A 127,611-nucleotide genomic window follows, 5' to 3' on the forward strand; every position below is an offset into this window, starting at 1 on the left:
TTACCGTTTAGGTGACAAATTTTATAGGAAAATTAGGGTTTGGTGCAAATTTTAATGAATTTTTCAACCACGTCCTTTTCTTAATAAAAACGAGTTACATGTGAAACCATTTAGGGGACAACAATCATTTAATCATAAAAAGTTTTTGTTTTAAAAACAAAACCCCAATTCGACATCAGCATTATATTTTCATAGGTTAAAAAATTGAAAAATGTGAAAATATGATAAAAATAATAAATTTGAAAGAAATTTAAACTTTCTTTATTGATTTCAAATCTCGATTACGATGGCGAATTAAAGAAAGAGTAGGGCAAATTATAGAAATTTGATACTTGAAGATTAGAGAAAAAGAAGAATACGATGATTTGGAAATTTTAATTTATAAATAAATATTAAATTGATAGATTATATAAGTAACACATCCTATTTATTTTCAATTTAATATTTCCTTGTAAATTGATCATCATTTTTATTAGAGGATTAAATTCAACAAACCATTTCTAATTAAAAATAAAGGACAAAAATTGATAGATTATATAAGTAAATGATCAAATATGTTATTATCCTAATTATGACTAAATTGGTAGAATATAATGTGTTATTATATAAAATTTCATTAATAGAATTGAAAAAAATTGAAAGTTTAAGTAAAAATAGAATTGACCCCATAATTTCATGACCTATAAAGTAATTTACTTTTTCTAAAATCAAAATAATTATCCTTATTTTTAAATTTTAATGTCCCATCTTTTAAAATATTAGTCCCCCCCCCCTAAAATAATAGGTCTAGATACATGTCCCCAAAAAGTAAATTCATCAAAATGGATACTATGTTTGAAAATGACATTGACTCTTCTTGTTGAATTCCCTAAGCTATCTTTGATATAATTCAACATTTTCATATGAACCTTCCAGGAAAGGTTGGACCATTTTTGTATATATATAGAATAGGACAATACTAAGATATTGGACCTAATTTATATATTGCATTACACATTTGATAAATATTTACATATAATCACACATTTGGTCATGTTATTTATATTATTTTTTGATTTAGTCATACTTTTAATGAATTAAAATAAAGTTAACCATCCAATCGAATGATACCACATGTCATTAACGCCATGTGTCACCATTTGGTTGGAAGATTAACTTTATTTTAAATTATTTCAATTTAACACATTTATTTTAATTTATTCGGTTGGTGGAAAATAAATATATTAAATTAAAATAAAGTTAGTCCTCCAACCAAATGGTGACACGTGGCACGACACGTTCCACTAGTGACACATGGCATCCTTCGATTGGAGGAATAAACCATTTTAATTTACGAAAAGTATATATGACTAAATTGAGAAAATATATAAATACCATGGACCAAATTTTTGATTATACAAAAATATCTATCGACATTTAACTCGTGATTGTTACATCTTAATTAAATAAAAACGAAAATGACTATATATTACGTATTTAAAAAAAATCAATGATGAAAAATGAAAAAAAAAAACACAAACATAAGTAATCGATCATACAATTAACCCAATAATTAAATAATATATAAATTAAACTTTTAAAACGATTCATCAATCAGTTTAGTAAATAAGATCTGCTTGGTAGAGGCAAAAGGGGAAGACTATTGTAAAGTCCATATTTTCTTTTTGTAATAGACTTATTATTATTATTATTATTATTATTATGAATTTGAGAGATTGGTTAGGCAAGCAGTGATGCCAACAGATTCATGGTACATGGTCCGAATTACAACATTCATCTTGTAATAATTAGGACCCACTTTTCTGTTGTCTCATTTGTCTCCAATTTCTTATTTTAAGCCGCCCGTATTATATTTACATCACCACTGTAACAGTAGCAATTAAGATGTTATCGTTAGAAATCAGTAAGTAAAAATAATAACTAAAATAATATTAATATGAAATAAATTATATATCAGGAGTGCACGAACTAACTTATTTCAGTAGTTAAATGAACCATTCTTGTTCCTAAAAGCCATTGGTTCGAGCACCAACAACTGCCGCAGGGTGATTGAACGTTCATTATCAAATTATTGAAAATATTTAGGGTAAATATTACTTATATTAAACTCAATCTATTCTAAAATATTCTTCTAACATTCTCTGAAACTTATATATTAGTATGAAATAAATTATATCAGAAGTGAGATTTGATATTGTTTAACTTTATATATATTAAACTCAATCTATTCTAAAATATTCTTCTAACATGCTACAAATTTTGTCACAAAGAATCTTTATTACATAAGAGTTTTTGACTAAATAAATTTAATCGTAAAATAATATTAAACAAGTAGGGTTAAAACAAACTCAACTAGGATTTAAGTTAATATCTAATCATTATTAATTTAAAACTACTTTTATAAAAATAAATGGATAAATTTATACAAATTTTAAAAAGATTATATTTGGTCAAATGAGATGAAATTTTAATTTTTTAAACAATAATATTCAAGAATAAAATTTTAATATTATAAATATAAGTATAGATTAAATTTATAAGATATGTATATATTTAATTTGAATTAATTTTTTATGGGACTCTCGAGCTTTAATTTTCTTCGTTAAACCCCATTGAGTTCACATTCTAAACGTGGCAGTAGTGTGGGTTTTTTTTCTTCTTCTTAAAGAAATATATGTTGTGTCCTTTTTAAGCACAAAACATCATTTTATGTCTTGAACCGATGAAGCATTTTGTTACTTGTGGTTAGGCTCAATGCACCTCTAATTAGGCTGTGATTGATGGCTTTGTAGCTTCTTTTCGGCTTTATCCTCATCCATTTTCCTTAAAGTCGTTGCTTATGACAATGACAACTTCATCTTGTAAAAATCATTATAAGTATAACGACATAATTATTTCGGCATTTGTATAAATGATCATTTTATCTTGTATTATTTTTTTTATAAAATACGTATTATATTAAGAAAGAGCATTAAACTGCTACAAAAAACAAGAGCATCTAACAAAAAGACGATGCTCTAATCAATTCAAACCCCAAGCTGTACACAAAACCCTATATACATTGCTATCAGATAGAACCCCATACAGCTTGGAACGGACAGTCTCCCCTATAGAAGTCAAGACCCCTTCTACCTCTCTCGACACACCACCTTTCTTTCCTCCCAAAGACAATAATGAAAGCATTCAAGGCCATTTTAAACAAGACGATAGCAAAAGACTTACCCTTAAAGCGACATATAGCCCAATTCAACACCACATCCCAAGTGAATGCCTCACACTCCAACCTGCAAACGCCCAAAACAGACTCTCAAACTTTAGCAGAAAAGGAACAATCAAAAAAATAAATGGTTCCTGGATTTCTCCCCCCAAGCCACAAAGAACACGACGCACATCGACCACCGGACCCATCTTTTGCTAACGATCCTTAGTCGACACATCCCGTACTGGATGAATATCGTTACTTGACTAATTTTCAACTCGTGTTACCGAGATGGAATTTTCACGTGTGTTCAATTGTTGATGTGACACATGCACATCATCATTTTAGGTGACATGACACATGTCACGTCGTCCATTGATCACATATGAAAATTTCGTGTCATTAACATATGTTGACCGTTAGTCAATTAATGACTTTCATCCGACAATACCTGTTTTGACAAAAAATTGAAACGTTAGAAAATAAAATGATAAAAAAAATATAGGAGTCAAAGTGATCATCTGTGCAAATATAAGGGATAATTCTGTCATTATGCCTAAATGTAAATACACAGGGATGTTTCAAATTTTATATAATATTATTCTTGTTAAATTAGAGAAATATTGAATTTGAAAAATAAAAATAGGGAAATAAGATTCATGAGAGATTATTTAGGGAAATAAGATGAAATTTACATTGATCGGTAAAATCATTAATAGATGAGGACCATCTCGACATAATCATCGACAACTGTGGAGAGTTTTGCTGTACTTTTTAAGATTTTGGAACCAAATTGTAAAGAAACGAAAGTGAAAAGGTTAAAATAAAAATTTTGAGAAATACGTTTTAAGTGAACTAAATTTTCAAGCTTGATCATTGAACTTACCGATTCATTTTATTATATAGTCAACTTTTTAACAAAATTTGATTTTAGTTCATGTTCATGTACTTTTAATTTTCTTTCAATTTGGTCCTAAAAGTGATAGCTTTGCTCATTTTTTGAATTTTTGGAACCAAATTATAAAGAAATAAAATGAAGGGACTAAATTTTGAAAAATCAGCTTTAAGTGAATAAAATTTCCAGGATCTTTCCTTAAACTTACTGTTTCGTAGTCAATTTTTATAAAATTTCATTTTAGTTCATGTATTTTTAATTTCCTTTTAATTTGGTCCTAAAATGGGAAAAGAAAAGTCACCAACATATGCTGGCAACTTTGTTTCAATTTCAGCTTCCAACAACTTCGCCTATATTATAGAATCATCGTTATTTTCTAATTAATCAGCTACCATTTCAAATTCCTAATTTATTTCTAACATAATTTTCCCTATTATTCTTCTAGATCTTATATTAATAATTTTATCAATCGAATTAAAACTTGATTAGAAATATTAAATTAATAATGATCAAATTTATATAAATATAAAATATCATAAAATATTATTTATACAATATACGAATATACAAATTATCGCGCATAATTAGGATATGTCTACTCTAAATTTTATTTATGCATTTATACAAAAATTATGTTATTAATATATGCGTGTTCACCTTCAATAATGTTTCTGGTTCACCATTGCCGATGAAAATGGACTCACAACACTTTGAGTCAGGGAAAGATGCACTTGGTCGCATAGGTGACCAAGTGTATACCCAAGATGGACCTAGTGGGGAGCGCAGTCGCCTCCTAAAAAAATCTAAAATCACCTTTTATTTTAGATTTTTTATGTATTTTCTATTGAAAATCTATTTTTTTTTAAAATTTTATAAGTTCAAGTTTGCCTCCTAACTTAAATCTTACGTCCGTTCTTGTATATACCTATTATTTGAGACAAATAATTAAAGTTAGTTTAATATTAAAAAAAGAAGGGAAAAAAAAGTAAATTTACATATTTCTTTTTTTTAAGAAAATAATCATTAAAATTTTAGATCTTTATTTTTAAATTTTTAAATCTGTCACTGCTTTAAGCACAATCATCCGATGGTGCTTAAGATGTGGGGAGACAACACTTTGAGTAAGGGACGGATGCACTTGGTCGCATAGGTGACCAAGTGTATACCCAGGGATGGACCTAGTGGGGAGTGTAGTCGTCCCCTTAAAAATCTAAAATTACCATTTTTTAATATTTTTTTATGTATTTTCTATTGAAATTTTTTCCCTCCTCCTAACTTAGAATATTACATCCGTTCTTGTATGTACCTATTATTTTAGACAAATAATTAAAATTAATTCAATATATTAAATAAAGGAAAAAATAAGTAAATTTACATATTTATTTTTTAAGAAAATAATTATTAAAATTTTAGATATTTATTTTTAAATTTTTAGATCCGTGTGCTTTAAGCACAATCATCCGATGGTGCTTAAGATGTGGGGAGACCTTGTCTGGTTCAAGTTTTAGCTGCATTGAATGTGGGCTTCACTTCCAAGGGAGATGGGACGAGGCATGCATACAACCCAACATAATCAATTCATTTAGTTGTTCATATTGGTTTTTCTTTTATTATATCATTGAATTTTCAATTATTCTAATTATAAGCATATATATTATAAGCATATCATTGAATCGTTGTCCATCACTTATCGTTATTTACAACAATACTGATATCGAAACGTTCATATTTTACTTTACGAATATTGAGAATGATTCATGATTGAGTGTATTTAAAATAGATATCACTTTTTAATCACTTTTGCTTAATAAAAAAGAGATGAATAATCACTTATGTTTGTGTTTTGTCCATTTTTTGTCACTGATTTCAAAATACACAAGACACGATCACCTTCGTTCTTATTTAATTAAGATGTGGTCACCACGAGTTAATTTTCTTTAATATTTTTGTTATAATAACATTTGGTCCAACTTATTTACATATTCTCTCAATGTAGTCTTGTGTCATTGGTACCACGTGTCGTGTCATATGTCACCATTCAGTTGTAAGACCAACTTTATTTTATTTTATTTTAACAAAGCAAAGCAAATTGGTGGAAAATAAATATATTAAATTAAAGTAAATTAAAATAAAGTTAGTCATCTAATTGAATGGTGATACGTAACACGACATATATCAACAGTGACACGTGATACGATATATGTCAACAGTGACACGTGACATGACATATATCAACAGTGACACGTGACATCATTCGATTGTATGATTAATTTATTTTAATTTATTGAAAGTATGACTAAATTGAGAGAATATATAAATAATATGGACCAAATGTGTGATTATACCAAAATATCACGTCACTTAATATGTTAGCCGTTAACGGTAGTTAACTCGTGGTGTCCACGACTTAAATAAAAAAAGTGATCATATCTTAATTAAATAAAAATGAATGAGACCATATCTTATGTATTTTGAAATCAGTGATAAAAATAGACATAATACAAATATAAGTGATCATCCGTGTAGTTAATGTGCATATTCTATTGATTCGGAACGAAAGGTAAGATTGTGAATTTCTGTTGGGATATTTTACTAGTAAAATATCTAAATTTTAATATCGGTCGATTATTATTTTGTTTATTATTTATACTTGAAATTTTTCTGCGTTGCATTATTACCTGATTCAATTTTAGAGGACACATTGAGCCTTGTAGCTCACTCTGTTTTGTCTTTCTTTTTCAGATTATCCAGATATAGGACCAGTTTAGCTATCGGAAGTATGATCTCGATTATACACTGTATGTGGTTTTATATTTACTTTTGGCATTCTTAAAATATGACATGAGTTTATTTCTGATTTTATCTTCGGTAAATATTTTCTTAATGACTTATTAAAAATTTTAGTTCGTGGGTCGTACGTGATTAACATAGTCAACTTGATTCAGTTGTAACTCTTAGATTGGGTATAGGGTTAGAGAGAGGGACTTTCCTTTGATGAAAAACAGCCTTACTGTACCAACAATTTCAGACTAAGATCAACACAATGGGATCAGAAAATGGCGAACTTGAAGCAGATTACGATCGCCAAAGTGAAGTGAAGGCTTTCAACGATACAAAAGCCGGTGTAAAAGGACTAGTAGATTCAGGGATCACAAAAATCCCTCGTATCTTCATTGATCAAGACTTCATCCTCGAGAAACCCTCCGGTTCTTCCGGTTCCCAGCTCAGTGTCCCAACCATAGACCTCCAAGCCATCAATAATGACAACTCGCCGTGCCGAGTTAATAAAGCAAGTGGGAAAATGCTTGTGCGGATTGGGGTTTCTTCCAGGTCATCAACCATGGGATTCCAGCCAGCGTTTTGGATGAAATGATCGATGGGATCCGTGAGTTTCATGAACAAGACACCGAGTTAAAGAAAGGGTTTTATACACGCGATCCATCTTGCAAGGTGATGTACCTAAGCAACTATGATTTGTTCAAATCCAGAGCTGCTAATCGGAGGGACAGTTTGGTTTGTATCACTGTCTGTGACGATCCTCCTCAGCCTGAAGATTTGCCTGTGGCTTGCAGGTAAGCGGTTATAGATTACGCTGCTCGAATTCGGGTGCGAGTGTGCGGACATATACTCGATATAACCAATTCTTTTTTGTAAATTGCATTCCAGAGATATAGTGATGGATTATACCAAGCAAGTAATGACGTTGTCCTTCACATTGCTTGAACTCCGTCTGAAACTCTTGGGGTTAACCCTGGTTGCCTTAAAGACATGGGCTGCACCGACTATATGTTCCTTATAGGGCATTATTATCCTCCATGTCCTGATCCAGAATTAACAATGGGAACCATAATCAAAAGACAATAACATCATCACCGTTCTCCTACAAGATCAAATGGGCGGCCTGCAAGTTCTTCGTCAGAATCATGGGTTGATGTTCCCTGCAGACCCGGAGCCTTGGTTGTTAACGTTGTTGATCTTCTACAGGCAAGTCCATCCCGATGAATATTGTATCCATGACACGGTAATCATTGTATTCGTGTTGTTTCCGTGTTATAACGCGCAGACAAGTTCAAAAGCGTGAATCACCGGGTGTTAGCGAAACAAGCAGGGCCTAGGATATCGGCGGCGTGTTTCTTGAGGATGCAGACGAATGGATCGAGACTTTATGGACCGATCGAGGACTTGTTGTCTGAGAACATCCTCCGATCTACAGAGATATCTCAATCGAGGACTATTTGTTGGAATTCTACTCGAAAGGTCATCCCTTTAAAATTTTAGAAGTTCGTCTTTCTTGATATATTTTTCCCTTTACGTTCTAGTCAGCATAGTTACTACTCCAATCAACAATGGCAATGGGAAAATAGGACTATCTTCCTCTACGTACTATTCTTGAATATCATTATAACTAAAATTTGTAACAGCGAGTTTGTGAGTGTGTAGTAAAACCAAATAAGAATAATAAAATCAAGAAGGCTAAGCTCATTAACCAATGTTTAAATCTCAACAACAGAATGCACTTGGTAGTTCCAAGATGAACAAATCATGCACTAAATAATGGGATGATGTAAAGTTATTGTTCTCGCACCCGCCCCCGGGAATTTCACTTCTTTTCCTCCTTTTTATCGTCATTTTGATCAAGGAGCTCTTCAAGCAACTATCATCCAAGTACTCCAGCTCGAGTACTTGTTTCCCGAAGACTGCGACTGCGACTGCGACTGCGGCGGCGTCGAAGAAGAAGCAGTCGCGCCGACGCCACCACCCATCGGATACTCCTGCGGGAAGTTGAGAATCGCAAGTTGGCCCCTCATTGCATAAGCGGCCCTATCGTAAGCCCGCGCTGCCTCCTCCGCGGTATTAAAAGTCCCGAGCCAAACACGAGCGCCGTGCCGGTTCGAGTCGCGTATCTCGGCCGCAAACTTCCCCCACGGCCGCCTCCGCACGCCCCGGTATCGAGTCGTCTCGGTCCCTTCTTCCTTTCCCTTAGATGCACCCTCCATGGCAGCGTCTTTGCATCATCTGCATGGCTTAGGTTTGTTCGGGAAACAGCACCTTATATAGAGTTTTTAAGACACGTTATAGGTCCTACAAAATTAGAAAACATGGAGCAATTCCTTGGCTGAGAATTGATTCCACGTAGTTTCCAAGAATTCCTTTGTCCAATGTATCTGGATGGTCAAGGTGACGGCTATGGAGGTTTTAGAACCCCTTTTCCCCTCCCTTTCATGTGTCACTTCTTGTTAACACTTTCGTAAAACACCGATAATATTCCACAATTAATCATTTTATTTTTCCTTATATTTTATATAAAATAATAATTAATTGCATTAATTTATAATTTTGTTGAAAATTAATTTTGTTCTGATTCCGATTACTTGTTGGACATGTACGAAAGAAAGGAATCAATTTGTTGGGTTTAATTGACACAAAGTTTTCAACTTCATTTCGCGTGGCGTATTTTTTCAAAGAGTTCATTCTCATTTAGTCGTAAAAGCTTAAAATTTAGGGTAAAGTTCACATTTAGTATCTAAACTATCACTTTGTTCCATTTTAGTACCTAAGTTTTCAATTTTTTCAAAACTTTACCTAACATTTACTTTTTATTTCATTTTAGTACCTGATGTTAAAAATTTAGGCACTAAAATCAGGTACTAAAATCAGGTACTAAAATGAACCAAAAGTTAACAACATGGTACTAAAATGAATAAAAAAAGTAAGTATTAGGTAGGTTTGAATAAAATGAAATTTAGGTACTAAAATGGAATCAAAGTGATACTTTAGGTACTAAACATATAGTTTACCCTAAAATTTATAGGGTAAACTACGTATCTAATCACTCAACTATCACGTAAAAAACGTTAATTTATAATTTTGTTCTGATTTCCATTACTTGTTGGACAAGTACGAAAGAAAGGAATCAATTTGTTGGGTTTAATTGACACAAAAAGTTTTCAACTTCATTTCGCGTGGTGTATGATTTTTCAAAGAGGTCATTCTCATTTAGTCATAAAAGCTTAAAATTTAGGGTAAGTACACATTTATTATTTAAACTATCACTTTTGTTCCATTTTAGACCTAAAACTTCAATTTTTTCAAAATTTTTGTTAAAAATTTAGGTGCTAAAATGAAACAAAAGTTAACAACATGGTACTAAAATGAATCAAAAGTAAGCATTAGGTATGGTTTTGAATAAAATGAAATTTAGGTACTAAAATGGAATAAAAGTGATACTTTAGGTACTAAACATGTAGTTTACCCTAAAATAGAGTAAACTACGTATCTAATCACTCAACTATCACTTTGGTTCCGTTTAGTCATCATCTATTGTTATGATAATGTTAAGTGTTTTTTTATTTCGGTCACCAGTCATTAAAATTTAAATGTTCACTATAAGATAATTCCACATCGACATTGGAAAATAAAAAGTCATGTCAATAGTTCTGTTAATTTTTTAACGAAGAATGACCAATATGAAACCAAAATAACATTAGCAATGATTTGAAAGAAAGTAGTTGAGTGATCAAGTATGACTATAGTGATATTTGGGTGACTAAATACATAGTTACCCAAATTTATCAAGTAATACAAATTGGATTTCTTCTTGTAAAGTAAAATTTGCTTGGTCATAAAGCTTATAGATTCCCTAATAATTTATAAATTAATTCTATCTTTAACATCCATTTTACTCGCTTATGTCAAATCATTTGATATTTAATTAATAACTAAGTGGATACTGATTTTGGACCATAATGCAATTTGATTTATAATTATTTCAACCCATTTCTCTCAGAAATTCAAACATTTTCCAAACTTTTCAAACCTTGAATTGGCTAATTCATCTATGTTTGTTAAGTATTACCTATGCACAAATTCAATTCGAATTTCTCCTTCATTTTGATTGCCCTCGTGTTCCCAAGGCTTCGCCTTGATAATCTGGATCGACCCGGGTCGTATACTGCCTTTGGGTGAGTATCCAGCCGGGATTTCTACTACCAAGGACTCGAACTTGAGAACTGCTTAAACGATATCAAGCTGTTTACCACTTGAATCAATCCCATTCTCTTCATTTTATGATTCAATTATTTTGTATAAACAGGTCAATTTCTTGACATTTCAAACATTTTTATTTATGTTGAATATATTTATTTCAACTCATCATCACCGACCAAATCAATGCTATTTATTCTTATTTCCTTTTTTTTTTTTTTTGCATAAAGATACATGTAGAATTCAAAAACATATATAATATTGTGAACTTTTAAATTAGAAATAATTATGTTTTGAGTTAAAATTCAAGAATAAAAAAAAACCAATCAAAAATTATAAATGGATTTTAATCGATATGCAATGGGTAAAATATATAAATCTTTAAAATTTAAATTTAGAAACACTGCTCGTGTTTAAAAAGTATTACTTGAAAGTGCATCCGACCGTGTAACGTGATCTCGTTTTCTCGTTTTAGCCTTCATTGATGTTAGGTTTGATTTGGATAATCTTTATATAAAAAAATATATGTAAAAATCATATCGGATGGTTGTATTATAATATATTTTGAAAGACTCTTAATCAGGGATAGTATTTAACTTGAAATCAATGGCTTCCTAATTCCTATTAGACCTGATCTGATAAGGTCAATTTTTTTATAAAAATATGGATTTGGGTCGGGTCGGATTTTTTTAAGAGAGTGAGGTCGGATCGGGTCGGATGGAGGGTAAAAAAGCTCTAACTCGACCCAAGGATAATAATAATTTCCTTAAAAATGTTATTTTTTAATTAAGTCATTATTTTATATCGGGATGGTAGTGTCAGGTCAAATTCATACTCTAAAAATTCGAGTCAGGTCGGTCGGGTGGAGGATATATATATTTTTAGGTCATATCAGGTGGGATGGAGGATATAATTTTCGAGTCGGGTCGGGTTCGGAGATACATTTTTACGGACCGAGTAGAGTTGACCAAAACTGACCCAACCCGATTTGTTGCCATTAAATACGACCATGTCATAACATCGTTAATTATTTAACGGCGAAATGACAAAAAAAATTCAATCTATAAAGTTCAATGAGTAAATTGGAAAAAATTTAAAGTACGTGAGTGAATAGGAGAGAGTAAAGTTAAGTAACCAAACGTGTAATTACCTTTTTATAAAACATAAATGAAATGGCATCCGTAAAAGTACCTTTCATGGAACTCATCCCAACACCTAAATTTAAATAAATTAATACTTGTTGTTATTTAAGTCCATAAAAGTACTTTTAAGGATATTCGCGAATAATTATATTGTTCTAGGATGTTATTAATCAATTTATAAGACATGTCTTTTACTAATAACTTAAATATATAATTAAAACCATTTATAATTGATATTTGGATATACCGGATGTTATAATTGATTTTTTTTGGAGAAATAAAGATTATAAAAAATTATTTAGAAAAATTGGGTGCCTAAACTATTTTTGACACATCCAGGTGTCTAACGTTACAACGTTATCCATTTGGTGATTAGGCCGTCAACAACGTTAATTTTCTAGTTAGTGACAAGCGTCACAATCTGGTGCTTTTAAAATTTTATTTAAATTTATTTTTTATATTTTTAAGGAAAACATAAACATTTTGAAATAACCCAAAAATTTTGAAAACTTTCATTTCAAACTCTAAAACCCACGCCGGCCATCACCTTTTGCCGTCGACGAAACTCCACCGACCTCATCCCCCCGATGTTTAAAACCCCCATGAAATCGTGACCGATCAACGGCGAATCTACGTTTTATGCATTGCGAACTTAGGATGAAATCGCTATCTCACATGATCTCGATAGTTAATCGACGAAAATTATCAAGGCGTATAACTAGGAGAGGACATGGACTACGTCGACGACAGTGGTCGTGGACGGAAGGGGGCGACGGGTTAAGGATAAGATTTGGGGATTTTAGGTATTTGAGGGTTTTTTTATAATTTAAGAGAAATTATGATTTTTTTTTATAAATATACTAATATTTTTTATAAAAAAATAAATTTCAAAATCACCAGATTATGACACGTGTCACTTAACGGCAGAATTAACGTCGTTGACGGTTCGGGCACCTAAATGGATAACGTTTGTAACATTACGACTTGGATGAGTCAAAAAATAGTTTACGAAATGCCATCAAGCTCAGTTGGTAGAACACAAGGCTCTTAACCTTGGGGTCGTGGTCAATGTTATAATTTACCCTAAATAATTTAACTTTAAATTTTTAACTAATTTATGATTATACGTTTATTCCTTTAGAATTTTAAATTGTTATAAATTAATTTATCAGTGCTCATCGTCAGTGGTGCTCATCGCTACTCGTCGAGCGCTATAAATTTTTTCATTTTTCATTTTTAACTCATTAATTACATTTCTCTGCTCCTCCAGCATCACTTTAATCAACATCATTAGACAGTTGCATGATCCGGGATGTTGCGGACAAAATTACCTGCCGATATGAAGCTTTTCGCCAAGGACGAAGTGCCATGAGAAGTGTCGAAAGGGGACTGAACATGGTCACAAACAACGGCCCTTTCTCTTCGGTGCACCACAGTTGCATGTAGATTATCAAACCAGAGCAAACCACTCCGTGTCATGTATGAGTCGATGTTACGAAGAACCCCCCCCCCCCCCCCCGAAAAACTGTCGAATAGTACCTTGCTTACAGCATATAGTAGCCCAGAAGTCGATATCGAATCCCATTTTCCATGCAGCCGGTTCATGATTCACAATGACTGTGAAAACTGCCGATTGTGCTGCTCCGACAAAGCTCATCCATGTCGTTAACGACAGCGGTGCGGATATCGTTTCAGTGTAAACGCCTACAAAATACCAAACATCGTAAGCGTATTTTTTCCATCTCGGATCTGCAATTTACTCTATTTGAATGGACTTTTTTTTACCTGCATGATGTACAATATAGACCAAGTTAAGCGGCTACAAACAATCAGAATTGAACCCTTTAGCCAAATCTCATGAATGGGGGATTTGCCTTGAATATGTACTAGAGTTGGCCCCGGTGACTTTATTGCAGAACCTTTGTACAATGTCATTGTCGTTACACCGACCAATGAGACAAATGTGCCGACGACTTTGGCTATTCCTCGAGGATTCTGGAGATTAACGAACTCCCTCTGCATCAAAGTCGAATCCCAGATGATTAGAGTCATAGAAGCTTTGCTAATTATTGATCGAAGTTTGATCGCTAACAGGAATAGAACGGCAATTATAAATGTCAAAGAAGCGTGTTCACCAGGGCTGCAGGGAAAGTTGGTGACGTGTATATCAAGCTAACGAAATACATCTTGAGGGTCAAACTCACCCTTTTCGAATCGAACAACAAAAGGTTAGTCGGACACGGTTGTCGAATATAAATACGAGCCGGAGAAGTACGTACCCCAAGATGGAGAGAACAAATATCTCCAGAAAAGGGCAAAAGTAAGCTTTGGCCTCTCTTTTCTGCACCAAACAACAGAACAAACAGCATAAAACTTGAATATTCCAAACAGTTCCATGAAAGATCGGTCCAGAGCAAAACGGACTCTTTTTCGGCCGTGTTACGTTTATTGAATAACAAACGTAACATAACTCACCTTTCAAGGAAATAGGCAGAAGGGAACATGGCGATGCCGGCTACGATGTGCCAATACGTAATGTGGACGTGAGGGTTCATACCATGATTAAAAATAACATAACCCAGATTGTAATAGAAATTAAAAGAAGGGAAAAAAAGAAAAAGAAATATCAACGATCGATGATCGATGATCAATTTATGATTAATAATTTCTAAGATGTAATGTGGAAGAATACTTGGAGCCTGTACAACAACCGGTTTAACCGGCCGCAAATAGCCATAGCATGATTAATGATGATGAAATCGACACCCAGACGAGGAAGGCCAAAGCGACCGACAACTGATATTTTCGGCATTCTTCTCCGAACCTGCAGTTCCCAAGTCATTGAAGTACAATATGGCAATGCCTGCAGAGGAAGATGCTGCAGCCATGACAACAAAGCCCCAAACAACTTGCAATCCCATTGAAGCAATAAGGTAGCTGCACAACACAAGCAAATGTTGTCTTCAGAAACAAGGCTTTAAATTTCCTAGCTTTAGGCATTCGCATCAAAGATTGAAATCTTCGATCGCGGTGATTACTGATATATGCAAGTTCTTCAACTATATATGAATGGATTACTGATATATGCAAGTCCTTCAACTATGCATCAAAGATCGAAGTTTTTGATCACAACGATTAGTAACCCGAACAAAACTTACAGAGTTGTATTCCATGCTGCAAAAGGTAAAATTCCACTGATTATATAAACTAAGCATCATACCACCAATATCACATCTATGAAGATACAGAGCACAATCTGGTCATCGTATATTTGATCCTAATACCTTCCCTCGAGGCTCTCAAAGATATAGAGGATGTGAGGAAGATACACTCATATTAAGTAAAACTAAGCATAAACATTAGAATCTGCCACAATGAGTAAAACTAAGTAATTACTTACTATCTTCCCTTTCATTTCTATAATCCATGTAAGATGTGTATGCTGCCCGTGCATCGAATATAAATTGTAAATAACAACCCGAATTTGCATAAGATTACCAGCATTTATATCCCGTATCTATGTTGCTCGAAGCCTCGAACTAGTCATTTTCGGCTAAACTAACAGAAAAAGATACAAAACATAGAAAAATATATACTCAACTCACTGTTGCCATAAACAGCAAGAAAGCAGATACCTTCTACCTCACAAACAATAAAAACAAAAATGTCTTGGAAATGCTTTATTAGCAACCTCAAAGAAAGATTAATTCAGTAATTGGATCTTAATCCATCATTTCAGCATCTAAACAAAACTTAATGCTGACATATCATCTCCCTGGCTAAATTCTGCAAAACTAAAGAAATTTCTGCCTGCATTTAACATCCTAATTTGAAAGAAAAAAACAAAATTGCTGGTAAAATAAATTCAGGATTAATACCAGAAAGCAGTGATGGTGGAGAAGCTTGGAGCTGTAGCCATGGAAGCAATTGATCCATCTGCAAAAACACACTGTATAATCCTCAAAATTAGGCTTGTCAATGTCCCTGGAGTACAGGGAAATGCCCTCATTTTTTTAGAAGAAATTATTGCACTAAATCTCCATAGTTCATTATAAAAAATACCTTTTCCAGAGAAATAAGAATGACCCAGAAACTGAAATTGGCAGATTAGAGGATAAACTTTCCCAGAGTTAAGAATTTGCATAAACCCAGAAATCAAAAATACTATACAGCTCTGTTGACAATAATGGTAATACCAGCAAAAAGCATTGTCACTTTCCTTTTTCATGATTTCAACTGTTTCAACTACCCAACTAGACCCTGAACTAAACTCAATATTCGGTGGGAAAATATTTTGGCCAAATTGCGAGTTTGGTCCTTTTACCATGTTCAAATTTGAGTTATAATGTCTGCACTATGTACGATGAGTTTAGTTTTTCTTTGTAATAGTGCTCGTTATATAGTGGTAGTGTTATCGTCCGAAGTCGTTATTGTATGACCGGAATAGCGTTAGATTCCACCATTGTTCTTTGTGTTTGGTTTTTCTTTTTGGTTCCTCTGTTTTAATGTCACCAAATTAAGTTCATAGGAGATCTTAGTTGCATAATAACAATAAATCAATCTGTTCAAACAATTTGATATGTCCATATCAAAGCGAATTCAATATGTATTATCATGCATCGTGTTACCATAATTAGAGGCAGAACATCCTATATTGATAAACATATCCATAGAAAATTATTCAAAAAGTAAATAAGAACCATCATCACTGCTGCAACTCTCAAGTCCCTTGGTTGCACTGATCTTATGTAGACCGATTTTCACAGCTTGAAATTCGGAAGTCCACCGAAACCATCGATCGGTTTCGAGTAGTATTCCGACAAATAGTCCTTGATCAAGATATCCCTGTAGATTGGGGGATTGTTCTCAGATAACAAGTCCTTGATCGGTCCATAAAGCCTCGATCCAGTTTCTGACATCCTCAAGAAACATGCCACCGATATCCTAGGCCCTGTTTGTTTCGCTAACACCCTGTGATTCACGCTTTTGAACTTGTCGTTCGAGATGAGCTGCGCGTTATAAGACGGGAACAACATGAATACAATGATTACCATGTCATGGATACAATATTCAAGATTCATGGGGATGAACTTGCCTGTAGAAGATCTCCAACGTTAATAACCAAAGCTCCGGGTGTGCAGGGAACATCAACCCATTGATTCTGATGAAGAACTTGCAGACCACCCATTTGGTCTTGGAGAAGAACGGTGATGATGTTACTGTCTTTGTGATTGGTGGTTGCCATCGTTAGTTCTGGTTGAGGACATGGAGGACAGCAATGCCCCATGAGGAACATATGGTCGGCGCAACCCATGTCTTTAAGGCAACCAGGGTTAACCCCAATAGCCTCGGACAGGAGTTCAAGCAAGGTGAACGACAATGTCATTACTTTCTTGGTGTAATCCATCACTACATCTCTGCAATACAATTTACAAAAAAAAAAATTAATCACTTACATATGCACCTGAATTCGAGTATCGTAATTTACAACCACTTACCTGCAAACTTCAGGCAAATCTGCAGGTTGAGGAGGATTATCACAAACCATGATACAACCCAAACTGTCCCTCCAATCAGCAGCTTTGGATTTGAACAAAGTATAGTTGCTTAGATACAACACCTTGCGAGTTGGATCTCGTGTATAAAACCCTTTCTTTATCTCAGTGTCTTGTTCATGAAACTCACGGATCCCATCGATCATTTCCTCCAAAACACTGGCTGAAATCCCATGATTGATGACTTGTAAGAAACCCCAATCCGCACAAGCACTTTCCACTTGCTTTATTAACTCGGCACGACGAGTTGAGTCTTCTCTGATGGCTTGGAGGTCTATGGTTGGGACACTGAGCTGGGAACCGGAAGAATCGGAGGGTTTTTCGAGGATGAAGTCTTGATTAATGAAGATACGAGGGATTTTTGTGATCCCCGAATCTACTAATCCTTTTACACCGGCTTTTGTATCGTCGAAAGCCTTCACTTCACTTTGGCGATCGTAATCTGCTTGAAATTCACCAGTTTTTGAGCCCATCGTGTTGATCTTAGCCTGAAATTGTTAGTGTAGTAAGGCTGTTTTTGATCAAAGAAAAGTCTGCGTTACAAATAGGATGAAGAACTGAAGAAGACAAGCGACGTTTCCAAGGTCCACACGGCTCTGTTGTTAACTTGACCAATCGAACTTATCAGCTTTAGATTACTAAATTCACATGTGCCTAAATTATTACTGGCCAATTTTTCATTAATCACGACTCGGAGTTTTTGAGTAATTATGTTCGTAGAGTGTATATGTTGTCAATTAATTAAAAAAATTATAAACAGATATTATTACATAATCGATCCAAAATTATAGAATTTGATCATCAATCATACTATTAAGAGGGAGAGTGGGAATATTGATATCCACTTTTCAAATCTCTATGTTTACTTTCGTGCTACGGACTACTCAGATCTTGTAGGACTAACAACTATTGAGAGAAGATTTGTTTGAACGGACTATTCAACCATGGCATCCTTGTCTTGAATCCTCCAAATGGCATCATGTTCATGGGATCATAACCTGAAATGCAGCAAGGAAGAAGTACCGTCGACGTCGAGGCCTCTTCCGTTGGAGTACACAACATAATCTCTCACTGTGGTTTCCCTGTATTTCGGAGGATTCTCTTCCGACAACAACTCCTTGATCGGTCCATATAGTCTCGAGTCCGACATGACCGAAGTGCTAAAAAAACATGCCACCGAAACTCTCGGTCCCAACGAGCTTGCCAGCACTCTATGCTCCACGCTTATGAAAGCATCATTTGATATAAGCTACAAAAAAGTACAGGTTGAAATTCATCCAAATATGTAGATGTCATGATATGAACACCAAAAAGAGTCCGTTTGACAAAGTACGAAGGATTAACCTGTAAAAGATCGCCGATGTTAATCACTAGGGCCCCCGGAGAATAAGGTACATCAATCCATTTATCCTCATGAAGTACTTGGAGACCACCAATATGATCTTGCAGAAGCACAGTGAAAAAATCATTGTCTGTGTGTTTACTTGTTCCTAATGCTAATTCTGGCTCAGGACACCCTGGATAGTAATGGCATAGCATGGCAAGCCCCCTGCCACAATCGATGTCTTTCAAGTGATCAGGGTTCAGCTCAAGAGCCTCAGAAAGCAACTCCAGCAGCAAATCACCCAAATTCTGCACTTGTTTCGAGTACGTCGCCATTATATCCCTGCAAAATTTTAGCCCTGTTAGATCATATGCTGATTTGAATTGTGTTCGTAGTTGCATTTTTGGTTATGTTTTTCACGATTACGAACATAATAGGTGATATAGGCAATCAATTGTGGTACATATCCAAAATCAAGCCAAAGTACAAATGATCTTAAACCATACCTGCAAACTGCTGGCAGATCTTCCATCTTAGGGGGATTTGGAGCCATAAGGCTGAAGAATGTATCTCTCCAATTGACCGCTAAACCAGTATACAGATCGAAATTGCTGTTATAAACCACCGGTTTCGTATAATCACGAGTATAATATTGCTTTTTCGCTTCATCATCTTGTTCATAAAACCTCCTCACACCATCCTTCATCTCCTCCAAGACACTAACTGGAATTCCATGGTTGATCACCTGGAAAAAACCAAGTTTCTTTGACGCGTCCCCGACTTTATCCACTATTTCCTTTCGAGTAGTCGGATCTTGCTTCGCTCCTTCAAGGTCTATGACCGGTATACCGAACTGGGAATCTTTTGAAACAGGTATTTTCTTGAGTTTCCCGGGTGGTTGATGAAATATCCGAGGAACCTTCGTGATTCCACCGTCAACGAGGCCTTTAACACCAGCCTTTGTGTCGTCGAAAGCTTTGAGTTCGGTTGCTCTATCGTACCCAGCCATGTTGACTGTCGCCATTTCTTGTTGGATTAGAAAGAGGGGGAAGGAGATGAATGAATAGGAGGTGTTGACTAATTTTTTTTTTTTATGATAAGTATCACTGTGTTATTATCTTTGGGGACTCCATGAAGATATGGGCAGTGGTTAATTGCACACCACCATTAATGGCAGTCATTTTAGGCCTTATTTTTGTAATCTTGTGATGCAACTTGGCACCACTTGCCCACCTCAAAGTCCAACCATGAATTATCATGTCCACATATTATATACCGTATATATAGGGTAAAAGTCAAAATTCTAAAATAACAATTCAACAAGGAACAGTAAGTCCATAAACAGGGTACATGCAGCATAGATACATAGATACATGATAATCTATTCTCTGTCTTGGAGGTTACTGGTTCATATCCTGAAAGGCGTCAGTGCAGACTTTCCATCAAGACCTTTCTTTTTGAAGAGAGTCATATACTCAATCACAGTAGTTTCCCTGTATTTCGGAGGATAATCGTCTGATAACAGCTCCTTAATGGGTCCATACAATCTCGGGTTTGGTTGAAAACTCGTGACGAAAAAGCTTCCCACCGACACTCTAGGTCCGACGGAATTCGCCAGCACCCTATGCTCCACGCTTACAAAACTGTCATTCGATAGAAGCTGAAATAAAAGCAGGACAAATCAGAAAATAAATCGATCAGTCGTTCAGTTCTAAATCTTATTGTTAATTGTAATTTTCTACGACTTGCCTGTAGAAGATCTCCGATGTTAACGACCAAAGCCCCAGGGACTGGAGGAACATCAATCCATTGATTTTCATGAAGAACTTGGAGACCACCAATATGGTCTTGCAGAAGCACTGTGAGGAAGCTATTATCAGCATGCTTGCTTGTCCCTAGAGTCAATTCCGGTTGCGGACATGCCGGAGCGTAATGGCAGAGCTGGCTGAGACCCTTTGCACAATCTATCTTTAGCAGATGATCAGGGTTCAACCCCAGAGCTTCTGATATCAACTCAAAGAGCAAATTACCCAAACTTATTATGCGGTCCGTGTACTCCACCATCATATCCCTATACCAAAGTCATACAGGTAAAAGCTCATAATCATTTCAGGGTATGTATCTGTATATGTATATGTATATACCTTAATGGTTCAGGCAACTCTTCTGGGTTAGGAGGATCAGGAGCCATGATGCAACAAATAGAGTCTCTCCAGCTAGCTGCTGGGGCAGTAAAGAGATGGAAATTGCTATTATGAATAATTTTTTTTGTAAAATCTCGAGTGTAGAACTGTTTTTTGAGCTCAACATCTTGCTCGAAAAACCTATGTACACTAGCCTTCATCTTCTCGAGAACAATCACAGGTATTCCATGGTTAATGATCTGGAAAAACCCCCATTCCTTTGATGCAGTACGGACTTCTTCGACTATCGACTTCCGAGTACTACGATCCTCCTCCACTCTTCGAAGATCTATAACAGGGATACTATACCGGGAAGCAGATGGAACATAAGTTTCCCCGAAGGTATCCGGCGGCTGATGAAAAATTTGAGGAACCTCTGAAATTCCAGCATCTACAAGCCCTTTGACACCGGCTTTTGTCTCGTCGAAAGCTTTGATCTCACTCGCTCGATCATATTCCGGTTCGAAAATGACTTCCCCTGCCTTGGCTACCTCCATTTGTTTTCCTCTGGTATTTGAATGTAACCTCTTTGTATAAACAATCTAGGTGAATGAATGACAACCACTAAAATTAGAATAAATAGAAGGGGAAACCAAAGATAACTACAAAAAGAGTGATGGTGACGAGAGTTTGAACACGTGAAGATATTGTATATATAAATTTCAACACGTGAATGATTTTGTTAATTTAGCTTTGGACATATTCTTACATCATGTAGTATTTGTATTATTCTTTTGTATCGTTGAAGACGATACTAATTTTGACTAATCTTTCCAATCTTTCTCATCGTTGAAGATAACACGCCAATGATGTTTTTATAATAACAATCATGTAAATCGAACTTTGAGGTTCAATCGACGAACATCATTCACACTAGGGGTGCATTTTGACTTGCCGACGGTGCTTCGCAACACAGCAAAATCGACTGAAACTTCCCCCACATCTTACCCGAACGTCAGATCCGATAAAAATCCTCAACACTAAAGCATTACAGAGAACGGTTTTCATGTTCTCAATCGTACGCCGACTAAACGAAAGAAATTCAGGGGTTTGAAATGATCCCAAAGTTGGCACGTCTTCTGATACATAACATCAATAAGCACTATGAACCCAGGATTTAAAGATTCCAAGAAAATGGGTAAAACCAAAAGATGCAGCAGATTTAAAATCAAAATTATCAAACCCTTTCTGAAAACTAAATAGCATACTAAACTTTGTAGTTAACGTTGTCATGTAGTCCAGGTAATAATATGCTCTTCTTCCCCCTAATCTTGAAGGTACAAAGTCATGGCGCCAGCACATATGAATAGATATGTGGATTCACCGAGGTCGACAGAGATCGAACAAAAACCTAGATGTTCCTCTTCAATTTGTTTTTTTTTGGGAACATTTTTCTTGTGTCGTCTCTTGGGCATTGAGTTCTTCATGCCAATAAAGAAGAATAAAGCCCCTAACAGCGCCAAGTTCTGAAGAATGGGAATTTAGTTAGAAAAATATAATTTGAAACAAACTGCCGACATGAAATGTATAATTGGAAGAGAGAAATGAAACATATATCAACTACGAACCTGTGTGAATTTGGTGAAAAGTATACCAAGTTCTTTCTTTTCTGTGTCATAGTTGTAGAAGTCATACAATATCAGTGAGCTGTTGCAGAACCTACACGAGTAGAATAGAGTGTAATACATCAGTAGACTTAGTTGATAATTGAACTACGAACTAAAAATGATAGATAAGTCCATAAACGAACAAGAAGATAAGCTCCGATACTGCTGCCAAATGTAAAAAGGATGTCCCTGACACCTTTAAAGGCTACAGAAGCAGCAACTAGAAACTTAATCTGTAAATCACAACTCCAAGAGTTATGATGTTAGAAAAACCCGGCACATAAATAAGTTTATCTCAGTGGTGAATAAAGCAATTCTTACAACGAATTTTGCCACTTGCACCCCAACATGAGCTGACAGTCTTTGAGAAGACATTGAATTTTGGTTTCAATGCCTTCACTGTTGGTCCCCCATCATCACCTAATTCATTGAACCTATGAACACAAACACATAATGTAAGAGAAGAAACAAGCAAGGCACACCTTATCCCAAGGGAAAAAATTCCAAAATTCATATTCTAAGCTCAAGCTAGAGAACAAATTTTCATTGAAAAAGAAGATCCCAAATCTCCTATCACCTACTGCTCTTTTATATCCGTGCAAGTGTTCGTCTTGTTGAACAGTCATATCGAGGAGATGAGAGTTTTATGTCATCCGCTTTCTTACTGTTAAAGGGAAAATTAAAGAAAAATGTTAAAAATAAAAGGAAAATTGCTGAGGCAATTACATTGTCTAGCACGACACATATGGATACCTTACAATACGGCATTGTGTATCACGACCGATCATCACATGACAGGCTCCATGCCTCATTACGCAAGCATCATGATCCCATGATCCAGCTTACCTACGAGCATAGTTCATTTCTAGCGTAGTTCAGTATTCTCCGCTTTGGATCCTATAAGTCTCTCAAGATTTTGTCACCCTAAGACCTCTCTTTATATTCAAATCCAGGGAACATACTCCTAACACTCTCTGATTTGGGTAAAAGGAGATTCGAGTCTTGATCTTTGAGCAAGGGATCATAGCCTAACCACTAGAGCCAAATGCTTAGGTTCATACTCCTACTCTTTAAAATTATTCAACAATTAATCATGAATATTTCTGCATTAGAAAGGGGAACCATCGCATTACAACTGCCATAAGGCTTAAACATCTAAGCAATTTAACATGAACATCATCAATACAATTTCAGATTTTTACATGTATAAAGAAATTATCCTAATTGACACCTTAATTTGAACTAGATTTTCATTTTTCCAACAAAGCAAGCAACTTTACTATAGACAACGGCTATTAACATAGAACCCTAACAATTATCAATCATCCGAAACAATAAATATCATTAAATCGTCATAAAATAAAAACTAATTCTGCTCTTTAACAGTTCGAAACAGCTCTGAGTTCCAAACCCGAATTAAGAACTAAACTACCCTCTCCATTTTTTTCCTCTCGAGAAACAAACAGGCCCCATTAAGATCTGAAGTGAAACTTACTCTTGCCAAGCAGAGAGGAGAAACTCCGAAGCGAAAAGAACCCTCCCGACGAAAGAAAGAAACAAACCCCATTTTTGTTTTCGATCTAAAAAACCTCAAAATTCAACGAAAATACAATCGAGAAAATGAATGAAACTACTACTGTATGGGAGCGAGACGAGATCGAGAGGTGTAAATGACTAAATTGGAGGGTTGGATCGGGTCGGATGTATTCAAATCGGGTCTTTAAAAGATCCGACTTCGATTCGGATCTATATGTGTTTGCTAAAATGAAGGCATAAGATAGAGTGCAATGTTTCCCACACCGGAGAGAGAGAGAGAGAGAGAGTGAGGTGACATAAGAGGCGATGTATATATAAGCTTCGAGAGGTTAGTACTGAAGTGTGAAAGAGTCGGTTGGCTAAATGTGTCACGCCCACCCTCGACTGGTTGGTGCTGTATAGGGGTGAGTAACGAAACCGAGAAAACTGAAAAACCGACACGAACCGAGTAAAACGGTTCGGTTTGATTCGGTTTGGCTTTAAACGGTTCAGTTTTCGGTTCGGTTTAAAGGCTTCATTTTTTTGATTCGGTTCGGTTCGGGTTTTCCATATGGAACCCATTTGTTCCATATTGAACCGAATAGGCAATTTTTGTAAAAAAAATTATAGTTTCAAGTGATTTTTTCATTGAAAAACCGAAAAACCGACCCGAACCGAACCGAAAAACTCGAACCGTTAAAAAACCCGAACCGAACCGAAAAAACCGGTTTCGATTTTTTCGGTTTTTTAACTATTCGATTTCGATTTAAATATTAAAAAACCGTTTATTTCGGTTCGGTTCTGTTTTTGGTAAAAAACCGAACCGAACCGAATACACCTCTAGTGTTGTATGGCTATCAAGACATATGACCGACACCACAGGGTTGGCTCGCTCTGCCGACCCTCTAAATCAAATTATTTTAGAGTGATTTATTTTAGTAGTGAAAGAGATCTTTATTATTTCTAAAGGTAATAAATTTAAGTATTACTAATTGAATATTATTTAAATATTAATTATCAAATACAATTTTCTAATAATATAATTTCAGATTAATAAAAATTATAATTTTGTATTGAAATTAGAGCTAAGATTAATGGTAATGGTTAGGGATGGGTATCAATATGGATAGGCGGTACTTTGACTTAAATTTTTAAATTTAACAAATTTGAAGTGAAAATTAGTTATTATTAAATAATTATAAAATAATATTTATTTATAATTTTTAAATTATTGATAACATATGTTTCTGCAAACAATATTATGATGCAATGAGTTCAAGAAATAGTCAATTTACAAATAATATTTTTCTATATATTTGGAAATAATTATTGTACTATTTCTCTTATGATTTAGCTTTTATATATATATATATAGTGTCGAATTGAATGTTGATTTTTATTTTAAAATTCAGGTAGTTTGGGATTGGATAAAATTTTTAAAAACTCAAGTTGAGTTCGGTTGGAGGGGATATATTTCTCACTTCAAGTCATGTTAGTCAAAAATTCGACTCAACCTAGTTCGTTATCTTTCTTATAAAATAATTTTCATCCTAAATTTAATTCAAACTCGATCCAATTTTATCTTTATGAAACCTAATTCAGCCTACCCAACTCGAAGTCGAATTTTAAAAAAATTATTTATGACTTGATTAAACTAAAATCTCTAAATCTGATTTCAACTCAATTTGATTTTGTCTTTATCAAATTTTATAAAAGACGGTTATATAGAATTTTATCGAATCAAAATCCGTCGATTTTGAATAATTTAATTATCTTAATATTGATATTGGTTGGATGGAAATTGTTTGATACCAACATGACTATTGTATTCAACAATTAACATAAACTCCTATATAAATCAAAGTTTCGGAGTTGCAATAACATTGGACGTCGTTCCCAGCATGCCACAGAGTTCAGGAAACAACCCTTTTCTCATTTCAACATGCACTTCACCATCCCAGTTTCTTTTGGCCAAATCACCGGCCATTTTCGTTCCGGCTTTTTTAACTCATTCCTCGCCGTCGTGAACGGCGTCCACAACTCCCATTTCAGTGCCTCCTCGCCCTTTATCTTCAACCCACGCAACAACATATCGCGCGTAGTCGAACCCGAAGCTTTGGCCCTAAAAAGAAGCCCTGAAGATTTCAGGAACCCTAATATCTCTATCCAACTCACTCATGTAGAGCAAACCTCTGCCACGTCTCATGACCACATAGTCGTGACAGAGCTCGAGCATCACACCGGAAGCGACGGCGTGGCCGTTGACGGTGGCGACAGTCGGCATGGGGACTGGGGAGGGAGATGAAGGCTAGGATAATGGGCTTGATGGAGTCGAGCAAGCGGTCGAAGAGTTGTTGAGCTTCTTGATTGGACTTAGCCCTGGCATTGACCCAATCAGGTCTAAGCCATTGCAGAAGAACTTGCCCGGGGACACAGTGACGAGAGCCGAACCAGGGAGGAGGCAAGGGAGCCTGGTCCCGCCAATTATATTTTTAATTATTAATTAATATATAAAAATATATTTTTTAAAGAATAAATAAAGAAAAATTTATCAGACATCCCTCAATTAAAAATGTATTTATGAAAAATAAAAAAATATTTTAATTCCCGCTATAATAAATTCTTAATTCCGCCCTGCGTCTATCAACTCTTTTCTCCTTGAAATTATGTTGTTTTATTGTATATATTTCATTTTGCTCAATAAAATTAATTATCAATACTTAAAAAATAGGTTAATTCTTTTTAACTAAACTTTTAATTAGAAAAGCATTTTTGTTGAGGTAAATTTCCTTTAGTAAGGAAGGTGGGGTTTGCCTATTCCTTTAGTTTCTGGGCCTAAAAAGGCCGTTATGAACCCATATTCCATAAACTATTTTTAATTGAAACCTTTTTGCAAAGAAAATGCTAATTAATTCCAAATTATCGATTAATAGGATTCTTTATTCTCAAATTTTAATCAAAACATTTTTATCTCTCTTTCTTCATTTGATCTCTTTTCGATGTGTTCTTTCTTTCTTTTTTCCCTCTCGATTTCAAGGATTTTTCTTAACTAATTCGGGTCAATCCACGTCGCACAACTGATTTTAGTGGGCGAATCTACCAACATGGATTATTTTTATACACAATGACTCGAACTCGATATCTTATTTAAGCAATATCAAACTAATTATCACTTGAATCAATCCCTGTAGATACAAAACTTCTTTAATGATTTATCAAAATTGATTGAAATTCGATTCGAACTCGATAATATATACACATCAAACGATATTTTCCCGCTTTGTTTTGTCCAAAGGTTTATTGATTATGAAAAAGAAAACATTGATTGATTACTAAAGAAGTGGTTTACACTTTGATGAACTAGTCAAAAAGATTAAACTTTTCTAATCTTTTGGGGAACACTAAAAGAGCAATGTTATCCCCACTTGATAAAGATTTTCAAACACGAATAAATAGCTGACCCTTATTCTCATATGTAATGGGGTAAGGAGGAGGTAAGATAGTAGGCTGTCCCCAACACCAAGTTGAGAGCAGCTTCCATGGGAAACCTCCAAATTATGAAATACCCTCCGTGGGACTTAATCCCACAACCTCAAAATTAAGAACCTTGTGCTCTACCAACTGAGTTGGATGATCATTTTTAAAAAAAATCATTAATTTTATTATCGGTACGTATCTTTAATCTACATCCAATAATTCATATTTTTCAAATTATGTTTTTATTATATAAATATTTAAAAAAATGTTTTAATTAACCAACGAGGTTGGTTTAAGTGGTAAGCAGCTTAATTTTACTTAAGTAAGTCTCGATTTTGAGTCATTGTGTATGCAGAAAATCTCTGTCACAAGACTCACCAGCCAAAACTAGATATACGATTCGCGTTGGTCCGAACTAATAAGGCAAAGCCTCGGAAAGGAAGGGCAGCCAAATATATATATATATATATATATATATATATATATATATATATATATATATATATATATGTGTGTGTGTAATTATTTTTATCATATAATCGTATCGTATAACTTGTAACCATCAGCTAACTATTTATGCTTTGCTGATTTTCCTTTGCATTGTAACTTTGCTTATTTCTTAGGTTTGACTATAGGTTACACATGGTTCCATTTGATTGGAACATATAAAGTACGGGTAAATTATCAATTAGATCCCTATATCTTTTTGAAATGATGGTTTAACTATGAACTTATTTGAGTTATTTCTTTAGTTTACATATCCTAATTCAAAGCCAGAACTTTAAGTTTCCCTAAACCCTATCTTATAAATCTGTTGAACTCAAATCCAGATTTCTTTTTATAATGATTTTCATATTCAGATTTATATAATTTAATATTCAGAATTTCGAATTTAAGATTTATATAATTCAAATTCATATGACAAAAACATATTTTCAATAAAAAATACATAAAAATAATCTAAAATATATAATAATTTTAAAATTACAGGAGAGTCGACTGCCCTCACCCGCCCCTCGGTCCTTCGTAGGCCTGTCCCTTGACAGATAGAGAACATAAGCTGTTAGCATCGCCATGTCTCACGTCTGTCTTCTTTTTTAATAATGTTTTTTTTTCCTTTGTATCATTTAAATTAAATGAGAAATATTGGAATTTGAATATAAATCTCATCCCCAGCCTTTGTTTTTGTCAATATTTGATTGTTCACTTTGACCTGTTTTTGTCAAGGTTGGCCAACCCACGAGGCTTGTTTTTGTTCAGTTTTTCATCCATCACGGCAATTAATTTTTAGGGTAAATTCGAGTTTAGTGCTTAAACTATCAGTTTTGGTATATTTTAGTAGCTAAAGTTTCAATTTTTTTTAAAAATCACACCTAAAGTTTAGTATTTGTTTCACTTTAATACCCGCCGTTAAAAACATTAGTTTTTGTTTCATTTTAGTACCATCGTTCAAATTTACCTTTAAGTTTTGAAGAAATTAAAAGTTTAAATACTAAAACGGACCAAAACTGATAGCATGTGTACTAAAAACGTTGAGTTTTTAACAACAGTTACTAAAATGAAATGAGAACTAGACGTTAGGCATGGTTTTTGAAAAAAAATGAAAGTTTAGGTACTAAAACGAACCTAAATTGATAATTTATGTATTAAATGCATAGTTTATCCTCTTTTATCGGTGTTATAGTTTGTGATTAGAAATTTATTTTATATGACATAAAAACTTTATAATGCAATTCATTTAGTGAAGAAATAGATTAGAATAAAAATAAAGATTTTTAATTTTTTTTCTATCTTTTAATTTGTAGTTGTCTATAATAAAATTCTTCTTCTTTTTTATGATTTTTTAATGTAAATATATATGTTGTTGTCTTTTTTTTAATTTATCTTCCAATAATTTACTTTTATAGTTTATTTATAATAAATAATTGGATATACAAATGAGTTAGAGATATTAGGGTTAATACCTTTTAATCAATGTTATTAAAACCGGACCAGACCGGCCGGTTCGATCGGTTGAACCGTGAATCGGTGGCCTGTCCGGTCCGGTTAACTCCCAAAACCGGATTAGTACAGAACCGGTTGATAACCGGGAAAACTGGGGTGAACCGGCTGAAAATCGGCAAAACCGGTTTGAACTGTCGGTTCACTTTTTTTCTTTTAAAAAAATTAAACCAAACAACGTCGTTTGTTCAACGAGCCGAGTCAAATTCGAGTATTGCTGAGCTCGACTCGAACTTGAAAACTTTAGAAGTAAGCTCAACTCGACTCAAAAACTCACGAGCTAAAAATTATCAACTCGAAATATAATATTAAAACTTGAAATTGAAAAGGCTCGAACTCAAAAAAATATTTAGAAGTTCGATTGAAGCCTAAAATTTGAGCTCAATTGAAGCGAAAGAATAGTTCACTTTGTGCTCACCAAAAGGCTCCATGATTTTGAATGTCAAATTACCTCTATTATATAGAAGTAAGTTGGATGCTCTTCTATGTTTCTTAGCCATGTGGGATTGTTTTGTTATCATATTTTTACTCTTTAAACTTTTGGAATACTCTTCTATGTTTCTTAGCCATGTGGGATTGTTTTTTTAAAACAATTAAACCAAATGACATCATTTGTTATGATTTTTTTAAACCCCAATTTTATTTTTTTGATTATAGTTATATAATTATATTTATTATTTAATATGTTTTACCTTAAATATTATGTTGTAGTTGATTTGAATCGTTTTGTTTCACTTGATTTTATGGTTTTTCATTTATACATGTTATGACTTGTGATATTTTTATACCGTTTAATATTGTAAACTTAAAAAAAGTGTTATATATATTAATATTGTTTTGAATATTATGTAAAATTAAAAAAAAATTATTTTATATAAAATCCGGTTCAACCACGGTTGAATCCGGTTGAACCAGTGAACCAGTGAACCAATACCTTCACCGGTTCAATGTCCGGTCTGATTTTGAAAACATTGCCTTTTACACATACACACTCAAAAAGCCATATCTTAGTCGAAAATTGAATTCTAGATGTTAAGGTGCTTTTGATGAAAAAGTTGGGTGGGTGGAGAAGTTAAACAAATTCACAATTCAAATTTTCTAAACCAATTAAGAAAAAATAGAGTCCCACACCCAAACATTCTCCATAGGCCCTTACCCTACATTTGCCCTTTTCTAGGATGGAATTATTTTGATTGGATTTTGCCAAGTAGAGAATTAATACCATGTATGTATGTATATATGGGATATGATTCAATTATACTGTGTAAAACTCTTTTGTTTTACATCTTTTAGGACCATTGGATGAGAGAAATTAAAGGTTGAGATTAACAATAAAAAATCCGAAGGTATTTAGTGGGGGGGGGACAATGAGTTAATCTCATCCTTTAATTTCTCTATATTTTTACTCATCCAATGATCTTAAATTTGTGTTAAACTTTTTAGTTTTATACGGATTTAGAACCGTTGGATGAGTGAAAATAAATGACTAATATTAACGGTAGAAAATGAGAAGATATTCGCTTGAAAAAAAAGAGTTAATCTCAATCGTCTATTTTCATTCATCTAACGATCCTAAATATGTGTGAAGCTAAATATTTATGAATATGCCATTGAATGTGAGTAAATGTCGCAGTGACTAAATTGTAACTAACCAACAACATAAGTGATTGAAATATAACAATTATAAGTTAGTAGGAGTGCTTAATTGCTTATCGAGCGAGTCGATGGCGAGTTGGGCAATGTTCGACTCATGCACGTTAAAAAATTTTGTTGTTCGACTCGACTCGACTCGTTTCTCGTTAAGTTTGTTACTCGTTAAGCTCGGTGCTCATTGCTCGCCTCGTTGTTCGTTAAGCTCACCGAAATTTTTAACTTATTTTCTTAACTATAGGTAAAATATACTAATATTATATAGAACTTTATATAAACATAAATTAATAAATTTAACCAAAAAATCTATCAAAAAAATGTATGAATTATTTTTAAAGTCTAAACTTCAAAGTAACAATTCATAAATACATTAAACTAATAAATAAGGTTCGTTTTTTGAGTGTATGAAATAATTTTTTAACATAACTACTAAAAAATTATATAAAAAAATTAACGAGATGCTCGCCGAACTTATCGAGTCGACCTGAACTTTTCTCGACTCAATTTGTTAAAGTCTCGAGTCGAGCTCGAATTCGAATCGAGTCAATCTAAGTCAAACTTTTACCGAATTTTGACCGAATCAAATTCGAATTACTCACGAACTGCTCAACTCATTAATTACTCCTAAGTTGGACGGTCAACATCTAAAAAAACAAAAACGACTTTTACTATAGTTTATTCCAAATAATATTAGGTATAATCCGAACAAAAAACATACTACTATTACATAACCTAAATGTTTTAAGATTTATATAATATAGTTTATTCCAAATAATATTAGGTATAATCCGAACAAAAAACATACTACTATTACATAACCCGATCGAGTTGGATTTTTTTTTAAAAAGTTAGGGTTCAGGTTGGGTCGAGTTTTTTTAATATGATGTTCGGGTCGGGTCGGGTTCGGGTTTAGGGTAAAAAATACCCAACCCAACTCAACCCAAGCTGAAAAAAATATATAATTTTACCTTATATATTTAGGAATAATTACAATAGTACCCCTCTATATAATATTTTTTTCAATTAAGTCATTGTTTTTGTTGAATAAAAATATTTTTTTATTATTTCGGGTTGGGTCGGGTTTTTAAATTATATATCGGGTCGGGTGAAAACTTGTTTTGATTGAGTCGGGTCGGATATCGGGTGGATGATTTCTTGTTCTCGGGTCGAGTCGGGTGGACAAAAAACCCGACTCATTAAATAATCTAGGGGTAAAAAAAGAGTATTGGAAATTAAGTCGAACTACTTTCTAAACATATTGGTTTGGGTGGGTTGCTTCTCTTTTTGACCTAAACAAAAGTGGGTCAAATCCACTTGATCCGTAGTACTAATGAGGTCTCACCTTTTAGGTGGTCGTATCAACCTAAAACAATAGGACCTTCAATGTAATGAATGCCGTGAATGTACTATCTCAATTACCAATCCCATGGTGCCAATATAACTTTCTTGTCTTATTTAATATAGAAACAATGTTTAAATTTTAAGATAAAATAAATTCAGTGATCGAAAATATTTTATAATATAAGATTTTAATCAATCTTTTTTGGATTTACAAAAATAACCAACAAATTCGTAACCCGGACTACTATTTCGCAACATGGTTTCCAAATTCGCAACGCGAACATGAAAATTTTCGCAACGTTAATTACCGATATAGGTAAACACAACTATCGCAACGCGAATTTCGTAAATTGAATTCGTCAATTTCGCAACTCAATTACCTATATAGGTAAACACGGTGTAAAACAACCGGTAAAAAAATCCGAATTCGACAATTTGAAAACTGAGTTGCGAATTTGGCAAATTCGTGTTGCGAAGTGAAAACTCAGTTTTCAAATTGTCGAATTCAGTTTTTTGACCGAATTTTTTTCAACCGTGTTTTCCTATACCGGTAGTTAAGTTACGAAATTGGCGAATTCGATTTGCGAAATTCGCGTTGCGATAGTTGTGTTTATCTATATTGGTAATTAGCATTACGAAAACGGAATTCGTGTTGCGATAGTTGTGTTTACATATGTCGGTAATTAGCGTTGTGAAAACGGTTGCGATAGTTGTGTTTACCTATATCGGTAATTAGCGTTGCGAAAATTTCCATGTTTACGTTGCGAATTTGGAAACTGTGTTGCGAAATAGGAGTTGGCGTTGCGATTTTGTTAGTTATTTTTTCAAATTCAAAAAATATTGGTTAAAATCGTATATTATAAAGTATTTTCGGTCACTAAAATTATTTTCTCTTGTTTAAATAATGTAGACGCTTTATGTTTCGTAAATTAATTTTTATTAGTTATTAATAACGTACGTATTTTGTAGATGTAATTAATCAAAAATGAATTCTATAGGAAAAACATCATCTTCGTTTAGTATTGAAATCACTCAAAAGATTGATCAAATAATACATATTTTTTTATAATTTAGGATGATTACGATGTATTATATGTTCAGAATTTTTTTTAATAATTAACAACGTAAACATACCTGAGGACGCAGTTATTTAAAGTTGAAAAATAACATTTTTTTAATATGTGAGACCATTTGGTCTAATGAAACAAAAAGACTAAACCTTCTATACAATGATTAAAGTTTAAATCTTTACATAATAAATAAAACAAATTAGATTAAAGGATTATTGAATATCCAATGGCAAATCACTCATAAACCCTGGTATACAGCATTCAAATACCATCACCCCCTTCATTTCAAACATCCACACCTCTCTCTCTCCTCTCAACCCTGTCATTTTCCCGTCTTTTAATTCTCTACCCAAAACTGAAACGAACTCGAAAACCCCATTTTTCAAATGCTCAAGGAGAATCCCAGTTTCAGCAGTTGAAACTCCGAAAGGCAGAAAAACGAAGGTCGAAACTTTATCCTGCAATGGTAGCAGAAGCTTGGATACTCAAAATGGGAAACCAGGTAAGCTCCAATCTCAAACATGCATTCCTCCTCGACCCTTCTTCCAAAAAGAACAACAACCCGACACCCAAAAACCACGAAACTGTCGGTATCTTGTCTTTCGAAGTCGCCAATGTGATGTCCAAATCCATCCACCTCCACAAATCCCTGTCCGAGCCCGGGCTCTCCAAGCTTAAATCCGAGACCCTAAACTCCCAAGGCATCTCCCTTTTGATTTCCTCGGATGAGAATCATCTTCTCGCCCTTACTTTAGCTGAAAAGCTCGACGAGTTAAACTGGGTCGCCCATGTTGTCTCTATACTAGGCAAGAAATGTAGTGAACCTGCTTTACTAGGTTTCGAGCATGTCTATGGTGATGTCTCGAGTGGGGTTATTGATGTTAGAGAATTGGGGTTTTTAGTCAAAGATATGGATGGGATGGTTAAGAGAATGGAAAGCTTTGTTAATTCCACTGCTAATTTGTATACTGAAATGGAGGTTTTGAATGAATTAGAACAGGCTAGTAAGAAGTTTCAAGTGAACCAACATGAGGAAAGCAAGAGAGCTTTCGAGCAAAAATTGATTTGGCAGCGACAAGATGTAAGGCATCTTAAGAATGTTTCACTTTGGAACCAGACATTTGATAAGGTTGTCGAGTTGTTGGCTCGGACTGTTTGTACTATTTTTGCTAGGATTCTTGCTGGTTTTGGGGAGTCTGCTTTGGAAAAGGATGGTGTCTTTGGGAGAGTTAATGGCAGTTTTCGTGATCGAGGGGAAGTCGTCGTTTCGAAGCTGTTGAATCGGGGTCTTAGTAAGAGTAGTAGTGTTGGGAGTGGTCAGCTAGGGAATGTGATGGAGAAGAGGGGAGTGAGTTTGAAGCATAGGGGAATCGATTCTCGAAAGGGTGAGCTCGGGTTGTTTCGGGTTGAGGATTTCGGTTTCCATTGTGGGACTAGTCCTGGAAGGTTTTTAACACATTGCCTTAGTTTGAATTCTTCTGTTTCAAGGTACGGTGATGACGACAACGATGATAATGGAAGCGCTGATCGTGATGATCAACGTAGCCAGATTTCGGGATGCTGTAGTGCTGCGAACGATGGGCTGAAGAGAGAGGGGCGGAATGCGTCCCCATTTCTTCAGTCCCAACTTAGTGTTCCTTTGAATGGTGATCACAGACAGTTCAAGAATGGTGTGTTGAATAATGCACAATTTGGTCCTAAAAGTAGGTTAGCTGTATATGCTTCACCCTCCACTGTGGGAGGCTCTGCTCTTGCCTTGCATTATGCCAATGTAATAATCGTTATCGAGAAGTTACAGCGCTACCCTCATTTGGTCGGCGAAGAAGCTCGAGACGATCTCTATCAGATGTTGCCTACAAGTTTGAGACTGTCGTTGAGGACTAATCTCAAGTCCTATGTCAAGAACTTGGCCATATATGATGCTCCATTGGCTCACGATTGGAAAGAAACTCTGGAAGGGATTCTAAGCTGGCTCGCCCCCTTGGCACACAACATGATCCGATGGCAAAGTGAAAGGAATTTCGGGCAGCAGCAAATCGGTGCTCGGACAAACATTCTCCTCCTCCAGACATTGTATTTCGCTGATAGAGAAAAGACCGAAGCAGCTATCTGTGAACTTCTTGTCGGGTTGAATTATACATGTCGTTACGAACATCAGCAGAACACTCTGCTGGACTGCGCAAGCAGTTTCGATTTCGAGGACTGCATGGAATGGCAAATGAAATACGGAAATGCGTACATCGATTGATGATTACGAATGTCTAAAAGCATACAAAAACCTGTAGAGACCAGCAGAGTATTCACCGCCAAAGGTCCAACATACGCATCGAAAAGCTTTCCCGTAATCGAATCGACTCAATGAACGTATTCACCTCCGAAGGTATACTTCTTTCGTATATAATTCCAATCGATTTATATGTTTCTCTGTACATTCATTACAAGTTCCGTCTCTTTCGCATGCAAAATGAAAAGCATCATTGGTTTTGAGCACTCCTGAAATCTATATGGTTTCTCTTTTATCATTGCATGTTGACTGGTATAATGAGAAGCTAACATTCATCGTTTGAAGTGTCACCTACATTGTTCCCTTTTGGATGACAGCTGAGGACATCCACTTATTAGTTTTCCGGCGTGGCGGCACGCCCGTTTCCGATGTTGTTCCGACCATTCTTTCTTCTTGAAGTACTTTGTGTCTGATCTTGGAAATACAAAAGCAACTATTGAATAAACTTGTATGATACTTGCGGGAAAATCCAAGTAACATAGCATTTGCAGTGGCCGATTTCGAACATCAGTAATAATTCGAAATTTCATAAATTTAACTTGGTTCGAAAAAATTTAAAATAGAATTTGAATGATAAATATAATTTGTCTATTTAATTAACTCAATTAAACTTGACTCGGTCGAATATCCAGTCCTATTAACTCCTTTTTAGGTACATTTTTTGCCAAATTTTAATCACATGTTTCTCTACCACTATAGAACTCTAATAACAAATGTAATTTTTTTTTATAATTTAGTCCCTCAACTTTGTATTTTATTTAATTTGATTTTATTACTGCAATTTTTTTTATTACAAATTATTTCTTTTTATCTATTCTTTGACTTGTCTATACTCTCATTGATAATTTTTTCTGTACTCTCATTGATAATTTTTTCTCAAATTACATTTTTAAAAAAATAAAATAAAATGGTATAACCATCAGTATCTGATCTATTGATCGACTAATCTAGATCGGGTACTACAGAGGCAAGGACGACTCTACCAACTCGGTTTGTTCTATTTGCAATCGCCTGGATTCGAACCCCTGACTTTGCTTAAAGGATATAGTGTCTCATCTCACTAGAACAACTGGTTAGAGAAAATTGTTAAGTTGAATACATATATGTTTCTCCATATTCATGCTCATATATTATACGGTTAGAGAAATATATATGTATATTCTATATGCTTAGAGAAAGTTGTTAAGTTGAATCAATCCGCACTATAATATTATAAACATTTACAATTAAATTTAAACAAAAAACATAAAACATTGACTCGACTTGACTTGACTATAAAAAATAAATCAAATAAGGTATAAATCCTAAAATAGTTATTGTCAACTCGATTAATTTTAATTTTTTGACTTAACTCAATTCAATCAAATAATTATCGTTAATTAGAAATAAGATTTTCAAGATGAAATAGTTTTAGTTTGGATAGCTTCGCTTCTCCATTGGTTTTGTTGTTTATTGCTCTTATCTATGGTATGGGGATGTCTAAGGTACGACAACCTTAATATTTTATAGTCTAAGATACGACAGTCTTAATATTTTATTGTCTAAGGTACGACATCCGGATAATACACATCATTTATCAATATCCGTATTCACCTTCAATTTGTTAGAATGTATAATTCGAATTATGTTATAGTCTGAAAAGTTTTTAGTGGAATAAATAAATTGAGAGAAAAATTACAATATGTGGTGGATGTTAGGGTGTCTAATCGATTAATTAAGTCAGTGACATAATTATATTAATCAAAATTTAATTAATTGATTTTTCTTTAACCGTTAACTGAATCTTTTTTAAATTTATTAATCGGATCGAATAAAGTCTGATTATCTCACGACTTTCTGAATCCTACTCATGTATCACTTTAATGTCCAACTCCTGGAACATACTACATGGCCAGGTGACGAAGAGCCGACATCGAGGCGTCAAACCTCGTCGTCGATGTGGGCTCTTGGGAAAGATTGGTCGATTTTCGAATTAATCGAAAGTTACCATATTTTTAAGTAGATTAATTTGAGTTTAATTTAGGTAATTTTTCATTTTTGTTAAAATTTAACTCAGATTCGAAAATTTAACATTAGATCTTAATTTTTAAAGAATCTAAAATTAATTGAATTAATCGATAATCAAACTATTGATAATTTCTCAACGTCAACTAATCTAACATATAATTATCCCATCAATTAATTGAACTAAAATTTAATTTAATCGATTAATTTAATTAAAATCGAATAACGAAGGCCTCTAATTAATGCGAAGGCTCTCAAGTCATTCCCATATTTAATCTAATTAAACTATGTGGGAAAAAACAAAAAGGAATTGGGGCATGAGACGACGACACGCTCCCCCACGCGCACGTTACCCCCATGAAACCCTAATTTCCAAAGCCCTCTAAAAGTTAATTTACCCATTAAAATTAATGATTTATATAGTTTCAAAATAAAATAAAAATAATACCAACAACCAATTGGTCTAGTTGGATGAGATACTAGGTCCTTTAAGTAAGAAGTTTGAATCATGTCGTTTGCGAATGGAGCAAACTGAGTTGGAATGTCGCCCTCGCATCTGGAATACCCAATCTGAATTAGTCGGTTAATAGATCGGATATCAGTGATTAATTCAAAAAAATATAATAATTTATATAAATTTCATGTTTCTTTGTGATCTATATTAATCTATATATTACATCTCTTATAGTTTCATTTATTAAACACAATTATTTAATTTAATGATGTTATAATTGTCTGTTTCTTTACTATCGATGTGTTATACTAATACATCGAAATGTAAAATCAATTTTTTTTCAAAATAAATGAATTTTTTTAAAATAAAAGTTAACAAAATGTGAAATTAAGTACCCTAAATTCTAGTGTAATGTTTATTTTTTTTTCGATGCTTTTTATTTTATTTGACTTGGTGATATTTAGTATAATATATAGATATAAATATAAGTGAAATAAAAAGTATTACTTCAATTGATAAAGTGCCGACCATCTGGGGATATTAAATATCTAGGTTTGAGCTTCATCAAACATAAAATATGCATTTATGGGTTCTTAATTAATTTTTTATTCTGGTTTAAATTTTATGATATAAAAATCATATCTAAATTTATTTAAAACTAAATCAGAATAGATGTTTGATTATCGGTAGGAATGTATGTAAAAATTTGACTAGCGATAATCGATCGATTGATAAAATTGAATATTGTTCTAAAAAAAATAAATACTATTAATAAGATATATGGGGCAAACATATGTTGTAATATTTGACGAGTGTTGGTACAAGAGGTTGAAATTCAGGAATTTGAGGTTATAAGACCAAGTTCAAATTCTACCACCGATATTCTTGGTGAGCAATATGTAAATTCCTATGTAAATCTCAATTGAGTCTTAGGTATACCCTGGCTCTGTACCGGGAGAGCCACTCCCGACCTATATTATAACCAGAAGGATTTATAATTTTACTTACTTTTTATAGATACAACTGTCGGAGTTTAGGGACCTCTAGAAAAAACACTTTTTCTTTCATCGTTGAGATAACATAATCGTGAATACACTTTATAGATATAATTGTTCGAATTATACTTCGAATTAAAGAACTATTTTTAGGCATATATGTTCATACTTTGTAACGATTAACTATTATTTTTTTTATCAATTTATTAGACACATGGAGCCTGTACCTCCCTCAAATCAAAGCAGAACACACAGTTTCAACCTCGTAAGAAAGAAAAGAACATTTGATCCATTTGTTCCAAGTGTTTCAAATAGTTTTTTTCCTCTATTTTTTTCCCTAAAGAATGCTTCAAATTTTATATCTTGGTGCTTTAGTTTATTCTTTCTCTTTCCTTTTCTCTCTTTCTTCTCTCTCCTGTGTTTGATGCTACCTTTGTTTTTCTTAAAACATTTCTGGGTCGTTGATCTTCAACAGAGAGATGAGTTGGTTCTCCTTTTTATGTTCTTCTTCTCACTTCACTTGATTCCCAGTCCGGAATTGCATCTAATTCTCTTTTCTTACATCTCTCGTCTTATATTCTCTTGTTGTCTCAAACCCTTTAATGGAAATTGTTTGGACAAAGAGGAAAAAATCGACCTAGTACTTCTGTTTTTTGTTGCTGTTCGGTTTAGTTTACTCGAGCTTCGAGTTCAATTTGCTATGGCGATTCCTTGGTGGGCTAATCAGTTGAATCTACAAGCCATGGACCATGCCGGCAATTCAGCTGCCTTGAACAAACGTGACCTAGAGATTTCAATCAACGACATGGGCAAAAACACGAGTAACGCCGACGATGACGACGACGATAGGGACACCGGCGATGAACCGAAAGAGGGGGATGTCGAGATTGGTAACCGAAGGCCTAGAGGCCGACCACCGGGCTCCAAGAACAAGCCTAAACCACCCATTTTTGTCACTAGGGATAGCCCTAACGCGCTCCGTAGTCATGTCATGGAAGTTGCGAGTGGCACCGATGTAGCCGAAAGCATAGCTCAATTCGCCCGGAGACGGAAACGCGGCGTCTGCGTGCTTCGTGGCAGCGGCTCGGTCGTGAACGTTACGCTTAGACAACCAGCTGCACCCGGAGCGGTGGTTGCTCTCCAAGGGAGGTTCGAAATCTTGTCTTTGACTGGAGCTTTCCTTCCTGGACCGGCACTACCGGGCTCGACAGGGCTTACCGTATACCTAGCCGGTGGTCAAGGGCAAGTTGTAGGCGGAAGTGTCGTCGGTTCACTTGTGGCAGCAGGGCCTGTTATGGTCATTGCAGCAACGTTTGCCAACGCAACATACGAAAGATTGCCGGTAGAAGACGAAGAGGAAGCTGCCAAAGGCGGTCCCCACGGCGATCAGATCCAAAACGGAGCAACCACCTCTCAGCCGCCGACAATCAGAAGCGGCAACGACCCACAGGCAGGTCTGCTTGATCCATCATCACTTCCCATATACAATTTGCCCCCCAATTTAGTCCCCAATGGAGGTCAATTAGGGCATGAGGCCTATGCTTGGGCACATGGGCGACCACCTTACTAATATGTAAGAGATTGAAACCTAATTTCATACATCTTTAAAAAATGTTTGTGTTTTGTACTTAAATATTTCCTCTAAATACAAAGCAAAAAACCTAGGTGATCTCATTTCATGCCATGCTTTTATGTTTGATTTTTTAGTTTGGTAGACATGGACGTTTTTTTTATTAATACGTAAGTACAATATAATATATGTTTAAATATAATTCTTATTTATTTAACTTCGAACACTCACACCCCTAGTATTTTTAGTATTCGAACTTGGAATTTATAAGAGTAACAACAATTCTTTTACCCATGAGGTCGCTCGGTTTGTGCTATTAGGAGAAGTTCAATTCATGTAAAACTCTATTTTTTTTCTTTCGGGCATATTAAGATCATAGGAAACCGAGTTTGAGTAGATTTCTTTCCATACAAATTTCCTTTGTAAACAAGAAATTGATACTAAAATTAGAATTCAAAAGTAAATTCATTAAGATTTAAATCATGTTTAGCTACAAATATTCTTGTACACTTTTTCAACATAATGATTTTTCTCCTCTCTTTCCTATTATTTTTCCCTTAAAATAATTTTTCTACATTAAATCTTTGACTTTTTTTATTTTACACATATTATTATAAATTATTTTACTGACTAATATATATATATACACACACAATTTGTTGTAAATTAAAATCTGTCTAAACATACCATTTTTGGAGCGTTTGGTTCACGGAATGTAAGATTACCAGTGGGAATAAAAGATTATCAGGGAATAGGATTACTGGGAATGTTGTATTTTGTGTTTGGTTGATTTAGCAGGAATGCAAGATTATCGTGTTTATTTAAAGGAATAAAAGATTATTGGAATGTATATTTGACCAAATTATCCTTTTTATATATTTGTTTTTTATCAAGTTAGAAAATATTTATATATTTTCTTTAAAAAATTTAAATTCATAAAATTTATATAATTGTTTTTACAAAATTGAAAATATAAAAAGGTTTAATGAAAGGGTAAAATTTTATTTTAACTCCTGAACTTCATATAAAATTTTAATTATATATTTTTTTGAAAATCTAAAATAGTTTAAGGATAAATTTGTAATTTAACATTCGTAGAATTTTTATTATTCAATGACAGAATATGTATATTTTTGGAAAAAAATTAAGGGCATTTTAGTCCAAAACGCCGGTAATCCAACAATACCTAAGGAAAGGGAGGTAATGACATTCCCGGAAATATACCTAAAAAAATTCACTATTGGTAATGTAAGATTACCGGGAATGATATTCCCAGTCAACCAAACGGGAGATTGTAGATTCTATTTCCATAAAAATCTCACATTCCCCCAACCAAACACATCACTATCACCAGACTGCAAAAGCAGAAAATTAATTTTTAAATTGGCATGCATTAATTCCCTGAATGGAGCATTGCATACCGTTTTATTATATGAATTATCTAATATTCGAACTACGTACTGGTTGATTGATTCGAATTAATTACTAAAAATCTTATTGTAAGTGTAATTATTATAATTCAATTTATTTTAATTAAAATATTTTTATTTTAATTTTAAACTTTTAAAAGATTTAACATCTTATTTTACTAAAAATCAATGTAAATTAATAGTCATACATATTTTAATATATTAGAGGAATAGAAAACATATAAGAAGATTAGTAAAAAATATTTAAATTATATCTTTTTTTTTTCTATTTGAGTGTCTAAATTTTTTGGGTCAATGTGTGTGTTTAGCGTTCTAAACTTTAGACTTTAAGTACATATACCGTAACTGTCGTTAAAAAATACCTTCAACCACTCATGATGCGACACATGACATGTGCATAAAATTTTAAAAATTTAATTAGGAAAACTTAAAATAATAATTATTTTTTAAAAAAAAATCTAAAATATTTCTAAAATCTTAAAAACGTCCCAATTTTATTACTGATGACATTCGAAATGATGTAATTTCATGATATTAATATATTTTGGTACTATTTTTTCCTTGATCGGTTTAGAAGGGTTTTTAATGAGGCGCGCTGACCTTGAAAAAAATAAAGCATCAATCTCACTCGTCGATTATTTCATGTCGCTATCTGCTGCATACCCACCTGTCGTTCGACCGTCACACGTAGCTTAAACCCTCTAAATCCATAAATTTAAACCCTAAATTTCTAAATCCCAACACACATCCATCCCAATCGACAGGTGAGTGATCTGTAGTGAGTGGTTTATCAATAATGAAATTGAAGGTCTTTAAGTATTTGTTTTGGAAAATATGAAAAAGTTTGAGTGTGTGTTTTTTTTTTGAAAATTTATAAATTAAAAAATTAAAAATATATATAAAATCAGATCACATATCAAATATTGATTGATTGTCTATTTTTAATAGATTTTTTTAACTATCCTGACAAACCAATAATTAATTTTTTTTAATTTTAGGGTAAGCACAATGAGTTTGTTCAAAAATAGATATCAACCTTTTACATTAAACGTTCATACTTTAACATCTATGGTGTTCGAACTTAAATTCTTAAGAAATAATAGAATTTTTTACTACGGATGTCTCATTCGTGCATAAACAAATAAATTAAGTTAACCCGAAATAATGCGTAAAAACTTAAATAAAAAAATAAATATATATATATATATAGTTAGTTAGTTAGAATTTTTTTTATATTAATGCTATAAAAAAGGCATGAAACTTTCATTGATTTAGACTTCACCCCATCCACAACTTTATTGTTTTTATTTATTTATTTATTTAATTTATTTGTTTCCTTTCATCATATTCGATAAATGCATGCAACTTGAGAGGGAAAAAGGATTTCTCTTTTTTCTTCCTTCCACTAAAATTTTAATTATTAAAAAATTGTAATGGAAAAAAGAGGAAATCATTTTGATTTGATTTTGTAATGACTTTTGCTCAATTGCACCATCACGCGATTTAATGAGCAGTCTAGAGGTATGTAAATCCGGGTATCCAGATTTTTGGGTATTTGATTTTTAGGTATTTTGAATTTTCGGGTCGACGATTTTTCGGTTCGTTTCTTGATTCGGATATTACGGGTACTCGGTAATCAGGTATCTGAATTTTGCGGGTACCCGATACCTGGTTTTTAATTTTTTATTTTCAAATTATTAATTTAAAAAAATATATACACAAATTTAAATGTTCGAAACTTCGAATTACATACTCTAATATCTGAACATAAAATATAATAATCCATAATATAAATAATTCATTATATTTTATATAATTATATATAAAAAATAAAAAAAATAAAAACTAACCGGATACCCGGAAAAACTAGATTTTGTAACCCGGGCCCGATCCGGAAAATGTCGGGCCGGGTACCCGACCCGGTCGGGTAATTTTTTTTTAAAGAATTACCTGATTTTTTTAGATGCGGGTCGGCGAGACGGTCAACCGGATCAGGTAATTTTGCACATCCCTATGAACACCGCCCAATTTCCTCAACTCACCCAACTCTCTCTTCTATCAAACCAACTCATTGCTTCGCTTGATTTTGACATCTAAATTATTTTGATTAAAGCATTTTAGTGGAGCGATGCAAACCTTTTACTTGGGATAAATACATTATTAATTTTTATAAAATTATATAACGACATGTCTTGACTGTTTCCGATAAATATCAAAATCAAGAATATTTTATTTTTATCTTTATTTATTTTAAATAAATTTAATTTCTTTATTTCCTCTGATTTTGAATTTCGTCTGGATTGTTACTCGGACTAACAAAAGTTTGCAATTATTTGAAAGAGAACCATTGACTTAGTCTTGGGGCTAATAAAATGCAGACCACCCATAAATTAGCTGAATTGATTTAATGACAATTAAATTTAATATATATGGTTTGTTTTAGGTACATGCTCGAAATTCGTAATAGCTTATTCCAATAATATTTTTTCTAGTATGATCTTGGTTTCCAAGTTTGATCTCCCATCATATCATATGTGAGTTTCCAACATATCTATATATATAGATATATATATATCAATTTGGGTAAACTAAAAATGATTAAACTCCAAGACCAAAGCAACAGTCCAGATTGAAGCCGATTGAGAAGCCAGAGAACATCAGTACCTATATCAAGATTTTGGACCAGAACTTGTCCAAACTGAACAAAGCCTTAAAATAAAATAAAATAAAATAAATAAGAACTTGAACACCACAAAAGTCTCGTCAACGTCTACTTTGGATTCCTGTTTCTTATCTGTAAATAATGCAGCTTCTGCTTCACCAACACAACGGCAGATCAAATAACAAGCTTTAGAATTCACTTCAGCTATGATCTCCAACAACCCTTTTTCCCCATCACCTCAAACATGGCCGAGGCTTTTGCAGTCGAAGTCGCAGCAACTGTGTTGGGAAAGCTGAGCAGTGCTGCCTTCCAGGAACTTGCTCCATCTGGGGTGTCCCAGACGACCTCGATAAGCTTAAGGACGTGCTTGTGGCTTTCCAAGCTGTGCTGAAGGATGCTGAAGAGCAACAGATGCATAACCGGGAGATTACCTTTTGGCTACGAAAGTTTGAAGATGCTTGCTATCAATTGAAGATCTGTTCGACGATGTTGAGATTGAAGCTGAGAAGGAAGGTCCTTGAACTTGGAAGCACTGGAAGAAGGTACGACATTTCTTTTCTAGATCCAATCCATTAGCGTTTCGTTTTCGTATGGCTCGGAATAAAAAAGGCAAAAGAATGTTGGATGAGATCGCACTAACAAGTCCAAATTTAATCTCCTTGAGAACGTCCGTTAAAAATGTGATTCATGCTGACAGGGAAACCTACTCCTTTGTCAAGACATCTAATGTGATCGGTAGAGAAGAAGATGAAAAAACATCACACATTTCTTATGAATCCAACTGAGGGGGAAGAATCCCTGTCCTTCCTATGTTGGAATCGGTGGTATAGGGAAAACTTCCCTTGCCCAATTGGTGTTTAACAGTGAAAGAGTAAAGAGGCATTTTGAATCGAGAATTTGGGTGTGTGTTGCTGAAGATTTTGATATTAAACACTGATGATTAAAATCATTAAATCTGCCACCGCTATGGACTGTACGAACAAGAATAAGGAGGAATTACAAAAGGTTTTACAAGATTGTCTGAATGGAAAAAGATGTTTTGTTGTCTTGGACGATGTTTGGAACGAAGATAAGAAGAGATGAGTGAGCTGAAAGATTGTTGTGTGGGGTTGCTCAGGGGAGTAAAATAATTGTCACAAATCGTAGTCACAGAGTGGCTACAATCACAGGCACAATCTCTCCCTATGATTTAGAGCATCTCTCTGATGAGACTTGTTTGTCTTTGTTTCTTAAACTTGCCTTCAAGGAAGGTGAGAGAAACAACAGCAAATCTAGTGAGAATTGGGACAGAATTGTTCCAAAATGTGAAGGGATTGCTTTGGCTGTGAAGACATTAGGTGGCCTACTTTGTTCAACCAGGGTAGAAACATGATGATTTTGTGAGAGAGAGCGAGTTATGGGAAGTTAGAACAAAAGGAAAAAGACATTTTGCCTGCTCTCAAACTAAGTTACGATCACTTGCCCTGGTATTTAAAGCAATGTTTTGCCTTCTGCTCAGTTTTTCCGAAAGATTTTGAATTCAATAGTGTGGATTGATCTCATTGTGGATGCAAATGGCTTTTGCAATCTTCAAACAAAAATGAGGAGCCAGAAGATATTGGAATCGGTACATACATGAGTTGTGGTCAAGATCATTCTTCCAAGAACTTGAAGATGTGCCTTTTGGTTTCACCTTCAAATGCATGATTTAGTACACGATCTTGCACTATCAGTGGCATTGTGGATGGCAAATGGGCTTTTGCAATCTTCAAACAAAAATGAGGAGCCAGAAGATATTGGGAATCGGTACATACATGAGTTGTGGTCAAGATCATTCTTCCAAGAACTTGAAGATGTGCCTTTTGGTTTCACCTTCAAAATGCATGATTTAGTACACGATCTTGCACTATCAGTGGCACAAAATGATGTTAGTTCGACTGGTAGTGTACGACATTTATGTTTTAAGTTGTTAGGGCAGGGTGCCTCTCTATTGCCGAATAACATGGGCCATTTGCGAACACTAGTTTTGCGGTCAAATAAAGAACAGAAGGCTGGTAGTGAACCCCTTATTGATGAATGCATCTCAAGGTCCAAACATGTAAGGGTGCTAGATTTGGAAGGGTGCAGTTTAGATCAATTGCCGAATACTATCCGTTATTTAAAGCGTTTGCGATATTTGAACATAGATGTCAATATAAAAAGAATTCCAAATTTCGTTTGCAATTTGCAGAGTTTGGAAACACTTGATCTTTCTTGTCGTGAGGGAATTGAAGAGTTGCCAAAAGATATAAGGTACCTGATTAGTCTTAGAGTATTAGCGGTAACAACAAAACAGAGGAGTTTGCAAGGGAGTGGAATAGGGTGCCTGACTTCTCTTCGCACGTTGGGATTTTTTGGATGTGAAAATTTGAAATATTTGTTTGATGACATGAAAAGCCTAACAGCCCTTCGAACATGCTTATCCAAGACTGCGATAACTTGATTTCGTTGCCACAAGGTCTAAAATATCTGACTGCACTAGAAAATTTGGTAATTAAAGGTTGTGAGAAGCTTGATCTCAGTATGGACGTGGAACTTGGAGGGAAAGAAGATGGCAGCCTTCGAAAATTGTTGATTGCAGGATTACCCAAGGTGGAGTCACTTCCCCAATGGATTCTTCTTGGATCCACCAAAACTTTGCAGCACTTGTACATCTTAGGATTGGAGAATCTCTCAACTTTACCAACGTGGTTCCTATATCTCATTTCCCTTCAAACGCTAGAGATTGGATATTGCCCAGGGTTGTCGTCTCTACCAGAAGGGACGCAACGCCTCACTGCACTCCAAGAGTTGAGGATTGAAGGATGTGCAAAATTAGTTGAAAGATGCAAGGAAGAAACCGGTGAAGACTGGCCTAAGATTGCTCACGTTCCTCGTATTACTATCAGCTGATGAATAGGCTGGGTAAGTGTACTCTCCTCTCGCACCACTTGACACTGAGATCTTCACTTCTATTTATAGGATCTATAACAGTTAGGTGACCTGATCGACAAGAATTTAAAAATGGTGGTAAAAATGAAAAAGGATCTATAGTTGAGTGGTCTCTAGTATAGTTTACCCTAAAAATTCCTTCAAGGGTAAAAGGTTGATTAAAAAGTTGGGTAAGAATGAGAAGAAGAAAAAAAGGAAATAATGGGGGATAGTGTAATTTTATCTTGGCAAATTGCTAGGCCAGATGTTATAAAAATAAGTGTAAACTACACATTTAGTACTTAAGCTATCAATTATGATCATTTTTAGTACTTAACTTTCAATTTTTTAAAATCATATATAATAATTAGTTTTGGTTTTATTTTAGTATTCGTTGTTAAAAACTTAACGCGTTTAGTGCCTAAACTATTAGTTTTTATCCGTTTTAGTACCTAAACTTTCATTTTTTTTCTTCAAAACTTAATGTTAAATTTTGAATGAGGGTACCAAAATAAACAAAAACTAAATTTTAGATTTGGTTTTAAAAAAAATTGAAAGTTTAGATTAGTTTAGGCACTAAACGCATAATTTGCCTAAAAATAAATCAACAACCCCAATTGCAAAACAAAATGGTTTTTTGGCCCAATAAGGATAATGAGTTTTTTTTTATTTAAACCCATTAGTGCATCTCGATTTTTATTGTGGGATCTACGACATTTTCTACAGTGTTCATAGAATTCCGTTTTATTCCATGTCACTATAGAAAATGTCGTAGATCCCAAAATAAATTTTTATTTGCTCTATTGGGCTAAATAAAAAAGCCCACGTATCTTACTGGGCCAATTTTGCCAAACAAAACTACTAAAGAGTAGAATAATTGGGCTATAAATAGTTTTTAGTGGGAATTTTCAATTAGAAATAAGATATTTTTTAGTGAACTATTCTTGCTTATTATATATGCATTTGGTTTTTAAAATCTCAAGTATAGAGGTTTGATTTTTAGTTTTGTGTAAATTATTTGGCTTGTCTTTAGAATTTTTCTAGTTTAAATCTCATAATGCACAATTATTTTTAAATTTATTTGATCTAGCTTTAAATATATTTTAATTATTAGTTTGATTATTTTTTTATAATGACTAATTATTTTTATAATATATTTGAAAATATATTATTTATTATTAAAATAAATAAAAAGTATAATTACAAAACTAACTTTTAATATTTATTTATTTTTATTAATTTGGCTCATACTATCCTTTTAAATTAAATTTTACGCTTAATATTTAAAAAAAAGAATTAATTTGATTCTCAACATTTCAAAAAGTGGAATTTATAAATGTAAACGTTTACCAAAATGTTAGAATTCTAATGGCACTAACATGATAACTTACATAACATTCCATATGTACATGAATTTTTTAAATATTTTATAATTTCTAAATTATTTGTTCATATGTCATATAAGATAAATAGTGATGTTAAAGTATGAAATATACATAGAATGTCACATTGATTGTCAAATTTAATGTTTTAATGAGTATTTTAAAAATGCATTATAACTTAATTCAAAAGGATCTCACTGCCTGTAAGTTTTATATTTTAGTAACTGTGTTTGTAAGGTCTATAGGTATTGTCAATGACTGAGAGATGATGAATAAAATGGTATTTTGTAATCGCCCTAGATTATTAAAGAAGTACACGATATCAACTAATAGTTGGTGTCGTTAATCATAGAAATGCTCGACTCTTGCAGTAATATTAAGGGATGGGCAGACCTGATAGAACCCCAGAAGATGGACAAGTTTCTAAGCAGCAATATTAAGGAATGGATCATCGAGAACCTTGAAGCAACCCAGTCCCCTTCGCCAAGAGTCGAGAATTGGCCAACCTTCTTCAGCTCAGTAATCTGGTACCTATGGAAGAGAAGAAATCAGACGATTTTCGACCCAGAGATTGAAAGGGAATCAGTTATACAACAAGCTAGAGACTTACCCAGAAGTACATAACTTGGATACTACTAATTCTGGTAAGCGCACAAACCAGAAATAATCTTCGGTGCAAATGGCAGAAACCAGCAATTAATTGATGTAAATAACACAGATGAACCAAGCGACGAACACTGGAGAAGCTATGTGGGGGTGGTTGCAGAGATTACAATGGAAAATGGTGTTGGGGTTTTGGTAGAAAATAGGGATTTGTTCTATTTGGAAGCAGAACTATGGAGTATCCATGAGGGCTTAAGAATTGCTTGGATGAGGGAAGAAAGGAATGTGATTTTAGAATCTGATAATAGGGAAGCTATCAATCTTATCAAGAACAAATCGATTGAACACAGGAAGCTAACTATTCTGCAACACATTGAGAAACTTTTAAAGAGAAGTTGGGTGGTAGAACTGAAGTACATACCTAGAGAGGCGAATCGCGTTGCTGATTTCGACACCAAGCAGATGTGGAAACACCATGAGACACAAATTTTCTACTATAAGCTTCTAAATATATAACGGATTAATCGTGTATCTGACGTAAAGTAAACAAAATAGTACATGGATTTCAAGCATTAGTACATGGTTCCTTTGATGGTTTGTAAAAGATGGTTCGTTGGTTATCGCATATATATATGTCGGTTCGTTGGTTATCGCATATATATATGTCGCATGGGATTGTTGTTAAGGGGAGATCACTTTTTTCGTTCACCATTTTGTTCTTCGGCCATTTGGTTCTTTTTCAAATTTCTCTCCTCTATGATTATTGCTTGAAACCAGTGGTATTTTATTTTATGTACGTCGTTACTTCATTTGTTAATGATTTTGTGTATCAGGCTATCTCTAATCGATCATTATTATATTTTATTTTTTATAGTCAGATTGTATGAGTTTGTACTTGACAAGACGTTTGTTGATACAATTTTCTGTAAATGAAATATCCTAGTCATTTGGGGGGGGGGGGGGAACACTGTTGTATGATTAGAAATAGAAGATTGAAATTAACCCATTATTTCTTTCACCATTCAAATCGGAAATGTGATTTACTAAACACATTCTCACATTTCTGTCTACCGATCGCCATTCCCGGCCGGTTGTCAAAACCGGCATATTGCACATGCAATGTATAAACGATAATTTAAAGTTTAACGCAGTCTGTTCATGCAATGTATAAACATAGATTACTTTAGCTTTTGCACTGTGCATGTAATCTATGTTTATAGGAGTGTTGTATTGAGTTCAACATTGCAGGAAGCACGGTGGTGCGTTGAAGGAGCCGGTAATGTTGTCGTCATCCGACTCTGTTAGCCTGAATCATGACTCTTCGAATCTCCGCTGCGATCTCATGTAATAGCGCTGGTTTTGAATAACTCCGTTCATTCCAGTTTGTAAACATTTTCCCCAAATATCTTGATCCATACTAGCTGTCATGGCAACGATCAACGGCCAACTCTGGCTATGGAACTTACGGATTCTCGTTGCGACTTCGAATCCATCTAACTCGGGCATCTGAAGCTCCAAAATGACGATCTGGAACGGAGATGTGGTTGACCCGATAGCACTCAAGCATTCGAATCCGGATGACACAACAGAAACAATGCATCCCAACTTCTCAAGAAGCTTTCCGGTCACAGTACGATTCACAGTGTCGTCATCAGCAGTAAAACATCAATCCCCTGAAAACAGAGTTGGAGCGTGGCTGGTCCGAGGATTCCCCGGCTCGGTGATTGTACTGATAGGTGGTCGGATTTGAAACCAGGTAACAGTGTCATGCTTTGAGCAGAACCTAAAGGATCTTCGACTACCCAGAGGTTCCCATGCATCAGCTGCAAATTTTGTTCATATAAATGAACATTGAAGATGTAGCAGTGGAATAAAACTTCGAAAAGAAATCGAAAGATCGTTCTTATATGCGCATAGCATCATTCGATGGGGAAACAATTAACTTCGAGCCGTACAAGTAAAACATGCCATATAACGAATACGAGCATTACAAGCACAAACATGCAATGAGCAAACAGCTGAAACAGATACCTGCACTAGCTTTTGGCAAACGCCGGAGCTCAAGCGTTCCTCAGCTCCATGGCTGTTGTATCTGCTTTTACTGCTCGGCACCTCCGACTTCAAGCAGCCTTCTGATTGAGAGATTTTATTGGAAATCTTTATTTCGAACCTAATAAGGATATCTGCATCAGAAGGGTAGTGCCTCCAGGCTGCTCGTCTCTGATCGTTCCATTCCTGACTACCAGTCTCAGCAAACACCAGAAATATTACGGTTCCCCCTCCAGTATTGCTATCCAACGCTCCCGACCATATGCAGTATCACCTGAAAAATTCTTCGCTCGTCACCGAAAACGATGTCAGGCAAGGACTTGTCAACCTCGATGAGAACCGAAACCCTGATAAACACTCAAGCACTTGGCAAGGCAAGCTGCTTCTTTATCATGGAATGTAAGCGGAAAGACCTCTTCTTCAGTGGTGATCTTCCAACATCCATTGTTGATATATCCATCGCATCGTTTATCAAGGTCGACAGAACATTGCTGGTCTTCATCATCGAATCGACGATAATCCGTTGATTATTACTCAGATTTCCATCTTGCATCATCGAAATCAAGCCTAAGATCGAGTGCATAGGCCTCCTCATTCCATCACTCATTGCCTTCTGAAAAGCACTTCTAGCTTGGCTTGCCCTCATAGCATTCTCCCTCGAAAGCTGTAATGCACGATTTTGCTCAGCGAGTTTCTCCCTCATGAGTTGGGACTCTTCGAGAACCGCAGCATGAAAATTGCAACAGCTACCTGATCAGCAACCACCTTAACTATCTCTAATTCCTGGTTGCTCCACGATCTTTCTTTTCGCTTGGAAGTACACATACCAGTATGGAATAGTATGTCTGAACTTTCTCGGGAGTTCCGCCTTTAAAATGCATATACGAAGCATTGGCAACCGGATTGCAGCAACAGGTCCTCTCAAGCTCTCCATATGTTAAAGTGGCAAGTGCTGAATCTAGCTTGAGTATATGCACTCCATCGGTTCTTTTAATCCAAGCAACATCTGGATCAGTGATGGGAATGGTAAAATTATACGAAAAGTTCCTTCCTTTGAGATCATGAGTCAGGTTCATCTCCGTCTTGATCTCGTTGGGCATCCAAACGGCACAGTTCTGCAAACCTAATGTCTTAGACAACTCCCCATTGTTGTGTACAAAATGTTACGCCTATCCAACGATTTACGAATCTCTTGAGTAAGCATGCGGACATGCAAACCAGTCTCCCTCTGTTTCATTATGATGCCGACTTCCTTACCAAGGTCCCAAGCCTTTTTCTTCAGCAACAACTCTCTCACCTTGACTTGGAGAAGCAGCGGAAAGAGTGTGAGAAGCGAAAGGGCAGTGGCACACGAGACTAACGCGGTGAGAATCTTGAACACGGTGAGAGCCAACATCAGTTGAAAAGAATGAGGGCCATAGCTCCATCCGTGGAGCAAATGGGTCAATCCGCATAGCACGATGAAGGCGATGAACTGAAACAGCACCCATTTGAAGGGCACGTTCGAGCAGCTAACAAAATAAAGCTCAATAGGGATCGAAAGTATGCAACGGCAATCAAGAAATCACTAGCTCTTTGTGTCTCTAATATGCTCCCGATGCTCCAAAATCCCCCCTCATCGTCACAATTACACCTGGAAAGGCCCTTATCGGCACTAGATACCGAAACCAGCAGCCAAGAAATCAACAGCCCAGCAGCTAATGCTTTCAACATTGCATCCAAGTGAACTGGCACCCTCTCAGTCACTCGATTTACCGTTATTTCGAAACACTTTAGATTATCTGTATCAAATAAACATAGTTCAATTGAGCCACAACCCTGTAATTCCAAGCTTCAATTCTCTCAGAACCTGTAATGGAACAGAGAACTCAATACTGTTGAACAATAATAAAAACACAGCAAAATATGATATATAATAGCATTGCATGGAAGATATAATGCACTAAACATCCCAGAACATCTTAATTACAATATAAACCCAGAAACCAAACGAAAAAAATAATAAAAAATCAGAAAAATATACAAAAAAACTGAAACCAACCCATTTTTTCTGATAAAACCCCAGAAATGCAGCCTCAAAATCAAGTCCAAACAAGAAACGAAACAAAACCCAGAAGTTTTTAAGAACAAAAAACAGAACTTTACCTTTAACCAGAAGAAGCCATTCAAAAGGAAGCACGTCCAGATCTTTAGACTTCCCAACACAATGCATGCAGGTTTCCAATGCATTAGAGAGAAGCAAAGAAGACATGCATTTGATGAAACTCCCAAAGCTTAAAGCATTTCACATTCTGATCTAAACCACTCAAAGGTCATAAATTGGGACAGGTTCAAAGAACCAAAGAAGTTAAAAAAGCAATTCCAAAAGGCTAAAACTTTCCTTTATATAGCAAACAAGCTGATTCCCTGTTTTACTTTCAAACTTCAAAGAGAAGCAACAAAGGAAATAACCCAAATCCCGAAAACCAAAGCTTACTTAAAAAACTCAAAAAGGGAAGTTTTTTTGTTTAGAAGAAATGAATGAGAAGAGAGGATCCGGTTTTAAAAGGCAAGTGATGGTGTATGTATATATATGTAACGTGTTCGCATTTGGGTTTATAAGAATGTGGAAAGAAATACGAAAAAGGAGAGCGACAAAATGGGGACTGCATAAAATTTAGCTTATGGTATCTAATATTTCGTGATCATTTTGAGTTTAATTTATTGTTGCTGATGGAAATAAGATGAGGGGTTATTTGTGAGTGATTTAAGCGGGAAGTCACGATCGATAAAAGAAGCAGTCGTGAGTTCGTTATTTTGTGAACAATTTTTTTTATTTAGGCGAATAGTCACAATCGATAAAAGAAAAGATCGTAAATTCGTTATTTGTAAATAATTTTTTTAGGCGAAAAATCACGATCGATAAAAAAAAAAAAAGATAGTTAGTAGGTAACTTTTTATTGAGAAGTTAGGCTGATGAGAAACCAACTTTTACCAATATCTTTAAGTGGGAGGTGAACTAAGAAAGAGGAGAAAAATGAAGAAAGTCTTTTAATTGAGATTGAGGAACATTTATAGGGAAATACATGCGAAAATATTATTATTTTTATCGATTCTAATTACTTATAGATAAACACGGTACAAAAATTTGATCAAAAAATGTATTAGGTTGTACTTTACCGAAAATTATTTTTGATTTTTTTTACCGAGTTTACCTATATAGGTAATTATAATCTGTAAAAATAATATATTTTCGTCATTTTCGATTTTATTATTTAAAATATAACAAAACCAGTAACGCCTTATTTTAACCGTATACTAAGACGCCGTGCATAACTGCCCAACATTTATAATCACCCACTGATTGTGTTATCCGTAGTGTAATGATGATAGACATGTATTATCCTTGCTATTAAAAAAAATTAAAATTTGATTCAATTATAAAGAAAAATTAAAAATTACATTTTATTATTTAAAAAATTTATTAAAAAATTGTATCTTTATTTTTAAATTTATGAATTCGTCACTGATAATAGATATTCATAAATTATATATTAAATGGATCTGGTAATCAGATCTTTAGATTTTGCACCAATACCTATTTATGCCTATTAGTTGGCTTATTCAAAGGTCTTGTTAACACATTGTATCTGATTTCGAAGGTTGTTGATGAAAAAAAATATCATTATCCATGGTCCTAAAAAAGAGAGTTAATATAATCTCTTAGGGGGTGTTTGGAGGGGGAATGTGAGATTCTCATGGGAATGGAATCCACATTCTCCCTTTTGGTTAGCCCGGGAATCCCATTTCCGGTAATGTAATATTACTAATTGAATTTTTTTGATATTATCGGGAATGTCATTACCTCCATTTCCTTAGGTATTATTGGATTACCGGCATTTTGGACTAAAATGTCCTTTATTTTTTTTCTTTCAAAATACTCTTATTCTGTCATTGAATAATAAAAATTCTACGAAGTTTAAATTACAAATTATCCTTAAACTATTTTAGATTTACAAAAAATAATATTAATAAAAATTTATGAAGTTCAGGTGTTAAAATAAAATTTTACCCCTTCATAAACCTTTTTATATTTCTAATTTTGTAAAATAATTATATAAATTTTAATTTAAATTTTTAAAGAAAATATAAATATTTTTCAACTTTAAAAAAATATAATAAAGGACAATTTGGTCAATATATATTCCAATATTTTTTATTCTTTAACCAACACGGTAATCTTACATTCCTGCTAAATCAACCAAACACAAATACAACATTCTCAGTAATTATATTCCTTAGTAATCTTACATTCCCACTGGTAATCTTACATTCCGTGACCAACGCACCCTTAAGGTTATACTTTTCGGATATATAACATTTTTAATACAATAAAATTTAAAAAATTAAAAAATATTAATTTTATTATAATTTCTCAAATTGTCCTATTCTTTAACTCGAGCTCCATGGCTATTAGTGAGAGATTCAAAAATAAAATTAGGATGAACATACATATATTAATTATATATAAAAAATTACGAATAAATATAAATTTTAGAACAAAAACTAATAAAATATAACGTGAGTGACAAAAATTTATGGTTTTTAAATTTCTTAAGTAAAAGTGTGCAAATAAGGAAAGTGACCAAAACTTAATCTATATATTATCTACGTGAAAATAATGTAATTTTAATTTTATATATTTATCGTGTCACGTCAACAAACCGTTAAAGGTTTAACGATCATTAACCTAGTGATCATATCTTAATTAAAAGAAACGATAATGATCAAATATTATACTTTCGAATTCAGTGAAAAAAATAAAACTCAATAAAAGGGACCAATTCTATAGTTTACCTTAATATTTTCCGAAGAAAATTTGAATTTTGTGGACTATAATCAGTGGATCCACCACTTAACTACAGTGAAACAACAAGGTAATTTTTTTTAGGAATTCAGATCATGCGTGATGATGATGCAAAATTTTTGAAAACAACAAAAAAAAAACTATTCTTAAATTAATTTTTTTAAAAATTAATTAATTAATTAATATACTATAAACCCTCAAGCTTGTACAGTTTGTGGCCCAAAACAATGTTTGAATAAAGAAAATTCTTTGTGCCTAATATTTTTATTACTGTTGATTTTAAAATTTATCGTGTTGTCAGATATGCTCGGGGTCTAAATATTTTTTAAGATGAAGATATATATTAATATATATTTTTGTACGAAAAATATAAATAAAATTTAATGATCAAATCTTATGTTTTAAATTTCTTGAGTAAAGTGTATAAATATGAAAAGAAAGTGACCAATATTTAATCTGATTATCTATGTGGAAATGATGTGATTTAAATTTATATTTTCGTGTCATGTCAGCAAACTGTTAAAATTTTAACGACCGTTAACCTTCAGTGACCACATCTTAATTAAACAAAACAAAGTGGTTTAATACTATGTTTTTTGAATTCAGTGAATAAAATTTATAAAACTCAATGAAAAGGACCAGTTCTATACCCTTATATCCGGAATTTTTTTGTCCAATCTAAACAGGATCCACTATACTACAGTGTGAAACTTTTTATCTTCTTCCAAAATGGAAGTGTGAGTTCAAAAACTGAATATTTGGTTTTTATTTTTAAGAAAAAATTATGAAATGGTTTATTGGACAATCAATCAAACTCTTAATAAGTATCACATGTTTCTATTATAACCACCTTCTTAAATTATATTTAATTTTTTTAAATATTTTAATTTATCTTTAAATCATGATTTTATTTTTTAAAATTTTAAAATTTCGTTCCTAATCATGATTTCATAACTTGATCCCTAAACTTTAAACTTCTAATTTCATCTTTAAATTCATCCAAATATGTAATTTTTCGACCGTAGTTTATGCTAAATTTTAATTTTTAAAACGTATAATAATATAGCTTGACTTAACTTTTATTTTTTAAAATTTTAAACAATTTCGTTCCTAAATCATGATTTTCATTCTAACTTGATCCCTAAACTTTTAAACTTCTAATTTCATCTTTAAATCATCCAAATATGTAATTTGTTTCGACCGAGTTTATGCTAAATTTTAATTTTTAAAACGTATAATAATATAGCTTGACTTAACGATTTTTCAACAAGCAATGTAATTAGCATATACCAATTGTTTGAGATGAAATTGAAATGCTCAAAAGTTTAGGAAATAATTTAGAATGATAATCATAATTTGAGTATAAAATTAGAATTCTCAAAGTTTGAAGACTAATTTAGAATAAGAATTATAGTTGAGAATAAATTGAAATATTCAAAAGTTTAGAGATCAATTTAAAGTAAGAAAAGTTGGAGGCATAATCTTTCTTTTGTATAACCGACTATCAAACTTTAATTTTTATTTATTTTAAATGATATCTCTAAAATTATTTTTAAAGAAAAATAAAAAAGTTGAGAGTAATGAAGTAATTTTATGAGCATTGATGATATATAACTTACAATGACCGATAACAATTTTGTCTTTTAAAATATGTTTTTTAAAAAAATATTTTTCAAAACAAAAATCTAGTTTCAACAAGGCTTTATACTAAAATAAATATTCAAACTATACTGTTTTTTCGAATAGGTGTCTAAACTGTTTTTTGATACATTCAGATCTTAACGTTACAAACGTTGTCTATTTAGGTGTCCGGGTCATCAACGACGTTAATTTCCCCCATTAAGTGTGACACGTGTTACAATCTGATGCTTTTGAAATTTATTTTTAAAAAAATATATTATATTTATATAAAAAAAACTTTAACTTCTCTTAAATTATAAAAAGGCCCAAAATACCTAAAATCCCCCCAAATCCCCCCAAATCCTATTTTTAACCCAACGTCGCCGTGCTTTTTGGCCACGACCACTGCCACTGACGTAGTCCTTGCCATCCTTCTAGTCATATGCCGTTGTAGTTGTCTTCTATTGGGTGCCGAGATCGTGTGAGATCACGATTTTCATCCTAAGGTTCGTAGGTATAAAACGTCAATTTACCGCGATCGATCACGATTTCATGGGGTTTTGGTCGTTGAGGGGAGCTTCGTCGACTCAAAGGGTGACGACCGGCGTGGGTTTAGGGGTTGAAATGAAGTTTTTTAAAGTTTCAGTGTTATTTCAAAATGTTTATGTTTTTTTTAATATATATATAATTTTAATTTTCTAATTTTTTTAATAAAATTTTTAAATGAACCAAATTGTGACACGTGTCTCTTAACGTAAAAATTAAAGTTGTTGATAGCTCGGACACCTAAACGTTTGTAACGTTGTAACTTTAACACTAGGTCATATATTCGAAAAAATATTTTTTTTTTTATAAGCCCAAAAACAAATAGCGAGAGACATATGGTAACCGAAGTCGGTATCCGATCTTCGTCCTTTCTGAAAATCATCCATCGATAATAAGAGATACATCGTACGATGTAAAGAGATGAAATATTGTTGAAGAAATGATGAATTTAATTGATAGATTTAATATTAAATTCACAGTCTTTTAACTATTGCAAATTAAACGATAATTTGTAATTTGAATATTAGTAGGATAATTATTCTTTTAATAAGTCAATTTAAAAAATATTTGTTATTTTTTTTAATTTTAAACATTAAAAGATAATTATATAAGTCAATTTAAAAAGATATTTGTTATCTTTTTAATTTTGAATATTAAAGATAATTATATATTATATGTTTCAAATTAAAAAATATTTGTTTAGTTTAATAATAAAATGAGTTTATCTTTTGACCATTGCAAATTAAATATTATTTAATTTTAATATTAGTATGATAATTACTCTTTGGATATGATAATTTAAAAAGATATTATTTTTTAAATTTTGAATATTAAAGATAATTATATGCTTTTGTATATTTCAAATTAAAATAATATCTATTTAAGTTTGAATGGTAAAATGAGTTTTATCTTTTGAATATTTCAAATTAAAAGACGTTATTATCTGTTTAAAGTTGAATATTCAAAGATATTTGGTTGGATTAAATATCTCTTGAAAATCTCTTATAAATAGTGAGTAAACTTGTTAGATTTTTCACATATGAGAATTCAAGAAATTTTATTCTCTTGAAAAATATTCTCTCCTTAGGAAATATTCTTTTCTTCCACTAGTTTTCCGGTGATAGTCGAAGGCAATGATCGTTCGTGATCTCTGCAGATGTGCTACTGTAGCTGATCGTAAGTTGTTGTATCTTGAGAGACAGGTGACCAATGAACTCGAGCACCAAAAGCTTAACAAGAACTGCATTAACCAAGATGTTTCCTATGCTTATAAAACCCAGCTTAAAAACCTCGAGAATAATACTCTCACTCTCGTAATTTATGTCTTATATTGATTACACATATAATTTTAGTAGATATGTTCGAATAAGGAAAATGATAAAAATTATCCCTAAAAGCTGATTGATAGATTTGACAGATTTATTTTGATAGGCATAAAAGAGTGGGACATATAAGGGTAAAAAGAAAATATAAGTGTCGTTATTTGTTGAGTTTTCTAATAGGCAAAACTCACGAGATATTGCTGTGAAAAAAAACAATTCACGTGATAATGTTGTCCAAGAAATAATTGTTCAAATGGTGTGAATTATACAGTGCATGGATTGGTCGCCATACAAGCCAAACGAGATCATAGGTCGCCATACACTCGGTGCGACCTTGTAGGTTGCCATGCAAATGGCTCGAATTCCTCCGTGATTCTGCTGAAATCACGACAAAGGTGGTTCTGCCTCCCTCACCCCTGTCTCCCTCATGCATGCAGCAATGAAATCATGATAAAAGTGTTCTATACGAGCTGTGGCGAGAGGATGAAGCTTTGCTACGAGCTGTGGCGAGAGGATGAAGCTTTGCATGCGCCATGCACGTCGGAAGAGGTCGCCTGCATGCAGTGGAGAGCAAGCGAGCATGCAACGGGGAGCAAGGCGCAGGACAAGGTCGCCCAGCGTGCATGGCGACCTACCATGTCGCCTGGCGTGCATGGCGACCTACAAGGTCGCCCGGAGGGCATGGCGACCTATGCTGGGAAGCTGCCACACTGTAGGTCGCCCGGAAGGCATGGCGACCTACGACCAACACTGTGCAATTCGCCCTATTTGAGCAATTAATCTTGGGAGTACGTTATATCCTTAAATAAAAATTTCGATAACGTTATCTCGAAAGTTTTGCCTTTCTAATATAACCTTTTGAATGGTACAATTTTAAAAATCAATAGAGACACCTTTAATGGGATGTAGGGAGTAAGCAACAATCCATGTTCAGCTTCGCTTTTGTTTGAATGAAGACTAATCGAAGAATTAGGTTTATTTATAAAATATGTGTCTAAAGTTCGTCGATTTTTATTAAATAAAGAGATATTATATTTTAATTGTTAAAATAAATATATGAAATTGTACGAATCAAGGGACCTTAGTGATTAAAAGAACGATCATTATCTCTAAAGGATCTAAGTTCGAGCACCAACGATTTTAGGGTATTTAAATGTATTGTCAAATGGTTGAAAGTCTTTAGAACAGGTACTACGAAAGTAAATCTTTACTAAAAAATACAAAAACATATTTATATTATACGAAAATTTAAAATTTTTAAAAAATACGATCGTCCTCAACATCCTTCGATCGATCCAATCTTAGACTACTAAATTTGACTTCAACCCTGTATGCCATAACCCTGACTTGAATGTTGAATTTATCAGGTGGCGTACCATGCGATTATGACGAAGAAATTGCTTGATTTTCGTTGAAATTAATAAAACACTCAACCTATTAAAAATTATGACATCTATTAAGACTTCGAGTTTATTATTAAAAGAGACCGTCATAAACTTTGAACATAGATCATAAAATTAACATTTCAATTATTTAAGTTGACTAGCCCACAAAATGTGGCATCCGAGTTCAGTTCAAAGTCAAACTCTGAGTCAGATTCCACCATGGGAGGGAAGCATGCATGCATGAGTTACGTGATCCACAACCTCAGCCATTAAGAAATAAATTATTTTTATCTTTTTCTTCTTTTATTTTGATCGGTTTTGTTCCACTTTCTTGGTAAACAAACGGAAAATCTAGTCATGGAACAACACCACCATTGAAGAAAATGTCCAGGGGAAACCCTAAAAGAATGAATCTTTCATTGCTTTATAAGTCTTTGAAGACGTACAAAACAAATGGAATTCATTGCGTTACAGTAGGCATGCATCACCATACAAATCAATAACTCGATCCGAATCCGATCTGACGAAATAATTAAAAGAATGCCATAATTCTGGAATTCGATTGTCACGCGAAAAATCCAACTTCGTTTTTGATTAGTAGCAACACCGAGTCGAATCATGGGATGCGGATCAGCCGTGGAACGAGGAAGGGCAGCGGCGAAATGCATTTCGTTCAATGGACAGGGCGGTCCGCCGTTACCGGGAATGTTGGTGCAGGAGAATCCCTCCGACGGAGGTACCGTACCCTTCTGAAGAGTCTGTAAACGGAGTTCCTTGTTTGCTAACTTGGTTTCTTCATGCAAGAATCTAGTGCCACTACTTGCACCAACTTGTAAAGCAAGAAGAAGAAGAAGAGATACCAAAGCAATATTGAGAGCTCTCATTGTGTACATAAAATTAAGTTAAACCATGAAGCATTTCATGTAAGTGTGGGCTATTTATACTAGTTATAGGCTCATTGTGTGTGTATATATATATATATATATTAATTTTTAAAGATTTTGACTGTCGAATTCATGGTTTCTTTTTTCATTTCTTACTCTGTTTTTTCCCTAATAAAACTGGGCAAAACTTTGAGATAATGTTCTGGAAAAAATTAATTCACGAGATAAAGCAATCTCAAGATTAATTGCTCAAATAAGGTGAAATCCACAGTGTTGGCCGTAGGTCGCCATGCCTTCCGGGCTACCTACTAGGTCGCCATGCCTTCCGGGCTACCTACTAGGTCGCCATGTCTTCCCGACGAGCTACAAGAGATTGCATGTGCCATGCACGTCCCAACACGCTGGGCATCCGAGGCCATCCGAGAGCATCCGAGGCCATCCGAACGAGCTATGCGAGGGCATCCGAGGGCAACCGAGCGAGCTATGTGAGGGAATCCGAGGGAAGCCGAGCGAGGGTAGGTCGCCCGGAGTGCATAGCGACCTACAAGGTCGCCCGGAGGGCATGTCGACCTATGTGTTGGGACGTGCATGTGCCATGCAACACGTTCATTCTCTCTGTTTGAGCAGGTAGGTCGCCCGGTGCAGGCGACCTATAAGGTCACCCGGAGTGCATGGCGACCTACGGCCAACACTGTGGATTTCACCCTATTTGAGCAATTAATCTTGGGAGTGCATTAGCTCATGAATTAATTTCTATCAGAACATTATCTCGAAAGTTTTGCCAATAAAACTGTGATATATATTATTATTTGATTTATTGAATTAAATTAAAATTAAGATGTATTGATATATTATGTAAGTGATAAATGCTAAATGTAATAATATGTATGGGGCGTATAGGGCCGTAAACGAGCAGAGTCGAGTTTGTGTATTGTTGAGTTTGACTCGACTCGAAAACTAAAATGGAGCTCGAATCGAACTCGAAACCATTAACTGAAGTCGAGAAAGCTCGAAATAAAAAAAAAATTTTAAACCTAACTCGATTGAAGCCTCAAACTTAAACTCGAATATGGACCTTAAATACATGAAACATTATATTGCATTTACGAAAATCACGCATAAATTAATATTATTAATAATTTATTTTAAAAAAATAAAATCTTATATATTATATTTTGAACTGCTCATGAGCTTTACGAGCGAGTATCAAGTAGGTCGTTTCGACTCGTTAAGAATTCGAGTTGAGCTCGTGCTTGAGTCGAGTATTTATCGAGTTTAACGAGTCGATCTCGAGTACGATCTGTCTCGTCTCATTATAGTCCTGATAGCGTATATCATCATCTTATTAATCAATTAAATTTATTAAATTAAAATCGAGATAAATTTGTAATACAATAATAATAAAGATAAATATATTATTAAATAAATGTAGAAAAAGTAAGTTAGACTAACCAATTTCTAAAAGGATCATGATTAATCTAGCAAAATGAAATTTGGGTTGGTGTAACAACCAAAAACTTAGGGATAAAGTTGCAATGATCCAACGGTCAGGAACATCATAAACCCTATCTCACAAAAGGGAGAAAAAGCCATTTTGAACCGTTGGATCATTTATTTCAAAAGATAGGGTTTCTCCCCCTAAGCCTTTCCTTTCATATATAAATGCCCCGACCCTAAACCTTCGACGTCTGTCTCCGTTCTTCTCCTCCCCCCCCCCCCCAAATTTTTCATATGTTGTTGGTTTTCTTTTTCAATTATCTGGGGGCTTGAGGAATTCGTATTCCAGATCCGGTTCATCTGCTTGGACAGAGTAATCACGGTCGATTAATTCTCTTTATTCTGTTCAACTTTTGCAACAGATTTTTTGTTTAATCCACCATGTTACTCTGTCTAAACAGATACTTCGGATCGTCTCCGATTTCTTGAAGAAACTGGGTTTTCATGCCATAGAAACTACAAACGTAGCCGATCTAAGTGATTTTTTTTTTAATTTTCAGTCGGATCTTGATTCCAACGGCAATGGAATGCAATCTATCAACGACTCTGAAATTTTCAAATCTAAAGAAAATTAAGAGACTTTTGGATTTTGGAAGTGGAATGATTTGGTGGAGTATGAGTGGATCTAGTGTTTTGAGTTGAGTAAGCTTCGAATATTTCAAGAACACGTGCAGTTTTGGAAGGAAAATGACTTGCCGGTGAAATGTTTGGCGATGAGGAGAGCTTGAAGGAGCAATAAGAGAAGCTACCGTCGGAGAGGATGACGATGAATGTTACTGTGAGTGTTAGACCGATAATTTGATATTGTTTTGTTCACACATACCACTTTTGAGTGACCTTTAAGACTTTGGGTTCTTCTTTGATTTTTTCCTAGGGTAAAATATTTAAATACTCTCCTCTTTATAAGATTTTATTTAATTGAATTAATTAATTATTAAAAGTTATGGAATATTTTTTTAATTATAGGTGTTGTTTAATTGAATTAATTAACTATTAAAAATTATAAAATAATCATCTAATTATTTATACCTTTTAAACTTAATTTTACCGGATATGATAACATTTAGGGTAAATTATACATTTAGTACTTAGATTATTAGTTTTTTTCTAAATTTTAATTTTTTGTTGAAAGTTTAGGTATGATTTTAAAACAATTGAAAGTTTAGGTATTAAAATAGATTAAAATTGATAGTTTAGGTACTTAGTGCATAATTTACCCTAAATTTTAATCACCCGATTGTTTTGAGTTGTATAGTCGTTTGAGATTTTATGATCTGATTTTATCATATCTAAGAATGGACATGGGTCGGATCGAGTTAGATTTTCGATCTACCCAACTTGATGCAAAAAATACAAATCTTTCACCCGAGTTGAATTCGACCTGAAAAATATACACCTTACCTTTTTTGAGATAAATTCTGAACCTGACCCGACCTAACTCAAAATAATATTTTTATCAAAAATATTATTTTTATTCAATAAAAATAAGAATTTAATTAAAATAAAATAATATATAGAGGAATATTATTATAATTATCTCTAAACATATAAGATAAAATTACAATTTTCTTTGGGTCGAGTCGGACATTTTCACCCTAAACTCGAACTCTACCTGAACATAACCTTAAAAAATTTCCGACTCGACCCTAACATGACCTTAAAAAAACCTCAACTCAATTCGGACTCAATTTTTTAAAAAACATCAATACGATTGAATCGGGTCGGTTTGGGTACCATACCAATCCTTAGTCATAGCATTACCTATTTTTAGGTACTTCTAATATAGAGGGTCTACAATTTTTTTTATAAAAAATAATAAATTTAAAATATATGAATAATTAACAGCGCCATAACTAAGCCTAAGCAGGAGGTACACTTGTCCAAGGCCAAACCAAAAAGTTAAATTTTTATTCTAATACGTGAGTCCCAAGTTAAACTTTTTTTATTGTAATATAATTAATTTTTAAACACTATGAAAAAACGGTTGTTTCCTTTTTTCATATGTATGGGGTAAGTGGAGGTAAGAAAATAGGCTACCCCCAATATCAAGTTGAGAGCAGCTTTCGTAAGAGACCTTCGAATTATGAAATGCCCTATGTGGGACTCGATCTCACGACCTCAAGATTAAGAACCTTGTGCTCTACCAACTGAGCTGGATGGTCATTTTTAATTTTTAAATACTATGGTTGGACCTAAATCAAAAAACTATTTTTTATTCTAATATAATTAATTTTTAAACAGTTTGGGTGGACCCCAAATCAAAAAACTAATGTTTTATTCTAATATAATTAATTTTTAAATAGTTCGGGTGGGCTCCAAATCAAAAACTAATTTTTAATGTAATATAATAAATTTTTAGGGTAAAGTATAGTAATGGTCATTGAATTTTTCTAAAGCTTTCATTTAGGTCCTCCAACTTTTAAAACTTGCAATAGAGTCCTCCAACTTTAGTCCCGTTGCAATATGGTCCACGACATAACCAGCGTTTGACGCCGTTACACTGCCGTTAGTACGTTTGCAATATAGTCACTAAACTTTTCAGGTGTTTGCATTTAGGTCCCCCAACTTTTAAAACTTGCAACACATTCCTCAATTTTATTCTAAACCCCATTGTAATATAATAAATTTTAGGGTAAAGTATAGTAATGGTCATTGAATTTTTCTAAAGCTTTCATTTAGGTCCTCCAACTTTTAAAACTTGCAATAGAGTCCTCCAACATTTAGTCCGTTTGCAATATGGTCCACGACATAACCAGCCGTTTGACGCCGTTACACTGCCGTTAGTACGTTTGCAATATAGTCACTAAACTTTTCAGGTGTTTGCATTTAGGTCCCCCAACTTTTAAAACTTGCAACACATTCCTCAATTTTATTCTAAACCCCAAATTCCTTTTCGATCTCGAATTCCCCTTTTCGCTTATCTCTTCTCATTTCCAGCGCAATTTTTCAGTCGGAGATGCATGGAAAATTCTAATCTAACTCTGAATTATGTGGAGGCGTTGACTTGAATAAGGGTCCATTGAGAGAAAGCCCGACCAATGGACTATCAGGACCATCAACGATTCAAGGTGTAATGTTAGATACATGTCATCTCAAGTGAAGCATAGATGTTTGATGAAATTCTTGTGAGAAAAAAATAGGGTTAGAAATGCAGAGTTGACAAATACTACTAAGATGAACTAAGTATCATTGTTGAAAGTCACCAACAAAGCTGTAATTATTTTGTATAAATGACATAGAATAATTTCTTCGTTTAATCCTTGCGGTTAAAGATTTTCCAACAGATGATCAAGTATAATGAAATCCCAAACAACACATTCACCTCTCAGTCTCTTTCGCTCACATGCACTCTCGTTCACATGCACTCTCGGTTGGTTTCCCAAACAGTGTTATCTCTTTCAAATTTTTATTTACAAAGAAAAAATGGAGGAAGAATAACGGGAAATTGAAGAACAAAAACCAAACGAGAGTGCATGTGAGCGAAAGAGACTGAGTGGTGAATGCGCTATTTGGGATTTCATTATATTTGATCATCTGTTGGAAAATCTTTAACCGCAAGGATTCAACGAATAAATTATTATATGCCATTTATACAAAATAATTCTAACTTTGTTGGTGACTTTCAACAATGATACTTAATTCATTCTAGTAGTATTTGTCAACTCGATATTTCTAACCTTTTTCTAACCTTTTTTTTAAGAAAAGACAATTTAATTTAAATCTAAAAATGTTATTCTTAAATGTAATTAAAAATGTGATAAAAATTATAATATTTTAAGTTAGACATAACTTAAAATATTATCTTCTTCTAACACTTTCAATTCTACCGAAAATGTTATATTTTTTATAACATTTTTAGTTACTGCACGACCTAAAATATTATAATTTTTTTATCACATTTTAAGTTGTACTCTAAAATCGTCATTTTTAACCTTATATTAAATTACCACATAATGGAATCACCGACGAAAAGGAAGCAGTTAGGGAAGTTCTACTGTGTGGCACCCTTAATATAAAGTTAAGGAAAGACGCTGTCGGTTTTGTTATTATTTTTTTAACAAAACCGGTAAAAAATTACCTAAAACATTATTATTTCTAACTAAAACATTAGTATTTTTTAATAATTTCGGTAAAATGTCCAATAATAACAAAATCGGTAGAAAAATAACAAAATCGATAGCGCTTTAACGGATTTATTAATAAAACTGGTAAAACGCCCAATAATAACGAAACCGATAGAAATAATAATGTTTCTGATAATTTTTTGCCGATTTTATTAAAAAATAATAACAAAACCAATAACATCTTTTTTTTAACCGTATATTAAAACTGTCGCACTCGTCATTTCCCAAGCAGCTGCCGTGGAGCAAATATGATACATTTGGAAGCAATACATGAAATGACCTATTTGTCTGTCTTATTGTTCTTGCACCAATATCCCATAATGATATTTTTTACGAACCAAATATAATAATACAAATTTAGAAAAAAAAATTATTAATAATAATTTTTTTCGTGAACCAAGTGCCTTTTAATATATATCTCATGTTCTGATCAGTATCATTGTAGTTGTCATTATTTTTATTAGTTTTTTTTTCTGTTTCAATTTTCGTTTCTCTTTTGATCACTTACCTCCACAACAACGGCTGTAGTATGTGTCTCCATATTTGTATTAGCTGAGCATGATCAGATATTTCTTTTCAATAAGTAACCGATTGTCATAAATCATAATGTTAGTGAGTTTTACCACATAAATATGAAAAAGAGAGAACTAATCGTACATTAATATTTATTTATATAATTTATCTAATATTTAATTAAGAAATTATTTTTATTTAGTTAAAATAAATATATAATCTTAAAGAATGAAGAGGTAAGTTGGGTAAGTAATTTTTGAACACTTTCAAGACGGCGACCGACCCATAAAGGCGGAGCCTCAGAAAATCCAAGTTGGAAGGAGAACTTTTCGAATGAAATTTCTTGAAGGAAGTTCGTCTTGTTTATTCCAATTGTCAACTCAACTCCAGTTTAGAGTTAATTCGTCATGCAGTTTAAGGACCAATCAGAGCCCTGAGCTCCCTCTCCTCTCTGTTCGCCAAAGACCCTCTTCAGAACTCTTCACCAATACCCAACAACCCCAGGTTTCAAAACTCACGAAACCCTTACCTTTCGGTTCCCAAAGATTTCGAGTACTTCGTCAGGCATCAATGTAAATCAGGTAAACTCACCCTCAACGATGCACTCACTTATTTTGACAAGCTAATAGCGATCCAACCTTCCCCTTTGATTCAAACGTTTAATATCGTATTGGGTTTTGTCTCAAAGCTTAAATGCAATCCGGATGTGTTTTCGATGTATAGGAAGTTGAATGTTGAAGGGATTAAGCCGAATTTATATACTTTAAGCATTTTGTGAATTGTTGCTGTCAGTTAAAGCAGATGAGTTCTGGGTTTTGTGTTTTTGGTCATGTTATAAAGAGGGGGTTCGAGCCTGATTTGGTTACCGTTAGTATTTGTTGAAGGTATGTGTGGGGATGGTAAGGTTTTGGATGCAGTTAAGGTTTTTGATAAAATGTCTGAAAGAGGGTTTCAAGGGGACGGTGTTATATATGGGATTCTGATTAATGGGCTTTGTTCCATTGGCCATCCGGCTATGGCTCTTGAATTGCATAGGAAGATGGAAAAGAGTAGTTTTCGAGGGACTCTGATGACATTTAGTCTGGTTATTGATGCTTTTTGTAAAGATGGGATGGTCGATGAGGCATCGAGTTTGTTTTCGGAAATGGTTTCGAAAGGAATTATTCCGGATACTGTTGTTTATGGTTCTTTGATCAATGGATTTTGTCGTTTTAGTAGGTTGAAAGAAGCTGTTAATGTTTTCGACGAAATGGTTAGTCAAGGATTGACTCCGGATTTGGTCATATACAACACTTTGATTCATGGTTTCTGCCAAGTAGGGATGTGGGAAGAAGCTATGAAGATTTTCAATCTGATGGTTGGAAAGGGGATTTCTCCTGATGTAGTAACCTTCACAATTTTGATAGATTCTCTATGCAAAGAGGGAAAGACCAGAGAAGCGCAAAGAATATTCGATCTGATGATTCGAAAGGGGGCAAAGGCAGAGATACGAACTTATAATTCACTCTTGAATGGATTGTGTTTAAATGGTCAGTTAGACGAGGCAGCCAAACTCTTTGGTTCGATAGTCGATCAAGGTCTTGAGCTTGATGATTTTAGCTACAATATAATGATCAGTGGCTATTGCAAGAGTTGGAAGATTGATGAAGCTTTTCAACTGTTTCAGAAAATGCATGACGACAGAATTAAGCCTACTGCGGCTACTTACAACACACTCATAGGAATGCTTTTTCAAGCAGGGCAAGTGAGCACTGCACAAAAGATGTTCGACGAGATGCGTGTTTACGGTAAATCTCCATTATTTTCTACATATAATGTCATGTTGGATGGGCTATGCAAGCATGGCCATATCGACGAGGCTCTTAATCTTTTCCGTTCCCTTGAAAGTACCAATCACAAACCCAGTATTGAGCCTTTTTGCATACTTATTGACGGAATGTGGAAAGCTGGAAGATCGGAAGAAGCTTGGATAATGTTTGATCAAATCTCCGAGAAAGGGTTGTCTCCTGATGTTGTAACATAAACATGATGCTCAGTGGCCTGTGCAAGAACCGTATGCCATGCTGGCTGATAAATTGCTCATGGAAGTGGAAGAAAAGGACTGCTTACCCGATTCCATCTCATATATGTCGTTATCAATGGACTTTTACGTGGAAAGGAGGTTGAAAGAGCTATGAATCTTCGAAGCAAATGCGCAAAAGGAACTTCTCGGCAGATGACGGAGTCACTTCAATGCTGCTACGCCTTGCCATCAAGGATGAGCAATGTCGTGCAGCTCTCAAGTCCCTGTCATATGAAAAAAAGCTGTTTCTTTTCCCGCCCTAGTTGATTATATTACAGTCTTTTATCAATTTCCTGCTTCTGTATGAATTTGGCTCAATGATATTCACAAATACAATTATTTTTTCAATGATAAAAGGAAAAATACAGACAGAAAGGAAATACATGGAAATATCATCCATAATGCTATATACAAGTGAATTTCCAATGCTATTGGTTAATTTCTTGTGCTTTGATCATCAGCTTTCATTTGGGGTTACAATTCCATTGATGGCCTCAATTTCTCAGCTTTTTCCAGCACTATCTCAATCTTCATATTAACAGATGCAGAGAGTTAGGCATACATGTCATTCACAAGAAAGACATGCTAACTATGATGCTAAATGATGCAGAATCAGTCAGTAATGAACCTTAGCTTTCTCGATCTGACAACCCTTTCAATCCTCATGTGTGCCGAGCACAGTCGATGTTGCTAATCCTGTTGCATTTCGAAACAACCGGAATCAGGGACTGGTACAGAGCAAGGTATTTTAAACCACCAACGTTCTCTTTACCTTTCTGGATTGCGGATCCATTTCGCTTCAGAATCTCAGCTATGGTGACAACAGTAGGAATAGCTGGGTACAATAACAATAGGGATCAGCAAAGATTCCAATGACATACATACATACATAACAAGATTGATGATAGATTGAAGTAAAGAATCAAAGAAAATGTACCCATTCCCAAGCCGCAAAGTTCAACCTCGTTGAACTCATGGATGTATGTCTGCAACAAAGCAAACATGGGATCAGATCGGATCAAACCCCACAAAGAAGGAAGATTTTTTTTCTATTATTACCTTGGCGCGATTCAGATAGAAGACGAAGGGCTTCTTGGTGTCGGAGACTTGCACCTCATTCTTCTGTTTATTCTTCTTAACGTTCTTCATTTTCTTGGTCTCTAGGGCTGATTCGACAGTTTCCACCGGAGAAATGATGGAAGCAATCTCAGCATGGCGGTCGGCGGCGGATGCAACTACTGGGTTCATGCCGTTCTCGAAGTTGAAGCCTTGGCCGGCGGTGATGGTCTCCTCGGTCTTGGCTTCTTCTTTGGCCTTGGGGCTCTCTGATTCAACTCGTTCAGCTGCAATGTTCGACACCATTGACTCAACTCGATTCGCTCTTCGGTTGAATATGGCGGGGAAAGAGACGGTTGTTCAGTTATGGAGAGAAAGTTGTTGCTTTGTGAACTGTTATTTGGCAAATGGGAGTCTATTTTATAAGGGATTACAAGGTAATTTCCAATAACATCTGCCACGTGTTCATTTTGCAATTCAGTTGGATTTTATAAGGTGATATTATAGGATCTAGGGTCTCTTTGTTTGGGGGAAAACTAATTACGGAATTGATTTTTTCTGAAATCTCGTATTTTATTTCATGTAATTCGTTTTTTGAAAAATATTTTTTCGTATTTGTTTTATGTAATTCGTTTTCCGGAAAATATTTTCCGTGTTTGTTTAATCGTATACGTGAAGTAATATAAGAATTTAATTAATCGAAGAGCTTAACAAATTTGTGTGTACAGATTGTAATACCTTAAAATTTCGATGTTGGATTCTGATATGTATAGATATTTGATGAAATATTAGAACAAAGGAATAGAAACTTGAGGAATGAAGAACTATTTTATTCAACAAAGAACTATTTTTCTCAATCATGTATACAGAGATTTATATACAGAAATCACATTAAGACAAAGGCTATTAACTGCCCAACAACGAGATAACCGCTTTAGCTAATTAATTTTTAACAATCTAACAACTATTTGTTTCATCTAACATTCACCCAACTCCTTCGACCTTCTTGATGTAAAGATGAACGTTTGAATCAAAAGTGCGATGTTTACTTTCGTTCGACTTGAATCGAAAGTACGATGTTTCATTCCGTTCGACTTGAATCGAAAGTGTGATGATTCATTCTGTTCTACTTGAATCGAAAGAAATTCTAAAAAACAATCTATCCCATAACAACAATGTAAAACAAACCAGACACCAGCAACATCATTGAAACATTTGATCGAACAGATTGGAAGCATGCACATACGAACCGTGGTTGGGATCAACCGCTTTTCCTTGAGCCCGCTTCTGATAGTAATGGTATCAGTCTTAGTTTAATCATACGTGCTCGATCGCATTGCTACTTCGTTCTACGTCGCCTTTCTTAACTTCCTCCCGTGACATTTTCTAGTTACTGTTCCACCTGAGAAATGTGAAGAAGAGAAGAATTCAGTCGAGCGTTCCGGCATTGTATTGTTAACTTCCCGTTGATATGCATGCAACATCATTCTGAACATGATATTGTAGTACTTGTAGTTGATGCATGTTAAGCACATATACCAGTTGATATGCATGCACAATCGTTTGAAACATAATATTTTCATACTTACTGCCGATGCTCGTTAAGTACGTGCACTCAAACGAGTGTCCGTTAATCGTGTCGGCAGACAGCGCGAAAGGATCGGACCTTGTGTTGGAAGTAGTGGTGGAGGCCGAGGTGGCGCGGAATGCATAGAGCTCTTTTCTCTGCCTCAAAATCAAATACAGTAATAGAAGGTATCGCTATTCGGTCTTGGCTTTCATCTCAGCAGTATGGTCATCTATGCTGATTTGGGGGCCATTTAGGAATTACAAATTAATTTAACTTCTCCTTGGCTGAATTTACGAGATAATGTTATGAGAAAAAACAATTCACGAGATAACGCATTCCAATAATTAATTGTTGAGATAGGATGTTTGCTACAGTTCGAATGAAGGTCGCCGGGTGTTCTGGGCGACCAATGAAGGTCGCCAGGTGATCCATGGGAGAAACAATCAAACAATAATTGTTTGGGTTAAATGCAAATTTGGTCCTCACAACTTTACACTCTCATACGTGTGTTTTAATATTTAGGGGATAATAGCATTTTCGGTCCCCTATGCTTTGTAATCTATTTGTTTAATCATTTAGTGACATTTTTAATGTTTTGTTTCAGGCATGTATATTTTAATAATTATATTTTAGTCACTAGTTGTTTATTCTGTCAAGTTTGTGTATGCTTCATTTTGATCATAATATTTTTAGTTATTTCATTTTAATCACTGATTTCATGTGTTTTATATATTTTCCTTAATTTTCGAAATTGGCCATGAAATTTGTAAACATGTTATTTTAGCCACTGTTTAGTATTTATGTTTAATTATAATTTAGTCATACATGTTTCTTGTTTATCCGACCGAGGCCATCCGAAAGCATCCGAGAGCATCCGAGGCCATCCGACCGAGGCCATCCGAACGAGCTATGCGAGGGCATCCGAGGGCAACCGAGCGAGCTATGCGAGGGAATCCGAGGGCAACCGAGCGAGGGTAGGTCGCCCGGATTGCATGGCGACCTACAAGGTCGCCCAGAGTGCATGGCGACCTTGTGCCCTCAGATGCCCTCGCATAGCTCGTTCGAATGGCCTCAGTCGGATGGCCTCGGATGCTCTCAGATGGCCTCGGATGCTTTCGGATAGCCTCGGATGCTTTCGGATGGCCTCAGATGCCCAGCGTGTTGGGACGTGCATGGAACATGCAATCTCTTGTAGGTCGCCGGGAAGACATGGCGACCTAGTAGGTCGCCCGGAAGGTATGGCGACCTACGGCCAACACTGTGGATTTAACCCTATTTGAGTAAATAAAAAATTCGAGAACATTATCTCGAAAGTTTTGCCCTTCTCCTTTGCTCTAATACTATATATAATAATATTCTATTTGCAGTTCATAATATGAACCGAGGGGTGCTGCTGTATAATATTCTCATATAATTTAGATGTTTTTTATTTTTTTTATATAATCTAATTTCGCACTCTCTGTAATTTTATAATTTCGTTATTCCTACCTTTCTAATGTACTTTTCAAAAGTTTATATCTATGATATATCCGTCCGAAATAATAATGACCCTTTACTGCTAGAAATCCACTAGTTTTATTAAAATAGAAAATATCTAAAATTACAACGATTTTACAAGCATAATCATAAACTAAAATATATTAAGATATTTTCAATAACTATTGGTACAAACCACCTAAATTACACACTGACCAAAGAAAAAAATATTAAAACATCTAACAAAAAATTGAACAAAATAAAGATATGAACAAATCTGACTGCATCGACAAACGATCTACAAAGGGGATGAAGCTACGAAAGACTACCGATAAATCGCAAATCAGAAGTCGAGTGACGTGAGAAAACTATATACGAACGCAAAATGCGTATCCAAATCAATCTGATGGTCCAAAAGTAGAGAAGATTAGCATGATAACAAATAAGTGTCATATTGATCAGTCGTGGTGATGTCAAATCCAACTTTGAGATAACGAAACAACGATCAAACAACCGAAAACTACTAAAATATAGAGAAAAACGAGCCAAAAAGGTAGAGATAAATGTGTCATAAAGACATAGAAAAACGTATGACAAAGATAATTATTTATTAAAAAAACTAGAGCAAAAATAAAGAGAAAAATAATCGGTGATCGACAATCAATATTAAAATCGATGTCGGATTTGATTTATAAAAAATAACAAAATGTAAAGAAAAAAAATAAAGACCCTTTACTTAAAAATGATAAAAGAATAATTAATAATGAGAACTATATTAAAGATTTTGGGTGCCTCCCACAATGATTTGGTTGTACGTATAACGTGATATTTTTTTAGAATCGTTTTTATTCATTAACAACGTGCATACACTCTCGACTCCATACATACATTGTGGTTTGATAACTTGATATAATATACATGTAAAATCGAATATACTTGAGCATTTAGTACTCATCCATTTATAAGTAAAGAGAAATCTAGATAATATAAATATTCTATAAAATATTTTTTTTATTTTTTTTATCCCAAAATTTCTCATACTTAAAAAAGATGCATTAATGGCAATGAATGAAATGCCCCATCAGCATGCGCATGGCACTGTTCCCCAATCTCTCATGGGCTCCTAAATTTTTAATAAATTCCAACACATATATATGTAGAAAATTTCTGTACAATAATCTAAAAATTATACATTTCAACGTGTTTAATATTTCTAAAGTATGTTTTTTTTCGAAACAAATTTTTATAGTATTTTGAAAAAAATTATAAATAATTTAGACAAATATGCAAAAAATTAAAACTAAGGGGGGAGAATAAAACACATAGACAACAAACTATGACAATGACCATGTAAATTATTAGACAAATTCTCCCCCATTAGCAGTAAACAAAAGTCAGACAAGTTCATTGCTTCTTGTTCGTTACACAAATGTCCCAAATCTATTGCATATCTATACATTGCCCAAACATATATGGAAAAACATCACATAAAATACACAGACACCATCCAGACAAGTTGCCCTAATTCCATGAGCTTTAGTGCTTTAGGCTCTGCTCTTGCATTTCTCCATTGATCTAATCCTGAGCCCGACCGCTTCCGATCCTTTCATTATACGCAAACGCTTGCACAAATCGACAAACATCCTGCCAAAAATTAGAGTTTAAACCTTAATCAACTTAACAGAGATACACATACATATAGGGCCCAAGTTGAGGTACACTGCTAGAAGATGTACATGTATGAACATGGATATATATATATATATATATATATATATAGTATATAGTATATGTATGAAAACATACCCATGGGACATCGCCCACGAGCATCCAGTCGCCATCCTTATCTTCATAGGTGGCACATAGTCAGAACTGTTGAGAAGATCCATCAACTTGCTCTCGTTCATAAAGTCTATCATTCTTGAGATCCATAATTCGTTCTAAAAAATTATTCGTCAGTGAATCAGATAATGACACAATTCGAAAAATACGATTATCGTCATCGAATATATGTAAAGTTTACCCATGGTGAAGGAAACTGAACATCTTGGCCAAGGCATCACATAAATTTTGGTAGTGTTGTACAGCTTCAGATCCACCTTACGCAAATAGGGTGCACCATCCATGCTGACCTTGACAAGGGCAGCAGCTTTCTCACTTTCCTCGCTGTTGTTCTTCTGGTTGGCCATTATGTTCTTCCGGTAAGACCCAAACTGGTGGCCAACCCAATACTTGTGCCCTAAAAAACCAACCATTATATACGTATAAACATGGAAAAACAACATATGATGATGTAAGAAAATGTGGGTGGTTTGTTTTTTTGGACATACTTGGCTGGTGGTTTTGCAGGATCTTTGGTGCATAAAGTTTCTTTTGAACCATTCCCTAGGTTCTGGTTCAGATCCATGCCGGAAAACCCTCTTTTCCCTGTCGTCTTTGGTGAACTTTCCACTTCATTTTCACCACCACCACCACCAGCAGCGGAGGCTCCTCCACCACCTCCACCGGGCAACCCTAGACACAGCTCGGTTTCTTTGTAGTTCAAATCACGCTCGGTTCCTTGCATGTTGGCCATTTTTTGTGACTATCTCTTATGTTTGTTAGAGAAAGAGAGAGATATATAATTTAAGAAAGAGAGAAACCCTCAATGATATCAAAGACTGTGTGGGGTAAAGTTTGTATGGATGCATGTGTATGTCACATCATCATCATCCATGGATTGTCAACACGTGGAAGACGATGGGACGTTGGATCTTTAACCAAAGTAGTTCATATTCCTTATGAAATATTAATCTTACCCCTCTATTTTCGATCAATATTAAATTTGATCTAAACTTGTGCATACATGTAGATTACGTTACACATACTCAAGTCATTAAAAAGAATAAAATTCTTTAATCATTGGGACTGCTATAGAGATTCATTATTAATTACTATAAACTTAATAGTAGGTACGAACCAACTTATCTCAGGGGTTAAAAGAATTGTCGTTGTTCTTAGAGGTCATGGATTCAAGTACCAACTACTGTAACAGGGTGATTGAACTTTCATTGTCGAATGGTTAAGATTATTTAGAACATATATTATTTTATTATAATCACATTAGCTTAATAAAAAAAATTAATAGGAGACTTAATCTAAGAAATAATGGTCATATACCCACTAATTATTTTGATAACTCTTTTCAAATTGAACACTATCATCTTGTAGGTATAATGAGAAGTCACATAAGTTTAACTAATCACATGCATTTAAGAAGCTTTTTTTATAAAGTTTGTTGGGAGAAGCATATAATTATCAAAGACCCTATTTATTAATTATGCTAAATCATATAAATTATGAAAGAACCTTCCATTTTGTAGAATCTCACATGAATCAATAATTCCATTGGCTGAGCCACAACTCGGTGAGGTGGTGAATTTCGAGTTTTTTTATTAGTTATTTATTTTATTAATGGTATTTTCTCTAAAAAATTTTATGTCCACCTTGAAATTTAAATTTTCTTCGATTAATTACTTATTTTACGAATGGTGTCAATCCTAAAATTTTATACGTATCCATCATATTTAAAACTTTATATTATTAACCTATGTATACTAAAAAAAATATTTTTAAATCTACCGTTAAATAAGTCAGTGCATGAAATGAGGCACTCAATTTTATTAAATACTATTAGATAAATTGCAGCTAAAAGACAACTTTCTTGATTTGACGCCTGGCCAATTGCCTACCCCTCGGGATGACAATTAATGACATGTAAATGCAAAACTTGTCCTTTTAGTAAAAACAAAATATAATTTTTAGTTATTTTTTAATGATGGAGTTATTTAGAGATAAATATTCGATCAAGTTAAGTCAAAATAAAAAATTAATTGAGTATCTTTTTATCATTCAAATTTTATTAATTTTTTGTTGAGTCGATTTTATAAAGTTTGAATCAATATATTTATTGAATTGAATTTAATTGTAATTATTTAACTTTATGCGATTTATTGGCTCAAATTTAAGGTACCCATTCTAATTGTATATAATATAAATATGCATATATTTCATATTCTTTTTCAAATGTGTACGTAAGATTTGTAATGTTATTTAATAATTAAATGAATTTTAAAATTATATAATATATTTTTAATATTATTTTTAATGAAAGAAATTTGAGGAATACATGGATGGGAGCATGGAGTTAAGAAATTGATTGAAAAATAATTACAAAGATTTTGCAACTAGATGATCAAACTGAATAAATATGAAGTTGAGATACAAATACAAAGAGACTATAATTGTTGTCAAAAAGAAGAATTGAACCTACCATGTATTTTAAAGTGGTGGTTAAATTTGGTAAAAAAAAATGGACTTAAAACGATAGAGAAATTGAAGAAACAATGAATCATGTACCAGATCATAAAACAATTAAATTATCTAGTTAAGATGAAAATTACAACATTTTAAAAATTTTATTTCTAGTTGTTCAAACTTTACAAATTTAAATTTGGCTTGAACTTAAAATACGAATAAAATATTTAGATCGACTCAAATAACTAAAAATTATATAACTATTTGAGGATAATTTTTTTATTAGTCTAGGGTGATTCTAGGAATGGACATGGGTCGAGTTTCGGCCAACCCTACCCGACTCAAAAATTTTACAGCTTTCATATGACCCGAAAAATTTGTACCCTCCACCCGACCCAAAACCGACCCGACTTTTTGAGATAACATCTAAATCCGACCCGAAAATAATAAAAAATATTTTTTATTAAATAAAAATAATGATTTAATTAAAATAATAATATATATATAGGGGTATTATTGTAATTATTCCTAAATATATAAGATAAAATTATTTTTTCTGGGTTGGGTCGGGTTAGGTATTTTTCACCCTAAACCTGAATCCAATCCGACCTGAACATTACCTTTAAAAAAATCGACCCGACCCTAACCCGATTTTTTAAAACGATCGGGTCGAAACTCGTCGAGTTCGGATCCCATGTCCATCCCTTAGTGATTCTAAGGTAGTATAGTTGAAAAAACTCCTAACCATTTGACCATGATATTTAAATACTCTTGAAATCATCGTACACTCGATCTCAAAATCTCTAAAAATAATAATTATTTAAACTACTAAAATCGCTTGCTAATTGCATTTAGGTCAATTTTTTTTTTTAAAAAAAAGGTGGCAAATGCAAGACATTGTGTAACCGAATTAACCTAGCAATTTGGGGTCAACATCACTCATTCTTGAAGGCACTTGCTTTGAAGGCCATGGTGGTGACTTAGGGACATGTCACATCCCTATGAGAAGGAAACAACCCTAAGCCTAGTTGTGCCCTTGCCTTGTCAATATACTCCCAACCCCATCTCCGTTGTTCTTTATAACCTAACCCTATGATATCATCTATTCATTCAATTATTAAATGTGTACGTGAGCTAGGGATGGGTTGGATCTGGGTTAGGTTCGACCAACCCGATCCGACTCGAAAATTTTACTCCTTCTATCGATTTGATTTGATCTGAAAATCTACACATTTCACCTGACTCGGACCCGATCTAACTTTGAGAAAAATCTGAACCCGACCCGATCCAAAAATAATAAAAATAGAGACTTAATGAAAAAAAATAATATATAGAGGGGTATTATTATAATTATCACTAAATATAAGGTAAAATTTATTTTATTGGGTCGGGTATTTTCACCCTAAACCAGAACTCGAACCGACTCGAACATCACCTTTAAAAAACAGACCCGATGACCCAAACCTAATTTTTTTTATATCAGAAGCCGTTGTGTTCGGGTCTCATACCCATCCCTAATGTGAACTATCACTTTTGTTCTATTTTAGTCATTTAATTATTATTTTATTCAAAATTATATCTAATGTTATGTTTTGTTTCATTTGGTCACATATTATAAAATTAATAGACTTTGACGTAACATTTCTTAAAAAACCAACGATGATGTGACATTACCTTATAATGACATGTCAACACCATTGTTAATTTTACGATGGATGGCCAAAATAAAATCAAATTATAAATTAGGTATGATTTTGAAACCAAAAATATTTGGGTGACCAAAAATAAATAAATAAAAGTGATAATAGAATTACTAAACGTGTAGTTTACCCTTAATTTTTTCCCTCCCCTATCTTTCGTACCTACCAACCAAAGCATGTTGATAAGTATATTAGTTATAATCACTAATATGGTTAATTAAAATTTTGGTCCTACAATAGGTGTTCCTTGTTCTCATATGTATTAGGGTAAGAGGGAGGTAAGATAGTAGGATGCCCCCAACACTAGGTTGAGAGCAGCTTCCGTAAGAAACCTCCAAATTATGAGATGCCCTCCATGAAACTCGATCTCACGACCTCAAGGTTAAGAACATTGTGCTCTACCAACTGAGATGCAATATAAAAGAATCTCCCACACAATAATATTATTCCAAATGTTGGTGGAGGCTGAGACACTACTTCCCATGGTAGGGACCTGCCCTAAGCCAGTTATCTTTATTATTTCTCGCCTAACGCGGTTTGCACTAATCTATGATTAAATACATTCAATTTGATAATAAACTATGATTAAAAGTACATTATACAAATGTTATCCCAATGATTAGTTATAATACATAGGGTAAACTACATGTTTAGTATCCCAACTAGCACTTTTGTTATATTTTGATCACCCAACTATTTTTTGTTTTCATATCATACTTAGAACGTTTGATTCTATTTTGACCACCACAGTTAAAAATATATTGTGATACTAACGTGTCATCATAAAGTAATGTTATGTCATTATTAAAAACTTTAAAAATGTCACATCACTATTTTTTTGTTATTTTTCAACGACATGTGGCCAAAATAAAATCAACACATAACTTTATGTCTGATTTTGAAAAAATAATAGTTAGGTGATTAAAACAAATAAAAGTGATAGTTAGAGTACTAACCCTAACAATAAAGGTATTGTCAGTTTTGAAAATTCAAATTCTTCTATTAGTTTCGATACAATATGTGAGTTGAGATTTAGTCATTGTAATTTTGTTTAGTTATTTTTAGTTTATACACTTTTAAATTTTGAAATTTCGATCATCATTAAACAATAATTTTAATTTAATTTAATAAACTTAATCCTCCAATCAGATGGTGATCAATTGAATTAAATTAAAATTAAGACCAAATTGATAGAATGTGTAATGGCTGTAAAATATGTAATTATATCAATTTTGTTAACTGTCACATCAGCTCTTTCATCAAATATTAACAACATATTATTTGATTGACATCATTTAAATAATTAAGTGGTTTGATCTCAAAACTAAAAGATCGGTAGTCATATTAAAGTCCTTCATAATTAAGTAGTCACGAGTGTAGTTTATCCATTTCAAAAAGTACATTGATTAAAATAAACTAAATTAGAATAATAGGAGAATATTAAAATTTTGAACTCGATTCTTAAATTTCTGGATCCTCCGCTGAAATGAACATTTGTTTGGTGAAAAAGAGATTCCAATCTTGTTCATTGAGCAAGAAGGGGATTGCATTACATGCTGATAGGAAATTAGAATAAAACCATGGGAGGTCAATTTGTTTAAATTCACAACTGATAGAGACTTAGGTTCGCTTTTGTAACTGCGATAACGTGATCGTGAACGCAATTCAAATCCGAGTTGTTGATCAAAAGTTATCTATCCAGTAACAAGAACAAAAGCATCCAACATTGGTTTACGGGGCGTGTCTGAAAACGGCATGAATCCCTGCAATAAAGCAAGAAATACAACCGATATCTTAAAGACGTGCGCTGGCAGCAGTAGGGGATCGTCGTTGCTTTAAAGCAGTGGCGTCGGATCGTCGCAAAGCCGTAATCGAGGGGTCCATCGGCATTTAAAAGCCTCTTCTTGAGGCGCCTCATCTGCATTGCCCCTTCCCTTGGAAATTGCCGTCACTGCTGCATTAATGTATTCGTGTTATTGGTGGCTTACAGATCTTATCGGCTCAAAAAAAACACTTTGAATTTGTGATTAATGCCTTGGTGTTTGAGCTAGCTATCTCCTGCCTGGCTGTCAATCTGCAGGGTTGATAAATATTCTTGCTTGGAAGTAGTTTTCGTACTCATGCCATTGAGTTCCCATTACAAAATGAATAGGCCACTTGAACCCGAGTGACATAAAAGCAAGTATAATACTCGGTCGGTAAATAATCTAGCTCGGCCTGATCCATCAAAATTTTAGCTAATTTTAAGGCTTTTATAAGGTCTATGGGCCACTATGTTTTAATAGTCCAATTATTTCTCTATAAAATGGTCAGAATATGGGGGACCATAGGCAAACGGCAAGGTATATTCGCACCTAAGCGTGACGAGTTCTCTATTCTTTTATTAAAAAAATTTAATGGATTTTTTTAAAAAATAATTTTTAAACGTGACGAGTCTCAATGAATATATTAAAATAATAGTCCACACGAGACTTAAAAAATGGATGTCCCTTTTTTCCCATATGTATGGGGTAAGAGGGAGGTAAGATAGTAGGCTGCCCCCAACACCAGATTAAGAGCAACTTCCATAGGAGACCTCCGAATTATGAAATGCCCTACGTGAGACTTGATCTCACGACCTCAAGGTTAAGAAGAGCCAATCAAGTTGCATCAGATCAGCACACGTTTACATTCCGATGATGATCTTCTTCCTGGTTCCTTGCTGCTGCATGATCACCACACAAAGAAACAATGTTGTATTTGTATGTCAGATGTTTCTTTTTTCTGTATGATTGAACCTGTATGGGTTGTTGTTGAATCTGCAGAAACAAAGGAAGAAAGCATGTGTGTACTTTTGACTTGTTCAAGCATTAAGAAGAGGGTTTAGTTATAAATTTACGGGTAAACTACGCGTTTAGTACTTAAACTATCAATTTTGCTCCGCTTTAGTACATAAACTTTCAAAAAATTTAAAATCATACGTAACATTTAATTTTTGTTTCATTTTAGTACATGCCGTTAAAAATTTAACCCGTTTAGCACCTAAACTATCAGTTTTTGCCGTTTTAGTACCTAACTTTCTAAAATTTTTAGGACTTAATGTTAAATTTTGAAGAGTACTAAAATGAAATAAAAACTAAACTTTAGATATGATTTTGAAAAAAAATAGAAGTTTAAATATTAAAATGGACCAAAAATGATAATTTAATTACTAGATGCATAATTTACCCTAAATTAAATCCTTTCCTTTGTGATTTGAAAGTCACTTGCACTAAATTCACTCAACATTTCAGATTTATTTGCAGGGCAAGTAACTGAACTTTCAACTAGGACCTTTTTTTTATGACGGTCAAAGTCTTTTTTATTAATTTTGGATTTAACTGTACATTATTTATCTAAATCATAATTCTCATTCTAAATAAATTTCAAGTTTTTTTTAAAATTATTTTAATTTAATCTTCAAATTACTTTCTTAAATTTTTTAACATTCTAATTTCATCCTCAAATTACGATTCTCATTTTGAATTTTCAGCTTTTAGTTTTAATATTATAAATGGGTTTGGAGATTGAACTGAATATAAACAAGCGAAAATAAATTAACGGATGTAAGCGAACGGATTACCGAACATTCATGAACGTAAATGAACGAATGAGCCCTTTTTGTGTTCGTTTATTTAATTAAATGAACATAAAATCTTAATCATGTTCATGTTTAATAAATAAACTAACATAACGAATTTCCTGCTGAACGATTCATAAACGGTCCATTGAATGTCGTTTCGTTTACACAACTAGTTAGACATACTGAATATGATAACAAATACTATAACGATAAATTACTCATTCTGGGTGGGTGACCCATGTATCAGTAGGAGACTTCATTAAAAATTAGCTACCCTTATTCCATATGTAATGGGGTAAGGGAAGGTAGGATAGTAGGTTGCCTCCAACGTCAGGTTGAGAGCTGTTTACGTAGGAGACCTCCAAATTATGAAATACCCTCCGTGGGACTCGATCCCACGACCCTAAGGTTAAGAGCCTTGTGCTCTACCATTTGAGCTGGATGGTCATTTATTAGGAGACTTCATTCAAATCTACTAATTCTTGTGTTACAAATATATTTTATATTTAAAATTGATGTTCAGATTCTCTTAAAAGCTGTTTACGTAGGAGACCTCCAATTATGAAATACCCTCCGTGGGACTCGATCCCACGACCCTAGGTTAAGAGCCTGTGCTCTACCATTTGAGCTGGATGGTCATTTATTAGGAGACTTCATTCAAATCTACTAATTCATGTGTTACAAATATTTTATATTTATAAAATTGATGTTCATTCTCTTAAAACCGAACTCAATTCTTCAAGACAAATTAACTGGAAAAAATTAAAGAAAGAATTAATTATAAAATTCAATATGACCAAAATGTATATTAAATCAACAGTAATTAAAGATGGGGTGAGGGAGACGAGAGAGAAAATCGCTCTCTCAAATTTAAAATTATTATATATTTTAAAATTTTTATGTATTTTATTAAAAATTTATTTTTAAAATTTAAAAGTCCATCTTAACATGAATAATGTGACCTGATTATACCATATATTCCGAAGATACGATCTCACAACGATATAACTCCAAAGTTAATAAACACAAATATATCTCATAATTAAACATATGATTTGGTTCTTCATGATAGCAGCATATATGTTCTTTTTCTTACATGAACCAGTTTGATCCGATCTATGAACTGACTCAATTGTACATCACAAAACCACAATTTTATTATAACTAATCCTAAATCAGTGTTGTCTTACATCGATTCAGATCAAAATAAACCCCAATACACTAACAAACCATTTTCCTAGAAGCAAACAAAAATGTTTCCGAGTCCAGCTTCAAGATCACTCCACTGCTCTTCCTCAATCTCAACCCACACGCCTTCCACCGCCTTCACCTCCACCAAAAAAACAGTCCGCCACCTGCACCACCTCCACCACCACTACCACCCTCCCTTTCCCAATCCCACAACCCCCTCTCCCTTCCTCAAACTCTATACCCCATCTATCCCCAGCTTCCCTAACCCTCTCCACACCCCATCAAACTCCATAGAACTAGTGATATACCTCTTCTGCTCTCGAATCATTCCCCCTTCGAATAGCCCCGACAAATCCAACCCCGACGACATTGATATTATGTCAAAAGCGTTAACTCCGTACGTATCATGTCCTGTTTAACTTCCTGTCGTGTACCAAACTCTCCAGCTGGCTGTCTGATGATGATTTCGTTATAGTTCTCTTGAACCATGAAGTTTCCTTAACTTGTTAAGCTCATTCGGGTCACCGGGTTCGGGTCTATAAGCTGCCATATTATAACTTTGCTGGCTTTGATATCCATGGTGGAAACTGAAACTCCGACGGTGATCTTTTGTACATGGCGACCAAGTTACTGTCATCAAAGGGTAAATAGCCTGCCAATAGAACAAATAAAATTACCCCAGACCAAGCGTCCGCCTTGGAACCGTCGTAGCCTTTTCTCCGACAAACCCGGAGCTGTATACGCCGGTGTTCCACAAGCTGTGTGTAAAAGTCCTTCGTTTAGTTGTTCAGGTAGAGCGGACAGGCCGAAGTCTGAAACTTTGATGTTTCCGTTTTGGTCTAGTAAGAGATTTTGCGGCTTTACGTCGCGGTGTGCGACGCCGTTTTCGTGGCAGAAATTGAGGGCGGAGACCAGTTGCGAGAAGTAGCGACGAGCGGCGGGTTCGGCCAAGCGACCGCAGCGCAAGACCTTGGAGAAAAGTTCTCCTCCGGAGGCTAGTTCCATGACGAGGTAGATCTTTGTCTTTGTGGCCATGACTTCGTGGATTTTGAGGATGTTCGGGTGGTGTTGTAGGCGGCGCATGGCGGAAACTTCCCTGATTATTCTCGGTTCCATCGCCGCATCGACCGTTTTCGTCTTGTCTATGATCTTGACCGCCACGACGGTGTCGTCGTCGTCGAGTGAAGATGCTCGGGACTTTAGCGAAGCTTCCACGACCCAACAAACGACCCAGTTGGTACTTACCTAAGAGTATGCCGGCTGGCGTTTTTGTACGGGTGATTCTTAGTGGCGGTGGAGGTGGTTCCGGTGGCGTGTGTTGGGACGGCGGAGGTTGCCGTGACACTGGCGACGGAAGTGATGGTTCAGCCCCTGACGGCATGGTTTGTGGTAAGGTTTAATTAGAAGGTGCATTGGTTTAAATAATGGGGGTTTCAATAATAATAAATATAATAATGATCCATCATACTAGACATATAATAATAATATTTTTATTGGAAAATAAAATAAATTTATGATTATTATTTTAATATGACTTTATTATAAATTAAATTTATATTTGTCTAAATCTTTTTCATTCAGTTATATTTTTATTTTGAAATTTCATCAATGTATTTTTTATTCGACATTAATAATTAAATTTAATAATTATTTTAATCAACTAATTTTGTATATTACGTCACAGTGATATAAAATATGATATTTTTAATTTAACCCGTTAGAATCTTAACGTTACTTTTGTACTAATACTTTCAGATTCTTACGCTTTAACTGTAATTGAATATCTTTTAATTTAGTGATTCCAAAAACAATATATATGAAAAGACCAAATGATATTATCAAAAAGTATGAAATGAAAAGCACTTCCACCAACAAAGTAAGACCATAACGCTACCATATATACATTTATATATATATATGTCTCTATCTACTGTTTTTTAAAATTAATGGTGACCGTACACGTTTTAATTAAATTAACAAATTGTGGATGTTAACTTGCTGTCACTCATATTTATTATTATTATTTTCACTATCTTTATGAAAGGTCTAATTATTATAAGTTTAACTCCGTGATTAAAAGAATCGTATTTTTTTTAAGGTTACGGATTTGAGCACTCGTCATGCAATGTTGTGCTTTTCCATGGTTTAAACTTAAGCTAAAATAACGTGTTGTGACATTCATTTCACATTAGATATAAGACCCGTCTCTATGAACTCATTAAACGATTTTAGTAGTTAAAAGAAATATTATTTTTCTTATTCTAAATTTCGAGTTCGAGCAGTTACATCTATAGAATATGTGTTGCTTGTCAATGACTAAAAAAGATTTTGAAAAGATATTTCCTTATAAATCACTTCACACTATTAAAAAAGATGGGTAAAGTACACAAGTGGTCCCCTAACTATAGAGTGTTACTTTGTTGAGTTCATCAACTATCAAAAGTTATAAAATTGGCCTACGACTATAGTGTGTTGATTTGTGGAGTTCTCCAATTATTAAAAGTAACAAAATTATCATCCAACTATTGATATGTTCTAAACTCGTCATTTTCCGTTAAAAATTGACGGTCATTTGAGCTAGACGTTAACATGTTGACTGAGATATGATAGTCATTTAAAATTCTTATATCAAATTTTATCATATATTTTTTTATTAATCTATGATGCTTACAAGTGGTAGTATCTGTTTTAAAAACTCAATTATTTGACAATGAACGCTCAAATACCCTGTAATCTCTATTCCTTTAACCACTGAGATAACTTGGTTCCTACAAATTTTATCATATTTCAGCCAGCAACTTAGTGTCCAGCTAGTCAATTTTTAACAGAAATGGACGAGTTTGGAAGATATGAATAGTCATATGACTATTTTATAACTTTTAATAGTCGGGGGACTCAACAAAGTAACGCCCTATAGTCAGAGATTATTGTGTAACTTTTAATAGTCAGGGGACTCAACAAAGTAACGCCCTATAGTATGAGATTATTGTGTAACTTTTAATAGTCGAGAGACTCAACAAAACGATGCCCTATAGTCGAAGGATCATTTGTGTACTTTACCCAAAAAGATTAAGTGAATGACATGTGATATTAAGAAGTTAATGGTTGGATTGGTTCTAGAAAATATTTTCTGTTTTTATTTCTATAAAATAGTTTTCATTTTCAGTTTTTTAAAAATTAGAAAACATGTTTAGTTAATATAAATGAAAACTTAAATTAAAAAAATGTAAAAATATATTTGATATCTAATTTTTTAAAATAGAGATGAATAAATAGTTATTAAATAATTAAATTAAATATAATTATTAAAAAAATTCATACATGAACTTAACATATGAGTTATGCAAAAACAATAAAATTGATAAGAAATTTCATAACACAAAAATCTATTTAATTTTGACCAACTAAATCAAACCGTCAAGATTATTATATAACAATTTACAAAGTTTTTATGATAATGTATAATATTGATGTGACACTTCATTATGTTGTTGTGACAATACACGATGGATAATGATACAGTAAATGAGTTTAATTGATGTTTTACTAAGTTTGATGGCCTAATTAATATTTTAGAAAGTTTGAGAACTTATTTAATTTTTTTAAATTTAAGATATTATTTAAATATAAAATATAAATAATTATTAAGATATTTAATACATTAAATATAAAAATCCTAAAAAATTAAGTTATTAAAAAACTAGTTTATGGATCATGTTGAGTGTAAAAAAAGTTTAGGGACCATATTGATTTTATTCAAAAGTTTGAGGATTTTAGATACTATTAAATCAAAAAATTATTGTTAGAAAGATGTAAACATGTATAAGGGGTCGTTTGTTACTGAATCTTCAGCGTGAATGAAGACTATGCTGAATGAAACAACAAAACACTGCTGAATGATTCAGCATTAAAGTACATTCTGAATCATTAAGCACCCGATATTTTACCATAATACCTATTTTTCACATGTTGTCTTATTAAACAATCATATCTTATAATATAATAAATCAATATGAAGGTAAAAAGGAAAATATTCATAATTCAGATTGTATATTTCAAACATATCAAACAACATGTCACATTCAGAGTCAATTCATACAGAGTATTTGAATCATTTTTCTCTAAGTTATAATGAAAAGTGGAATTTTATTTTATTTTATTTTTTCCTACCAGCTTCACCTTTACTAATTTGGATTAACCCATGTCACCCATCTGATTTTGGTGGGCGAGTCTTCCAACGAGATTATCTGTATAAGACTCGAACTCGAGACTTGCTTAAGTGATATTGGTAGGCCCTTGGGGGCCACGACAACCCCCTAAATTTTTTTACCATTAGAAAATATAGGGAAAATTATATATTTAGGCATTTAAATTTTGATTTATTTTGATTCCCCCATTTTCTATTGTTAATCTTATTTTGCCCCCTTAAATTAAAATCCTGCTCTGCCTGCTTAAACCAACCTCGTTGGTAATTTTTTATTTTTTTAAAAAAAATACTATTTTTATAGTAGTACAATTATATGAGTTTTTTTTTATTAATTTGGGGTAAGTATAATACAATATATGTTTAAAGATATCTCTCAATCTATCGACATTGAACGCTCACACCCCTGATATTTATGGTACTCAAATTCAGATTCTCAAAGAATAACAATAATTCCTTTAATATGGAGGAGACTTAGTTTATGCAATGATATGAGTTTTAAATAAATAAGATTGCTTCAATGATGTAATTTGAAAATAAATTGATAATAATTGTAATACCCTAATTTTGTCCGGGCCATTTAAATTCACTTGATGATTAACGAGAATTGATTTGAAGGTGTTTATGATCGATGAGGAATTAATTCAAGTGATGAATCGTGGAAGCTTAAATTTGGGTTAATAGGAAATTAAGAGACTTTGGCTTTAATGGATTGATATTGTATCGTTTCATTTTGAAACCGATATAAATTAAAAGTCAATCCAAAACTCAAATTTAAGTGTTCAAGGTCCTTTTACAAACTCAATTAATATAGAGCCCAACATCAACATAAAAATCGGAGCCCAAGAACAAGCCCAAGTCCGACCCATTGGGAGCACCAACCCGACCCGAGCTCCCCCACGTGGAGCGCCCAATAATAGCTCGTGAACCACGTCCTGCCGACCGAAGCATCCCACGTGAAGCCTGCTTGCCCGAACATCACCCTGCCAGCACTCTGACCGAGCAGCGGTTCCCCATCACCCGTGCCCTGCTGCTCCTGCTCCACTACCCAGTCCATCTCATGCCCATACCATGCACAAATGAAGGAAGACAACAAAAACAATTAGCAGAAGAGATCACGGGGAACAAAAACTAGCGGAGGAATCAATGAGGGAGGAACCAGAAATAAAACACACACACACGAGAGAGCGAGGGTGGAGAAGAATACGAACAGGGGAGGCTAGGGATGGCATGAGAAAGAAAAAAAAGCTCAGGGGGCTCTCAGTTCAGCATCAGAAACGAACAGTAGGGGGATTACCACGCAAAAATTAGCTATCGAGAGCAGTGAACAACCAGAAAAATTCACCAACAGACAGCAAACAAAGGAGCCCTTTTACAAAATTCAAAACAGAGAAACGATGTAAAGAGGAGGGTTTTGCTCCCAATTTTCGATTCAAGCAGTGTAAGCCAAGGGTATTATTCCCTTCATTTTTGAATGAACGAAAAGCAAATCAATAGAAACATTCAAATCAGAGGTACTCAATTAATCTTTTGTCTTTTTTACATGCATGTTCTTAAGTCTAAAAAGAAAAAAAATAAAAACAGTAGGGGGGACGAGACATTTTACCTCATTGTTGGTCCCTCGTCGGAGCCCAGGTTACCGTTGAATCACGAGTCAGCGTCTAGAGGGAGCAGTGTTGTTTTGATTCCGAGAGAGGCTGCTTAAGGTTACTTGTTAGTAAGTTTTAGCCTTGGTCGAAGAGAAGAGTTTAGGCTCAGTTCAGGGTTGGTTCTAGTAGGTTCCTCTCCTACGGTCTAGGTGGTTATCGGGGTGAAGATGGCCACCAAGACGTGGCGGCCAGCCGACGGTGTTGATTGATGAAGGCGATGTCTCGGTTGAACCATATGGAGAAGAGAGTAGATATGGGATAGAGGAGCGAATCCTGGTGGGAGAAGAGAACGGCTGATGGGTAAATGAGGGTTAGGTTTAGTCCAAAGTAGGTTTTATATTAGGCTTTTAGGATTAATTGCTTTAAGGTCACTACGATTTTGCCATATTTTCGTTTTGGTCATGGGAATCGAGTCTTTTGTTAGTAATTGGACTTCATCTTTTATGCACATTTTTTAGTCCTGAATGCTAGTGTATGTGTTTTCTTTCGTTTGCACATTTGGTTTTCAAGTTTTCGCATGTTTAGTTTTAGTCCTTAATTCGAATGTTTATGTGTTTTTAATTTAGTTTCTTTATGTTAAGTACGTTTAATTTTAGTCCCAAATGTTAGTGCATGTTAGTTTTTCGTATATTATTTATTAATTAGATAATTTTTAATATTGTATGTTAACCTCGTGTGCATGACCCGACGTCGTTACATAATCAGATTAAGGGTATATTCTTTTAATTTAAAATTGTCGTAATGGCTTCTCCTAACTTACTAGAGAGTTGTTTTGGTAATTTTAAATTAAAATTGTATCCCATCAGTAACACCTAATTAAATTTGGATTAATCACTTTAAAATTTGGGAATGAAAAAAAGAAATATTCGATTATTTAAATTATTTGAGAAAAGATCGTTAGAACTCACCTAAAGATCTGGTCTCGATTTTTTAAATAATCGAATATCCTTTATCTTTCTAATGACTTGGAAATTTTAAATCAACATATTTTGTTGCTTTTCAATGTTATAAATTTGCATTTTTGTTGTTTAAAGGGATCATTAATCAAATTAAATTTGAACTTGTGAAATTCGTTACAAAGACATTAATTAATCGACTAGGTACCGATTTAGGGCGTTGTGGGGGTGTTAATCCTTCCCCACACGTAACCGACTCCCGAACTCGGATTTTGGTAACGTAGACCGTAAATTTGTCGTTTTAATTAAAATTAATTTTTATTTAAAATGATAACGTTTTTGGGTGCCCAATCACACCCTAATCAAAGATTGGTGGCGACTCCTCGAACCATATGTTTTTATCGTAAAAGGAATTCCAAATTTTCGAAACGAGAGGTTTTCTAAAATTGCATTGTTTTGAATTAAAATTTAATTGAAAAGAGAATAATTAAAGATGATGCGGTTTTCAAAAATCTCGCCCCCCCCCCCGTTTAAAAATCGTTTCGACAGCTTGGCGACTCCGCTGGGGACTTTTTTTTAGAGAGTCAGGCCGATCGTCGATTAATTAATTGTCTTTGCAAACGAAATTTATAAGTTTGCTTTAATTTGGTCTTTGATCCCTTGTTTGTTTGAATTGTTTTATTTACATCTTAATTTGTAATTTGGTTAATGAATAAATAGTTGTACTAATGTGTGTTCTATATGTTTCAGTTTTCTAACCTTCGTTTTAGTATATTGTTTTTCTTGGATCGAGGCAAAGGATTATGGGTTTCCCCTCACTGTCGTTACAACCATTTCGATATTTAGAGCCTTCTTACTGTGCTCTGTCCCGTTAGGTAGGGGTGAAAGCTACGCTTACGTGAGAAAATTACTTTTCTCCGCATGGGCTTTAGCTAGTAACCTCTGGGGTACATGCCTTATGTTTACGAGTGAAACATTGAGTTTCCTCGCATGAACATAGGGAAATGTATCCTCTCGAAATTGAACTTGATCCGTTTTTAGCCTATAATAGGCGAGGATCGAGGGTCTGGCAAGCCCAATGGGGCACCAGCAAAGGACAATTCGAGGACCCTTTTAGAAATACTGAAACTCTGCCCATCTTATGTTGAATCTCTGTCTGCAGACACGAAGGGGAAACTCATTCTAACCTTTTCCTCGAATTTATTTTTACAATAAGTATGAGAACTAGAAAAGCATGCGGTTAGGTTTTATATTTTCGCACAAAACATGTGAATTAGATACCATGCGGTTAGGATCTTTTATGAATGATAAAACATGTGGGTAGATATCATGTCGGGTAGGATCTACTAAAGCATGATTGGGTAGCCAGCATGTGATGGTAGGTTTTATGTGATGTTTACGGTATCCACTATCTTGTTGTTTATCTTATGTGTACTAACCCGTTTTCGTTCTATGTCTATTTTATTGTGATTTTATTACATTTGCATCCTCATGTCATCGAGGGGTGTTAATTCACAAGTGATTGACTAACAAGAAGGCTGACCATATTGAGGCAAGAAATTCTCCACTATGTAGTCAAAACCAGGAGATCCAGAGATGTTCAAATGATCCATGAAGGACACCCGATGAATGAAGAGATCTGAAGCTGATTGAAGAAACTGTAAAGGCCAAGATGTTGAGTTAAGGGATAGATACAATTGTACCAAGGACGAAAAGAGCATTCATCAAGATGAGAATGCCATTCATCAAGACGAGAATGCCATTCATCAAGACGAGAAGGCCATTCATCAAGACGAGAAGACCATTCATCAAGACGAGAAGACCTTTCATAACGACGAGAAGACCTTCGTAAAGACGAGAAGACCACATCACATGGAAGATAAGAATGAAGATTTCAAGATTCAAGACATCCGACGTCATCAAATGTGATAGAATACGCCGACAATTTTGAAGGTGCAATACCAGATCCCATGAAGAGTACGACTCAAGGAAATGAAGAGATGAAGACTCACAGTTGTATTTCGACTACATGGTGTACTTATTGAATTCTTGTTGTCTAAGTGAACGGTTGTTCTATAAGTGGTCACTTTCGGGATTAGCACCTCGTGCATTTGCATTTGCATTTGCATTGCATGTATTTGTTTAAGTATTTTACATGCATTAATTATGAAAACACGGAAATAACTTATTAAAGATTTTTGTTCAGTAATAACAAGATCATTCATTCATATTGTTCCTCATCATCGTGAGCAAACAAATAGAAGCAAGAGAGCATTCTAATGAGAAATCACAAGATCAGCTGCAAGAACAGTTACTCGGGTTACAACAAGATAAGAGGAATCAAGCATCGGGTTATCTGCAAAGCGCATCGAATCAAATGACCCAGGTGCTGGCAACCAAGGCTGTTGGCAGAGAGAAAGTGGAGGATAAAGGAAATCAATCTCATCAGACTAATGCACCAAGAGTAAATAATTCGCCCCGGAGCATCTAACTCAAACCAAGGGAAGAGCCTCGTCAATTATGGGCAGTATGAGAACGAATTCAAGTGGTTGAATGAAGCCGTTAAAAATATAAAGGTTGTTAATGCCACTCACAAGGAGTTAGAAGCCAGAGAACTCAGTTTGGTCCCTGACTTGGTCATCCTACGTGAATTTAGGGTGCCTAATTTTGAGAAATATGATGGCACCAGTTGCCCCCTAATTCATCTGAGGATGTTTTGTAGAAAGATGGAAGGGTACTTAAATGATGATAATTTGTTGATTCATTTCTTCCATGACAGTCTTGCTGGTCCAGCTGTAGTATGGTATAATTGTTTGAACAAAGAGCAGATCCAGACATGGGTCAACCTAGCTGATGCTTTTCTGGGGCAATATCAATATGTTAAAGGCTTAGCCCCAAAACGTCATCACCTTCAAAAGATAAGGATGAAAGCTACTGAGAGATTTAAAGAGTATGCCCTAAGATGGAGGGGAGTGACAGCACAAGTTCAACCTCCTTTGGTAAAAGAGGAAATATCACATATGTTTCACGATTCTCTTCCGGCTCCTTTCTTTGAGTTAATATTAGGAAATTCGATGAATGACTTTAAGGATCTTATGCTGGCTGGAGAGTCAATTGAAGATGCAATCAGTAAGGGAAACTTGAAAGTCACTTCCAAAAGCTCAAGAAATGAAGAGCGAAAGGCTGGTGAGGTGAACGAATGTCACATCCAGAGCTCTCACAACCGTAAAAGAAAAGGGGCGGTGGGTTGCTCGAGTCACCCAAAGAAGGTCCTACGATCAAAAGATACTCTGAAGGTGTTCCAAATTCCTATCTCAGATTTGTACCCACCTTTGATTAAATATCAACATCTCAAACCGAAACCAATGAAATTACCACCAAACCCTTCTGGCCACAATTACGATCCAGATAGTGTCTGTAATTTCCACTTAGGGGCATTGGGGCATGCTACGGAGAATTGTAGGATGTTGTTCAAGGAGATAGAGAGGCTCGTTGAAAATGGGACATTGACACAAGAATTGGTGGAACAATGGATGACGAGCTCGAGTGAGGCACCACAGCCCAATATGTAGCACCTGATCGAATCAAACACCACTGCATCAGAAGAATAATGGGGGCATCCTGACTGTACAGAAATCATTTTGTTCATAATGAAACTTTTTGTCATTTGCGACATCTTGTTTGAACATGTTTTTGTCATTTTTCTCAATTTTTTTAAAAGGATTTTTAAATGAACTTACGTCATTTTCCAAAGGTCATGGGCAATGAATCAAGTTTTAATCTTGTAATTCTTTAAATATCAAATGAGTTAAAGGTTGTTTTGCTACTTCATTAATTATATGTTTTTGAAAAGAGGCAAGATTAGACCTTTCATGTCCCATCCAAAGCCGAAAGAACCATTGGTGGACTCCTTACCCGAAATAACACAGAGACTAATCATTGACATCAATTCCCCAACCTCAATAAATCCTAGGGGCATGACGAGGACCTTTCTTGCAATAAAGACAAGATGGAGTGTAACAAACCAAGGGCATGCGAGGACTACATATAAGAAGAAGAAATAAAAGGAATCATTGAAATAATTCTATCATGCATTAATTATATTGTTTTCATGTAGATAAGGTTAATCCTGAAAATTCGTCCCCTTGGGGATGTTTCTTTTACGAAGACTTCCATGTATGAGATGATGAACGGCTTTGTTTCATTTATCCTTATATATATATATCCCTTGTGGTCCCCTTTTGAGCCTATAGTTTTTTTTATGATTCAACCCAAACCAAGGATCACCCTCCACACTGGAGGGCAAAGGTAAAGAACATCTGCTCGCACGAGTGAAGATTATCAATCCGAATTTCTTTACAGAAGCAAGTCATGACATTATGAGGCAGACCAAATACAATGCGCTCTAAGATCAAATTGAGTTGTCATTATGAAGAGAAAGAAGAGAAATGTAGAAAGAGAAAAGGAAAAGAAAAGAAGAAAGAAAAGAAAAAATTGAAAATGAAAAGAAAATGAAAGAAAATCGATCAAACACCTCAAGACGAGTGGTTCAAACATTTCAATTTATTCACCCAAAGATCGTGAAACATTGAAGGAAAAAAGAAGAAGAGAAGATGCACGAGCAGTTTCAAATCAGGCAGAGCAAGGTTGAGGACAGCAGAACAAATTGATCATTGGCTCGATAACCCTTAAACACTTCTTTGGGCCTATTCATCCTTTTCTTTCATAACCATGAGCCCTGGCCTACATTACGTGCCTGAAAAGTCCCTTCTAATCATACATGGATTTCTAAGTGGAGAGGCTATCTTCATACTTCATTCCGCCCCTCAGGGTTAATTTTATTTGTAAATAGTTTTCTTAAAAATAAAATCTTTAATGAATGATAAAAAATAATAAAAGGAGGGTTCAAGACGTAAAATTTTAAATGACGTCTTGAAACCAAAGGAGAATTCGAGTTGAAAACCTGAAAAGGCTGCTCGAACATAAAGATCATCAACCACTGTACAGAAGGGTGATCCTATACGTCTCTTGATAAAGTACCCCACAGTCCAAAGGCGCTCACGAAGATTGAGAACCAGTGAATATTCCCAAAAGAGAAGCAAAATGTTTGCCTTATCATATCAATAAAACGCCAGAATCAAGGGTGTAAAAAGCTAACCAATACATTTCCTTCCCAAGTTAGCCTAAGCCTTTTGTCAGCAATAATTTTTGTATATAATTTTTGATTAAAAGAGAATTTGAGATATTCTTGAACTCTTGAAATTTGTTTTGATTGTGAGTCTGAAGAAAATGACAACATTTTTGAAATTATTCATAAAATTTTCACATTCCCTAAAATAAGAGAAGGGATAAAACATTTTCAAACAGACAAGTTTCAAACGAGAAAAGTCCTTGCAGTGGGTGAGGCTCATTATGCCTCTATTAGAAGAAAGAGAAGAAGAGGTGTCAGAACATGAAGCATTCTGCGTTTTTGAAGCAGATGGTCTAAAGAGATAAGAATGAATGAAGAATAAGAGCTTTTAGCATTTCCAGATGACGTTGTCAGTAACCCACCAAGAAAAAGATGACCTCATTGTTCAGAAGGGGCACATATTATGACTTGTATAAAATGCAAGACATTTGGTTAAAAAATTGATCACTTCTTAAGTGTTTGTGGCAACATGGAAAAAAAGCCCTTAAATTATTTGACAACACTACTGTGTAGTGACACCAGAATGAGAACATTCAAGTTGTGATATGTTGGGGTACGACTAAACCCACATCATGTTGAGATGGCAAGATTCAGACCAAGAAGGCATTAAGAATGAGCCTTACAATTTGAGGCGTTGGGGCATTTTGAAGGCCCGTACTAGTATAAGATTATTGGGGCACTAGTGAAGTCATGTTTCAGCTAGAGGTATTAATGTGGGGCATCTTTGGAAGCCTATGACGACATGTGGAAAGATCATTGAATTGAACAAATAGTTCTGATGGGACATGAATGTATGAAGAGTGAAAATAATGAAAGAGTGATATTAGGGTTTACTGTATATGATCATCTTGTCCATCATCGATTGCATTATTCTAGTGATTTCAAATGCATTAATGTTGGTGAACCAGTATCTCACTTTAATTTCAACTGAGTTTAGGTATTCTTGTAATACCACGCGAAAACTCTGAGTGCAACGCAAAGAGCTTCCCTGGTTGAAAGGTTTAGGTAGAAGCCGTGAGAAAAGATGAATGTGTGGTCAAATGCTTGACGAACCAGTGAGTATTGTGATGAATCAGTGTTGTGATCATAGGTTGTTTCCATTACCCAAGATGAAGTTTGCCTTCTACAACGCCAAGGTTAAAAATGAGAAATGATGAAGATTTCTTTCCACGGAGGAGGCGATGGAATTTTAACAACAAGAAACTAATAGAACCAACTAAGGTTGAATGATGGGCTGTTGTTAAACCTCTCGACCTGATATGGTATAAAGGAGCCTTGTTTGATATTTGATTAAATGGGGTGACATGAAAAATTGGGATAAATCCTCCTTGTGATGTGTTTCAAGAGGAAAATCAGAATAGATGCGGACCTCCATGTGATATTTATGGAGTTTGGCGTAGTCATATACACAGTCTCCGAAAATGGGGCAACACAGTCATATTTTTACCGTAGTAAGAAGTTGAGAGAGAAAATGTTTTCTCTGAAATGAAGAAAGAAAACAAAGACGATAAAAAGATCAGAGGGCTCGTAAAAAAAAGTTGGAAACTATGAGTTGCTACACGAGTATAGAAAGCAGACCCTGGAAAGAATGATCAAGTAGAAGAAGACTGAGTTCGCCACTTTGAAGGCAAACAAAGATTGATTCAACATTTATGCATTCATGAGAACATCATCTGCATAAAAGAAAATGCATGACACGGATACATTTAATTGCATTCATGTTTTATGCATAAACACATGATTTTGACAAGTCTTCCATTGAAAAGAGAAGATGCAGAATGTTAAAATCCCGATGATTAAAAGGAAGATTTCAAATCTCAAATGCAAAGAGTTGCATTTAAAGAGGCATACCCTGAAGAACAGAGAGGTCTAATCCACAGAAGAAGTATTGCTTTGAAGTGAAGACCATCAGATGTAGAAGAAAAACAAGGATTTTCGTGTATGAAGAAAGAGGGAGCGAACCTGTTTGCAGAAGATTATTCGAGTTCTATACTTCCTGAAGAAAGAGCGAAGCGAACCCGTAAGAAGAAGATTCTCGAGTTCTATACTTCCTGAAGAAAGAGGGAGCAAACCCGTTTTCAGAAGATTGTTCGAGTTCTATACTCTCTAAAGAAAGAGAGAGCGAACCCGTTAGAAGATTTTTGAGTTCTATACTCATTGAAGAAAGAGGGAGAGAACCCGTTTAAAGAAGATGTTCGAGTTCCATACTCCCTAGAGAAAGAGGGAGCGAACCCGTTTGAAGAAGATGTTTGAGTTCCATACTCCCTAGAGAAAGAGGGAGCGAACCTGTTTGCAGAAGATTATTCGAGTTCTATACTTCCTGAAGAAAGAGCGAAGCGAACCCGTAAGAAGAAGATTCTCGAGTTCTATACTTCCTGAAGAAAGAGGGAGCGAACCCGTTTTCAGAAGATTGTTCGAGTTCTATACTCTCTAAAGAAAGAGGGAGCGAACCCGTTAGAAGATTTTCTAGTTCTATACTCATTGAAGAAAGAGGGAGAAAACCCGTTTGAAGAAGATGTTCGAGTTCTATACTCCCTGAAGAAAGAGTGAGCGAACCCGTAAGAAGAAGATTATCGAGTTCTATACTTCCTGAAGAAAGAGGGAGCGAACCCGTTTTTAGAAGATTGTTCGAGTTCTATACTCCCTGAAGAAAGAGCGAAGCAAACCCATTTGAAGAAGATGTTTGAGTTCCATACTCCCTAGAGAAAGAGGGAGCGAACCCGTTTGAAGAAAATTTCCAAGTTCTATACTCCCTGAAGAAAGAGGGAGCAAACCTGTTTGAAGAAGATGTCCAAGTTCTATACTCCCTAGAGGAAGAGGGAGAGAACTCGTTTGAAGAAAATGTCCGAGTTCTATACTCCCTGAAGAAAGAGGGAGCGAACCTGTTTGCAGAAGATTATTCGGGTTCTATACTCCCTGAAGAAAGAGGGAGCGAACCCGATTATTGAAGATTATTCGAGTCTTATACTCTTTGAAGAAATAGGGAACAAACACGATTATTGAAGAATGTTCGAGTCTTATACTCTCTGAAGAAATAGGGAGCAGACAAGAATGTTGAAAATTGTTCGAGTCTAATACTCTCTGAAGAAATAGGGAGCAGAAATGATTGTTGAAGATTGTTCGAGTCTTATACTCTCTGAAGCATAGAGAGCAGAGACGTTTGTTGAAGATTGTGCGAGTTTCATGCATCCTGAAAAATAGGAGCGAACCCACTGATCTAAGATTGATCAAGTCCTATACCCATTGAAAGAATAGAGAGCAGACATGTTATCTGAAGATTTTTCAAGTCTCACTTACCCCGGAGATCGGGTGAAGCAGATCTCTTATCAAATTTTAAAGCAAGAAGATGGGACTGGACAAAAACGCCCAAGTACTATATAAGTCATCCGAGCCATTTTTAGCCTTTTCAGAAGAGTGTTGGAGCAAACCATCAGATCGTCAGATGTGGGAAGAAACTGAAGATTCTCGGATATGAAGAAGCGGAATAATCCATTAAAAGGGTTTGTACAAGTGACGGAAGCGAAAGTCAAGAAGAAGACTGAAGAAAGAGAAATGACGTTGCAATCAAACAAAATTAGGTCATTATTTTTGTCTTTGCTACATTCTTGTGGTCACAATAACGAGCAAAGAGCGGCAGCTGTAATACCCTAATTTTATCCGGGCCATTTAAATTCACTTGATGATTAACGAGAATTGATTTGAAGGTGTTTATGATCGATGAGGAATTAATTCAAGTGATGAATCGTGGAAGCTTAATTTGGGTTAATATGGAAATTAGAGACTTTGGCTTTAATTGGATTGATATTGTATACGTTTCATTTTTGAAACCGATATATAAATTAAAAGTCAATCCAAAACTCAAATTAAGTGTTCAAGGTCCTTTTACAAACTCAAATTAATTATAGAGCCCAACATCAACATCAAAATCAGAGCCCAAGAACAGGCCCAAGTCTGACCCATCGGGAGCACCAACCTGACCTGAGCTCCCCTACGTGGAGCGCCCAACAATAGCTCGTGAACCACGTTCTGCCAACACTACAACCGAGCAGACAAGGCTCGGCTCCCAGCTGTGACCGAGCAGCATCCCACGTGAAGCCTGCTTGCCCGAACATCACCCTGCCAGCACTCTGACCGAGCAGCTCGGTTCCCCATCACCCGTGCCCTGCTGCTCCTGCTCCACTACCCAGTCCATCTCATGCCCATACCATGTACAAATGAAGGAAGACAACAAAAACAATTAACAGAAGAGATCACGGGGAACAAAAACTAGTGGAGGAATCAACGAGGGAGGAACCAGAAGTAAAACACACACACACGAGAGAGCGAGGGTGGAGAAGAATACGAACAGGGGAGGCTAGGGGTGGCATGAGAAAGAAAAAAAAGCTCAGGGGGCTCTCAGTTCAGCAATCAGAAACGAACAGTAGGGGGGATTACCACGCAAAAATTAGCTATCAAGATCAGTGAACAACCAGAAAAATTCACCAACAGACAGCAAACAAAGGAGCCATTCGAAACAGAAATCATCAACAATAGGGGAATCTTCTTTTACAAAATTTAAAACAGAGAAACGATGTAAAGATGAGGGTTTTGCTCCTAATTTTCGATTCAAGCAGTGTAAGCCAAGGGTATTATTCCCTTCATTTTTGAATGAACGAAAAGCAAATCAATAGAAACAATTCAAATCAGAGGTATCTCAATTAATCTTTTGTCTTTTTTACATGCATGTTCTTAAGTCTAAAAAGAAAAAAAAATAAAAACAGTAGGGGGGACGAGACATTTTACCTCGTTGTTGGTCCCTCGTCGGAGCCCAGGTTACCGTTGAATCACGAGTCAGAGCGTCTAGAGGGAGCAGTGTTGGTTTGATTCCGAGAGAGGCTGGCTTAAGGTTATCTTGTTAGTAAGTTTTAGCCTTGGTCGAATAGAGAAGGGTTTAGGCTCAGTTCAGGGTTGGTTCTAGTAGGTTCCTCCCCCACGGTCTAGGTGGTTATCGGGGTGAAGATGGCCACCAAGGCGTGGTGGCCAGCCGATGGTGTTGATTGATGAAGGCGATGTCTCGGTTGAACATATGGAGAAGAGATTATATGGGATGAGAGGAGCGACTCTTGGTGAGGGAGAAGAGAAGAGAACGGCTGATGGGGTAAATGAGGGTTAGGTTTAGTCCAAAGTAGGTTTTATATTAGGCTTTTAGGATTAATTGCTTTAAGGTCACTACGATTTTGCCCATATTTTTGTTTTGGTCATGGAATCGAGTCTTGTTTGTTAGTAATTTGGACTTCATCTTTTATGCACATTTGATTTTAGTCCTGAATGCTAGTGTATGTGTTTTCTTTCGTTTGCACATTGGTTTTCAAGTTTTCGCATGTTTAGTTTTAGTCCTTAATTCGAATGTTTCTGTGTTTTTAATTTAGTTTCTTTATGTTAAGTACGTTTAATTTTAGTCCCAAATGTTAGTGCATGTTAGTTTTTTGTATATTATTTATTAATTAGATAATTTTTAATATTGTATGTTAACCTCGTGTGCATGACCCGACTCGTTACATAATCAGATTAAGGGTAATATTCTTTTAATTTAAAATTGTCGTAATGGCTTCTCCTAACTTACTAGAGAGTTGTTTTGGTAATTTTAAATTAAAATTGTATCCCATCAGTAACACCTAATTAAATTTGGATTAATCACTTTAAAATTTGGGAATGAAAGAAAAAGAAATATTCGATTATTTAAATTATTTGAGAAAAGATCGTTAGAACTCACCTAAAGATCTAGTCTCGATATTTTTAAATAATCGAATATCCTTTATCTTTCTAATGACTTGGAAATTTTAAATCAACATATTTTGTTGCTTTTCAATGTTACAAATTTGCATTTTTGTTGTTTAAAGGGATCATTAATCAAATTAAATTTGAACTTGTGAAATTCGTTACAAAGACATTAATTAATCGACTAGGTATCGATTTAGGGCGTTGTGGGATGCTAATCCTTCCCCACACGTAACCGACTCCCGAACTCGGATTTTGGTAACGTAGACCGTAAATTTGTCGTTTTAATTAAAATTAATTTTTATTTAAAATGACAACGTGTTTGGGTGTCCAATCACACCCTAATCAAATATTGGTGGCGACTCCTCGAACCATATGTTTTTATCGTAAAAGGAATTCCAAATTTTTGAAACGAGAGGTTTTCTAAAATTGCATTGTTTTTAATTAAAATTTAATTGAAAAGAGAATAATTAAAGATGATGCGGTTTTCAAAAATCTTGCCCCCGTTTAAAAATCGTTTTGACAATAATCATTATACATTGTTGATGTACGATTATGTTGAAACAAATTTATAAAATATCGTTCATAAAAATATAATATATTAGATATGTATTTAATTGATCTTTTATCTTCCTAAATTTAATAAAAATGCATAAAGATTCATAAAATTAAGAATGTCTTGGAGCGTCTAAAAAGATGAAACTATAAAAACTTAGAAGTTCACTCACGAGGGACTCTACCCCATATCCTATGGCATATAGGCTATTAATGAGGTAAATACTATTACAAATGTTTAATTTTTTGTGGTGATAGGATGGTTCATTTATTTTAATTCTGATTCTGATGAGAATCGTAGTTGATGAAAGAACGGGTATTGATTAGTATTTAAAGAAAAAAGGTTAATTAGTACGAGGAAGAACGTGATTGATTAGCCTGTTATTAACAATTTATCTCCTTTTTCTGTTTTGATAGGAGACATTTATAGTATTTTTAGTGTGTGACAGTAATAGAGTAATCATGATAATTTATAAGTTGATAGACTTAGAATTTCATTCGGTCGTATTATGTGAGTTTATCATAGGTCTTGCTATACACTGTAGTGGACCAGAAGTCTGTGTTTAAAGGATATAGACCGATCAGAGTGTATGATTTGGAGATTTTTGAAGGTAGTCTTCAAATATATAATACTATGAATTCTTTAGGACTCTTGACAAGTCAAGTAAGTAAAATCTCAACAAAAGACAATATTTAATGTTGATGTACTTAATTTTGTGAATTTATACAATAACTTTCAATTAGAGATGGGTATAGATCGAGTCGAGTTTTGGTCGATTATTTTATGTACTAAAATAAAATTAGACACTAAACGTGTAATTTGCCCTTTATAAATATATCCTAACATGGTTATAACTGTCGGCAGATCCACCTGAGGATCCTTCCATTTTAAGCCCACAATTTGTAATTTTCCCACATTTAAGTTTTTACCAATTCAAGTAACACTTGTGCTCGTTTAGCCTTACTTTTTTATGGCAAATATTTTAAGAAGGGTGCTTGTTCTTGTCACTTTCGTTCTCCTTTATATATAAAGCAACAAAAGAGTAAACTATTCCTTTGTCCACCTTTTTAATATTAAATAATTTCTTTAATATATTCAAAAATATCAAATAAAAATAAAATATAATAAATATTAAAATTTATCCTTAATATTTGTATAAATAATTATTTTTGTTTCTATTATTTTTAAGCACTTTACTTCTTAATTTTTTTTATTTGTATCAAATGACTGGTGATTATAAATTTTAAAAATTAAACAAAATGGTAAATTTTGCCTCTATCGTATTTTCGTACTAATTTAGTCATCGAAACTGCACAATAACATCATTCTATATACTACCCCTAACTTAAAATCCTAAATGATAAACCCTAAACCATAACCATATAATCTCTAAACCATAACCCTAAATCATAAACTTTGACTTAGGGTTAATAATTTAGGATATATAATTTAGGGTTTTAAGTTAGGGATATAATATAGAATGATGCAATTGAACAATTTCGAGGGCTAAATTTATGAGAAAATATGACATGGACGAAAATGATAAATTGGGTCTACTACAAAGACAAATGTTACCCTTTTACCTAAAAATTATTATCAATATTCTATCTTTATTTTTGGGGTAAGATAGAAGCAATGTAATATAGTCTAAACTCTTGCTTGATAGGACGATATTTCAATTGAATAAAATAAAATGATAATTTTAAATTAATCAAATTTTTTGAATAATCGAAAACAGAAAAGTGAATAACAGATATACATATCATTATATGCAAAAAAAAAGTGAAAGACGTAAATAAATATTAATATTTTAAAATAATATTAATAATTTTGTTAAACATAATTAAATATTAATTATATTTATTATAAATTTTTAAATTTTATATATTAAGATTTAGGGTTTATAGTTTGAGATTGGTGCCAAAGGGGCAAGTGAAGGTTGGTGTAAAGAAAAGAAAGGTGATAAAGTTTGATACCTTCCTTGCTAATGGCCAATTAGGTAGCACCAATTAGCATTTTATAATTGATGTTAAAAAATTGGCAAAAACTAGAGGGTTTAGGGCATTTTTATAATCTAATTAATATTAACATAAAACATAGTCTTTGTCACCCTCTTACATTGTCATTGTTGGATTGATTATTCATGTGGACCAATAAAGAGACATAATTAGAAAACAAGCAACCCTTGGACCTCTATAATGAGAGTATTAGATACCAATATATAATAATCATCACAAATATCATATTAAATATGAATATATTATGATCATCATAATTATATTATTATTTTATAATCTAAATTTTATTTTAAAAAAAACAATTCTCCCACATCCATCATTTAAGAAAAAGAGCTTAGAGGGAGAGAAGTGATCCTTGTTATGTAGGGAGAGAAATAATCCTTGTTATGTAGGGAGAAAAGTGACCCTTGTTTTGTAGGGAGAAAAGTGATCCTTGTTATGTAGGGAGAAAAGTGATCCTTGTTATGTAGGGATAAAAGTTGTACCCTAGTATGACAGGTTGCAACCTTACCTGACTCTATTAAGGTTGATTTAAAAACTCAATTTTGGATTGGGTCGAATTTTGTAGGGAGAGGTCATGTCGGGTCAAAATTATATTTAGGATGAAAAATCTCTTACTCGATTTAGGATAATAGTATAATTGTCTTTGATACGTTTAGGGATAATTATTATAATACTCCATTTTTATATTTTTTTAATTAGATCCATATTTTATCGAATATAAATAAAAATATATATTTATGTCAAATCAGGTCAAATGTTGGTTTCTATCCCAAAATCCAAGTCGGCGATTCAGATGAAGAAGTATGCTTCTTGAATTGGGTTGGATTAGTCGACAACTCAATCCATCGTCATCCCTATTGCTACATGTAACGGTAATCCAGCTTTTAGCTAGTTAACACTAAGAATATCAATGGGGCAGGTTTCGTGGAGACCTGCCCTACTTTGCATTTAATTTAGCGGAGATAATACATATTTTACAAGTGATGAGATGAAAACAGAAATAAAAATTAAACTCGTCGTAGATGATAAGATAGATTATAATCAGAACATAGAATGAGAGGAGAACTGGGTATTGGGATGGCTAAAAATAGATCTTGAAGTCAAAGCAAAACTCATGGTAAAGTTGGGCAAATAAAATTGAATGAACATAGTCCCTTGCTTGTACGAAAGGGCAAATAAGTTGACGCCCACTTGACTGATTGAGTGGTGTTTGTGAACATGGGGGTTGGCTCCCTTTAAACAATGCTTTCATGTCTTATTTCTAACCCATCGTTTCATGGACTGTCCCCTCCACCGTATCTTATTGCTTTAGTATGTGGTTCAAATCCATTCTCCAAATATCTTCAACAATAATGACTATCATGTAACATTGCACCCCCTTCTTATAAACCATGTTATTTATATCTATATCTATATTTATATAAGAACATGCATATTATAATGAAGATTATCATATGATATATCAGTCATAAAATTTTTACGTTTTACAATACGGATTAAGAATTCACTAAGCAAGCACATTTGGGCGAGTTACCAAAACTATTCATCTTTGTTCTCTCATATTCACTTATGTTATGGGTATTAGATTCACTAGGAACATCCCTTTCCTTCCTCTAGAATTCTCGTCCCCTCCCCTCTAGATAGGGTTACGATTTGTTGAAAAAACAATTCACTATATAATAGAGAAGTTTAGAACTATTGTAGGGGGCCATATGAAATGAAATCACTTGAGAGGGACAAAGTTAAAAAAAACTATTATAATAGAGAAGTTTAGAATTATTATAGGTGGCCCATATGAAATGAAAACACTTGAGAGGGTCAAAGTTAAAGAAACTTGTGTTGAAAATGGTTTAACTTGAATTATGAACTGTTTGGAGGGGGAAAAACAAAAAACAATAATTGAAGAGATGCAAGGACTAGTTGAATGTTTAATTAGAGGTGTAAATGAATAAGACTTGAATGAATAGAGTTTTATTTAGTACTCGCGAACATATTCATTTAATGTTTATGAACATTTGTTTAAAGTCCGTCAACATGTTTCCAGACATGATGAAATTACACTATTAGTCCTTAATATCCTTAGCCTTACGATTTGAACTCCAAAGTTTATTTTGTGTTCAATTTAATTCATGCCTTCACTAATATTTTTAAAATATAAAAAATAAAAGGAAAAATAGAATCGGATAAACAAGTTGATAAACAAGTTTATTTATGAACATAAACACACTTTTGTTCGTGTTCGTTTATTTATTAAAGGAACATGCAAAATTTGTTCATACTGATATATTGAGCTTAATAAATGAACATAAACAAATGTTTTAAGAACAATTCATCGAATGCTCAGTTCATTTACACTAATATATATAATTCTCCACAAGGGCTAAATCTTGAATCATACCATTGAATTAAGATTCGTTCTATCATCAATTGAGAAATATTATTAATGTATCAAATAATTATCTTTATTGTTATTAAGTCCTCTATTGAGATGGTACTAATGATTGGTCAAGTGTTAATTTAATTAAAAATATAAAATATTTTTATTAATAATTATAATAATTTTTTATCCTACTTATTTTTTATATAATTCTTAAATAAAAGGATTAAAAATAATTAGTTTAATAATTTCATATAAAATATTTTCTTTCACTCATAACGTACTTGTAACAAAATCTAATTTTTACAATACTTTTTATAATTTGTTATAAATATCATATATAATAATTGATATTTAATTTATTGTTCCACATAAATTTATTTTATAATAATAAAATAATTATTTTTATCTTTCAAAAATTTATGACCCATCCTAATAAAAATCTTAGCTACACCCGACATGGAATAATTGTCGTAAAGACAATGAATTAATTCACCCTTAAACCTGATGACTCAAACATTTTGCAATTCTAATCGAACTTTTTAATAATACATATTTTAAATATTTTATATTATTGAATTACATAAATACTCTTATGTTATGGTAGTTCTGTTGTACGGCAGCCTAATACAAGGTTAAGGAAAGACACAACATAAAATGTTAATATATTTTTTAACATTTTCGGTAAAGCATTACCTAAAATGTTAATTTCGTTACCTAATATGTTAATCTTTTAATGTTTCCGGTTGTTACTTTCTCCATAACATCTCCGGTTGCAACCAGAAACGTTAAAAAGATTAACATTTTAGATAACGAAATTAACATTTTAGATAACAAAATTAACATTTTAGGTAGCACTCTATCGGAAATGTTAAAACAAAATTAACATTTTCGGTTGCGCCTTTCCTTAGTCTTATATTAGGCTAACTTTCCTTAGACATCCTTGTGTTATGTATGAAAGATATTTAATTTAATTTGATTTTTTGTGTTTTAAGTTCAAATTTAAATGCACACGTATTCCACTAATTGAATTTGAGTAAAACAAATGGATAATGGAACTTGAATTGCTTGATTAACTATTTACAAATATTATAGGGGTAAATTATGTGTTTAGTACTTAAACTATTAGTTTTTGCTAGTTTTAGTACCTAAACTTATAATTTTTCAAAACATACCTAAAGTTTAATTTAATTTTTTTATCCCGTCTCTTTATTTTTTTAATTTGATGAATTGATTTCGTTTAATTTTATTTGAGATTTGAGATGTTTTAATATGGGAAAGCTTTAAATCAGATCAAAGTTTGATATTTGTTTGAATTTCCTGAAAGTCGGGTGATTATTCATTGCTCTTGAACGTGATGTTTTGTTAGAGAGATAGGTGATTTTCTATTTTTATGTTAATAATCTGGGTTCTTCCATAGGCTAGTTTGAAGTGGAATTTGAATCTAAAGTCATAGTTTTGAAGGGCCTATGTCCTGTAATTTCATGGATGCAACTCTTCCATGAATTTGTAAGTGAGATGGAATTAAATTAAATCCATAGTTTTCGGTCGATTTTACTAGAGTTTGTGGATACAAATTCGTTTATGTTGTTTCGATTTTTTATCCTTTTTTTTTTCTCTTTAAGCTCCCATGTTCAACACCTGTGTTTGATGCATATGTGTTGATGAGTATGGCCCTCCTAGAATCCTCTAAATACAGCGAAAACCTTAGATATGAATGAATGTAGGTCAAAATCGCCTGCAATTTTGATGTACAGAATGGTGATTTTCTACCATATTTTTCTTCTGGAATTGTACTTCTAACTGGAATCATGATGATGCTTTTATATGTTGTCATAGATTATTTCTTATTAGAGTCTGAATCATTTCTGTTTTCCCTTTAATATGAAGCGATCCTATATAGTGTATCCTCCAGAGGGACCAACACCTCAATCGCCCGAGGAGTTAAGAGAGATGGCTCGTGAACTAGCTCGGAGGAAGAATATCCGTTGGTTCTCTCTAGGGATGTAAGTGATCTATGTAACTTTCCGGGCTGCACCTATGGCTAAGCTATTCAGGTATGCAAGTGATCTATGTACCTTTTCAGGTTCCACCTATTACCATTCCGTAAAACCTGTTCTTTGTAAGTATGCTATATAATAAGTATCTTGCTTCAAAAAAAGGAAACAGTGTCTGGTTTGTATGTCTGATTATATTTTTGTATCTAAACCTGTATTTCTTGCTTACCATGGAAATACCTTGTTAAATCCTTTGTATTGTATGTTTGGATGAATCGGTGCCGTATTTAAGCTTTTGTACCCTTTTAATGCCCTACATTCCGGGACCTGCTCGGATCAGTTTGTAGCTTTTCCTGCACGAATTCGAAGGCGCTGACGAAGTGGCGTGATCGACGGACGGATTTTCTGGTGGTGTTGATGCCCTAATAGTCGTTTTATGCAATCTGCATATACCAATTCCTGGTTCAAGTTACAGTTTATTGGAAAAGAAACTTCAGTTGAATAACAAAATGGCTACATTGCTCCCGAAAACTCCCTGCATATACCCACAAAGAAAACTCGAAATAAAAATTGGATTGAAAGAATTGTTTTCATAATAAATTTTTTATAAAGTCAATCAATGAATTTGATACATTTCTGTATTTGTATCATGTTTTTTTCTGTCTCGAGTTTCGAATTCTCGATGTTCAAGATTTTCTTCAAAATATTTATATCATATCAACCAAGTCATTTCATAAATACATACATCAAATTATAAATATGTGTATATATACCTAAATCATGAAATGTTAAAAGTAAATAATTTATTTTAAATTCTAATGACACTTTTTTATTTTCAATCATATCAAATCCAAACCATTCATTTCATAAATATATGCATGTTTACAATTCAATTTACGTTATTCAAATAAGTCCCTCATCTTTTTCAAATAGGCATTTAATGCCTACATTGAAAATTATACTAATAACAAGAGCTTATTAATGTAGTACAAATATTTTGAAGACTCGATTAGAACCATTCAAAACGTAGGAATCACTTTAAACCCCAAAAGATGTTTTGAATCATAAACTTATGGATTGATCTGAGACGACTCTTTAATCCCATAAGTAATCGGTTTTGAACGCGAATATGGTTCTTCATCGATCACTGAATTTGGTCCCTCGGCACGCTCGATAACGTCCCCTGCAGGGCTCAACACATTGTCGGCGGAGGCTTTGATTTTCTTGTCGTCTCCTACCACAAACCGGGTTGAAAGAATCACGACGAGTGAGAATACAACAAAAGCAATCTTCGCCATATCTGTACAATGAGCTTAAGGACGAGAATGAGATGGAATTTAGAGAGTTAATGAGCTTGGGGATGAGAATGAGAGAATTTAAAGAGTTTGAGATGAAATATTTACGATAAATTTAGAAATTCGTTAATTGGTATAATACTTAATGACCATACACATGTAAGATAAAGATAACTTTTCTCCAAATTTTTAAATGTTTTTTTTTTATTGTCAATAATTGGTTGTTTTATTTAATTATCATTTTTCTAATATGATAATGAAAATAATCAGAAATATGTTTTAAATATCACTGTTAAAATAGTATATTTATTTAAATATAACAGAAAAATTACCGACCAATAATGGGACCATTTTTCTAATTTTGTAAAATGTAAGATGAAATTCTCATAAATTAAAAGAAATGGACCAACTTTCAATTTTTGTAGAATGAAAGGATGAAATTAATAATTAGACCTGAAATAAAAGTATAGTTCTTCCTTAATTAATAAATAGAAACCTTCATCTTTTCTCATACATATATATTGAAATGAAAATCAGCAAATATTACAATCAAAGGCAGCAAAATGTATACTGCCCAAAGTTTACATCAAACCCCAGTTTTGAGCAAATCAGTTGATAAATCCACAGCTCACAAAAAACTCCATTTTTGAAAGCTTCAATCGAATAAATTAAGTAAAGAAACCCAATACAATCAAAAACAAAATAAATACAGGGACAATGAAACTGTTAACACGAAAAAGTTAAATCAAAAGGCCTTCAATGGCGTTTTTTTTAATTCATCACAGTTGCACAACGCATGCAGGTGCCAAAGAGAAGCTCTAGGCTTGCGTTTCACTTTACCTTTGGTTGTACCAGACGTGACAGCCTTAACTGAAACCGAAACCTTTGATGTTGTTGTCTCCTTTGTTGCACATTGGTTGTCTTGTTTCATTGCATTCATTAACATGTTGTTGTTACCAGCTGCTTCATCTTCTTTCAAGAAGCCAAGGAGTGGGGTTTTCGACTTCTCGGAATCGCTTCTTTCGAGTGTGACACCTTTCTCCTGTGCTGCCATTGATTCATACAGTGATGGGGTTTCACCATTCTCGGCGTCGGCCACTGGTTTTCCATGATCCGTAACCTCGGGTTGGCTTGAGAAGCTGTCGATGGTGGTCTTGTCTTGATACAGCAAAGGTGTTTGATCCGAGTCTTCGGCTCTTGCATCGATTCTGAGATCGAGATCGAAGCTCGGCGACTTTCGCATGGTTGTGGCATCGGGAATCGATCCCATGCTGAGCCTTCCCACACTTCCTCGTTGGTTATGATGATCACCATTGTCAATAGCTTTAGTCTCTGCTAGTGTCAATGGAACATATGGGTCTCCATTTTCTCCTCTCGGTGCATCATTTTCAATGGGATTTGAATCTCTGTTCTTGCCAACCATTTCTTCTATAATGTTCTCTTCTGTTTCTTCTTCTTTGTATATTTGATCCATGGGAAATGAGTCTGCAGAATCAGTGAGCGACTGAACTTCTTGTTGTGAGTCCTTTTGTTGTTCTTTTTGGTTGTTAATAGATGCATCAACTGGATGACCATTCTCAAGAATATTTGCCTGGCCGTTCATCATAAATTAAGGTGAGAATTCACTTTGATCATCAGCTTTTGATCCTTTCTCAGATGCCTCGTCGTTCGATTTTTCGACCGCGTCCTCTATCAATGAGCCTTTTAACTATGCCATTGTCATCGGATTCGGGAACGTCGACCGGGATGTTCTGTGTCTCGTCTGAAAGGATAACATCAACCTGTGGTTCAGGGGAAACATTTTTAGTTGACTTCATCTCAGTTGGCAACTCTCCATTGCACTTGGCTCCATCTCCCATAGGCAAATTGGTCATTACTGTAGTCATAGTTCCTAAATCATTCCCAGGTTCATCTGTTTCCGTTTCTATCTCCGGACTTTGATTGGAAAAAACGCTCACAACCGGATCAGTTGAAGCGCAAAAATCTGAAACAAAACCATTTACCTGATCTTGGCATTTAAAGATGGTATGATCATATCCTTACTCTTCAGTGGCCCATTGCACTGTAACACCATTTTTTCGGCACCGATTTCGGGTGATTCATTCTCTTCAGGTTCTAGAACTACTACTGGTTCTCGAGGCACAGAATCGCCCGAAGTAGAAGATGATTGATCAGATAATGAATAGCTAGCCCCCTCATCTTCAGCTGCAAAATAAGCATAAAAAACAAAGATGGAAATCTTGTGTTCATTACATAACCAAATGAAGAACATTTTTATAGTAAAATTGTCGTAACCGTCCTTTATGTTGTCCCGACTTAAATTTGATGTGTTAGAGACGCCACCGATTATTTAAAATTAGGTTGATTAGACACCTTAACTTATCGTTTACCTGATCTGCGTTTTACCAGAAATTAATAGGATTCGGGAGTCAATTATAGTCAAGGAATATTAGCACCTTTTTACTGTCCTTTTGGTACAAATTTAATTTTCCGGTTGTTTTAATTGTAAAAATTAAAAGTTAAATTAAAATTTAGAAGCTCGATCCGAATTACTTACCTTTGACAAATTTGAAAATTGTTCTAAAAAAATAAATCAGATTAATGTCAAACAATAAAATTAAATTAAAAAATATATTAAATAAATAAAAGAATTTAAAAAACCTTCATTAAATTGAAAAGAATTAAAAATCATGGATCAAATTTTATTAACTAAAAGTTGCAAGGAAAAATAAAAAGTTAGGGGTCAATTTGCAAAATATAAGAAATATAAATAGAGATTAAATTGAATTAATTCAAAATTTAATGGAAAATTTACAACAGGTGATCAAAATAAATTACGCATCAAAAGTACAGGGACTGCAAAAATAATTAAATATTTCGTATTTGCACAGTGATCCACCCTATATAAAACCAAAAAACCACAAAAGAAACCATTTTATCTCGTTTCACCCAAAAAACTCTCTAAAAAAAATCTTCCTCAAATGCTCTCAACCCTTCCCCTTCGGCCAATGACCGGCCACTTATCGGCGTAGCCCACCGCCGTCAACTGCCGCCTCCGATGGCCGGGAAACTTAAAACTACACTAAAATATTATCCTCTACACCCTAAAAATGAATCTAACCCTTAAATCTCCAAAATCAATCCCGAAAAGCGTAGATCTAAAAGGAAGCTCTCGATATTTTACCTTTTTCGATGATGCCTTTTCAACTCCCGGTGGTTTTTCCTTTTCCGAGGTGGTTTCTATGTGTTCTTAGCGTTCTTTGGCGAGACAAAACTTTAAGCTTTGTTTCTTTTTGCTTTTTTTTGTATGTTTGATGTGTATTGCTTCGTTTTTGTGTTTGGTTGCTTTGGTTGCTCGATCGATTTCCTAGTGGTTTTTTTTCTTGTTGCTTCAAAACTTTGGTGGGGTATTTATACTCCCTCCGTCGATGGTCATTTTCGATCCTAACAGAGGTTGTTTTCCTCGTCCCCATTTTACTATGGCCGATTTATTATTCGTGTTGGTCGGAAATCTCAGGATGGTTCAATCCCGGGTTGCCCCAATTTGCTCTGTCCCGAAATCTTGGCCAGTTACTGCACGTGACTTCCACACGCCATTTGTGTGGCGCCCTTGCTAAGTTTGAAACCAAATCTATTGGGTCAGGCAGATGTACTTGGATCTTGTTGGGTTTCCATCGGGCTTGCTGGGTCAGGCTATCCAGTTGGATTCTGTTTCTGGACCGACTAGACTTGGACCTGGACTTTAATTTAGACTTGAAATGAAATAAATAAATAGATAAATAAATAATATAAATATATAAAATAATTATATAAATAATATTATACAATATATAATACATGTATACTCATATATATAATATAAATAATAATATAATATAATATAATATAATATAATATAATAATATAATATAATATAATATAATATAATATAATATAATATAATATATATAATATAATATAATATAATATAATATAATATAATAATATAATATAATATAATATAATATAAAATATATATAATATAATAATATAATATAATAATATATATAATATAATATAATATAATATAATATAATATATAATATAATATATAATAATATAATATAATATAAATATATATATAAATTTAACATAATATATAATAATTATAATATACTATATAATTTACATATTTTTTATTTTTATATATATTTACATAATATATTATATATTTTTCTTTTATTTATTAACTATAATTTATAAAAAAAATTACATATATTTCATTTTTAATGAAAGAAATATTTTTAATTTTTGTTAATAGAACTTTTTAATTTTTATTTATTAATTATAATTAATAATTATATATAATATTAAATTATAGTTAACGGAAGAAACAATTCCTAATATTATATATAACTATTAAATTATAATTAATAAATAAAATTAAAAATCATTTCTTTCATATTTTTTTCTATCATTTAGTGGATTAAGTTATATAAAATATGCTATGATGTGGAACCGAATGATGTGTATGGCGCTAAGGTTCAGGCATGTGCATCCCCACCTCTTTGACTAAGGATCGATTTCCATCAGGTGCTCCTTTTCACTCTTTGTTTTCTGATTTATTAAGGTGGTGAAATAAATAAATATGAAAATATTGTTACTTCAAGTGATTAAATTTTATTTTAATCAAATTAAATTAATAATATATAAAATATATAAATATTAAAGACTAAATATGAAATATACCAAGTGTTTTTAAACTGTCACTTCATTTTTACCGTTAAAAATTAACGGTTAGTGATTTGATTAAACAATTTAAATAATTATATGATCTATTTGATCAAATTAAAATATCGATGGTCAAAATAATTTTTGACCATAGTTGAATTGCCAACCCCTATAATTTACCCGTATATTAATGAAAATACTCCTTTCCACGGGAATTTTTCCGGTAAAGCATAGCGGAATACTCTTGAATTTTGATATCAAGCGGGAAGCGACCTTGAGTTCTCTCTCACACAACAAAACGCGAATCTCAAGCGTCGTTTAAACGAAATTTAACAACCATCTAGTCCCTATAAATAAGAGGTTCTTCGTTGATTCACTCTCATTTTCAAATCGAAATCTCCATTTCCTTTGATCTCTTCCCCTGCAACGAAGATGATCGGTACTCTAAAGTAAGTTTCAAGTTCTAGTTCTTCATTTTTTTTATAATTTCGTTTCCTTCCTTGAAGCGTAATTTGAAATTTGCATGAAAAAGCAGAGCCGAGGAAGCGAGCCAGTTACAGATGGTGGAACGAGAAGATGTCGATGGCGAAGAGGATCTGTTTGAAGCCATTGACAAATGTAAACTATTTTGGATCTTCAGATTCTCACTTTGTTTCTTTATTACATTTGTGATTCTATGTCGCTCTGAACTCGTTTTGAAGATCTTTGAATAATCTCTGCTGTCTACGGTTTCGTGATCTTCTTATATCAGATTTTACGTTTTCTTAATCTTCATTTCGATCTTATGCTTTCGATTTGGATGACTTAGTAGTTTTTTCTTTGCCAATATTTTTGAGTTGTCAATGACACGATTTCTTTATATTTAAATTAGCTTGATTTACTAAACTATTCCAGAAGTTATATTTTGATCGTTTAGAGCTTCAGATCTGCATTTTTCTCTGTTTCAAGTTTCAACTTGGTTGTAAATTTTAATATACAAGCATTTGTTTGTTGATGCTGTTTCTAAATTGTTTGTTGAAAATACATGAATGTGAATTTCAACATTTATCTTTGCTGTGCCATTGGATTTTTCATTTTCCAACGGAGATCATAGACTTTTAGTAACTTTTTACACTTTAATGAGATGATGCTCAACGAGATTTTCACTATGTCAGATTTGAACTGTAATATTTCTTTTTGGTGCAGTGATATCTGCTGGAATCAATGCCGGAGACGTGAAAAAGCTTCAGGATGCAGGGATCTACACCTGTAACGGTCTGATGATGCATACTAAGAAGGTAGATTCAAATTTAATTAATATAATTGGAGTTTTTAGTATTATAGGTGGAACTGTTTTTTTTAAAATATTGTCATATATTCACGGCTTTTGCAGAACCTGACTGGAATCAAAGGTTTATCTGAAGCTAAGGTCGATAAGATCTGTGAAGCAGCAGAAAAGATAGTGGTTATTGGAACTCATCTCATTGATTTTATCCTTTTAGTTCTTTTGACAATTTTATAATTTCTCTTTCATGTTTTACTTACGCAGAACTTCGGTTATATAACCGGAAGTGATGCTTTACTGAAAGTAAGTTTCATATTTCATGTTTTAAAATTTCTTTTCTCGTCTCATGTTTATAGTTTATGTTTATTTTAAAACTGATCTCGATTTGGGTATTCTTGCTTTTGGTTTTATAGAGAAAATCTGTGATTCGCATCACAACTGGAAGCCAGGCCCTTGATGAGCTCTTAGGCGGTAAGCGCTTTTATTTTAAGGGAGATATATTATATAGTGATATTTTAGAGTTGTCTGAAAATGATGTTATTAATAAACTTTTGAAGGAGGAATCGAAACTTCGGCTATCACAGAAGCTTTTGGAGAATTTAGGTAAGAACAATAACTAGTTTACCATTTTCTTCTTTATAGATATTAAATACTAATATCGTTTCCTGCTGGTTTATCCATACCCTAAGCATTTTTAACTTGTCCGCTAATCTATAATGTTGATTTAGGTCTGGCAAAACACAACTGGCACATACTCTATGCGTTTCTACACAGGTTTTTTATCTCACCTCTGTGATTCATGATTTAACCTGATATATTTGTTAATTCCTAGAAAATGGGGTTAAGAGAAAGAAACAAAGACTAGAGCTGACCTTATGCTGTGTTTACAGCTTCCTACAAGCATGCGAGGAGGAAATGGGAAAGTTGCTTATATTGATACTGAAGGAACTTTGTATCCTTTTTTGTTCTTAGGACGATACGAAAAGTGTTTATATGCACAAAGTTCTTTTGTATTTTAGTTTCTCGTCTGAGACGTATCTTAGAACAGGGTGTTTTCAAAGTGTTTCCTATTAGATTCACTTTATTTGTTTTCTTTTAACTACATACACTTGCAGCCGGCCTGATAGAGTTATACCAATAGCGGAAAGATTTGGGATGGATCCAGGAGCTGTTCTTGACAATGTAAGAGCATCAATATCCTATGTATCATCAATTGAATTGTACCAATAGGTTATTTCAAACATATTTCTTATTTTCTATTTATGTCAAAGATTGTTTATGCACGAGCGTACACATATGAGCATCAATACAATCTGCTTCTGGGCTTGGCAGCAAAAATGTCTGAAGAACCATTTAGACTTCTGGTGAGGCTAGTCGAAAACATCATTTGATAACGCCTGACATCATGGAGACTCCGTTTGATGATGTTTGCTTGAATTTTCAGATTGTGGATTCTGTTATTGCTCTATTTCGAGTAGATTTCACAGGGAGAGGAGAACTTGCCGAGCGCCAGGTTTTAGTCGGAAAGGCTTGTTACAACTTATATTATGTATGTTTGAGATTATCTCCTCTTTCATCAACTAAACCTTTTCCATTGGCAGCAAAAATTGGCTCAGATGCTCTCCAGGTTAATAAAGATAGCTGAAGAATTCAACGTTGCAGTCTACATGACCAACCAAGGTACGTATTCGAATCAATCCAGTTTACCTCTTTACTACAAGTGTCAGCGAATTTCTATTGAACTTTTACCAGCTGGGGGAAAACTAGAAGTTCAAGGCTAAACTATGTTAATATGATGTTTTTACTGCAGTTATTGCCGACCCCGGCGGCGGAGTGTTTATATCAGATCCAAAGAAACCAGCCGGTGGGCATGTGCTAGCCCATGCAGCCACAATAAGGTTGATGTTCAGGAAAGGCAAAGGTGAACAGCGCGTGTGCAAGGTGTTCGATGCTCCAAATTTGCCGGAAGCTGAAGCAATATCCTTCGATTGTTACTTTTTTAGTTTGACTTTTTCAGATGGCCTCAAATCGCTTAATCCGTTATGGTCCGTAAGGTCGTGTAATGGCCGCATCGTAATCTTTTTTATGATCACCCGAAACTGCAAATGCATCCGCAATTTAAAATTTTAGTTATTTTTAAAAAATAAATCACGTCATAACGTCTATAACATCCGCAATTGACTGCAATCGCAATTGTATCAGATTGCTGCAGATATTTGTTCTGGTTACCTCCTAAACGGAAACACGTGTTTCAGATAACACCAGGGGGTATTGCAGATGCAAAAGACTAGGCTCAGAGGTGTTGATAGACCAACAATGGCAGCAGCTACACTCAGACAGGTCAAACTAATATACCAACATCTTTTCTATAACTATGGAAACAAACATGCGGTTTTCTGTTTAATTGAGTGTGTTTATAGTCCTTACTCTTCGAGCTTAAGTTGTAGAAAATATGCTTTGCCTTCATTCCTTTATTTCTTACGTATGGTAAGTTCTTTTATATGGGCAGACAAGATTCACTGAAAGGGAAATGCAGAACACGAACTATAAAGCTTATATATTTGATGGCATGCTTAAAATAGGGATGGGTATCGGACTCGACCCAATCGGGTCAGGTTTTTTTTTAAAAATTGGGTTCAATTCGAGTCGGGTCGGGTCAGATTCAGGTTTAGGGTGAAAAATATCCGATCCGACTCAAAAAAAATTACCTTATATATTTAGAGATAATTATAATAATATCCCTCCTTATATATATAATTTTTTCAATTAAATTCATCTTTTTATTGAATAAAAATAAATATTTTTAATAAATATATTATTTCAGGTCGAATTGGATCGGAGTTCGGATTTTATTTCAAAAAATCTAGTTGGATTCTAGTCGAAGATGTAATCGGATTGATCGAAACCTAACCCAAACCTCAACCGCGTCCATCCCTATCATAAAAGGGATTATGTTGCTACAAAATCCGTTAATATTTGAAACCTATTCGAGGTATGAACAAATCTAATAAGTAGTAGAAATCTATCTTTTTAATTATACGAATCAAACGTAAATGAATCATACAGCATCGCCGTCATTAATATAAAAAATGGTGGACCAAGCTGATTAGTTTAAAGCGAAAACAAACAAAGGTTGGTGGATGAATTTTTAGTGGGGCCGATTAACTACATCCCATTGGTCAATAAGTTTGGATTAATTTTTATTTTGGTCAGAAACTTTCAAAAGTTACACGTTAATCACAAAGTTATCGATAATCACAAAATTACATTTTGACCAAAAAGTTACATGTTGGTCAATTTAAGACAAATTTCTTATCAACCCGCGATAATCTTGCATCATGATAATGTGATTTCCGACACTAATGTTACACTGTGCGAACCAAATGTTCTATTAAGATGATTATTTGATAAAATAGTGATGGAGGCATTCTCTCCACAAGCAACTCGAATCTATTGTTTTGGGGAGTATTCGAAACTACTTGATATAAAATACTTGATTCGTTAACCCACCAACTGGTGAGTATTTCTCCTCTGTTTTTTTCTTCTTGAGTTAGGTACCTGAGTCGCTAATTATCACGAGTTTATAGGTCGAACCATGGGCTGCAATATCTGACTTGATGGGTACTAAAAAAACCCAGCTTTTTATTTCTTTTAATTTTCTTAGAATAGATTTCTCATTGTCAGTTCCTAAATTATTTCATCATAATATTATAAATTCTTAATTTTTCAAAAAATATTACTCTAACCTTCTAAATTATTTATTTTTAAGCATTATGTAATTTAAATTTTTAAATTTTATATATGGGTTATATATCATGGACTTTTAAACTTTTTATTTTCTATGTAAGTTTTTCTAAAAATAATATGATCAGAGTATATAAGTATCCGAATAACGGGTATCCAATATTCATTGAAACACAGACTGCATTTCTATTTTCTACTACCAGGAAAATCGATTACTCGAAACCGCATGTTCCCGCTAAAAAACACCCTTAATTATCATTTGTAACTTATTGTGTTTTTGTTACGAACTCTGAATTTAATTTCAATCCTATTTAGAGTGAGGACTCTAGTGAAAGAAACGAGATTGTTCCTCGTGGATGTAAATGGCGCACGTTACTGGAGTTCTTTGGGCGTACGTTAGATGGGCTAATGGGCGTTGAGATTCCATCGCAGTTCTTCGTTTTTCTTCATAATATTTAAATAAAAAATTTATCACAATATATGAAAAAGTATGGACCACCATGTTTATGTTGTTTGTTGCATATCCAAACAGTTTAGTTCAAGTTTTATTAAACTTGAATTGAATTTTTGTTCATTCATTCTATGTTTTCACATATTAAATGAATCAACAATGAAATTAAATTTTAACTTTTAAATTAAATTTATAAATTAATTTATTGGAAACTTGAATAAGATATTGATTATATGAATCAATTCAACTCACAAATAATTTTTGAAAAGGAAAAAAATTGTTCATGTTGTCACCTATTAAGTGGTCTTAGTTAAAAAGGTGTTTTATTTTTTTAAGATTATAAGTTCGAGTAGTTACTTCTATAAAATATGTGAACGTTGTTAATTAATTAAAAAAATTAAACGTATACTATTTAAGTAACAATTTAATATTAACAAACCAAACAATTATACAATCCAATTCCAAAAAGGCATCATTTGGAACTTCACTTCATTTTCAAACATCTACAACAAGAATCTGACCCAAATCTTTTGATCCACTTAGCCTAACCCACATTATAATAACAAATAATGTTACAATCATAGCCCCACAATGTACAATAATACCCTAAATCCAAGAGCCAAAGGTCCAAACTTTAAAATCAAAAGACAAAGTGAAAGCTTTAGTTCACATGAATATATATATATATATATATATATATAAAGCAAAATGGGATCCCTTTCTTTCTCTTTTTGACCATCCCCAGTCCAAAGGTACTCCAAAATTTCATTCCCACAACAGTTAAAAGAACAAGCCACTTGGAAAATCACATGGATTTGGGATACTTTGATCCAAAACAACTCTACTTTAAACTTTTTTTAGCTAGAAAATGAATAAAAAGAGAACAAAATGCTCACAAATCCATTCTTTTCTCTTTAATTTTCAACTTCTTTTACAATATTTAAACACCCAAATATCTCATTTGAGACCCTAAAATGCCTAAACCCCTCCAAATATGTATACCCCCTCTCTGTTGTCAAGCTTTTTCAAACCCCAAACTTTATTTTCAAACCCTATTCCTGGTGTTTTTCTCGGCAGCAATGGAGAGCAACCTTGACACACCTAGGGTCCATATATCATACTCTCTCTGGCTCTTGCACTCGAACTCGACCACGCCGCGCATCACCGTCTTCAACCCAAAGTATCTCCGGTTCTCCCCGCCCTCTAGCAAGTGCCGTCCGGGCCATGCCGGCATATCTTTAATCACCTCCAACACCACATCTGCCCAAAGAAAAAAAAGAGGATTGTAATGTGAAAGACAATCCCTTTTGATCCTTTTACTTTAGGGACACTCTTTTCCTTTTCTCAAATCCCCAAAATAGGAACAAAGGATTCATATTATTAGAGAAAGACAAAGGCAATCAATCACTTACTCTTTTTCTTTTTCGTTATGGTCCCAGCTATATGTCTGCTCTTCATCTTTAGCATAACCTTAACAAAAAGAAGTTTCAAAAGAGTTAATAAAAAGAGAACGATCACACGGATTTACGTGAAAAATTACGATAATATTACACGAAGAACACCTGATTCATTCTGTTTATGTAAACGGAGACGATTTTCCAGTGAAGATCACCTGTGACATTCGCAAACAATGTTGTTAACTCGAGTTTGGACATATTTGGAGAATCATCTTATGTTCGTATCTTAATATGTTTCGGGTTACCTTTACGGGTGCGCTTGAGAAGCTCGCAGCCTCGAGCAAGCAATTCCCTGCTGCAGATCCCCAGGAAATTCTCTTCCGGTGGAAGCTCACCACTAAAGCTGCCATTAGAGCTACCGTGGTTGCTGCCGTTGCTGCCATTTTTATTATTATCAACGGGGATTACAGCTGCTATGTTCCATACTTCCTTCAACGCCCTTGCCTTTAGAGTGGCTGCCCCTCGTAATGCTGCGCCAAAGTTACGGATTTTATGATAGGGGTTCGAAATTAAATTAAAACTTTTCGAGAAATGATATATGAATGATGTACCTGTTGCTGCACCAGCGGTTAAGGTCATGATGTCGCCAGCAGACCGGACGTTGACGGCAGAGCTGATGGCGTAGGCCAAATGGTCGCGTTCAGCTCCCATAGCTTCTGCAGCCTCCACGCATTGTGCAGCAACGAGGGTGGCAGCCGATGCCACGGCCATGTCCGTCTTCGCCATCTGCTCGTCTTTGCCGGCACACGAGGAGGCTGCAGTGGCAGCCGCAATAGCTGCCACGGCCGCGGCAACTCCCGCCACGGAAATGGCGGCATGTAGCTGAGCGTTATGAGCACGCGTCTCTTCCTTTTTCTTCTCCCTCCTATCCTTCAGCCAACGCCCCACCGTCTTCCCACCGCCCGTCACGGCGGTCGTAGCGGGAGTAGCTGCCGTGCCAGTACGGTACTGCATGCCGAGGGAATTATTGGCACGGCAAAATTGCTGCAAAAGGTAAAGGTAAACCGAATAACCGGTCCTTATCCATGAATCTTAATATTATAACAATTATTATCTATTATTTATTATTAACCACCGCCATTAAAGAAAGCTTTTTCAGCTTTAGTGAACGGCAACGAATCGTTTTGGGGACAACGCGCCCTGACTCATAACCAAAAGAACATTGAAGATTTTCGGACAGAAACAAAAAACAAACGAAGGGCAACATTGGCAATCCAAAAAGTAAAAGTACTAATATCCATTGATAAAGGAAGCAGCTTTGGTTACAGAGAAAGCCTGAGATTTATGTTTCTGATTCAGTGTCTCAGAAGCTAAACCCATGCTCTGTTCTCTTGCCTCAAAATTGTCGACAAAAAAAACAGACACTTATCAACAAAATTCTGATTCCTTTAAAGTAAATTAAAAAACCATTAACAAACCTTAACATCATCAATGTCCGAAGGTGAAACTGGTGGGCTATCGGTTAATGGTCCACTGCTATGAGATAACCTCCCTGATGTTCTCGGAGATACTTCTTGCTGTTAAGACAGAACAGACAAACAACAGAAGCAAAGAGAAGAGATTTTTAAAAGGCAAAACATGGAACAAAGTCCATAAATGTCTCTATAAATGAACAAAACAACAAACCCATGTTTTTGTTTCTGGAAGGGAAACAACAAAAAGAAAAAGAAAACCTTAAAATGAAAATTTCTTACCGATTGCGACATGATTCTCTCGAGGACCATTTGGGAAGTTTCAGAGGAAGCGAAGGAGAAAGGGTTGCCGGAAACGATGCCGTTTTCTTCGAGCTTCTGCTCGCCGGCGATGTCTTCTTGTATGACGACGTTACCACTGGAAGAGCCTTTTAAGAACATTTGATGGGCAGATGAGGGATGAGGAGGAGGAGGAGCTAAAGCCCTTGAAACTTCCAAAGCCGAAACACTCCATGAACGTGATAAGAACTCCATTGGTTCGAGCGGCGTCTCCGGTGGCCTGAACGTTGCCGGCATCGGGAGCAGCTCCGGTCGCCATTGTTCAACTTTTGGCTTCTCCATTTGTTTTGGCTTTCCTTTGTGGTGAGAGATGAAAGAGGTGTGTTTATATAGAGTGACAGTGTTAACAAGGAATGAAATGATCGTACTTTTTTTTATTTCTTTAATCAGGGATGTTAAATGTGTAATTCTAGGAAGGGGTAAAGGGTAAAATTGTCAATATGGCTATAATTTGGATTGGGTGTCACGTGCTGGATGACGAGGTACAGTGTGGTGAAATCAGCGAATGATCATTCAAGAACAATGAGTAATTCTTGGGGGTCATGTTTGTCATTTTCCTTTGCACTATTTAAATACATTTTTATTATTTTAAATTAAATTATACTATTGATCTTTTCGTTTATGTTTTATATATTTTTTCTCATTGAAATATAATTTTTAGTCATTTTTATTTTTATTTAATTAAAATATGAACACTGAGGGTCAATTATCGTTATATCTATAACATTGATGTGGCACGTTAAATTTATAAAATTAAAAAAGGTAAATTATACATATAGTCATTAATGTTTGAATAAATTTTTCATTTTCTCTATTGAAGATTCAAAAGTAATAAATTGATCACTAAAACATCAAATAGATCATTGAACAATGATTTTATATCTAATTCTAAAAAATTGGTCACCAAAACATCAAATATGTTCTGGAACAATAATTTTATATCTAATTTATTCTAAAAGCTTTTGGGGTATATTAGATATAAAATCATTGTTAAAGGACATATTTGATGTTTAGTGACCAATTTGTTACTTTCCAAACTTCAGTGGGGAAATAAAAATTTACTCAAACATTAGTGAGCATTTTTATAATTTGCCCTTTTTAATTTATAATTTCAGTGTGCCACGTAGCAATCTGTCAAAGGTCTAACGACAATTAACTCTTAATGATCATGTCTTAATTAAATAAAAGTCAAAGTGATAAATATTTAATTAAATAAAAATGAAAGTGACAAAATATTATATTTTTTAATTCAGTGAGAAAAATATACAAAATTTAAATGAAAGTGATCAATCTTGTAGTTTACCCTTTATTTAATATATGGGTAAACTACATATTTAGTCACTCAACTATCATTTTGGTTCCGTTTTGGTTATCTAACATTTTTTAAATCATACATAACATTACATTTTGGTTATGTTTTGTCTCATGTCGTTAAAAAAATAAACAAGACTCCAATCATAGCATTTTTTTCAATGTTGACTTGGCATTACCTTATGGTGACACATCATCGTTATCGTTAATTTTTTAACGGTATGTAATCTAAATGGAACTAAAACCTAATTTTAAGTGTGATTTAAAAAATAATAATAGTTGAATGATCAAAATAGAACCAAAGTGATAATTGAGTGACTAAATATGTAATTTACCCTTTATATATGTGAAAATCGAAGTTACACATTCTTTAGTGATATGTGATTTTTTTTAACGAAAACAAAATGAGATAATATGTTTCACAAAAAAAATTAAGATAAAAAAATACTAAAGTGACAATAAGATAAAAAATTTATGGTCAAAATATTATTTAACCCTTAATTTAAATTAGATAATGTTTACAAATGGACCCTAATCTCTTAATATTTGTTATTTAATGTCATCTTAATTTTTATTATTTTGAAGTGAGTGAAATTAAATTAGCTGACCCTATTCATATATGTAATTGGTAGGGGTGTGCAAAATTACCCGACCCGGTTGACTCGACCCGTCGACCCGAATCTAAAAAAACGGGTAATTCTCTAAAAAAATTACCCGGCCGGGTCGGGTACCCGGCCCGACATTTCCCGAGTCACAAAATCTAGCTTTTCCGGGTACCCGATTACCCGAGTACCCGGTTAGTTTTTATTTTTTTTTTATTTTTTATATATAATTATATAAAATATAATGAATTATTTATATTATGGATTATTATATTTTGTATTTCGAACTTTTAAATTTTATGTTCGGATATTAGAGTATGTAATTCAAAGTTTCGAACATTTAAATTTGTGTATATATTTTTTAAATTAATAATTTGAAAATAAA

General features: G+C 34.0%; 8 protein-coding genes and 10 pseudogenes across 9 annotated transcripts; 5 read left to right on the forward strand and 13 right to left on the reverse strand.

Moving 5' to 3' along the window:
• Positions 1-7,137: 7,137 nt before the first annotated feature.
• LOC120115060 lies at positions 7,138-8,389 on the forward strand (annotated as a pseudogene).
• Positions 8,390-8,694: 305 nt separating this feature from the next.
• On the reverse strand, positions 8,695-9,134 carry LOC120115022 (annotated as a pseudogene).
• A 3,610-nt stretch (positions 9,135-12,744) lies between these two features.
• On the reverse strand, positions 12,745-14,781 carry LOC120115061 (annotated as a pseudogene).
• A 104-nt stretch (positions 14,782-14,885) lies between these two features.
• On the reverse strand, positions 14,886-16,229 carry LOC120115023 (annotated as a pseudogene).
• Positions 16,230-16,837: 608 nt separating this feature from the next.
• LOC120114994 (1-aminocyclopropane-1-carboxylate oxidase homolog 1-like) lies at positions 16,838-34,253 on the reverse strand. The gene is made up of 4 exons (XM_039135762.1): positions 34,243-34,253; positions 17,719-18,308; positions 17,316-17,637; positions 16,838-17,229 (listed from the first exon to the last, which is right to left on the reverse strand). The coding sequence occupies exons 2-4, from the start codon at positions 18,246-18,248 to the stop codon at positions 16,981-16,983; spliced, it is 1,101 nt and encodes a 366-aa protein (XP_038991693.1). The 5' UTR covers positions 18,249-18,308; positions 34,243-34,253; the 3' UTR covers positions 16,838-16,980.
• On the reverse strand, positions 18,167-20,328 carry LOC120114995 (1-aminocyclopropane-1-carboxylate oxidase homolog 1-like). Of its 2 annotated transcripts, XM_039135764.1 has the most exons (4): positions 19,606-20,328; positions 19,120-19,441; positions 18,745-19,024; positions 18,167-18,220 (listed from the first exon to the last, which is right to left on the reverse strand). In XM_039135764.1, exons 1-3 carry the CDS (start codon positions 20,121-20,123, stop codon positions 18,767-18,769), a joined length of 1,098 nt encoding a protein of 365 aa, XP_038991695.1. In that variant the 5' UTR covers positions 20,124-20,328; the 3' UTR covers positions 18,167-18,220; positions 18,745-18,766. The 2 variants fall into 2 exon arrangements, with proteins under 2 accessions (XP_038991695.1, XP_038991694.1); XM_039135763.1 differs by lacking the exon at positions 18,167-18,220 and having other exon boundaries at positions 18,608-19,024.
• LOC120114993 (1-aminocyclopropane-1-carboxylate oxidase homolog 1-like) lies at positions 20,404-21,840 on the reverse strand. Its single transcript, XM_039135761.1, has 3 exons — positions 21,244-21,840; positions 20,849-21,170; positions 20,404-20,759 (listed from the first exon to the last, which is right to left on the reverse strand). The coding sequence occupies exons 1-3, from the start codon at positions 21,777-21,779 to the stop codon at positions 20,508-20,510; spliced, it is 1,110 nt and encodes a 369-aa protein (XP_038991692.1). The 5' UTR covers positions 21,780-21,840; the 3' UTR covers positions 20,404-20,507.
• Positions 22,316-24,723, reverse strand: LOC120115062 (annotated as a pseudogene).
• LOC120115063 lies at positions 26,263-29,153 on the reverse strand (annotated as a pseudogene).
• A 4-nt stretch (positions 34,254-34,257) lies between the features above and the next one.
• LOC120114992 lies at positions 34,258-36,504 on the forward strand. The gene has a single exon (XM_039135759.1). The coding sequence runs from the start codon at positions 34,407-34,409 to the stop codon at positions 36,189-36,191; it is 1,785 nt and encodes a 594-aa protein (XP_038991690.1). The 5' UTR covers positions 34,258-34,406; the 3' UTR covers positions 36,192-36,504.
• Positions 36,505-40,068: 3,564 nt separating this feature from the next.
• LOC120114940 (AT-hook motif nuclear-localized protein 20-like) lies at positions 40,069-41,262 on the forward strand. The gene has a single exon (XM_039135709.1). It carries the CDS (start codon positions 40,105-40,107, stop codon positions 41,248-41,250), a length of 1,146 nt encoding a protein of 381 aa, XP_038991640.1. The 5' UTR covers positions 40,069-40,104; the 3' UTR covers positions 41,251-41,262.
• A 10,017-nt stretch (positions 41,263-51,279) lies between these two features.
• Positions 51,280-54,555, reverse strand: LOC120114996 (annotated as a pseudogene).
• Positions 54,556-69,413: 14,858 nt separating this feature from the next.
• On the forward strand, positions 69,414-71,366 carry LOC120115064 (annotated as a pseudogene).
• A 365-nt stretch (positions 71,367-71,731) lies between these two features.
• LOC120115032 lies at positions 71,732-72,507 on the reverse strand. Its single transcript, XM_039135805.1, has 4 exons — positions 72,163-72,507; positions 72,041-72,089; positions 71,876-71,938; positions 71,732-71,799 (listed from the first exon to the last, which is right to left on the reverse strand). The coding sequence occupies exons 1-4, from the start codon at positions 72,463-72,465 to the stop codon at positions 71,759-71,761; spliced, it is 456 nt and encodes a 151-aa protein (XP_038991736.1). The 5' UTR covers positions 72,466-72,507; the 3' UTR covers positions 71,732-71,758.
• A 4,242-nt stretch (positions 72,508-76,749) lies between these two features.
• LOC120115065 lies at positions 76,750-77,849 on the reverse strand (annotated as a pseudogene).
• Positions 77,850-85,941: 8,092 nt separating this feature from the next.
• Positions 85,942-87,394, reverse strand: LOC120115026 (annotated as a pseudogene).
• Positions 87,395-117,020: 29,626 nt separating this feature from the next.
• Positions 117,021-120,425, forward strand: LOC120114997 (meiotic recombination protein DMC1 homolog). The gene is made up of 15 exons (XM_039135765.1): positions 117,021-117,095; positions 117,182-117,264; positions 117,832-117,923; positions 118,019-118,090; positions 118,175-118,213; positions 118,324-118,381; positions 118,468-118,513; positions 118,639-118,684; positions 118,801-118,862; positions 119,026-119,092; positions 119,182-119,274; positions 119,355-119,423; positions 119,512-119,590; positions 119,721-119,887; positions 120,157-120,425. The coding sequence occupies exons 1-15, from the start codon at positions 117,079-117,081 to the stop codon at positions 120,199-120,201; spliced, it is 1,035 nt and encodes a 344-aa protein (XP_038991696.1). The 5' UTR covers positions 117,021-117,078; the 3' UTR covers positions 120,202-120,425.
• Positions 120,426-123,147: 2,722 nt separating this feature from the next.
• Positions 123,148-125,595, reverse strand: LOC120114998 (VAN3-binding protein-like). Its single transcript, XM_039135766.1, has 7 exons — positions 125,257-125,595; positions 124,981-125,079; positions 124,114-124,546; positions 123,808-124,032; positions 123,668-123,717; positions 123,518-123,575; positions 123,148-123,365 (listed from the first exon to the last, which is right to left on the reverse strand). Exons 1-7 carry the CDS (start codon positions 125,593-125,595, stop codon positions 123,151-123,153), a joined length of 1,419 nt encoding a protein of 472 aa, XP_038991697.1. The 3' UTR covers positions 123,148-123,150.
• Positions 125,596-127,611: the final 2,016 nt, after the last annotated feature.

The sequence above is a fragment of the Hibiscus syriacus genome, unplaced genomic scaffold (genome assembly GCF_006381635.1).
Source record: "Hibiscus syriacus cultivar Baekdansim isolate YM2019G1 unplaced genomic scaffold, ASM638163v2 tig00110257_pilon, whole genome shotgun sequence".
Lineage (NCBI taxonomy): Eukaryota > Viridiplantae > Streptophyta > Magnoliopsida > Malvales > Malvaceae > Hibiscus > Hibiscus syriacus.

Excerpts from the sequence above, each read along its gene's own strand:
- LOC120114994 (XM_039135762.1), bottom strand. The coding sequence starts at position 18,248 with ATGGGCTCAAAAACTGGTGAATTTCAAGCAGATTACGATCGCCAAAGT. Across the intron at positions 17,638-17,718 it reads GATTTGCCTGAAGTTTGCAG|AGATGTAGTGATGGATTACA; the intron begins GTAAGTGGTTGT and ends ATTGTATTGCAG. Across the intron at positions 17,230-17,315 it reads ACGTTGGAGATCTTCTACAG|CTCATCTCGAACGACAAGTT; the intron begins GCAAGTTCATCC and ends TATAACGCGCAG.
- LOC120114995 (XM_039135764.1), bottom strand. The coding sequence starts at position 20,123 with ATGGCGACAGTCAACATGGCTGGGTACGATAGAGCAACCGAACTCAAA. Across the intron at positions 19,442-19,605 it reads GATCTGCCAGCAGTTTGCAG|GGATATAATGGCGACGTACT; the intron begins GTATGGTTTAAG and ends AAAATTTTGCAG. Across the intron at positions 19,025-19,119 it reads ACATCGGCGATCTTTTACAG|CTTATATCAAATGATGCTTT; the intron begins GTTAATCCTTCG and ends ACTTTTTTGTAG.
- LOC120114993 (XM_039135761.1), bottom strand. The coding sequence starts at position 21,779 with ATGGAGGTAGCCAAGGCAGGGGAAGTCATTTTCGAACCGGAATATGAT. Across the intron at positions 21,171-21,243 it reads GAGTTGCCTGAACCATTAAG|GGATATGATGGTGGAGTACA; the intron begins GTATATACATAT and ends ACTTTGGTATAG. Across the intron at positions 20,760-20,848 it reads ACATCGGAGATCTTCTACAG|CTTCTATCGAATGACAGTTT; the intron begins GCAAGTCGTAGA and ends CTTTTATTTCAG.
- LOC120114992 (XM_039135759.1), top strand. The coding sequence starts at position 34,407 with ATGGTAGCAGAAGCTTGGATACTCAAAATGGGAAACCAGGTAAGCTCC.
- LOC120114940 (XM_039135709.1), top strand. The coding sequence starts at position 40,105 with ATGCTACCTTTGTTTTTCTTAAAACATTTCTGGGTCGTTGATCTTCAA.
- LOC120115032 (XM_039135805.1), bottom strand. The coding sequence starts at position 72,465 with ATGGTGTCGAACATTGCAGCTGAACGAGTTGAATCAGAGAGCCCCAAG. Across the intron at positions 72,090-72,162 it reads TCTATCTGAATCGCGCCAAG|ACATACATCCATGAGTTCAA; the intron begins GTAATAATAGAA and ends GCTTTGTTGCAG. Across the intron at positions 71,939-72,040 it reads ACTTTGCGGCTTGGGAATGG|CTATTCCTACTGTTGTCACC; the intron begins GTACATTTTCTT and ends TATTGTACCCAG.
- LOC120114997 (XM_039135765.1), top strand. Across the intron at positions 117,265-117,831 it reads GTTTGAAGCCATTGACAAAT|TGATATCTGCTGGAATCAAT; the intron begins GTAAACTATTTT and ends TTTTTGGTGCAG. Across the intron at positions 118,685-118,800 it reads CTCTATGCGTTTCTACACAG|CTTCCTACAAGCATGCGAGG; the intron begins GTTTTTTATCTC and ends CTGTGTTTACAG.
- LOC120114998 (XM_039135766.1), bottom strand. The coding sequence starts at position 125,595 with ATGGAGAAGCCAAAAGTTGAACAATGGCGACCGGAGCTGCTCCCGATG. Across the intron at positions 124,547-124,980 it reads CGGACATTGATGATGTTAAG|CAATTTTGCCGTGCCAATAA; the intron begins GTTTGTTAATGG and ends TACCTTTTGCAG. Across the intron at positions 124,033-124,113 it reads AACCGCTGGTGCAGCAACAG|CATTACGAGGGGCAGCCACT; the intron begins GTACATCATTCA and ends ACTTTGGCGCAG.